This window comes from Caenorhabditis remanei, chromosome II, assembly GCF_010183535.1.
Source record: "Caenorhabditis remanei strain PX506 chromosome II, whole genome shotgun sequence".
Taxonomy (NCBI): Eukaryota; Metazoa; Nematoda; class Chromadorea; order Rhabditida; family Rhabditidae; genus Caenorhabditis; species Caenorhabditis remanei.
The window spans coordinates 17,673,237-17,793,933 of NC_071329.1; the positions used below are offsets into that span (position 1 = coordinate 17,673,237).

At 38.2% G+C, this 120,697-nt stretch overlaps 24 protein-coding genes across 24 annotated transcripts; 14 read left to right on the plus strand and 10 right to left on the minus strand.

The window, feature by feature from the left end:
* Positions 1-1,000: 1,000 nt before the first annotated feature.
* Positions 1,001-7,034, minus strand: GCK72_007712 (uncharacterized protein; the record flags this gene model as incomplete). Its single annotated transcript, XM_053726394.1, has 17 exons — positions 1,001-1,046; positions 1,093-1,196; positions 1,258-1,342; positions 1,388-1,460; positions 1,521-1,579; positions 1,630-1,841; positions 1,891-2,042; positions 2,112-2,197; positions 4,410-4,624; positions 4,670-4,827; positions 4,877-4,936; positions 4,983-5,041; positions 5,095-5,306; positions 5,353-5,498; positions 5,566-5,651; positions 6,515-6,729; positions 6,777-7,034. 17 exons carry the CDS (start codon positions 7,032-7,034, stop codon positions 1,001-1,003), a joined length of 2,226 nt encoding a protein of 741 aa, XP_053590588.1.
* A 1,625-nt stretch (positions 7,035-8,659) lies between these two features.
* Positions 8,660-9,754, minus strand: GCK72_007713 (uncharacterized protein; the record flags this gene model as incomplete). Its single annotated transcript, XM_003107177.2, has 1 exon — positions 8,660-9,754. One exon carries the CDS (start codon positions 9,752-9,754, stop codon positions 8,660-8,662), a length of 1,095 nt encoding a protein of 364 aa, XP_003107225.2.
* A 1,141-nt stretch (positions 9,755-10,895) lies between these two features.
* GCK72_007714 (uncharacterized protein) lies at positions 10,896-11,442 on the plus strand (the record flags this gene model as incomplete). Its single annotated transcript, XM_053726395.1, has 2 exons — positions 10,896-10,966; positions 11,013-11,442. The coding sequence occupies 2 exons, from the start codon at positions 10,896-10,898 to the stop codon at positions 11,440-11,442; spliced, it is 501 nt and encodes a 166-aa protein (XP_053590589.1).
* Positions 11,443-14,396: 2,954 nt separating this feature from the next.
* On the plus strand, positions 14,397-15,298 carry GCK72_007715 (uncharacterized protein; the record flags this gene model as incomplete). The annotated part of the gene is made up of 2 exons (XM_053726396.1): positions 14,397-14,461; positions 14,554-15,298. 2 exons carry the CDS (start codon positions 14,397-14,399, stop codon positions 15,296-15,298), a joined length of 810 nt encoding a protein of 269 aa, XP_053590590.1.
* Positions 15,299-16,927: 1,629 nt separating this feature from the next.
* Positions 16,928-18,408, minus strand: GCK72_007716 (uncharacterized protein; the record flags this gene model as incomplete). Its single annotated transcript, XM_053726397.1, has 3 exons — positions 16,928-17,060; positions 17,377-18,117; positions 18,344-18,408. The coding sequence occupies 3 exons, from the start codon at positions 18,406-18,408 to the stop codon at positions 16,928-16,930; spliced, it is 939 nt and encodes a 312-aa protein (XP_053590591.1).
* A 591-nt stretch (positions 18,409-18,999) lies between these two features.
* On the plus strand, positions 19,000-23,574 carry GCK72_007717 (uncharacterized protein; the record flags this gene model as incomplete). Its single annotated transcript, XM_003107100.2, has 8 exons — positions 19,000-19,156; positions 19,293-19,496; positions 20,181-20,362; positions 20,542-20,842; positions 20,895-21,094; positions 22,643-22,877; positions 22,928-22,983; positions 23,317-23,574. The coding sequence occupies 8 exons, from the start codon at positions 19,000-19,002 to the stop codon at positions 23,572-23,574; spliced, it is 1,593 nt and encodes a 530-aa protein (XP_003107148.2).
* A 1,469-nt stretch (positions 23,575-25,043) lies between these two features.
* GCK72_007718 (uncharacterized protein) lies at positions 25,044-25,513 on the minus strand (the record flags this gene model as incomplete). The annotated part of the gene is made up of 2 exons (XM_053726398.1): positions 25,044-25,291; positions 25,453-25,513. 2 exons carry the CDS (start codon positions 25,511-25,513, stop codon positions 25,044-25,046), a joined length of 309 nt encoding a protein of 102 aa, XP_053590592.1.
* Positions 25,514-33,690: 8,177 nt separating this feature from the next.
* On the minus strand, positions 33,691-34,491 carry GCK72_007719 (uncharacterized protein; the record flags this gene model as incomplete). The annotated part of the gene is made up of 1 exon (XM_003107141.2): positions 33,691-34,491. One exon carries the CDS (start codon positions 34,489-34,491, stop codon positions 33,691-33,693), a length of 801 nt encoding a protein of 266 aa, XP_003107189.2.
* Positions 34,492-37,911: 3,420 nt separating this feature from the next.
* On the plus strand, positions 37,912-39,236 carry GCK72_007720 (uncharacterized protein; the record flags this gene model as incomplete). Its single annotated transcript, XM_053726399.1, has 3 exons — positions 37,912-37,982; positions 38,029-39,039; positions 39,083-39,236. 3 exons carry the CDS (start codon positions 37,912-37,914, stop codon positions 39,234-39,236), a joined length of 1,236 nt encoding a protein of 411 aa, XP_053590593.1.
* Positions 39,237-40,565: 1,329 nt separating this feature from the next.
* GCK72_007721 (uncharacterized protein) lies at positions 40,566-41,639 on the plus strand (the record flags this gene model as incomplete). Its single annotated transcript, XM_053726400.1, has 3 exons — positions 40,566-40,907; positions 40,956-41,440; positions 41,486-41,639. The coding sequence occupies 3 exons, from the start codon at positions 40,566-40,568 to the stop codon at positions 41,637-41,639; spliced, it is 981 nt and encodes a 326-aa protein (XP_053590594.1).
* A 2,957-nt stretch (positions 41,640-44,596) lies between these two features.
* GCK72_007722 (uncharacterized protein) lies at positions 44,597-46,090 on the plus strand (the record flags this gene model as incomplete). The annotated part of the gene is made up of 3 exons (XM_053726401.1): positions 44,597-45,164; positions 45,207-45,762; positions 45,964-46,090. The coding sequence occupies 3 exons, from the start codon at positions 44,597-44,599 to the stop codon at positions 46,088-46,090; spliced, it is 1,251 nt and encodes a 416-aa protein (XP_053590595.1).
* Positions 46,091-46,233: 143 nt separating this feature from the next.
* Positions 46,234-46,985, minus strand: GCK72_007723 (uncharacterized protein; the record flags this gene model as incomplete). Its single annotated transcript, XM_003107198.2, has 3 exons — positions 46,234-46,629; positions 46,782-46,882; positions 46,925-46,985. The coding sequence occupies 3 exons, from the start codon at positions 46,983-46,985 to the stop codon at positions 46,234-46,236; spliced, it is 558 nt and encodes a 185-aa protein (XP_003107246.2).
* A 2,740-nt stretch (positions 46,986-49,725) lies between these two features.
* On the minus strand, positions 49,726-55,944 carry GCK72_007724 (uncharacterized protein; the record flags this gene model as incomplete). Its single annotated transcript, XM_053726402.1, has 10 exons — positions 49,726-50,117; positions 51,093-51,633; positions 52,145-52,234; positions 52,290-52,360; positions 52,494-52,638; positions 52,863-52,933; positions 52,979-53,114; positions 53,427-53,672; positions 53,951-54,018; positions 55,794-55,944. 10 exons carry the CDS (start codon positions 55,942-55,944, stop codon positions 49,726-49,728), a joined length of 1,911 nt encoding a protein of 636 aa, XP_053590596.1.
* Positions 55,945-56,933: 989 nt separating this feature from the next.
* Positions 56,934-57,567, plus strand: GCK72_007725 (uncharacterized protein; the record flags this gene model as incomplete). Its single annotated transcript, XM_003107255.2, has 3 exons — positions 56,934-56,964; positions 57,270-57,364; positions 57,415-57,567. 3 exons carry the CDS (start codon positions 56,934-56,936, stop codon positions 57,565-57,567), a joined length of 279 nt encoding a protein of 92 aa, XP_003107303.2.
* Positions 57,568-58,017: 450 nt separating this feature from the next.
* On the minus strand, positions 58,018-58,642 carry GCK72_007726 (uncharacterized protein; the record flags this gene model as incomplete). The annotated part of the gene is made up of 4 exons (XM_053726403.1): positions 58,018-58,087; positions 58,141-58,225; positions 58,373-58,454; positions 58,574-58,642. 4 exons carry the CDS (start codon positions 58,640-58,642, stop codon positions 58,018-58,020), a joined length of 306 nt encoding a protein of 101 aa, XP_053590597.1.
* Positions 58,643-62,144: 3,502 nt separating this feature from the next.
* On the plus strand, positions 62,145-66,329 carry GCK72_007727 (uncharacterized protein; the record flags this gene model as incomplete). Its single annotated transcript, XM_003107048.2, has 8 exons — positions 62,145-62,270; positions 63,131-63,239; positions 64,086-64,215; positions 64,260-64,411; positions 64,566-64,801; positions 65,352-65,473; positions 65,867-66,088; positions 66,137-66,329. The coding sequence occupies 8 exons, from the start codon at positions 62,145-62,147 to the stop codon at positions 66,327-66,329; spliced, it is 1,290 nt and encodes a 429-aa protein (XP_003107096.2).
* Positions 66,330-67,742: 1,413 nt separating this feature from the next.
* On the plus strand, positions 67,743-68,884 carry GCK72_007728 (uncharacterized protein; the record flags this gene model as incomplete). Its single annotated transcript, XM_003107167.2, has 5 exons — positions 67,743-67,861; positions 67,905-68,313; positions 68,364-68,511; positions 68,560-68,711; positions 68,759-68,884. The coding sequence occupies 5 exons, from the start codon at positions 67,743-67,745 to the stop codon at positions 68,882-68,884; spliced, it is 954 nt and encodes a 317-aa protein (XP_003107215.2).
* Positions 68,885-75,456: 6,572 nt separating this feature from the next.
* Positions 75,457-76,504, plus strand: GCK72_007729 (uncharacterized protein; the record flags this gene model as incomplete). Its single annotated transcript, XM_003107230.2, has 5 exons — positions 75,457-75,569; positions 75,615-76,014; positions 76,063-76,210; positions 76,259-76,410; positions 76,460-76,504. The coding sequence occupies 5 exons, from the start codon at positions 75,457-75,459 to the stop codon at positions 76,502-76,504; spliced, it is 858 nt and encodes a 285-aa protein (XP_003107278.2).
* A 7,451-nt stretch (positions 76,505-83,955) lies between these two features.
* GCK72_007730 (uncharacterized protein) lies at positions 83,956-85,142 on the plus strand (the record flags this gene model as incomplete). The annotated part of the gene is made up of 7 exons (XM_053726404.1): positions 83,956-84,022; positions 84,070-84,232; positions 84,279-84,395; positions 84,438-84,536; positions 84,582-84,762; positions 84,826-85,032; positions 85,080-85,142. The coding sequence occupies 7 exons, from the start codon at positions 83,956-83,958 to the stop codon at positions 85,140-85,142; spliced, it is 897 nt and encodes a 298-aa protein (XP_053590598.1).
* A 7,822-nt stretch (positions 85,143-92,964) lies between these two features.
* GCK72_007731 (uncharacterized protein) lies at positions 92,965-94,263 on the plus strand (the record flags this gene model as incomplete). The annotated part of the gene is made up of 7 exons (XM_053726405.1): positions 92,965-93,031; positions 93,079-93,241; positions 93,286-93,399; positions 93,443-93,544; positions 93,590-93,896; positions 93,960-94,166; positions 94,213-94,263. The coding sequence occupies 7 exons, from the start codon at positions 92,965-92,967 to the stop codon at positions 94,261-94,263; spliced, it is 1,011 nt and encodes a 336-aa protein (XP_053590599.1).
* Positions 94,264-101,730: 7,467 nt separating this feature from the next.
* GCK72_007732 (uncharacterized protein) lies at positions 101,731-102,183 on the plus strand (the record flags this gene model as incomplete). Its single annotated transcript, XM_053726406.1, has 1 exon — positions 101,731-102,183. The coding sequence occupies one exon, from the start codon at positions 101,731-101,733 to the stop codon at positions 102,181-102,183; it is 453 nt and encodes a 150-aa protein (XP_053590600.1).
* An 800-nt stretch (positions 102,184-102,983) lies between these two features.
* GCK72_007733 (uncharacterized protein) lies at positions 102,984-104,873 on the plus strand (the record flags this gene model as incomplete). Its single annotated transcript, XM_053726407.1, has 2 exons — positions 102,984-103,346; positions 104,091-104,873. 2 exons carry the CDS (start codon positions 102,984-102,986, stop codon positions 104,871-104,873), a joined length of 1,146 nt encoding a protein of 381 aa, XP_053590601.1.
* Positions 104,874-109,164: 4,291 nt separating this feature from the next.
* On the minus strand, positions 109,165-115,052 carry GCK72_007734 (uncharacterized protein; the record flags this gene model as incomplete). Its single annotated transcript, XM_053726408.1, has 6 exons — positions 109,165-109,271; positions 109,676-110,394; positions 111,082-111,198; positions 114,268-114,435; positions 114,750-114,845; positions 114,970-115,052. The coding sequence occupies 6 exons, from the start codon at positions 115,050-115,052 to the stop codon at positions 109,165-109,167; spliced, it is 1,290 nt and encodes a 429-aa protein (XP_053590602.1).
* A 4,174-nt stretch (positions 115,053-119,226) lies between these two features.
* On the minus strand, positions 119,227-120,475 carry GCK72_007735 (uncharacterized protein; the record flags this gene model as incomplete). Its single annotated transcript, XM_053726409.1, has 7 exons — positions 119,227-119,280; positions 119,329-119,532; positions 119,596-119,851; positions 119,896-119,997; positions 120,041-120,154; positions 120,199-120,361; positions 120,409-120,475. 7 exons carry the CDS (start codon positions 120,473-120,475, stop codon positions 119,227-119,229), a joined length of 960 nt encoding a protein of 319 aa, XP_053590603.1.
* Positions 120,476-120,697: the final 222 nt, after the last annotated feature.

Sequence of the window (120,697 nt, forward strand, 5' to 3'; positions counted from 1 at the left end):
AAAGTACATAAAATTCGCGAAAATCATTGGAAAATTAGTTTTTGGCTGAAGAAAAGCCTATTTGCTGTCCTTTTATACCATTTTTCCTTGTATTTCTGCAAAATATACTTTTCGAAAATTCCACAATTATGGAATGACGGAAGTCGGAAGTACTTCCGTAAAATTTTCAAAACGGAAGTCTGAAATCGGAAGTCGGAAGTGAAAATCAGCTCGGAAGTCGGACTATCAGATATTGGATGAGAACCGCTGCCGCCCAATGACAAATCATTGAATCATGTTTGCGCCCGACGACTTCCTCCCCTTATCTCTCGCCCGCCGGACACGATCATCAATTGGATATCAAACGGAACTTCCGGCGCCACAGAGCACTTCTTGCAGTATGGCTAATTTGGACGGCGCCACAAGGACGGCCGATCAACGCGGATCTCGACAATCAAATTGGAAAAAGGAGATAGAAACCGGAGGAGACACTGAAGAGCAACGAGAGACGGAGGCCGATGACGGATGGAGGAATGGAGTATAAAAGAAATTCCCCTTAACTTGTAGGTAGTTGTCGTTTGAAAAGGTAATATTGGTCTCTGCACCATATTCCCACAATGCCCGGTTTGTACACTTTTTTTGTTGTGAATTTGTGTTTTTCTTGATTTTTTATTATTTTTTGTTGTTCAATGAAGGTATAAGATTTGTTCAACCATTGATGCGAAGAGGTTTGAAACATGAACATCTCTGACATACCGGCTGCTTTCAGTGGAGCGAGCATCAAACTGACAGTGTTGCGTGCGCGTCACGGTTTATTTTGAAAGATGCGACAAATAAACGTAAAAATCCTTTGCCTATTTTTTGGCACTTTTGCGCCACGGAGCGCGTTTTCCTTCCGCTTTGCACTGCTCTGGGTACATCCCTTGTCAGATTTGTACAAGTAATTAATTGCACGTAAGAAAATACAACATTTTATTCCATTAATTTTGAGTAAACTCATTAAGAAATGAAATGTGTGAAGTTACATGCATCCCTCGTAAACACAATAAACTGATTCAATATCTTTTCTGAAAAAATGTATGCTCGTAGATCAAACAGAAAACAGAAACTAACGTTGTGCCAAATCCATATTTCCCATTCGGTTGGCAGGTAATAGTCGCATCGGAAACGATAGTATCATCATTGCCAATAGCAACAGTCTCAGTTGCAGTTTTCGCCTGTAATTTTGGAACAAACACGTATATATTGACAATTTGACTCAGGAGAAGTTGCACTTACATAAACTTGCATAGAGATACAGATGGTGTTTTCTATTGTACATCTGAGATAAGTCAGTACACATCCGTCCTGTCCGATCTCCGTTCTGTGTTATCAAAATGTTTACAATGATATAAAGAAAAAAACTCACAGAGAACTGGGTTTCAAATCCATGCCGTTCTCAGGATTTACCAGAATTGGTTGTATTTCGCACTTGTCACAAACTACAATGATCCAATTTTATGGTACAACTTTTTTGGTGAAACAAAAACTGATCTACTTACGGTTTCCGGCAACAGGAGTAGTTACAGGAGGAAGAGTGGGGGCTTCTCCAGGGAGCATACTGTAATATTACATAACTTTCACCGTTTGTTATCCATATTTGTTGCTCACCAAAATATCTTCTTCACTTTGGATTTCTTCCCATCTAATTCTCCATTTTCTCCAAATCGTTTTATACCGTCTATCGCGAAGTACTCAATTCCCACAGGGTATTTTGTCGCATACCACTCATTATTTTCACAAATCAATCCAAAATACGAAAACATATCGATAGAATAGCCTGGTGGGTCGTTCCATTTACCGGTTGCAACTGCATCGATATTCTGATTGTACCACGTTTTATGAAAGCTCAATTTTTGAAACTGAACTCACAACATAATCAGATGCATCGTATTCATATATATCATCAGGAGGGGTAATTTCAGACTCATTGTAATATGTTCTAATCCAAGTCCAAACATGAGTGCCACACGTGATTGATGTAACACAACCATCTTTCATGGTGAATGGGACAGTATCAATAGCTGAAAACTTTTTGTTCATTCAAAGATACATTTTTCAATATTTTTTGACATGAAAACCATTATACTCACCCATGCTTGTCACTGTAGTTTCGTCTCGTGGATCTACCAATTCCCGAATATCTGGGCAGGTGCATGCGGGCAGAGTAGGAGGGAGGCTAAAATTAAAAATACTCTCTTCAGAGTCAGTAAAATGTTAGAAACTCTGAATGACTGGACCTCTATGTTAGATAATCAATCCCAAGTCGACGTTATCTACTTAGACTTTGCGAAAGCTTTTGATAAAATGCCCCACGATATCCTACTAAATAAACTCATCGCGCATCGCTCTGATTAGATGGCTCAATGACTTCTTGGCGGATAGAACGTTCCAAGTTAAGGTAGGTAGTGAAATGTTCAAATTCCGAAGCGCCCCATGCGAAGTCCCCATTATGTCTGTATCCATTATGTCTGTACTCCATTATGTCTGTATCCATTATGTCCGTATCCATTATGTCTGTATTTTCTACCTTCCGCTTTTTCTTCCTCATTCCCTCAATTCTTTATTTCATGTCCCCTCTTTTTCTTAACTCGAAACTGTCTCGTGAGTGACCGTTTCTAGTCTTTTGTATCTATATTTTTTCCTTTCGTCCCAATAAATAAATAAATAAGTGCCGTCCTCTCCCTTGTTCTTTTCGATATTTTTGTGAATGAATTGTCCCCGCTGCTGCCAAAGTACACTGCAAGCAGTTTGCAGACGATACGAAACTGTACGCATCGGTAAATAGTAATACATCGGAGAACTCCCTACAAAAGGCATAGACATAATTGTGGACAGCTCAGATTTTCTATCAGTACAATAGCAAGAAAATTAGACTGATGGTATTACAGTAGCGTTTTGCATAAACTTTTTTTTTGAAAGGTAGCCAAGTATTTAGCATTAAGAACATAAGTTTTTTAAATTTCCATTACTGATTTCTTCGATAATCGATTTTTCCTGATCTTGAGTTGAGAATCCAAAAAAAACTTTCTATTTTTCTCTTGGAGTTATTGAGTATTTTGTTTCAAAATGTTGGAAACAGCCTAAATAAACAAAAAATTACGTTGAATTGGTTTCTTAAACCCAAACCATAGTGCTAGAGCTCCAGAAGTCAAAAGTGATGTTCTCGAGAAAATTATCATAACTTATCAAAAAATCATCCAAATTAGCCGAAACATTTCTAAAAAAAACGTGTTTTGAGTTTTTCTACAAATCAGCATTTAAAAATTAAAATTTTAGAAAAAACCATTTTTCAAATTTTTTCACTCAAAAATTAGTTTATTCCCATTTTTTCTCCAATTCCGATATTTTCTGACTATACAGAAAATACAGAAATAGGCTTTATTATATGTGATAAAATATTTTGAATCCAGTTTTTTAAAGATACGTTCGTTTTATAGTCACAATATATATAGGAAATGGAGAAAAAATGAGAATAAACTAATTTTTGAGTGAAAAAAATTAGAAAAAATTGCTTTTTCTAAAAATGTGTTTATTTAGGCTGTTTCCAACATTTTGAAACAAAATACTCAATAACTCCAAGAGAAAAATAAAAAGTTTTTTTTGGATTTTCAACTCAAGATCAGGAAAAATCGATTATCGAAGAAATCAGTAATGAAAATTAAAAAAAAGCTTATGTTCTTAATGCTAAATACTTGGCTACCTTTCAAAAAAAAGTTTATGCAAAACGGGCACGATTCAGCAGATTTACACATGAAAGTGTGAAGGGGTACGCACTTATGCTCGCTACTGTACTTTATAACTTTTCTCCGGTCAGTGCTGGAGTATGGCACTAGTATAAGCTCCCTCCTAAAAGTATCTGACCAAAAGCTAATTGAATCGGTTCAAAACTCCTTTACCAGAAAACTGTACAGTAGACACACGGGCAAATAATTAAGACCAAACGACCCGGGCTACAAAATTTCCGAGCGCCACCAACTTTACGGGCTCTCTTCTCTGAAAGGCAGGCGCCCGCCAATAGATTTTAAAAAACTCATTGAAAAAATGATGAGTGGCAAAATAGATATCAATGCAACCGATTTCTTCACACTATCTCAAAACAATCGCACACGCGCAAAGACTAGATTCGTTTGGAAGCGACCCAAAAACAAACTGCGAAGGAAATTCTTTGTCAACCGTACTCTAACTTATTTGGCACAACTTAACAGCGCATCCGATGCACCCCAACGAAATCTCGTTTAACTGTATCTAATATAATTTAACTCGCCCTCACAATATTATGTTACCCTCACTGCCTACGTGTTATTTATGTAATATGTGTACCGGTTCTAATTTATTTTCACGACTTATAAGTCGTAATAAACAATTACTCCAGTCTCAGAGCTTCTTACCAGTAAAACAAATCAATTTTTGTTTTTTTGCCTTCCAACTCTCCTGCGTTTCCACTTCCTTCACGGTTTCCCTCAATTGTGTTGTACTGAAATCCAAGTGGGGCCTTTGTCGCATACCATATATTGTTTTCACAAATAATTCCAAAGTAATCAAAAAAATCAATAGCTGGACCTGGCTTGGCGGAGAAATTTATAGTAGTTATGGTGCGTAACCACTGAAAACGTTCAAACGTATCAGAAACAAATATATCGAAACCCACTTGGTCATTTTCATTGAGACCACTATAAATATTGCTGGGAGGAGAGATTTCAGTTTCATTGAAACGAAATAATACAGCAGTTGAGATATGATTACCGCATATTATCTTTCTGTCACATCCACCCTCATCAATGATCGATACGTTGTCTCCTCCAAGACCTATAACGATAATTCAATTCGATTAATTATCCAGGAAATCAATTATTACGCAAATCGGGATACATTAACTCCCGAAAGTCCGGACAGGTGCATTGTGGTTGTGGAGGAGCTGGATATATTATACCTTTTTTATAAATAAAAATTGAACTACTTACTGTTTTCGACTGCAGGAGTAGTTACAGGAGGAAGAGTGGGAGCATCTCCAGGGAGCATACTGTAATATTATATAACTTTCACAAAACTTGTTCACCAAAATCAGTCGCTCACCAAAATATCTTCTTCACTTTGGATTTCTTCCCATCTAATTCTCCATTTTCTCCAAATCGTTTTATATCGTCTATCGCGAAGTACTGAATTCCCACTGGGTATTTTGTCGCATACCACTCATTATTTTCACAAATCAGTCCAAAATACGAAAACATATCGATAGAATAGCCTGGTGGATCGTTCCATTTACCGGTTGCGACTGCATCGATATTCTGATTGTATTACGTTTTATGAAATCTCAATTTGAAATGGACTCACAGCATAAAAAGGTTCAACGTCTATATCATCTGGAGGAGTAATTTCAGACTCATTGTAATATGTTCTGATCCAAGTCCAAACATGAGTGCCACACGTGATTGATGTAACACAACCATCTTTCATGGTGATTGGGACAAGACCAATATCTGAAAACCTTTTGTTCACTCAATGATACATTTTTCCATAGGATGACATGAAAACCATTATACTCACCCATGCTTGTCACTGTAGTTTCGTCTCGTGGATCTACCAACTCTCGAATATCAGGGCAGGTGCATTGAGCAGAACCGGGAGGGTGGCTAAAATTAAAATACCTCTTTTCGGCATACTTGCTAAATTTCTCGCAAAAATAACAAATCCGGGCCAGGGACTATGATTGGAATTTATAGAATTTTTTCACTAGAATTTTTTTCTCTAAATTTTCCATACAGATGCTCAAGTATTTTCCTTAAAAACCTGAATAAGTCGAGTTCTCATGAATAATTAGATGACTTAACCTCAAACGATCGGGCGATATTGCATCTCTGCATTATGAGTAGAGGTACGTTGAAATCTTTCAAAAAATTGCATATTTTTAACAAAAATTGAACGGTAATGGACGGAGTCTAATGAAATATGTGCTATTATACTTGGGCGCTCATATTATTCAATATCAATGAATGAAAACTAGTTTGATTTTTTTCCAAACAACATTATGCTTGTGGTTTACAGAAAATAAGTCTTAATAAGTTTTTTTCCAAAAAAAAATAGGAAAATTTTCGAAAAATATTGAATTTTTTCAGTACTGAACTTTCCGACCCGTTGCACCTTTGGCTTTCGGAGTCTCAGCCAGGGTTGGGAAATTCCGGGCCGGGCCGGGCCGGGCCGACTGAGAAATTTTCCTCGGCCCGGCCCGGCTCCTGTAGAAATTTGAAATTTTTTTTGATTTTTTTTTGCAAAATAGAGGATTTTTCGACTGTGTTTTAGAATATCGGTAAAAACATTAGCGTACGAGAAATTTTGAGAATTTAGACTTTTTTTAAATGAAAATTTTGCAGAAATTTGTGAAAAAATGGTGTACATTTTTTGAATCTGGGCCGACCGGGCCGGGCCGGGCCGGAAGAATTTTTTGTCAGCCCGGCCCGGCCCGGAATTTCCCAACCCTGGTCCCCTCCCCCCTTACCAGGAAAACGAATCAACTTTTGTTTTTTTGCCCTCCAACTCTCCTCCGTTTCCACTTCCTTTCCACTTTCCCTCAATACTGGTGTACTCGAATCCAAGAGGCGCCTTTGTTGCATACCACGTACTATTCTCACAAATGATTCCAAAGTAATCAAAAAAATCGATAGCTGGTCCACTCTCGAGGTTCTGTCCCAAATCAAGTGTGGAACGTAACCACTGACAACATTCAAGGGTAGGGACAAATATCAAATATCAAAACTTACATGATCCGCATAAACTTCAACATCGTTGGGACGAGCGATTTCAGTTTCATTGAATTTAAATAATACAGAAGTGTAGAAATGTTTACCACATATCATCTTTCTATCACATCCACCTTCATCAATGATAGATGGGTTCCCTCCAGGAAGCACTAACCCCTGAAAATCGGGACAGGTGCATTGGACCGTCGGTCTTATCTTCAAACAGCAGAATCCTTCTTGAAAAAGTATAATTAGCAGAAAGAACGAAAACCAGTTCATTTTACTAGTTAATGATACCAAGTACTTGGCTTTTCCCCTTTTTATGTTCATTTTTTGATTTATGATAATTAAATGATAATTAACTGATATGAATAATTATGGTAAAAGAATCATTTGAATATGTTCAATGTTGTGTAGAATTCAGAAGTTCAACAAATCAAATCAGAAATTAAAGTTCGTTTTGTTTTTGATATTTGAGCTTTAAATTTTAAATCACAGTAAAAAAGAAGACCAAGGTCTTTGGAATTATCTCCAATTTTTTTTTGAAATATTCCAGTGATACAATTATCCCATCAGGTCAAAGAACCATGGATGTAGTTGTCAGATATTAAATGTCTTAAATACATGAACATGAACGCAGTGGGACATATTTTTTGAAGGGATGGGTCAAAAATGATGTCAAAAACAAATAAAAAGTTGAAAAAGATGCATAATATAAAAGTCAGTTGGGGGAATGAAGAACGAAATAAAAATTTTGAATGGAAGACCTGCTGGTACGGTCAGAGAAATACTGTCAGTGGTTAATTAATTGAAAAAAATATTACAGCAGGATTGAGTGTCCTGTAGGATGAATCTTCATATGCATGTTTCTTTGTTCATAATATCCATGGAGCTCCACTTCTCTGCTCAATTTGAATGTAGTGCAGTGTGGGAACTTGGTTTCTTTGAAAATGTAGAATTATTATAATTATGTATTTCCTATGTACCAGAGTTGCGCGGAATTCCGACTTCCGACTTCCGGGCTGTTTTTCACTTCCGACTTCCGACTTCCGGCTTCCGACTTCCGTTTTCGGATTTTTACCGACTTCCGTCATTCCGTAACTGTGGAATTTCCGAAAAGTATATTTTGCAGAAATACAAGGAAAATTGTCTAAAAGGACAGAAAATAGGCTTTCCTTCGGCCAAAAATTAATTTTCCACTGATTTTCGCCAATTTTATGAACTTTTTCGAGGATTTTCGCGAAAAAATCTACTTCCGACTTTCGACTTCCAACTTCCGACTTCCAACTTCCGACTTCCGGGCGTTTTTTCGCTTCCGACTTCCGACTTCCGTTTTCAAAGTTTTACTTCCGACTTCCGGCTCCCGACTTCCGTTTTCAAAATTTTACTTCCGGCTTCCGACTTCCGTTTTAGAAAAAATCACTTCCGCGCAACTCTGCTATATGTACTTATGTCTTGAAAATGCGCTTGCTTCACATTTGGCCACATCACCATCCTAGGTTTGGGGGTCAAGTCACCAAAATCTTTTCTTAGGGGTATTTTTGGAAATCCGATTCCGTCATCAGCTTTAACGAGAAATGTTCCGCTGAGTCTAAAAACTCAGTATCAGGGGTGGCCGTATACTTGTGTTACGCACAGTATGTCAGAGTACATCAGTGACAGAATTCAATATAAAACAATCAATAACAAGACAAGTGTGCTTTCACTGTTTATTGAAAAATTAAAATTAGTAAACAAGACATTTTACGACAGAATTTCAGTGATTACTAGTGACAAATAACTTTAAAATTGAGTTCCGGGTCAGGTTTTGAAAGCTGTGTGGATTCAATTGATGTTTGAAGAGATTAAGTCACCCAATCTGGAAAAATGATAAGATTGTATAAACAGTCAGTTATCCCAAGTATTTACCTTCTGGATGTCTTCGTTTTGTCAGTTGTCTTGGATGTCATCCCTTTGCTCGACCAGTCACTTGTGAACCAAAGATTTTCATCAAATCCAGCAAACTCCTCGTCGCCAGCACAACCTTGACGTGCACTTCGAACTATCTTGCATGGCGACTCCTCTGGTGGAAGATTCGTGAAACAAGAGTCAAACTGAGAGACATCCGTATCGCTTGAGATCTCAGGTCTGAACGGCGCCTCTAGCTCTCCTGCTTCCAGTTTATTCCAATCCATGAGTTTAAAGAAATCCAGTTGTTTCATTCCAGAGATTGAAATTCGGTTCTCCACTTTTCGTAAAAGGAGAGACTTGATAACTTCCCTGCACTCTGAGGAAAACTTTTTTGATAGCTTGAGAGGTGCTTTCCGGATATTCGCATACATCTCCTTTTCTGTCTCTCCACTGAATGGGGGTCCACCAACAACCATATCATACATCAGAATTCCAAGTGCCCAAATGTCAACCGAGTGACCGTAAGATCCACCATTCCGCAGCATTTCTGGTGCCATGTAGTCAATTGTTCCGCAGAATGTGGAAGTCCTCTCACCCTTTGCAAGATTAAACTTGCTCAGACCGAAATCGATTAGTTTGGCGTGTCCATGACGGTCTAGCATCACATTAGCCGGTTTTAGGTCTCGGTAGACCACATTATTATTGTGAAGATGCTCCAAAGCCAGTGCAATCTGAGCAATGTAGAATCTTGCTGCTTCCTCCTCTAGTGTTTCTTCTCTGTTGAGAAGAGAGAAGAGTTCCCCGCCCGGAAGGAACTCAAGGACCATATAGACTTTTTTAGTCGTCTCGAATCGATGGACCATTTCACACAGGAATCGAGATTTTACATTCTCGAAGATCCTGATCTCATCCTTGATATGGTTCTCGTCGATTTTGTTGTCGGGTTTCGTCACGACTTTCATGGCGAAAATCTGGTTATTATCCTTTTTCCGAGCTTGGAACACTTTTGCGTATCCACCCTTTCCAATAACCTTAAGCCGGTCAAAACTCTCTGGTTTCAAAGTGCTGATCGATGTATTTTCAAGCTTTGTGAGCAGTGAAGATTCCATTGTGGTCGGAGTTCTAAAAAATAGTAAAATGAACGTGAGTACAAGAGGGGTGTGAATGAGAAGGAGATGGATAGACACGTTAACGATGAGTCCAAGGCTACCAATGCAGCCGCGCTCTATTGGCAAGAAATAAATAGGGAATTAGGAAGATAAAATTCAATTTGAAAAAACCACGATTTTTAGCCGAATTCAACTGATTTTAGACACTTCCAACCTACCAAATCAATAAATACCGCGATTTTCAGCTAAATTCAACCGATTTTAGACATTTTTCACCAAAAAATCAATAAAGAGACGCGGTTTTCAGCCGAATCCAGTCAATTTTAGGCATTTTCAACTTGAAAGTCAATAAAAATCTGCGATTTTCCACATGAAAATCAGTTTTAAAAACAATTTCCAGCCAAATTCAGTTATTTTTAGACATTTTCCACCGCAAAATTGATGAAAAACCCAATTTTCAGCCAATTTTGGACATTTGCCACTTAACAATCCACAAAAATTGCGATTTTCAGCCAAATTCAGCCAGTTTTAGACATTTTTCACCAAAAACCAATTAGAGACGCGGTTATCAGCCGAATCCAGTCAATTTTAGACACGTTCTACCTAAAAGTCGATAAAAACCGCGATTTTCAGACAAATTCTACCAATTTAAAATAAATTTTCACCAAAAAATCAAGAAAAACAACGGTTTTCAGCCAATTTTGTACCAATTTTGTGCTCATTCCTAGAAAAATTGCTAATGGAAGGAGTAATGAGGACGACAATGGAAAAATGAGAGAAACGAAAGATGTGAACGAGGAGACAACACACAATTGAATGCCCGGACTATGTATGAACAGACGGATTAGATAGAGGTGTTAATTGCTTCTGTGCTGTGGGAAACAACAGAAAATGTACAGTAGGATAAGCAAGCCATCTTAGATTAGATCGTTGTCCATTATGGCGGTACCCCAAGAGGGAAATGTGACAAGGTGGGAAACAGATAACACAATTAACTACACGGTAGATGTGAAAGGCTGAGAAAAGGCTATTAGTGCTCTTGTGACTCCGCCCATATAAGACATCTCACCAGCAATCATTCTATTCTTCTGCCTTACTCACTCACCCCGTTCTTCTCTTTTCTCTCTGCCCACCCCTAAACATGAAAGTTAACAAACCACTGACATATCTCTCATTAAAGTATGTTCTCAAGTACAGTAACCCTTATATCAGGTAAGATTGTACTAGTTAATTCCAGATGTTCATTAGACCCTTTCAGATTACAACTCGCATCGGTTTGTCCGGAGTTTAGTTACACTGAAAAGCTGGTTCCGCTGCTGAAAATTGACCAGCTCATCATTAAACCAACATCACTCACTATCAACGACACCAACTACACTCTGGGACTGATTCGTCACTATCCGGAAGTAGAAGCGCCAAAATGGGTTCAGGAAATGAATGCGGCAGGAGGTACTAGTTTTGATGTCGGGTTTGGCGACCAAAACAACAAGGAATTCCCACTGCTATCAGAGAAATATAGAGCACCCTCCGATGAAGAAACTTTGCAAAAGTTTGAATTTGAGCAGAGGTTATACAGACTGACACCAATGCTGAACCACTGTCAAACCGCTCAAAATTTGAGATCGTTGAAGAGAAAAAAAAAGTTGGAGGAAGAAGCAAAAATGCTCCGAAACCGTATCCGTTCGTAAAATAAGCAACTTTCACTATCATCGTTGAAGTTCGAGCACCACTTGCAACTTACCATCACCTCGAAAAGCGGAACGAAATTCTTTGAGCGCATGGAATACGACAGGACTCTTAAGGAATCCATGGATTATTTTATCAGAAAATTCTTGCTAGGAAGTAGAGAAAACTTGGATGTGGACACGGTGCAAATCGATTATATACCGGAGATTCCAAGTTCAGATCGGAGCACCTGACAATTCGAGATGTCGATAGGAGAAAGCTCAAAATTCACTTAATGTGATGGGAGCTTCTAGCAAACTTTAGTAGAACATTGTTGATAAGACCTCATTTCTGAACACCGTAAAATAACGTATGAATTGTTTTCTTTTTGTAACTTGACTTGAATAAACGTAGTTGTTATATGAGACTGAATATTTGTATACAAAATGCAAAAAAAAATTGCAATTATACCAAAACCGGGACGGTAATGACGGTAAAATTTGCAATAGTCCCACTTGAATTAAGTCTCTTCGGAGCCATCCTCTTATGTTCGTATCCGGTTTTGTCGTTTTTTTAAACCAATACCTTTAAAGTCACAAATAACAATTGTACGCGTGGCATAATTGATATCATTAATTTTGATCTCAATTGAATTTAATTCAAGAAAATCTACACGAAGTGGAATTGCCTTTTCAAATCGTTGAACGGTTGAAGACCGACTGGCCAAGTAGGTCCTGAAAACAACTCAAATTGAAATGAGGACAGCAGAGCTGTGCGGAATTCCTTCTTTCCACTTCCGGACTTTTTTTCACTTCCGACCTCCGTTTTGAAAATTTTACTTTCGACTTCCTTCTTCCGTTGAAAATGTTTTTGCCACTTCCGGCTTCAGTGTAAACTGTTTAGAAAATTTTTGAATTTTCGACGGAAATTTCAGCTGCATTTTGCTGGTTTTTGATGAAGTTTTGTATGAAAACAACGCCAAAATTGGTTTTCAGTGATGACTAGAAAACATTTTCAAAATTAGACTTCCGACTTCCGCTTTCAAAACCCAACTTCCGACTTCGTTTGTTTTTAAAAATAACTACCTATGTACCTTTTGTTAGATTCCACATGCTCCACAACGCACTTTAGACTGGGGTAAGATAAATCAGGGGACATTCTGGAAAAATAATAAAAATGGGAGTACAGGGAAGCGAGGGTAGAATGAACAAACGATGTGAGGTGGGCGAACGATATGAGGTGGGCGAAGGCCTGTGGGAATGGTCAGACTCGATACGGTCTCTGGGATTTATTGTCCTGTTATCGAAATAAAAAAGTTCCGACATTTTTTCTTCATGTTTGCGGACCTAGTGGAAAATTACCAAATTTTCCACTAAGTCCGCAAACACCGATGAGGAAAAAATGTCGGATCTTTTTTGTTGCGACAATACGAGATCCAAAAATTTAAATGGTAAAATGAATTTTACTTCCGACTTCCGTCATTCCATAACTGTGGAATTTTCGAAAAGTGCATTTCCCAGAAATGCATGGAAAAATGGTCTACATAAAAGGACAGAAAATACGATGCTTTTCAGCCAAAAACTAATTTTCCACTGATTTTCGCGAATTTCATGATTTTTCTCTTGGAGTTTTTGAAAGTTTGAGAAAAAATCTGATTCCGACTTCCGACTTCCGGGCGTTTTTTCACTTCCGACTTCCGACTTCCGGATAAATAAATTTTCACTTCCATGCAACTCTGGTGGGTACCCACAAAACAGCATTCAGGTACTGTAGCATATCTTTTGACATTTGATAGTCAACCAGCTTTTTTGTGCCCATTTTGAGAAAAATTGCTTGAAAATGGTAAATGAGATAAACGAAGGAGTGAGAGAGGAGACAACACACAATTGGATGCCCGGACAATGTACACATTAGAGTGTCGTATCGCGAGACGATTCCAGCTGATTCCAGCATATTCTCGCAATCGTCTCGTTTTGCTCTGTCTCGTTTTGTCCAGCATAAAGTTCAGCATATTCTCGTTCAGCATAGTTCAGCAAAAGTTCAGTTACAGCATATTCCAGCACGTTTCATTTATTTTTCATTCCCGCATAATTTCTTGCTGGACATTGCGAGAATCTCGCGAGACGAACGTGAATTATTTTTCTGTTAGAAAAATAGAAAAATCTATGCTAAAGTGTTATTTCCGTGATCTTTCATTGTGAATCAAGTACAGTGTTCTTCATTTTGAACTTTTTTCGAAGGTCACGGTTCTAATAATGTCAATTTTGCTTTATTTTCAACATTCATTTCGTAAAAATCTGCATGAAAAAATGAGTAGAAACGTCGAAATTATGTTTTTTAAACAAAAGAAGGAGCACGTTTGTCTCGCTAGATTCTCGCAATGTCCAGCATGAAATTATGCGGGAATGAAAAATAAATGAAACGTGCTGGAATATGCTGTAACTGAACTTTGCTGAACTATGCTGAACGAGAATATGCTGAACTTTATGCTGGACAAAACGAGACAGAACAAAACGAGAATATGCTGGATTCAGCTGGAATTCTCGCAAAGCGCTGTAACTGATTCTCGCGAGACGACACTCTAGTACATATGAACAGATGAATTTGATAGAGGTGTTAATTGTTTTGGAGCTATGGCAAACAAAAGAAAATATACAATAGGTTAGACAAGACATCTTGCGATTAGATCGTTGTCCAAATGCCTGTACCCTAAGAGGGAAAATGTGAACGGTAAATGTGACGAGACGTCATTATGTGACTTCGCTCATAGAGACATCTATCCAACTAGGCTTGATATGGATCTAGCGAGACAATAAATCCCAGAGACTGTTCTGAGTCTGACCTTAATAGTGTTGCATTAAGTAGCTCTGGGAGACGCAGGTCCACTGGTTGAACTGTACATTTATTGATTTCTCATCCTACATCGTCTGGTCATTTTACCTGTTCCCTGTACCCCCATTTTTATTATTTTTCCAGAATGTCTCCTGGTTTATCTTACCCCAGTCTGAAATGCGTTTTGGAGCATGTGGAAGCTAACAAAAGGTAGGTATTAATTTACTTTTTCAAAAATAATTTAAAATGTGTTCATGGCCCTGCCCGTGACAAGTCTGCCATATTTTAACTTAAAATTTCAGAATCTGCTTGGCCAGTCGCTCCCCTACCGTTCAACGATTCGAAAAGACAATTCCACTTCGTATCAATTTTCTTGAATTACGCACAATTGGGATCCAAATTAATGATGTCATTTATGTCACGGGTATAATTTGCTTTGAAGATTTCAAAGGAATTGGTTTTATAAACGAGAAAACGCGCTATAAATACCTGGGCGTGGCTCCAATAGAGCTCGATTCCGATGAAAGGTACAGTAAGATGTCATTTCGTTTGTTTGAAGAGAGAGCCTTAATCCAAGTGAGACTATTGCGACCGAATATGTACTGGTGTAACAAGAATGTGCCAGAAAACTTCAAGATCTACACAAAAAATGTGGTTACTGTATCTGACATCAAGGAAGAAGATATCTCGTTAATCGACCCCGGTTGTTTCCCATTGGACAAATTGAAAATGTTAGCAATTCGAAACTCCGAAACTTACCAACTTCCGGCTGTCAAAACTGCAAAAAAATTGGTTCTGAAGAGAATCAAAGAAGAGCAATTTTTGAGATCTCATTCAATTCTTGAAAATCTTGTGGCTGTGTTCCCCAGACTAGAATCAGACGATAGTGTTTTGAACGTGGTTGAAAGTTGGGTTAAAAATCATCAAACATCTGGAATACGGTTCTTCGAAACTGCAGGTGAAAAGGATAACGAAAAATTATTGGATAAAGTTATGCAAAAGTTTGGAGGAAAGCATGTGGAGTTGGAGGTACCAGACGAAAAGTAAGATGAGATGTTATGAGACGTGGCTTATATCATTGAATAGTAAAAATCACGCTGATTTCAAATATAGATTCAGTTTTTGCCCTTGAGAACTGATATTCGAAAAAAAACGAGGTCAAAGTTTGAACAAATTGGCGGCCGTGATGTAGGTAGTAGCGTTGACCTCGTTTTTCTCAAATACCAGGGCTCCAGGGCAAAAACTAAATATATATTTGAAATCCTCGTGATTTCAGCTTTTCAATGATATAGGTCGCTTATCATGACTAAAAACAAGACTCAAAAATAAATATTTTTTCAGAATGGTTCCATTATCCAAATGTGTTCGTATCACAACTTCCTCCACATCTTCTTTTCTTTTTTATGGAAGTTTTATCGAGAATAATGACAACAAAATTTATCTCAAAATAGAGGCTGAATCTCATTATCTGACTGATAACTTTTTTCTGAAATCTGTTCTTTAAAATCTCATAATCCACTTTTGTTCAATTGTCAAACCTGCTTCTTGAAAATGTTTGTTATTCAATCAATGTATGATTTTTTGTTGTATCTGACTTCTGGACTGAAGTTTACTTTTCAAAAAATGTTATAATTCATTATGATACTTTAGGAAACTCTAAGAAACTTTTATTCATGAAGCATATGCTAAAAATTACTGTAAATTCTTGTTCTCCTGACTCAAAAGGTGCCTTCGTGGATGAGTTTTTTCCGCGCGGTCGTGTAGTTCTCTCGGACAACATCTGCCACATCTAATCTGCCACAAATAAGATCAAGTTTTGTTGCATGATTAGTGAAATTCTGATAGCCATTGATGTTGCATCTGCCCACAGAATCGGATGTGTATGAACAGGAGAATTAGATATAGGTGTTAATTGTTTCTGAACTACGGGAAACAGTAGAAAATGTACAGTAGGATAGACAAGCCATCTTAGATTAGATCGTTGTCCAGATGGCGGTACCCTAACTAGAAAAGGCCTCCAGGCGACCGTGGAGTTACGGGACGTAACCTATATCATTGGAAAGCTGAGAAAACGCGGATTCCAAATATATACTCAATTTTTGCACTCGAGGCCAGGTATTTGAGAAAAACAAGGTCAAAGTTCGGAAAAATGACAAATTATTGCCTTTAAATTGCAAAAAAAAATATTTCAAAATGGTTTTCGCGTGTCAGAAAGGCAATAATTTGTCTTTTTCCCTATCTTTGACCTTGTTTTTCTTGAATACCAGGCCTCGAGGGCAAAAATTGAATATATATTTGGAATCGGCGTGATTTCAGCTTTCCAATGATATAGGTCACGTCTCATAACTCCACGGTCACCTGAAGGTCTTCCCTAGTTAGAGGGAAAATGTGGCAATGTGGCAAACAGATGACGTAACGGTGATAGAATGAGAAAATACTATTAGTGTACAAGAGATGTCATTATGGGGCTTCGCCAATATGCTCGGAGACATCTCACCAATAGTCATTGAATTCAGATACAAAAGACAACATACATTCATTGAATATAAATCATTTTCAAACAGAGAGGAAGATAAAGTAAAACCATAGAAGAAGACAAATTTTACTTAAGGTTTGACAATTGGACGAAAATGGATTATGAAATTGTGAAGGATAGGTTTCAGAAAAAGGTAACAATCAGATAATATGAGATTCCGCCTTCATTTTGAGATAAATTCTTCTGTCACTTTTCTCGATGAAACTTCCATAAAAAAGCAAAGAAGATGTGGAGGAAGTTGTGATACGAATACATTTGGACGATGGAACCATTCTGAAAAAAAATTATATTGTTGAGTCGAAAAATATATTCTCTTATTAGAGAAGGTCGCCGAGTGACCTATCTCATTTGAAAGCTGAAATCACGCTGATTCCGAATATATATTCAGTTTTTTTCCTCGAGCCCGATTATTTGAGAAAAACGAGGTCAAAGCTACCAGCCACACCAAGCTGTCGATATATTTTTCCAACTTTGACCTCGTTTTTCTTGAATACCAGACCTCAAGGGCAAAAACTGAATATATTTTTGAGATCAGCGTGATTTCAGCTTTTCAAAGATATGGGCCACCTCCCATAAATTATCCTCTCACCTTTTGTCTGGAACCTCCAACTCGACATGTTTTCCTCCAAACTTTTGCATAACTTTATCCAATAACTTTTTGTTATCTTTTTTACCTGCAGTTTCAAAGAACCGTATTCCAGATGTTTGCTGATTTTTAACCCAACTTTCAACCAAATTCAAAACACTATCGTCTGATTCTAGTCTGGGGAACACAGCGACATCATTTTCAAGAATCGAATAAAATTTGACAAATTCTTCCTTTTGAATTGCAATCAATACCAATTTCTTTGCAGTTTTGACAGCAGGGAGATTGAAAGTTTTGGAGTTACGAATGACTGACATTTGCAATTTCTCCAATGGGAAACAACCGGGGTCGATCAACGAAATATCATCTTCCTTGATGTCAAATGTTGTCAGCACGTTTTTTGTGTAGATCTTGAAGTCTTCTGGCACATTCTTGGTTTGTCGGTACATTTTCGTTTGCAATTGTCCTACTTGAATTGAGTTTCTTCCTTCAAACAAACGACTGGACATCTTACAGCACCTATCGCCGGAATTGAGCTTCTTCGGAGCCACTCCCTTATATCTGTATCCCGTTTTTTCGTTTATAAACCCAACTCCTTTGAAATTTGCAAAGAAAATTGTATCCGTGGCATAAGTAATATCATTAATTTGGATTTCAAGTCCATTTAAACGAAGAAAATCTAAACGTAGTGGAATTGTCTTTTCGAATCGTTGAACGGTTGGGGAGCGACTGGCCAAGTAGATTCTGAAAAATAGATTGGAGTTTAGCGGACTTTTGTTTGAAACATGTTTTGAACAAATTTGGAAATTTTGAACAATTTTTAAATTTAAAAAAAGTTTTGAAAAAGTTTTTCGACTCATGTTTACCCTTATCAAACTAGTTTTTTACCATTTTGGCCATTTTGAATCCGGGCCGGCCCGTTTTTTGTCAAGTCTATATTATAGACAGTCTTTAAAAATTCAATACCCACCTTTTGTTAGCTTCCACATGCTCCAAAACGCACTTCAGACTGGGGTAAGATAAACCAGAAGACATTATTAGAAAAATAAGAAATGGGAGTACAGGGAACAGGTAAATTGACCAGACGATGTTGGGTGACGGAGGAATCAATAAATGTTTAATACAGCCAGTGAACCTGCGTCTCCCAGAGCTACTTTTGCCTGTAGGAAGGGATGCAACATTATTTGGCCACAGTCAGATCGGTCTCTGGGATTTATTGATCCTTATCTAGTTCAGGTTCTCATAATAGACGAGCCTTGTACACCTGTATTCCTAATTGACAGCGTTCTTTGTTCCGTTCTGGATTCATGATGACTAAGGGACCAGTGTTGTCGGGAATTCCGACTTCCTACTTCCGACTTCCGGATAAGGAAAGTTACTTCCGACTTACGTCATTTCATAACTGTGGAATTTACGAAGAGTACATATGACAGAAATACTTGGAAAAATGGTCTTTCAACGTGAACTTAAATTTTTCATTGGAGATATGCGTCGATAAACTGAAAATTTTCAATCTGGTCAGATTAAAAACGTATCACGTTCTACTGCCCTAGGCCACTTGGCCCCGCCCATTTTCTCCACATCGCGAGAAAAAATCAGTCCAAGAAATCAGTTTGAACTCTCAACATGTTCAACCGTTGGGTATTTCTACTGCTCCTGGTCAGCGTCGCCTTCACCGAGACTTCGAAAGTCCACGATGTTCTGAAAACTGTGGGAAAACGATTTGGTTCAGTATTAGGACTGCCCGACCGCAACAACCAAAAACCGCAATATTTTGGAGTTTGTAAGTTTTAAAGGTCTTACAACTGCGCTCCACCGAAATGCCCTTGAAAATGTCTTTCAGTTTCGCACACAATTTTCTTTGGTTTCGGTAGAGCGCGGTTGTAAGATGCGTGTACATATAATCAATCTCCTTTCAGATGTCAGCGATGCGGATACCTATGGAACTCTCACCGAACAAGCAGTGCTCGAGTTGAAAAATAAAACTGCGTTCGAAGTGATGACTCAATTCATCGTGGCATCCTCGGCAAGTAATGCAGGATTCAAGCAAGGCCTTGTGTTGCTCGGGAAACGAATGCTCCCAGATTTTGTTGCTGAAGTTTGTAGGAAGAAAATGAACAAGTGTGAGTTTACCTCTTGTTAACCGGTCCAGCACTCAACTCGCTTAAAACGTAATGCTATGGGCTGAAAAATGCACCAAAAGGGAGGTCTCGACGAGTTCTCCCTGACCTGAAATGTGCCGCATGACATCAAAAAATTTCAAAAAACACGAAAATAGCCAAAATTTCAGTCAATTTTTAGATATTTTCTGGTATATCTGAAAATGAATTTATTATAGACAAAAGTTTTAAGAAAAAAATTTCGATCGGCAGTTTGCCGATCGTGGGTTTAGAGCGGGAATTGACTGAAAATAACCCTAAAAATTGATTTTTCCCTTTCAAAATCTATCTGGTGCCCCTCTGATGCGTTTCTACGGGTTTTTTAAATGAATTTTGAACCAAAAATTGTCTGAAATTTATAATTTTTATCAAAATCACACATTTTAAACTTTGACACCTATCTGGCGTGTCTTTGGACGCGTTTATAGACAAATAAATGCACCACAGGTGCGCCAGATCTAATCGGATCTACATAAAACTCGAAACGAGTCAAACCGGTGCGCCAGGCCTCGAATTTTCAAAAATTACTCATTTCAATCAAGAATGGCTATAGAACTCGTTGAGGTCTACATTTTGGTATATTTTTCAGCTCTTAAGATTGCGTTTTAAGCGAATAAAACCCTGAATTAAAAAAAAGAAAAATTTCAGATCAATACTTGAAATATTTGACTCAAAACGCGGCACTCTACTTCCCTACGGACAATTATAAGGAGGCGTACAATATCTCAAAAACGGATCGATACTCAAATGTATTCAATTTCGATATATATCAAAGAGATACTATGGCAGTGGATACTAGAATTGAGTTCGATATCATAATGAATGCTACGGTAATATATTAACACGACACCCTTCTTACAACCGCGCTCTACCGAAACTGATGAAGCGAAAGTGAGAGACTCAGAGAAAAAGAGACATTTCTCAAGGGGAATCCGGTGGAGTGCAGTTGTAAGAACTGTGCCAAGCTAATAAGGCGTCGGCTTCAAATTTAAATTGTAAACAATTTCAGTATCACTATGGTCAAATTTTCCATATCAGTTATATCCATCAAGGTGGACTGTGTCCGGATATCGGAAAAGTTAGTCATTCGAGTCGAAATTCATTTGATTTGATTATTGATGATGTCGAAGGAATCAACGAGCATAACAGAACGAAAATGTTCTTGGATCTCTTTACACCCCAGCCATGGCAATACGAGCACTATCATCCGAATGATCTACCGACCACGTGGATGTATAGATTCAACAAGGATGAGACAAAAGTCTTTGTCTGTCAAGAAGGTGTGATGGATGTGGTTGAGTACACCATATGTAAGTTTTAAATTATCAAGATTCTCAAAAATGACATTCATCTTTTTTTCAGCCCAATTCGACTCATGGTACTTCCACTTCGGAACAATGTGGCATCCGGACGCCAAAATGGAGACGAGCGAGGCGTTCAAGTTGTCTATAACTTTATTCAAGGATTATGATATCGTGGGAAGGACCACCATGAAACTTCAAATGGGTGTCAGTCCAGATGCCGCGATTCGGGACTGGAACTTTAAATTTCAAGCAAGAAGGGTAATTAGGATAATTAGGCATATTTGTCAAAACTCGCTTCAAACTCAATATCATGAGCTGAAAAATATCTCAAAATGTAGACCTCGACGAGTTCTATAGCAATTCTTGATTGAAATAAGTAATTTTTGGAATTTTGAGACCTTGCGCACCTTTTCGAGTTTTATATAGATCCGATCAGATCGCGTCCGACTGGTGCATCCGTGGTGCATTTATTAGTCTATTTCAGACAATTTTTGGTTTAAAATTCATTAAAAAACCAGTAGAAATGCGTCAGAGGGGCACCAGATAGGTTTTGGAATGGAAAAATCAATTTTTTGGGTTATTTTCAGTCAATTCCCGCTCTAAACCCACGATCAGCAGACTGCCAATCGAAATTTTTTTCTAAAAACTTTTGTCTGGAATCTCGTCATGCCATACTTTCTATTTGCGGGGGTATTTGAGTTTAGAACTTGGAAGAATAGATCTGTGACAAAATAAAACTGTGAAAAGTAACAGTTCTATTTTGTAGCAGTTCCATTTTTTCGTAGTTCCACTTTGTTCAGTTCTATTTTTTCCTGTTCTATATTTTCACAGTGTTATTTTGTCACAGTTCTATTCTTCCGAGTTCTAAACTCAAGTACCCCCCTATTTGCGATTCTGGAAAAAGAGTCAATTGAAATACAGTGACAAAATACAGTGACCAATCCGGTTTGTCAGTGTAACTCTGTCAGTGTAACTTTGTCAATGTAACTTTGTCAGTTTAACCCACCAAAATCTTCAAAATTCATCGAAAAAAAAATTTCCCCAAAAAACGACTGAAAATGTTCCCCATCGCTTAAAACATACTTCATTGCAATCCCGGTGAATCCACTTTTTGGACGAATTACGTGACTTCAAACTTTCTATTTTTATTATAGTACTGCTATCTCGCAAAACCCCTGAATAACTTTTTTCACTTGCGAAATTTGAATACATTTTCGAAGAGAGCATGCTCTCAGCTTTTCATATATAATTCAACCCAGATCTCCAAAATACCTCTAGTTTATTCTCTAATCAATCCTGTTTGTCAGTGTAGTTTTGGTTAATTAGGCCGGCCTAGAAGGCCTTTTTGGGCTACTTTCGCGTTTTTTGGAACTCTGTCCCGGAGGCCGTAACTTTCTTGAAACGCAATCTTATGAGCTGAAAAATATACGAAAATGTAGATCTTGGCGAATTCTATAATTGTGACTAGTCTAAAGGCGAAAATAGTCAAAAAAGCTATTCCAGGTGACAAAAATACAGTAACCAAGTTACACCGCACTCCGCTCACTCCTATTTGTCAGTGTAACCTGGTCACTGTAGTTTAGGTTAATGTGCCGTGGGCCGGCCTAGAATGGCTTTTGTGCGTTTTTGAGCATTTTTTCCAGTCCGTGGAACATTTCTGACCGTGGTAGGTCAGAGCCATAGATCACGGCGAGATCTACATTTTGGTATATTTTTCAGCTCATAATATTGCGGTTTAACCGAATTACGTGCTGGCCCGGTTGAAAATTATGTAATTAAGTACTCAAAAAAGTCGAGTAATTTCAGAGAGGAGAAGAAAACTGGATAATCGATCGAGTTGAAGTGCCATGTAACCCGGAAGTGAAATATAAAGATGAATCACTTGTGGCAATTCGTGATATTGTCGCAAAGAAGTTTGTGGACTACGTGGAAGAACGCAACGCCACTCAATGGTATTCAACTATTGATTTTGTGAAGGAGTTCACGAAAAAGGGAAAAGTGGATTTTGTATACTGTGATGCGGGTGCTGTATCTAAGAGTTGTGAGTTAACGCTAGATATTGGGGGCTTGCTATATAACTGAAGATTTCAGACCAACTCATACTTTTCACTCACGACAAGGGACAACTTTACAGTACCAAGTTTACGGTAAGTGGTATTTGGATATTTGCAAACGTGGCCGCGTAAATCGCTTCAAACTCAATATTATGAGCTGAAAAATATACCAAAATGTAGATCTCAGCGAGTTCTATGTCACTGATATAATACGAGCCGGATGGCAAAAGCCATTCTAGCCCGGCATGCGGCACACTAATGAATAGCCATCCGGCCCATATTAGGTCACGGACATTAAACTCGCCGCGATCTACATTTTGGTATATTTTTCAGCTCATAACATTGGGTTTGAAGCGAGTTTTGGCCCGGTTTGCAAGTATGGTTATTTGGATATGAATGACCACAAAAATAATGAAATGGTTTTAGAAATACTGGATGGATAAATCCGATATCCCAAGCCCTGCTCCCGATACCTATGAGTTTCGTTTCAAGACAATGTCCGAGGCGGCGACTGCTACTCCAGAGTTTGAGTATGAACATGAATGGACTATACACTTCGAATGGGATCAGATGGATCAGTTCTATCATATTGATAAGATTGAAATGGGATGTGGCAAAGAGTTCAAGGACGGAGAGGCTATGGCGGCGGACTATTTGGTCTTCAACTTGGGTGGAAAGAAGTAGAATATGATTGATTAGGGATTACTGTATTCAATAAAAACGTTTTCAATTCATATCTAACTAGGGAAGGGTCCCGGGTCGAGAAATCGGTATTCTGTTTTCGCAAAACGATTCTCGTGAAAACAATGTATTCGGGTTTTCGTGGCTTTCAGTATAAAAATGAGCTTTTTCAAAACTCACAAAATCAAGGTTTTTCTTTTTTTCTCATTTTTTTGTTAAAATTTAGCTATAAATTTTGAAAATTTTGAGACAAATTTCTTGTTGATGAAACAAGCTCCAATTTAACAAGCTCCACCAAATGTTTGCCAATATCATTTTTACATCCATTTTTTTCAGAAGACAAATATAATTTTCGGAATCAGCGGGTCCGAAAGTCTATAAATCCTGATTTTCAGAAAATTCGAGCTACAGACTTTTGTGTACTCCTCGTGGACAAGCCAGAGTCTCCGGATTTTCTGGGGGTCTTGCTTGTCCACGAGGAGTACACGAAAACCAGCAAAGGAAGTTTTCTAAAAATTAGTGAATTGATACTTTCAAATACGTTGATTCTGAATATCATAGTCAAATTGGTTGAAAGTTTTCGAGAATTGATATATTGCACTGTAAACCTCCCTCCCTATCTAATGGTGCAACGTTGAGAACTTTTGAAAATGATAGTGGAAAATCTGTTTTTTTTTTAAACATTTTCTAGAAGTTTTCGACGGAAAATACTATGATTTGTAAAATGAACGAGTCTGATCGTACCAAGATACTAATTTTCAGAAAACTTTATTTGCTGGTTTTCGTGTACTCCTCGTGGACAAGCAAGACCCCCAGAAAATCCGGGTACTCTGGCTTGTCCACGAGGAGTACACAAAAGTCTGTAGCTCGATTTTTCTGAAAATCAGGAATTATGGACTTTCGAACCCGCTGATTCCGAAAATCATATTTATTTTCTGCAAAAAAGCTTCCTAAAATCGCTAAACTGACATAGAATTGCAAGATTCAAAAAATGATGCTACACTCCAACTTGTCCACGAGAAGTACACGAAGCCTACTATTCGAATTCTCCGAAAATCAGGAATTTAGAACTTTCGAACCCGTTAATTCTGAATATCATAGTGAATTTAGTGAAAAGTTCTGGGAAATGGGGTATTCGTGTACTCCTCGTGGACAAGCAAGACCTCCAGAAAATCCGGGTACTCTAGCTTGTCCACGAGGAGTACACGAAAGTGTGTAGGTCGATTTTTCTGAAAATGAGAAATTAGGGACTTTCGGACCCGCTGATTCCAAAAATTAAATTTGTTTTCTGAGAAAAACATACTAGTTTTGAATAGTCCGATATACCCGGAAAATGTCTTCTTTTATTTTTTTTCGACGGAAAGCGGAAGGCAGAATTCCGCCCAACTCTGATAAAGTTTTGAAAAAAAAATTATAAATAGGTCGTTTTCTTATCCAAATAAAATTCCATGTATTACACAATTTTTATTTCTTTAAACAGTATCATCAGGCTCTTCATAATTCTCTTCTCCTCCACCACGCCGGTTCTTTCGACATCTCCAAATACATACACCAATACATCCAACAATTATAAAAGCCACCAGAAAGAACATGAGCCAGAAGAACCAATTGGTACTGTAGAAGTTACAGTAATTGTTGTAGACACAACAGAAATGGTAGTCATTATTTCCTGCGCACGTATCGTCTTTCGCACACTTGGCATACTTATCAGATTGATAGTCTGGAAAAAATCCAATATATATTCATATTAGCTCAGCACAGTTCTTCAACAACTGCGCACCACCGAAATCCCCTTGTCTCTTTTTCTCTGATTCTCTCAATTTCACACACTATTTTCTTCGGTTTCGGTAGAGCGCGGTTGTCGGTGATCAGAAAACTCACAGGCTCTACAGAATGGACCGACTTGGCCGGTTAAAAGCAATACACCGTATGGACCATCCATGTTTTGAAATAATCGAAATTTTACTGAATTTGTTCATTTCAATTTTTTTTAAAGATTACAATCTCTACGTGGTCAAACGTCCAAAAAAATGAGGACAGAACAAGTTTTCCCGCGAAATCAAAAGTCTAATGAAGCGCGTTTGCACACCACTTGGCAGGTTGAGTCGCCGCTCAGCCAAATCTAGTGCTTATAACGTGGACGAACGATACGGAGTTAAATTTTTTGAATGAAGCTCACTTTTCATCCATTTTCCCGTTTTTTTTTAAATTTCGCGCTAATTTTACGCAGATTTTTTGTTGCTTCATATGGATTTTCTATAACCCTGTGCACAAATAAGTACGATTATAATGAGATTAATGAGATAAAAAGTGTGATGAGATGAACTGAGAAAATAGGCAAAAATTGACCAAAAATGTGATTGCCCAACCAGAAATTTTAAGTTTTCTGAACGTTCTGTAAAAGGGGAGGAGCCTATTTCCTAAATTTGGAGAGAAACACGAAAATTGTGTCTAGATGTCACAAAAAAGCAATCACCTTAAACAATTGACAAAATTCACTTTTTTGGGTAAAATATCTAAAAATCCGGGAAAGTGGGGTGGTGCCTATTTTTTAGAGATCTTGCTTATTTTCAGAAAAAAGCAAAACGTTAGAAAATTACAATAATTTCCATTCAGAATTAGAGTTCCTAATCATTTGTTAGTCATTTTTCGTCATGCGATTAATGACGTAAAATGATAATCAAAATATCATAATTTAAAAAACACAGTGTAATTTGACTATCGGAAATGAAAAAACAACTATCGAAACGACGTAAATGATTAATTCCGATAAAAAACAATTATTAAAACGACGTAAATGACTGAGAAAATGAGTTTTCATTTTAAAATATTTCTGACATTCTTCCTTTTTCCTACTCTGAATACTCACGTTACGGCTATTTACGTTTGTACTATTTCGACTATTTTTTTAAAGTGTTGACAAAACAGCTGAATCGACTATCGTTTTCGTCATTTCTAAAATGATTATGACTATATCGATAATCATTTCCTTTCGACTAGTTGACGTGAATAGTATTAATGAGGCTCCGCGACAATTCGCAACTGCGACATTCCGCAACTGCGACATTCCGCAACTAACGTAGGTTTCGCAACTGCGACACTTCGCAACTGCGACATTTCGCAACTAGTCATTTCGCAACTGCGACGTTTCGCAACTAGGACATTTCGCAACCACGACGTTTCGCAACTATTAAACTAGCAATAGTTTAACCTAGTTTTGTCTAAAAGTGGGTCAGATAACTTTTTATTCTATTTAATTATTTTCAAATATGTTCCCAAGCACTTTAGTACACTCAACATTTTTAGCTGACCCAAATATGCAAATGCCCAGTGGTTGCGAAACGTCGTGGTTGCGAAATGTCGTAGTTGCGAAACGTCGCAGTTGCGAAATGACTAGTTGCGAAATGTCGCAGTTGCGAAGTGTCGCAGTTGCGAAACCTACGTGAGTTGCGGAATGTCGCAGTTGCGAAATGTCGCAGTTGCGAATTGTCGCGGAGCCATTAATGACTATCAGTTTAAACTGATTTCGTCATTTATTTACACTGACTAGGAACGTTATTCAGAATCATCAATTTCGAAATTTTTTGAAAAGTGTCTGGAATTGAGTAACGTTTATAACGCCTACATTGTAATTATTAGTAATTTTATTTTATGTAATTCTTTAGTTGTTTAAGAGGCACTATCTGTAAGAGTGAGAATGTTTGTGTTGGGCCTTGGCACAGTTGTAAAAAGTTGTTTCAATCCGAACTCTTTTCACAGCATAAATACCCCTATGGTAGTGATAAAAAAAAATATGTCACCAGTCCCCTATGACGTCATCATAGGAATATATGCCAAATAATCGACTTTTCACCCAAAAATTCATAAAAATTTCAATTTTCCAGATAACTCTGCGAAACTTTCGGTACATGTTAGGAGTGTTTCTGACTACTTCTACACAAATTTCCAGCCCTTCAGACACCCCAGAAACCGTTCAAGTGAATTTCACTTTCATGTTTTTTCAACTTTTCTCAAAAATTCCCTCTAGAAGCCATAAAATTTTAAATCGTATTCATATTCCCCGCAAGGTGTTTTATTAAATCCGATTAAAATCATCAAAAAGTAGGGGGACCATTTTGAGATATTTCGATTTTTTCAAAAATCACATAAGGGTCCCCCCTTATGAAAATTTTTTTTTTTTCAAAATTTTTTCCCATTTTTTGGCGTTTTCATCAATAATTTGTACAGAAGCCATAAAATTTCAACTGATTTACTAAATTCCCGCAATATTTAACATACGATCCAATTAAAATCATCAGAAAACAAGGGGACCATTTTGAGATATTCTCATTTATTTCGAAAATCACATAAGGGTCCCCCCCCATGGAAAAAAACATTTATCGAAAAAATAATGCGACATTTTTTTGATGCAAAAACATTCAAAACTTTTTCACAAACGGTTTTGTAATATTTCATCAAAACTCTGAATGTTTTTGCATCAAAAAAATGTCGCATTATTTTTTCGATAAATGTTTTTTTCCATGGGGGGGGGGGGACCCTTATGTGATTTTCGAAATAAATGAGAATATCTCAAAATGGTCCCCTTGTTTTCTGATGATTTTAATTGGATCGTATGTTAAATATTGCGGGAATTTAGTAAATCAGTTGCAATTTTATGGCTTCTGTACAAATTATTGATGAAAAGGCCAAAAAATGGGAAAAAATTTTGATGAAGAAAAATTCGAAATCTGTTCAAACTAATTTCTAAGGCGTAAAGATTTGGAATTGGTTTATTTCATGTGTTTTATCAATATTCTGATTGTTTTCGAAGCAAATTTTTTTTCGAATTTTTCGTGAAAAATTTTTTTTCATAAGGGGGGACCCTTATGTGATTTTTGAAAAAATCGAAATATCTCAAAATGGTCCCCCTACTTTTTGATGATTTTAATCGGATTTAATAAAACACCTTGCGGGGAATATGAATACGATTTAAAATTTTATGGCTTCTAGAGGGAATTTTTGAGAAAAGTTGAAAAAACATGAAAGTGAAATTCACTTGAACTGTTTCTGGGGTGCCTGGAGGGCTGAAAATTTGTGTAGAAGTAGTCAGAAACACTCCTAACATGTACCGAAAGTTTCGCAGAGTTCTCTGGAAAATTGAAATTTTTATGAATTTTTGGGTGAAAAGTCGATTATTTGGCATATATTCCTATGATGACGTCATAGGGGACTGGTGACATATTTTTAAAAAATCACTACCATAGGGGTACATATGCTGTAAAAAGAGTTCGGATTGAAACAACTTTTTGCAACTGTGCCAAGAGGAATCCTCATCTTACAGACAACGCCTCTTAAAGCTTTTGTATGCCGTAAAACTAACAATTCAAAAGAAAAATGATTGTTTATTAAAATAATTAAAAAACCAGTAAAAGTAAGAAGCAATTAAGATTAAATTTGAAGGTAAAGTTCCATTGACAACAATCCACGTGTTCTTATTCTCAATTCATCATCTCTTCTTTCAATAAATGGGACATCGAGAAACTGTGCACTGGTTTTCCGTCTGCTTTGCGGGTCTGAAGATTCTCTGGAACTGGGACACCCGACTGGACCCAGACACCATTTTCCAAATAAACCCATTTGACCAGTGAACACTGTGGTGAAGTGGAAGATGAAGACGTCGATGACTGTGAAGAAGAAGAAGTGTGTTGTGGAGAAGTGGCATTAGATGGCTCGAATTCGACAGGAAGGTTCAACGACTCTCCCAACAACAAGATTCCTTGGTTTGATAATCCCTCTTGCAGTGTGTATGCATGTTCCTGTAGAGTTGATTCTTTGTCACTTTCCAACATTTGTTGCAGGGTGTTGATGTAGTTTCTGGAAAAAAAATATGGTAAGGATGAGCATTTTTATAGCCAAAAATTGCAAAAACTGAATGCAAAAAAGGCCCGGTGTCCCTGTTTTCAAATATAACAATTATTCGGGTTTCATCGATTTCGAAATGTCTGGTTTCGAAATGCCCGGAGCCATTTTACAGGGGGAGCAAAAAAACAGGGTTAGAGAAAGTCCATATGAAGCATTTGCGCTCCAAAAATACCTTGGGTGAAATTAGCGCGAAATTCAAAAAATTCTTCCTTTTTTTGAATTCGGTATTGTTTTTGCGCGAGGTGTAACCGAAAAACTTCATTTGAAAAATTTAACTCCGTATCGTTCGTCCACGTTATAAACACGCGATTTTGCTGAGTGGCGACTCAGCCTGCCAAGTGGTGTGCAAACGCGCTTCACTAGACTTTCGATTTTTTCGAGGGAGAACAATTAGAATTCATATGGACTAACTAGGGAAGGTCATGGACTCGGTCTGGAGTTTTGGGTCGTGACCTATATTATTTGAAAGCTTTTTTTCTTGAATACCAGATCTTGAGGGCAAAAAGTGAATATATAGTTAGATTCAGCGTTTTGTCAGCTTTCCAATGATATAGGTCACGACCCATAACTCCAGACCGAGTCCATGACCTTCCCAAGTAAATATGACCCTGTGTTCCCTTAAAAAATCAATAACTTACATCGCCAATCTCAACGTATCGATCTTCGACAATTTCTTATGATGTCCAACAACAGGCATATGCTCTTTCAACGTGTCCAATGCACCGTTCAATCCGTGGGCTCTATTCCGCTCCTGCTCGGTTCGTTTGGCTCGGTGAGCTGCTCTCATTGTGGCGACAGTAGTTTTGCTGCTTGGACACATCGTAAACTATAATAAGAAAGATTGAGTGAGTGGGAAAGAGCAAGAGGAACAAAAAAAGGGTAAATGAGAAAGAACGACGAGAGAGGTGTGTTCCCGGATATAGAATGACCTAGAAATGCAATACATCTTCACATATTGTTTACACTATCCCGGGAAATGTAGTCCTCGACAGAGCGGGTTTACACCCCATCGATCGATAACATCTCTGTCTCACCACTACAAAATTATTGACTGAGGGGGTAGGTCACACAATACGGTCTCGCAGATTGGAGAAGAGATTGTCAGTGACACAGGTGAATTTCTCAAGGGTTTCTCAAAGTTAGTTTGACTGAAAAACTATGAATGAGATTTTGGTAGGAAAAGTGACAACAGGTAATGAATTCCATCAATTTAATAACCGGTTGGGTAATTCTTGAGAACCAGGTTTAGTTGTATAATAGTTGTCAAGGCCCGGCTTCAAAAAATGACCCTTTTTTTCAAAATGTTTTAAATTTATCATCGAAAATGTGACCATTTTTTTACTATTTTTCAGAAATTCTTCTAATTCTGAATGATAGTCAAAAATTTGACTTTTTCGCGAAAAAATTCAAAAAATTTGACTTTCGCGCCAATTTGCCCGGGCCCGGCCTTGACAACTATGAGTTGTATTAGGCCAGATGGGTTGAGGGTAATAAGTGACTAACGCATCAGGAGTAAAAATGTCTTTAGAAGCTATAGTTTTATTAATGAAAATCAGGACGGTAGAAAATTGCTTTGACTCTGGACAACATCCTAAAACCATAATGAATAATCCAATACAAAATCAGCGTCATTGAGCCAGATCAATTGTTTGCGAAGCCTTGATATTTAACTCATTTAAAAAAGACGGACTATTCCAGGGATCGGATGCAGAAAACTCAACAGGTAATTATAAAACATATCAATAAGTACCTTATTTCAAGGAATGTTTTGTTACAACTAAACATTTCGAATGAAATTCTAAAAACACCTTGTAAACTCTTTGGTTGAGATCAAGTAGCATATTCTTATTGCATTTTCAAAAGAACACGTAGCAGAAGATGCATTCCGGAGAGATGAATCAGATGGATTGAAAAGTGAGAACAAGGAAAAAAGGTAAATGAGAATGATGAGAGGGGTAACTGAGTGTTCTCTGGTAAAGAATGACCTAGAAACGCAATACATCTTCACATATTGTTTACACTATCCTGGGAAATGTAGTCCTCGACAGAGCAGGTTTACAACCATCGATAACATCTCTGTCTCACGACGACTAACAATTATTGATCGAGGTTAGGTCACACAATAGGGTCTCGCAGGGAGAAGACTCACGATATAATCCTGGAAGACATTGTAAAACCTAGGCCAAACTACATACAGTGACCAAGTTACACTGACAAACAGGATTGGGCGGTGTAACTTGGTCACTGACAGAGTTGTCCGGAATCCGGATTCCGGAATTCCGGTTTTTTTTATACCGGTTCCGGATTCCGGAATCCGGTTTTTTGAGTCTCCTTTTTCCGGAATTCAGAAGTTGAAATTTGGAAATTGTTTTGAGTTTAAAATGCAGCTATAGTAATTCTTTTTCGGTTTTGATCCTCAAAAGTAGTTTTAAACTTTATATATCATCGAAAACACTCGAAAAAATGACTTGGCCCAGCAAATTTATCGAATCATTCCGAATTCCTGGTGTTTTTTGTCATTCCGGTTCCGGATTCCGGAATTCGAAAATTTGATTCCGGATTCCGAATTCCGGAAACTGAAAAATGGCATTCCGTACAACTCTGGTCACTGTAACTTGGTCAACTACTGCAAGTAGGTACATGACATATTGAACAAGCCAATCAATTTAACGTGTGGTTTTCTGAAATTAATTTTTTGAACAGTATCAGAAACTTGTTTAATTAACTGGATACTCAGATTCCAATTTTCTGATTTTTTGTTGAAAATTCATAAAAACTCGAGAAATCGAGGTTTCCTCTTATTTTTATTCGATTTATTGAAACGAAGTGGAAAGTGAGGGATACTGTGAGAAAAATAAAGTTTCGACAAGGATTTTCAAAAAAAAATCGATGTCTGAAACGAAACTGCGGCAGGGAGTTGTAGGCGGAGCAATTAAACTCAATGTTGCTTTAAATTAAGCTTGAATTTCATCCTTGCAGTTTAAACTCCGCCCACAACTCCCTGCCGCACTTTCGTTTCAGACAGCGATTTTTTTTGAAAATTATTGTCGAAACTTTATAGTACGTTACGTTTGCGATAAAGTTAGATGAATTTTTTATTTTAGGCCAGAGGCGCAGATTAAAAGTTATAGGAATTATGGGAAAATTATTTAGATGTATTTAGTTTGAAAATAATCGATTTGAAACGCCGGGAAGAGATTAAGAAAATAATTAAATTATATGTTTGGGAGATTTTTAACAGACATCTGATTTCGAATGACAAATGATAAATGTGAAATGTAGATCCAATTCTTGTCATTAGGTAACCGTCTTCAGCTGCACTTTCATATGAATAACGTGTTCAACTTTATCAATTCTCTTCTCTCCATTTTTTGGGCATTGTATGCATATTTCGGATGAATCATCAATTGGGAAAACTAAAGCGTAATTTATATCGCAATCCCTGAAAATAACTTTATGATTTACAAACATACATACTTGCAAAGCCCGTAACTTTCTTAAAACGCAATCTTATGAGCTGAAAAATATACCAAAATGTAGATCTCGGCGAATACTATAATTGTGACGAGCCTAAAGATGAAAATGGTCAAAAAATCTATTCCAGCCCACTCCTATTTGTCAGTGTAACCTGGTCACTGTAGTTTAGATTAATGTGCTGTGCGCCGGCCCAGAGATGAGCGGAAGAGTTGGCGAAAAAAATCCTTAAATTGGCGGAGTAGCTTTTCTTTGGGACGGCAGCAAAAAGTGTTCAATAGATGAAATTTGCAGCATAAATTTGTCTATCGATTGGAAAAACAGGGCATTAAAATATTGAAAACTAAAGGAGTTACAGTCATTAAGGCTTGTATTCCGACTTCCGCCAAATGGCCTCAGAGCGGAAGGCGGAATATAGGCTTAAACTGACTGTAACTCGTTTAGTTTTTAAAATTTTTGGGTCCTGTTTTTTCTAATCGATAGACAAATTTATGCTGCAATTTTCATCTATTGAACACTTTTTGCTCTCGTCCCAAAGAAAAGCTATTCCGCCAACTCTTCCGCTCGGCCGGACTAGAATGCTTTTAAGCGTTTTGATACTTTTTCCCGACCCGCGGCACATTAACAACTAGCCATCCGTACCGTAGTAGGTCACAGTCATAGAACTCGCCGAGATCTACATTTTGGTATATTTTTCAGCTCGTAACGTTTTAAGCGAGTAACGCCCCGGGCCATTTTGGTAACTTACTTCAACTCCGGCAACTCAACAGTTCTCCTAGATAGTCTCAAAGATCCCATCACATCCTCCGCTTTATACGTGACAAAAGAAAAGTGGGTTCCGACAATTCTATTTGTCCGCTGCCAGTTCTCAACAATCATTAAAATATTATCTTTCAATTGATTGAGATTTCCGTTAAAATGCATTCGATTGTGTGTAAAAGTAGCAACTGTCTCCTGATTCATTTCCGTCGGATTCATTTTAACTTCCAAAGCGGAATCAATCATTGGATGATGACGATCTTCGATTCTCCCAAAGGTTCCAATAGAGACAAGTGGAAAACTACAGTCTGTCAGAACCGGGCGAATTTGTTCATCAAGATTGTTTAAGCATTTGCTAACAGTCAAATTCTTTGCTTTGAGTTTCAGACCCACTGGAAATCGGATACACTTCCGGGCACACAAATGTAGATACTGGATTTCAACCGGGTGGTTGCTGGCTTCTCTCTTTTCGAAAATCCTCGAGATAAGATATTTTTGAGCGAAACGTAATGGTTTTGAATATTCTAATAACTCGTCATTATGACCAACTGACAGGCATATTACAAATTTGTACGGAGGTTTCAAACGTTTTCTTCTATATTGAAACTTTGCGGATTCAAATACTAAACTTTTATCCGGAGTTTGCTCGTTTATTTTGAATCTTTCAATTGCTCGGTTAAGATCTGCTTCCGTCCGATCTGGCACATCTCCACCACCAAAATCGATATCTCCTGGTTGTGCGCCTACAGGAATACGAAATCCGTATCTATCGACATCCTCGAACATTTTTGAGTATTTATCCTCAATTTTATATCTTCCTATTCAAAACTTATGTACTCCCTCTAGTTGAATACTGCTCCGTCGTTTATTCGCCTCCCCCATCATCTAAACTAGCGCACAAGCTCGAAACTCCTCTCAGATTCTTTTCGCGGAAAATTCTTCAACGCTGTAACACACCTTATTGTTCCTACTCGGATCGCCTCTCCCAACTTGACCTCTTTTCTATGCGCCACCGTAGGCTCAAAGCGCAACTACTTCTCTTATACAATCTTATAATCGGCGCCTCATATTTTCCTAGTCTTGAGACCCATGTCAGGTTAAGTTCCTCCTCCCGTCGCCCAATGTCTCTTATCTGTATAAATCCTAATTGCTCTAATTTTTTCTCAACTGTAATACCTATTTGGAATGCCTTAACTATTAATGTCCCCCATTTCCTTTGCCCATCGGAATTCAAGTCTCTTCTTGTGAATAATATTGCACGATTCTGATTTTTTTTTTCTTTCTTTATTCTCCCTCCCCCTTGCCCAACACCTATTTTTTAATTCCTTATTTCCCGGTTTCCCTTCTCAGGTTTAGTCTCGTGAGGGACTTTACCTGACCTCCAGTGACATTTTCTGTATATTTAAATAGTTAAATAAAATATCAAATATCAAATCTTCCATGTATTAGATCCAAACGTCTGAATATCAAAGTATACGTAGTGTCGCCGATTCCAATATCGTTTTCACCAAATGTGACGAATCTAAGTTTCAATGGAACTGCTTTTTCTGTGAAGCGTAGCGTCGGGCACTTGCAGGAGAGGAGAATTCTGGAGAAACAACTTTTTGATTACACATCGACGGTGTCTCACCTTTTATTAGGTTCCATGTACCTAATGATTGTTTTTGAACTTCCATATGAAAGAGGCTGAGGAGTTGACATGATGGTCCTGCAAGAATTTTCTGAAGGTGATTTGATGAAATATATCAACGAAAAAACAGAATGTGACAGAGCAAACACATCTAGACAGGAATAAATTATTTGAACGCTACGCACTCAATAGTTGGGGATGTGGGATAGGGAAGCAGCCCGGAAACCCTGGAGTACCTAGAGTTCGTGATTGACACAACTCAGGCGACATGTTTTTAAGATTAATATATTAAAATGTGAATATTTCAAATTCTGCTCAAGTTGAGTCAGTGGCTTCGGATTGCTCATCAGAAATATAAAAAATTGGGAAAAAGAAGGAGAGACTGTTCGGTTGGTTGTCCCTTTGTTTGAATGGAAAGATTCAATGGGCAGACAGACAATCAGGTGTAGTTGGATACAACAAGGAAACATTGGGGAATGTAGAAGAAAGATGGATGTGTGTGTGCAGATGAATAGCCTACGCAGTCATTCAGATGGGTTGTCACGATACAAAAAGACTGTGTGCTCAATAAGAGACCATTTGTTCGAACGGATAGATAGGATGGGCAGACAGAAGGCCAGATGGATAATCTGTTAGACAATAGTGAGCAAGTCATTAGCACCCTTCAATCCATCATCCATTATGCATTCAATTCATCATGTCATTTCCAACAGCCTTATTATCATCTTTCTGTTATACAACTGCCGAAATAGGATGTTCATTGTCTTTATAACATTTATGCTGAACTGAACAAGAAAAATAGGAATCGAAACATCAACTAATAAAAGAAAACCTTCACTTATAAGTCAACATTTCAAAAAACAGATAGAACGCTCATTCAATTATGAAAATTCTCAGCACGTGGTTGAACTTCCATTTCCAACTTAAATCTGAATAAAGCGTAGCGGTACTCGGTTGGATCGTAACTGAAGTAAATCAGAACTTCCGAACGATCGTTGATTAATAAAACGTAACACTCTGGATGGTGGAAAACTCTGAAAAACTCTTTTTTTAAACTTCATGCACAGTTTGTCTTTTACTTACTTGCTTTCCGGCAGTTTCCCTTTATTGAAGTCGTCATCTGCATTCATTATTTTCATAAGTTCTTCAGGTGTATCCCAAAGTGTGAACGTGTAATGTGATCCAACTCTTGGCTGTGTAACTTTCAAATTTTTTGCAATATTTATGTATTGCTGATATTGATATAGCGATTGTGAAAATTTCATCCTACGATACGGCAGTTCTACATTTCGATGTAGAAGCCCAGAAACGCCCACGGTACCGACTGAGCTAAGGATTTCGCGATCCCGGTTTTCGAGATTTTCTACTGTAATAGATTCCAAGGAACTCCATTGAGGAGCTAACAGAGGTCGAATAATTGATAGACCATTTTTGTTATTGAAAACAAAAAGATTTTGTACGTCCAGATCCAGACCAATCGGAAGTCTTAGATATTTACTTAAACAACGGAGGTGAAGATTCTTGACTTTTATTGGTCCGCCTTGCTGTCTTCCACACAGAAACTTTTGAATCAAATACTTGGTCGCAATAGACAAGTTTTGGTTATACTCGACCTTTTCTATAACTAATTCTTTTTCCCGATAAATGATTGGCGTTTGACAGATGTTTGAGAGATGAATGAAAAAGGTGTATGGCGACTCGATGTTATCTCTTTTCATTACTAAGTCTTGGAGATCCGTTCTGGCCAAGGGATCCAGGCTAATTGGAGTAAACGCCACAATACGGCGGAGTTGCTCCTCGGTCCTAAGCCTATTTGCGTTGTTACCGAAATCTAAATCTCCTGGTGTTGGAATGAGACGCATAACTTGAATTCCATATTCATCAACATCATAGTCCGTACTGTAAGGGACACCACTAGCTTCGTAGGGTCGAAGTCCATCGATTCCGTTTATGTATCTCATGACTTTTATTCTATGAGAATATGAATTCTTCTTCAAAGAGATGTCGGTCTCTGATATCTGTAGCTCATCCAATCTCATGGGCGTGGCTTTCTCTGCGTGTCTGATTGCAGGCAGCTTTACGGATAAAAGAACTCTGGAAAACGAATATATTGGAAAATACTCAGAATTGCCACTTACCGTAAATTGGGATCCATGTTCTCAATGACTGCTTTTAAGCTAGCATAGGATAGAGGTTTTGGTTTGGACATCACGTTGGTATAGAGGTCAGTGGAAAACGTTAGAATGAAGAAGATAAGAACAAAAGATGCGTACTGACGCAAATAAGAAAAGCGAACAGGTTTCGCAAGCGGTCCCTGCGCAGATGGGCCTAGTCTGTCGTATAGCGATTGACTAATGAGGTGAGAATGGCTGTGGTAGTGGGAAGTGCACTGAATAAGAGAACAAATACAACGTTTTCTGATTGACATCTTCTGTTATTTACCTGCTCTCTGTTTGCAAGAGAACGTTACAATAGACTACACTCCTCTGCGCAGGGGCACTCATTCCCTTCTCTTCTTATTACTGACTCAAAGAATCTTTTTCTCTCTTCTCCTTCATTATTTCTATTCTAGTGTGATGTCCAAGCCGAAGCCACTATCCTATGCTAGCTTGAAAGCAGTCATCGAAAACATGGATCCTAATTTAAGGTAAGCGACACTTTTGAGTACTTTCCAATATATATTTTCTTTCCAGAATTCGCTTATCCGTGAAATTGCCAGCTATCAGGCATGCAGAGAAAGCCACTCCTATGAGATTGGAAGACCTTGAGATATCAGAGACCGACATCTCTTTGAAGAAGAATTCATACTTTCATAGAATGAAGGTCATCAGATACATAAACGGATTCGATGGACTTAAACCTTTCAAAGTTTGTGGACCTTACAAAGCTCGTGGTGTCCCATACAGTACGGATTATGATGTTGATAAGTACGGAATTCAAGTTATGCCTCTCACTCCAACACCAGGAGATTTAGATTTTGGTAACAACGAACATAGGCAAAGGACAGAAGAAGAGCTTCGCCAAATTGTGGCGCTCCACCAAAATCTCCTGACTATCACGGATCTCCAAGACTTGGAAAGGAGAAGAGAGAACGTAAAATCGCCGTACACCCATTTCATTCATCTCTCAAACATAACAGAAAATCAGAGTACAGATAATATTATAGAAAAAGTCGAGTATAACCAAAACTTTACTATTGCTGTCAAGTATTTGATCCAAAAACTTTTGGGTGGAAGAAAAAAAGGTGGCCCGATAAAAATCAAGAATCTTCACCTCCGCTGTATAAGTAAATATCTGAGACTTCCGATTGGTCTGGATCTGGACGTGCAGAATCTTTTTGTTTTCAATAACAAAAATGGTCTATCAATTATTCGACCTCTGTTAGCTCCTCATTGGAATTCCTTGGAATCTATTACAGTAGATAGACTCGATAACCGGGATCGCGAAATTCTCAGCGAAATCGCTACTGTGGGAGTGGATGGGCTCCCCCATTGGAGTACAGAACTACCGTATCGTAGGATGACGTTTCCACTATCGATTTGTCAAATTCAATATTACATTTTTATTGCCAAAAATTTGAAAGTTACACAACCAGTGGTTGGATCACATTACACGTTTAGAATTTGGGATACAACAGCTAAAAATCTCATGGAAATGATGACAGCAGATGACGAATTTGAAAATGGGCCATTGCGGGCAAACAAGTCAGTGAAAGATAAACTGCATGCATTATTTTCATTTTTTCAGAGTTTCTCAATATCAAGAATGTTTCATTTTACAAATCAACCATCGATCGGAAGTTCTGATCTACTTCAATTTCAATCCAATCAGGGACTACTCTGCATATAGATTTACGTTGGAAATGGAAGTTCAACCACGTGTTGAGAATCTTCATAATTGAATATGAATCTGCGATTCGACCTTTTTCTCCACAATTTTTACTACTTTCACTCCACGTCGTGGTCCGTTGGGTACCGATTTCATCCCATTTTTCCCTATTTTTATCTCACGTTTTAAAAATGTTCTCATTTCTTCCTTTTATTTTCCTAAGGCAATCTACAAACATCTAAAAATACTCGACGATGAAGGTTTTCATCTGTCAGGAAGGAGAATTTCAAGGATTTCGGCCTCACTCCTCTCCCTGGGTTTTCCCCTTCTTGTGTCTCAAACTCTTCGATCAATAAACGGAATTCATTGAAAAGTTGTGTACAGATTTGACGTTTGCACTGCTTATCCGATGGTTTTGCGGAGCCGTGTTTCTACAGCGCATACAGTGGCTCTTTCTGATTTATGACTCTGTCCTGGTCTGTCGACTGGATCTTCGTCATGATGGATTCAAAGGTGCTAATGAGTTGTTCACTATTGTCTAACAGATTATCCATCTGGCCTGCTGTCAGCCCATCAAATTTCTCCATTCGAACAAAGGGCCTCTTATTAAACACACTCTCTTTTCGTATCGTGACAACCCATCTGAGTGACTGCGTAGGCCAACCTTTCTAATTATTTTGCACATACTCATCCCTCTTCTACATCCAAGGTGAACTTCTACATACACACAAAATATCCATAACTTCTACATAGAAACTGCATTTGTCTTTCATAATAGAAATCTAGAAAATATTCAGAGTCCGTTTCTTTTTTATACAGCTATTAGTTTCAGATCAATTAATGACAGGGTCAAAAACAATTTTTTACAATTTTTTTAGAACAAATAGAACCTCTTCTCATTGACATCTGTTGTAATTTACTTGGACTTTGTTTGCGTGAAAACGTTACGACAGACTACGTCCATCTACGCAGGGACACTCAATCACATCTCTTTCTATTATTGACTCAACGCGTCTTTTTCTCTCTTCTTCTTTATAGTCAATTGCTGTACGACAGACTAGGCCCATCTGCGCAGGGCACTCATTCCCTTTTCTTCTAATTTCACTCATTACGCATCTTTTTCTTTCTTCTCCTTTATTCTTCATTCTTTCTATTCTAGTGTAATGTCCAAGCCAAAACCACTATCCTATGCTAGCTTGAAAGTAGTCATTGAGAACATGGATCCCAATTTACGGTAAGTGGCAATTCTGAGTATTTTCCAATATATTCGTTTTCCAGAGTTCTCTTATCCGTGAAATTGCCAGCTATCAGGAACGCAGAGAAAGCCACTCCCATGAGATTGGAAAATCTTGAGATATCAGAGTAAGGCATCTCATTAAAGAAGTATTCATTTTCTCATAGAATGGAGGTCATGAGATACATAAAAGGAGTGGATGGACTTCAACCTTTCAAAGTTCGTGGTATCATTTACACTACGAACTATGATGTTGATGAATATGGAATTCAAGTTATACCGTTCGTTGCAACACCAGGAGATTTGGATTTCGGTAACAACGCAAATAGACTAAGGACTGAAGAAGAACTTCGCCGAATTGTGGCGCTTCCTCCAACTAGTCAAGATATCCTGGCTAACACGGATCTCAAAGACTTGGAAATGAAAAAAAATAACGTCGAATCGCCATACACTCATTTCATTCATCTCACAAAATTTTATCGTTTAGGATACGATATAATTATAGAAAAGGTCAGGTATAACCAAAACTTGTCTATTGCGATCAAGTATTTAATCCAGAAATTTCTGGGTGGGAGACAAAAAGGTGGCCCAATAAAAATCAAGAATCTTCACCTGAGCTGTAGAAGTAAATATCTGAGACTTCCGACTTGTCTGGATCTGGAGGTGCAACATCTTTTTGTTAGAAATAACAGAAATGGTATATCAATTATTCGACCTCTGTTAGCTCCACATTGGAGTTCCTTGGAATCTATTACAGTAGAAAAACTCGAAAACCGGGATAGCGAAATCCTCAGCTCAATTGGTACCGTGGGAGTTGATGGGCTCCCCGATTGGAGTGCAGAACTTCCGTATCGTAGGATGAAATTTTCACAATCGAGATTTGATAAACTAAATTACATACTTATTGCAAAAAATTTGAAAGTTGCACAGCCAAGTGTTGGAGCACATTATACGTTCATTATTTGGGAGGCAGGACTTGAAGAGGTCATGGAAATGATGAAAGCAGACGACGACTTCGAAAACGGGCAATTGCAGGCAAGCAAGTACGTGAAAGATAAATTGCATGCAATATTTTCTTTTTTTTTCAGAGTTACCAAGTATCAAGAATGTTTCATTTTACGAATCAACAATCATTCGGAAGTTCTAATCTATTTCAGTTTTAATCCAACCAGGAACTACGCTTCATTTAGATATACATTGGAAATGGAAGTTCAACCACGTGTTGAGACGCTTCGTAATTGAATATGAATCTGCGATTGCATTACTTTCTCGCCATGTTGCGGTCCGTTGATTACGGATTTTGTCCCTTTTTACCTTATTTTGTTCTTGATTTCTGTTCTCCTTTCCCGCCCCCCCCCCATCTACAAATACTCGACGAAACTTTATAATAAAGATTTTCACCTGACATTTGGCTCCGTCACTCCAGTCGTAGATCTTTTCCCCTTCTTGTGTCTCAAATTTTTTGATCAATAAACGGAATTCATTTAATAGTTGTGTTCTGTTTTGCCGTTCGCACAGCTCCAATGGTTTTGCGGAGCCGATAATCTCATAAATTAATGTCTGTCTCCCTCCTTTTCTCTAACCTCTCTTTTCTGTGCGGATCAACACAAAGAGGTAGAGTCGGAGAGGACTGCCTCCGCCCCTTTTCACCAAGGGAAGGGCGTCGCCTCTCTTCAGTTAGTCTAACTGAAGCCTTACTCCCCTTATTCATTGCATCTTATTACTCACTCATATTATTCTCTTATATAATCTCTATATACATAAACCCATATATACATGCACATATAATCAGCACTACTTCACTTTAAATAAGCCCGAGGAATCAAGTGAAGTTTGAGCATTCAGATGGGGTTCTGGAGCGATCCCACTTCACAGTATCTACATACGTCATGATGGATTGAATGGTGCTAATGAGTTGTCCACTATTGTCTAACAGATTATCCATCTGGCCTTCTGTCTGCCCATCCTATCTCTCCGTTCGAACAAAGGGTCTTGGTATCGTGACATCTCATCTGAATGACTGCTTCCTCCATCTACATCCCTTCATTTTCCTTCCTGTGTCCTACTGCATTCCCATAAGCAGCGGTTCTTGAGATTTCTTTCTGTTTTTATTATCTTTACTAATAATATTCAGCAGATCCGTTTGTCTGTCCGTCTGTCGCCGACTCTAGCGCCCTCTGTACTGAACCGTTTTTAATGAAACTTACACAGATCGCTTGGAAATTTTCCCCGGATGATGCCCGTCATTTTTTTTTAGTTAGAATAGTTCGAAACCAGGTCACTACGTGAAAAAATGTGGTTTTCAAGCCTTTCATTGCCTTTAATTTTCGAAATAGGTAAATAGGAGTTCACGGGAAAAATAGTTATGGAAACATTTCATTCTTCGAATAAATTCATTTCTTTAAATTGTCAGGAAAAATGCGTGGGTTTAAAACAATTTTTTTGGCTCTATTCAAGGTTAGATATCCTTTAAAAACTCGAACGTTCCATGAAACACTAAGACGTCCCTTAAAACACTTAAACGCCCTGTCATGTCCTAAATTTTTTCCAAAAGTTAAGACGTCCTTTCAAGTGTTCAAACGTCCCAAAAAACATTTAGACGTCCCAAAAACGTTTAAAAGTTCCATGAAATGTTTAGACGTGGTTTCCTTAAAACATAGACACACTGATGCTTGCTTGCACTTTTTCCATAACTTTAAGCTAGATGGTTGATGTCTCTGTGTTAAGGAATCCACTACTTCCCGGGTGCTGAGCCATTATCATGTCAAGATTCAAGGACGTTTTTGTTTTTAGGCAATCACTACTTCCAGGTGCCACAGCAAGCTCTTGGTTTTGAAAGTTTAAGCGACGTCCAAATATTTTTTGAACGACTAATTGGTTAAATACAATTTTGGGATTTTAAGGGACATCTAAACGGTTTTGGGACGTCTAAACATTTCTGAGCATTTTTGGGACCCCAAAGAACGTTTAAGTGTTTTAAAGGACGTTTAAGTGTTTTAAGGGACGTTCGAGTTTTCAAAAGACATCTAAACTGGAATAGAGTCTCTTTTCTTGACACCCTTTCAAAGTTGGACATTTTTAACTGAGAAACGGTCAAAGTTGTTCGATTTATGGCCATGACTGTACTCAATTTTTACTGGCTGTCTAACTTTCACACTTAGAAATATGTAGAATAGCTTTGAAGTCTTTCAGAGAAAAAAAAATATCAGAAAGCAGAACAGTTCAGATCAAACCAGACTGAAGAGAAGATTTCCGTGTATATGAGAAACAATCTTGAAAAATTTTGGGGAGGGAGGCGGCATCGCTGCCGATCAGTCAAAAACTTAAAAGTAGTACTTTAGGTTAATTTTTTAAAGATGTGAATAGGACAATTTCCAAATTTCTAAGCTTCAGTAAAAGAGTTGGTAAGGCTTTCTCAGTCTGAAGCCAAAAAAGTCATTTGCTGTGTTTAGTACCATTCATTCTGAGACTTCGGACGTCTCCATCATTGAAGAAGTTGCAACAGTCAGAAGTTTAATAGAAATAAATTGAATGAAAAAACACTACTCAAAGAGTGGTGGTGATTTGTGAATAAGTAACTTTGTCGTTGATCAGTTACCTTCAAAAGGTAATAATTTCTAGGATGAGGATTTGTTAAAACATGGTCTCAGGCTGCCATATTCAGAGAAGGGAGACAGCATTGTCGCCGAAGTTTGACATTAATATTTGAAAGATGACTCGCCTCTTGAGGAGGGAGAAAGGAGAGTTAAAAGTTCCTGTTCTTTTGAAATAGTGTTAGATAAAGCAGAAAAAATGAATACAGTTTCGATTAGTGAATTGAAAACTGCTCATATTGAAATCCATTTTTCCTCAGGATAGAAAAGTCACCGAGTAAATTTGTCGAAATCGTATCAGAAAAGCAGAGATGTTTTAATTGCTCTCTACCGGAACGGGCTGTTTAGCTAACAAAAACTACCGACAAGTGAAAAAAATTAATACGATTCAGGAGAAGGAGAAAATTCTGAGACCTCGATAGTTTGAACCATTTAAGAAGCGCCGCAGGCGCTGTAACACCCAGAAGGGTGGTGTAGAGAAGGAGGTTGAGCAGCCGTTAGGCTGCGTTAACCGACTGGTGATTATCTACTTTCTCTCTGTATTCCTTGATAATTGTTTTTCACTTTCTTTTCATTTTAAAATTTTAAGGTTATTGGAAAAAAACCATGGTGTCAAAACCATTTGCATACGATAGCCTGAGGATTGTGCTACAGCATATAGAAGCTAATAAAAGGTTTCAACTAGCCTCCAGAATCCCTTCCATTCGCCAGACCGAGAAGGCAGTTCCGTTGAAAATCAACACCATCAAACTGGACGACAACAATCATTTTGTAGTCAATCAAGTTGAATACAGAGTGAGCTTGTACTTTGAGATCTATGTACCCGAGGGTGTTCACTATCAGAATATGTATGGACATTTTGAAGATGACATAGATGAATTTGGTTTTGTGAAAAGATCGGGGCGCCGGACAGTACTACCCGGTGACTTATTGATTGGGCGACCAGGACTAGACGTAGAGGATGATAGGGATGACGAAACACAAATGCTGGAGTTGGAAAACGAGTTGAAAGAAGAGGAAGGGTGTTTACTGAAATTTCAAAGTGCAATTCTTCAGCTTGCTTATTCTGAACCTGATGAGGAAAATAAGAATAAGATAAATGGGGAGCACTTGAATCTCCTTAATGACCGTCTCGATCCTTTGCAGTTTGTTGCTGAGAACAAAACTCATCCATGTGCATGACTCACTCTGAAAACTGCTATGGATGTGTGTTCAGGCGGTATCAAATTGTTGAAAGAGTCACTAACTCCGTTCTATCGCCGTCGTGATAATATTCCTCTACCGTACACTCCACTCATTCAAATTTCGATAAACGGCAAGGGCATTGATCAAGTTCACCGTCTTCCCTATAATATGAAGGTCTACGAAGCCCAAACGCGACTCGCATTCATTATATTCGGTAACCGCCCTTGTGCCATAAAAACAGGATCTTTGGAACAAAAGTTTTGCGAAATATTCCGGCTACCAGTCGGAGTGAAATTCTACATTCAAGAACTTCAAATCAACGGGAACATTACAAAAATATACGAATCAATCAAGCCGATCATCGAAGAAACAAGCTTCCCATTGGCCGTGCTTCAGACATTTCAAAATCATGAAGGGCATCAGAATTACGATCACGAAGTAGTGAAGACAGCTCAAAAACTAGTTATAGGAGAATCAAAACGTTCTGTTAGAAGAGTGAACTGGTTTAATTTGTTCACAAGTCTCAATAACAAAATAGTTCATAAAATATTGGACGACAAGTTCTTCTCGGAAGACGACTATGTGCGGTTGATAGGAAACTGGTCTGAAAACGGTAAAGAAATTGGGACATGTTTCTCGTTTGGAATGAATAAGAATTCAAGAATAAGACAGATATTGGATAGAATCAAGAGAGACGTCGTGGGCGTTGTTACAGTAGACGATAAATAAGTTTTGACCTCAGAAGAAAGTTTTGAGCAATTTAAGAAATGAGTTTTTCCTTTTTCTAGATGTCTCACAGTACCAATGAAAGTGGATAGTCAAGGAAGAATGATTCAAATTTCCTACGGAACAAATGATTATGAGTTGGCATCATTGAAGCTGAAAATCGAGGTGGTTCCAACAAATCTGGCATAATTTTTTTCTCTTTTTAGTCTGTAATCGCAGGTTTAATTACTGTCAAAATTAATTGTTATTATTTAAGTCAAAGTTTTAGTTTTTATTTTATATTATTCTAATCAGAAAAATGTTATCCTTTATTTATGCCTTGAGCTGCTTTGTCATAAAGTTAAATGTGTTGTATCCTTTTTCTTCATAACATACTCCATCATTCGTTTCAATTGATTTTGAAGTTCCTCTTTTACACTTTTCTTCTTGAGGCGGTACTCTTCTAGATTTTCTGCGCTTCTCTCATTAAAAAACTTTGATTTCTCTTCTTCCAATTTGTCTGACTCTTCGTATCGTTTCTCGATCTCTTCAAGACCCAATTGCTTCTCCAAATAGAGATAACTCCCGAAATGAGCCATAGTCTTTCCAACAATTGTTTCTCCTTCTTGTTTGAAAACGCTCTCGAAATCGGAGGTCATGATCTCCAGCTCCAATTTTTCTCGTAAAGCGGAAAATTGCTGATTGATAGAGTACTCAGAAGACATGAATCGGTAGAAGATTGCCTTTTTCTGAACTCAATAAATATTAGCTCGACAAGCTTCTTACAACCGCGCTCTACCGAAATCGAAGAAGCGAAATTGAGAGACTCATAGAAAAAGAGACAAGGACATTTCGGTGGAGCGCAGTTGTAAGAACTGTGCCGATCTGATAACTAACTAACCTTCATTCCACTGACTTTATTCATCTCTGCACAATCTTCCAAGTGCTTCAAAAATTCGTTATTTGTAATGAGTTCAAAGCAAATATCACATTGTGTTTCATCTGAAATGGTTATGTTTATAAATGTCTCTTAATTTATATTACCTGTTTGCTTCTTTATATACTCTTTTAGATAATCTTCTTGTCGATCATCGTTGTAGCTCATAGCTGTAAAACTACAGTTTCAATAATTTCGCGGGCTGAAACGCAAGTGCGGCTGGGATTTGTGGGAGGAGCTTAAAGTCCAAGCGGCGCAGAATTTCAATATAAACTCGAATTTTAATCGATGTTTTTAACGTTTTTTGCTGAAAAATTGCATTTTTTTATGTTTAATCAGTTAAAATACAATATTATTAGGTTGATTCATAATTTTCTGCAATTGTTGGATAAAACTTTGCTTCTATTTTTTCGAATCCAGAAAGATTTCTATAATTCAAAATATTGTTTATCAGCATCGATGGTCTTCTGGCAACATTTTGGTAGTTTACTAATTTTCTCCGCGTAGAGCACCCATTTGAAATCATTTGAATAAGAAACTTGCTTCTTTTTGATATCCCCTTTCTATTCGGATTTTTCCCGTTTAAATGACGTTGGAGTCCAACAAAAAATTAGTTATCAGAGAGAAGAAAGTTGGATAAGTACGTTGAATAAAAAATAATGATCCAGCCAGATGACAGCAGTTTGTTGTGGGATACTTTCGCAACACTTGAACAAGTGTTGTCATACTGAAAACTTCGTTTTGTTATATCTCCCCGTCCTGGAGTCACATATTTTTAAATTTATCCAAATCAGAAACGTGAACATCTGATGTTACTTCCTTATCCTTTTTCAGGAGTTCACACCACTCCACCAAAAGCACTGAGTCCCCCGATTCAAAAAACCACTTTTTCAGGTTTGAGAACATCCAGAGCTCGCAAATCTCTGTCTACACATTGTACTTTTCTCACATCGTTAGAGTAACAACTCCCCTACTTACTTCTAATAAAAAAAGGCCCGACCATACATATGTTGGGTGGAAAGGTACTAACAACCAACTTAGGTCCATTTGATCTGCTATCTCATGTTGTTTCAAAACGTGTGGTATGTAACGGCGAATTTTCTCACTCCGATAAATAATTTCCATCCATGAACTACAGTTACATAAGTCACACTTAATGAAGTTGACAACCTACGGGTGGTTTGAAACAGATCCGCTTCTACGCTTTCCTGCTATAACTCCAAATCTAGCTCTGACTGCTGAAAGAGAAGAACTTTTTCAGTCAGATCCAAGTTTCTTGATTCGAATCTATTGAATCAAAATGTATTTGCGTTTAACCAAAAAGACCTTTGTTAACAAGCATCAGCAACTTTCTTTTGAATGACATGATTTTTAGACCAGAAACGAATGAAAACAAAATAACGTTTCAAAAACGCAAAAAGTTGCGTGTAAATCAAAGCTCCGTTCTCTGCGGGAAAATCAACAAGAAATAAATCTTTGAAAGTGTAACAAGTACTTAAGTAGGTCTGCCAGACAATAAAACAACCACATCGAAAAACAACTCCTGTGCCGAGAAATCAAAACGACAACCGGCAAGAACGAAAATTGCAGAAAATTATGAATCAACCTAATATCTCGAAATTCAATGTTGCTCGTTAAAAATCAGAGGAAATTTCATCCGGTTACAGTTTTAGCTCCGCCCACAAATCCCTGCCGCACTTGCAATAGTTGTCAAAGCGTTATTTTTAACAGGAACATGCATACATAAATGTGTCTTAAAAATTCATGCAAAAAATTTGATATACATAAGTTTTGCTGAGAAAAATATGAGTCATCATGAAGGGAATCAAAAATAGAAGAGACGTAGAAAGTAAATAACTTTCACCTTGTAAACAAAGAAATAACGAAACTAACACAATTTCATAACTATAATGTACATATCATTTAGGCCATAATTCCAGTGAATGGGCGAAATATTAGAACATTTTATAGAACATTTACGGACGAACGGTAAAGCTTATCAGATTCAGCGTATTTTATTCTATATTTTTGCCAATTTTCAAAAAAAATGAAATCAGATTAACTAAGGCACCGTTAATTAAATTGCTGAAAAATTTAACATATAGACCGGGAGGCTACAAAAAGTTCATTTAAACTGAAAAATTAGAAGATTATTGTGAGTAAAAGTGTGAAAAAGACGGGAAAATAGAAATTCTTTTGAGAAAAGATAAAAAATGAAAATAGTGGTGAACATTCAGCTGGTCGGCATCATTGATAACACTGTCTCCCTTCTGCAAACACTTTTTTCCCAACCCCCCCCCCCCGCCTCCTTTTTATTTTATTTGTCTTTTTTCTATCATTACTCTTGTTCTCTAACCAACTCTCTTTTTTGTTTTCTCCTATGATGGCCAGCTGACTAATAGACCTTATTTTCCGAAATGTTTCACTGAAACTGAAATGAAAATAAACCAACTTTTCCGCTATCTTCAAACCAAAAATGTTTGTTACGATACTGTGAAAAAGACGACAAGGATTCTCAGGGGGCTGAAACTGAAGTGCGGCAGGGAGTTATGGGCGGAGCTTGAACTGCAACCGGATAGCTGGTTTTTTAACAAGCAACATTGCATTTAAGGACAAACAAACCATTTTAATAGATTAAACAGGAAAATATCCAAACAAAAGAAAACGTTGAAAAAAACGTTGAAAATATTGCTAGCAGTTTGAGCTCCGCCCACAATCCCTGCCGCACTTGCGTTTCAGCCGCTTTTTGAAAATCCTTGTCGAAACTTCTTTTTTTTTCACAGTATCATCTACTTCTGGACTATTCTCCTGTTATTTTTATCTCAAGTTTTGCTAATCAACCAAATTTTGAATAAGAAGTTACAGAAAATATATTTATTCATTGAAATATAAAATAACAGAAACCAATTTAACTTATGCTGTCCAAATCCTTGTTTTCCTGTTCCGCAGCGCACAGTGCATTCTCAAACTCGATATCACCTTCGTCTGAATGCAAGTACTTGTCCAGTTGGATCTCCTCGTTCTCATCACTCAGATCATATTCTGCACTGTCGAATTCAATATCATCAAGGTCCAGACTGTCCCATTCCATGTTTTGTGCTTCTGGTTTGTTTGCAATCACAATTTCTTCAGATTCTTCAAAAGAATTTGTCTTTGCAGCATTATATGCAGTATTTCCATCCAGTTGATTCAAATTTCTTTCTTGTTTTTTGATATCGTACACTTCACACAAGGATGAAGGTAAATTCATGAATTGGGAATTGAGTTGTAAGAAGGAAATTGTCTCATTGTGCAGTTTATCTGAAATATGTATGTACAAAAATGATTTATGCACAAAAAGCGAAAAAGAACTGCAAGAAGCCGATTTTTTTCACGTTGTAATTCAATTTTCTTTTGATGCACCTTTAGAGATAGCTACAGTAATCTGAAGCTGGAAGCAGGTGAACACTTTGAGAGGAAGAACTTATGCAATACCATTTTCCATTGTAAGCACAAAAAATTCCACACATTTTGAGTCTAAAATCAACAAAATCTGTCGGAAAATAACAAAGTTACAGATTTTCGAAAATTTTCGAAAACCCCAAATTTCACTAAATCTACCGTAACCCAGTTTGAGACCCATGAAACTTATATTTTTGGAATAAGCGAGTCAAGAAGCGTTGAATAAATATAATCATGAGAAGTACGATGCTCCGATATCCCGCTGATTTTCAGCATGCCACTCTAATCGTCATAACTCTGCGGGATTTTGACGTATTGCTTTGAAACGCAGTATTTTCAGTTTCCAGGCGTTGCAATATATGAAAAAAGGTCCTATCCATCAGAATTGTAGAAAATAAAACTCCCTATTTTATGAGCCAGAAAATGTGAAATTTGGTCAGAAAATAACTTTTTTGATACAAAAAAAAACCGATTTTCAGGAAAATGTGTGTAACTTTTTTGGCAAAAAACATTTTCGAACAAAAATTGCACATAATGTACCTCTCTGAAAGCTCTGAAACTGTTACAATTTTTAGAAAATAAAATATTAGCTGAATTGGCTGAAATTCTTATTTCTCTGAAAACCGTTTTTTTGTATCAAAAATGTCTATTTCTGACCAATATTCATGTTTTTAGCTAGTTCGAACGAGAATTTTATTTTCTGATGGATGGGATCTTTTTTCATCCATTGCGACTACTAAAAAGTTGAGAATACTGGATTTTCAGTGAAAAAAAAATGATGAAACAGTTATTTTTGCTGTTTGGGAGACCGTGTTATGTAAAAACAAAACTTACTAATCTCATATAGTTTTGAGTTCATTTTAGCAAGACCGGTCACCATTTTCATCGAGTTCTCACGCTTCTTCAATAGTTGGTAGAGCAGTGATCTGTAATAGTTCCGGACTGCCTTCAGTGTGGAGAATCCTTTGAACATTTTCCAATCTTGAGCTTCTTTTGAAAACGGACGAAGAAAAATGAATGCGGTGAATAGTGATAGTTCCTGATGTGTCAACTGCATCGATTGGAACTCTGAGGACACCAAAACAATCTTATTTATAATTGTTTGATCTCCATATACAGTTTCCAGTGTCTGGAATGGAATGGATCCTTTAGATGAAAGCATGAATCCATCAGAATTGAACTTGGTGATGTTTCTGAGTATAAACATCAAAAAACTACTCCGTTTGAACAGAATAGTCTTGTCACTTATTTCAAAAGTTTTGATAAATGGCAGATGATTCGCAAAGAGTCCACTCTGACGGTTCTCGAAATCAATTATTGGAGCATAAGCTTGCCACGCATTGAGTCGATCAATCAGTGGGTCGTTGAAGAGGGTCTGAAATCGAAAAATCAAAAAATTTAATGAAATCCAAGAATTTCTAACCATTCCAAGTTGTTCTTGTTTTAACGGATTTTTGCAAAGTTTTACTAATTTTCAACCAATTTTTTAAAATTTCCTGATGGCCTAGTTTCTCAGCCGATGGCCTAGAAAATCCAAAAACTCAGCCACCACCGTTTTCCTGGGTTTTAAGGTAAAAACATTCAAAAAAGTAATTTTCATGACATTTCTATCGGTGACCTTACTTTTCCAACTAGCGGCCTAGAAGTCCCCAAAACTCGGCCAACAATTTTTTGGAGCTCATTTTCAACCATTGTTTCGAATTTACTGGCAAGCCAGTTTTAAAATTGGTGGCCTAGAAAACCCCAAAGCTCGGCCACCAATTTTCTTTCGTTTTTTTTTCTTCGAAATTTTACAAAATTTTACCCATTTTTAACCAGATTCTCAAAAAATTGCTAAAAAAAATAATAAATAATCTAACAATAAAAACTGTATGAAAAAAACGTACCAAATCAAAGTTAATTTTCGCGAAATTCTCAATGACCTCTTCCTTGTAAGTACAACTCAATTTAAAGATTTCGACCACTTTGTTGACTTCCTGTAAATTAAAAATAAGTGGATTACTGTACAGTGGGCATTCTGCTTTTTCATACCTTTATGAACTTCGATTCAATTACTTGCTCGTTTCTCAGTTTGGCTTCTTTCTGATTATTTTGTTTTTGAACTAAAAAAATTATATTCAGTATATTAGCTTGGCTAGCTTCTTACAACTGTGCTTCAACGAAGAGCACTTAAAAATCGCACACTATTTTCTTCAGTTTCGGTAGAGCGCGGTTGTAAGAAGCGTGTCCACTTACCATGTGCATTTCTGTTCATTCCAACTTCTAGACACTTTCTCATACGGCACTTTTGACATTTCGTAAATTTCTCGAGTAAATTGCAATTTCCTCGTGAGTAGCACAATAATTTCACGTCCTTTCCAGCGTATCTACGGAAGAAGACCTGGAAATTTGAAAATTAATGTTTACGTGATTGAAATTTCAGTTATACCCTGCAACCTTCGCACGTTAACACTCCATAGAAAATTTTTGAGGCAGTATCTCCACAGACTTTGCAAAATTGATGATTGTCCTGAATCTGTAAAACAAAAAGTATAAAACGCGCTCTACCGAAATGATGTTTCGGTAGAGCGCGGTTGTAAGAAGCGCACCGTGATCATAACTTACCTGGTTACCTGAAGACATTGTTCTCACATTCTTACTACAAGTTGACTTTTTCTTTGTCTTTCGCTGATTATCTAAAATATGAAAAACCTATAAAAAGCTATGTCAAAAAAACTTACGATCCATTCCCATCATTAAGCACTTTTCGATTTTGCATTTTGCACATTTTTTAGTTATGAACTTGTCGATAACACAATTGTTATTCCTTCGGCATTTCAAATCCTCTTTCATGTGGATGTACTGAATGAAGAATGTCTGAAATAAGCAGTTTTCGACCTCAAAACTTGATGCAATCAGATTTTTAATCCGATATTCGAATTCAGCTCGTCAAGACGCTTCGAATGACTATACTGTCGACCAGATTCGCTGTCCGTTGAGTCTCGCCACGAAACCGCCCGGGTTACTGTAGTTTAAAGGCGCATGGAGGTTCAAAAATTCAAATTGATCGGATTCTAGTCATGATTATAGTCATTCAACGCGTCTTGGCGCCCTGATTTCGAATATCGCAATGAAAATTCTATTGGACAAACAAATTCAAACTTTTAGCCTCGCACTCCGTTAACTCACCCTACAACCTTCGCACGTAAGTACTCCATAATTAGTTCCTTTTGCATAGCCTCCACAAATTTTACAAGCTAGATGCGACTCTGGAATTCCCACCACCATTTCATCGTTGGCATCAACGGAGCTGGGCTCTGATATAGTTGGCTCTTCAATGTACTGGTTAAGATTTGATTCTGATGAAACTTCGTGGAGGACAGATCTTTGAGAAATATTCTTTGAGCCCTCGGGAAGTGAAGAGGCATCTGCCACCTGAAAATTGGGTAAAATCGGTGGCATTTTTGGAGTCGGAAAGAGGTTTTTTTGGGTTTTTAGAACTTAAAATTGGTTTTCAACGCAAAATTTGAGTCAAGAAAGTGTGTTTTGAAAATTTAGGAAAAAAATCAAAAATTTCCTTTTTATGTCATGATTATACTCATTCAAACCGTCTTGAGCTCCTGATTCCAAAAATATAAGTTTCATGGGTCTTATCACGAAAATCAGAGAGTTACGGTAGCTCGAGTGACATGAAGTGGTATTGGTCTACATACCGTAATAATGTTTGGGTAATGCATAATTGGTGAAGCAGCGTCTCGGCCAATATTCTCTGAATGACTGGCTGAAAGTAAGGGGAATGGAGGGCTGGAGGACATAGGGTCAGAAGACATGACAAGACAAATCAATATTTCCCATAGGCCCAGCGCGTTGCGGTCGCGTCGCGGTTGTTTGCGCATTCTCACCTCCCAGGCAGGTCACACGATGGGACCACAGCTGCCAATGCAGCCGCGCTCTATTGGTACATTTTATGCGTCACGGTGAACATTCGAATTTATATAACAATGGAAGTTTTAAGCGAAAACTGATTGACAAGCTAAAATCTCAGCCGAAAGTTTTGCTTTTCGAGCATTTTTAGGTGAAATTAACGGTAATTAACAAGGTGTTAGCATCAGAAATAGTAAAATATCATGGAAATTCATTACAAATAACAAAAAAGAGGGATACAGACAGAAAAAGTTAATCTCTTGCTAAAGAACGCACGAGACGGGATTTCGGAGTCTTGTTGTTGCCTTTTTTGGAGGTAAGTCGGGAAATTTATTACGAACAAAATTGTGAGGATATGAAACAAACTAGCGAGATAACAAAGATGATGTCAAAAAAGAAGTAATGAATTTATTCACTTTTCTGAAAGATACTTTCAGAATCTCTTCCTCCCACAGCATTCATGTCCTCCAAGTTCCTCAAATTCATCAGAATCTATTTCCCCTTCACCACATTATTCCAATTTACCAGATAAAACTTATTGATTGGTGAATGTATTTATTTATTCTTTCATTTCATAATCTGTCATATTCAAATAATTATGATTGATAAACCTTAATTATTGTTTACTTTGCTTGTTTTGAACCTCCATTTGGAATGTCTTACAAAATATAAATTTTTTTTTGATTCGTTCGTTGTAAACGTGAAACTTGTATAGCTGATCTTTTATTCAATCAATTTGGCTCACTTGACTCATGGTACAAAAATCTTAGGGCTCTTCTACGGAACTGCTATTGCTCGTGTCATTTTCCTCACGACCGCCCATTTTTCTTTTGTAGTAAAAGAACCAGAAGGCAGAAGCTGCACCGGCAAGACACAGAAGAATTATGAGAATCAAGACAAGAATTCCCCAGTCCTGAAAATGAAACGTATACTTTTTTCTAGTCATGTCATCTGGCTCACCGTCAGCAAAAACGAGGACACTGTTCGTGCATCGTGCAGCAGTAGTGATATCCATAGGTGTCCTTTTCTCCTTCTTTATACGATTCCGTTGTAAAATCTGAAATTTCAGTTTTAAGGTGGACTAAGGTCAACTCTGATTTTTTTTTCTTAGAATAATGTACGTGTGTCTGTGAGTTCATTTTCATATCGATGTTGATTTTTTTTCAAATTTTGTCGCTATTTTTGCTCATTTTTGTTGTTTTCTTTCAATGAATTTGATAGCAAACGACAAAAATTGATAGGAACACTACAGAAATGGTAGAAAATAAACGACGAAAACCTCAAAAACAAATATTATCGGAGAGAATTTCTAGAATGTTCCACGGCCACAGAAATGCCCAAACTGTGTAATACTGATTGTCCCATCATGCAGATTTTTAATGGAATATACAAATCAAAAGTAGAACTCCATTTTTGTAGTTGACAACTTTTTTGTGCGGACACTCCCTAGAAAGTTACAAAGCGACAAAGTAATTTATCCCTCAAATCGACTCATTTACAGTGCAAAGTAGTGCGATTTGTCAACTACAAAAATGGAGTTGTTTATGGCCAGTACTGTACATATGTTATTCTATGATAAAAATGAGACTTGATCTAAATGAACCTTTAATTTTGTAAAACAAAGAAACTCACACAATTTGCAATCTTTCACAGCACGCTCATTTTCTGCTTCTTGTTCCTCCACAGGTCTCTTCGCATAGAATTCTTTTAGTCCTTCAATAAATTTATCATCTGACGGCCGAGTGAACAAGTACTTGGTTCCATCTTCATAGGAGAAACTCATACTTTAAACGTCAGAAAAAATATTGAAACTGGAAATTCAAAACTGATAGATGTCTGATTATGAATTTGCGAGATTGCTATCATTTTCAAGATCGTTATCACTACAAGATCTAGTAAGCAGGGGTGTGCGGACAAGAAAATTTCGGAATTTCGGACACTAAAAAATGTCCGAGTTTCAAAATTTCGGAATTTCGGAATCTCGGAATTGTCCGAATTTCATATTTTCGGACTTTCGGAATTTCGGAATTTCGGAATTGTCCGAATTTCGGATTTTCGGACTTTCGGAATGTCGGAATATTCCGATTTTCGGACTTTCGGAATTTTTTTTCAACAGACTGACCCATTTACCCATATCGAATGCTGAAAACCGTTTTTTTGTTAAAAAAACACTGCGAAAAGACGAAAATTTAAAAAAAAAACCGCCATAAAACTGCGGAAAAAAATCTGTTCGAGACCCGTCATGAAAAGTGCGCATGCGCCTTTAATACAGTACTTTCTCATCCATTCCGAATTTTTTTCGGAACGTTCTGATCGGAATTTCATTCCGAAATGTTTTTTTCGGAATATTCCGATCGGAATTTCGTTCCGAATTTTTTTTTTCGGAATATTCCGATCGGAATTCCGTTCCGAAAATGAGCCGATTTTCGGAATTTTTCGGAATTCCGAATTCCGTTCCGCACACCCCTGCTAGTAAGAGAAAAATTCTTTAAAAAATGAGAGCGATGACCTTCCGATTGAGATCTGATAAGGATCTTGATCAAGATGTCGATAAGTTTTCACCGATGTGAATCGATTAGTTTCAATTTTTCAAACTTAATAAAACTAAAACTACAAAAAATCCTAGCTTTGAAAAGATGGTTAAAGCAATCATGGAACTGAGCGAGGATTATTTGAAGTTCGCAAAAACAGAAATTCGCAACGTGGAGTTTTTTTTTCAATGATCGCAAGATATTGTACGACGAATTACATCAGAAAGACAAGGATTTCGGGATGAAAGTTGCCAAACCTATTTGCAAAGAGTGTGAGTGGCAAATTATCAAAAATCCAGTTGCCAACCTCCAAACTCCATCCAATCGGATTTTTAATGCGATATTCGAATTCAGCTCGTCAAGACGCTTCGAATGACTATATTATCGACCAGATTCGCCTTACGTTGAGTCTCACCACAAAACCGCCCGGGTTACTGTAGTTTAAAGGCGCATAACGGTTCAAAAACTCAAATTAATCGGATTCTAGTCATGATTATACTCATTCAACGCGTCTTGGTGCCCTGATTCCGAATATCGCAATGAAAATGTTATTGGGGCAACATTGAAAATGTTTCAGTCTTCAAATCCAAAGAATACGCAAGTGGCAAGAAGGAATACGTTGGTTACTACGCGTGTTGTGAGGCTTTTGATTTTTGTTCCTTCTATAAACAGGTATATTGAAACAAAGTGGTTCTCTTGAATCTAGACTATAAATATTTCAGCTCTGGTTTCTGATGGTTTGTGGTGGTGCTGCACTTCTCCTGTTCTGTATCGTCATTGGAGTGGTTCTCTTCTTGATTTGTCGCAAACGGAAACGTGGAAGTCGTGGAGTCAGTGAAAAGAAGGAAGATGTCATGAGTAAAGAACTGTTTTGAGTTTTGATTAACAGAATAAATGAATACAGATTTTCAATTTTATAGGGGTAAACCTTTCCAGCACTGTTCTGAATCAATAACGTGAGAAAATTTGAGAGGCTTTCACTTGCATTTGGGCTCCGCGACGTGTTCTAGTGTAGCGCGTTTGCACACCGCTTGGTATGCTGGGTTGCCGCTTAGCCAAATTGCATTTCTATACTATAGACGAACGATACGGAGTTTAGTTTACGGATGAACCTTTCCTTCCAACTTTTTTGTTGTTTTTGATTAAACTTCTCGAAATTTGGTATTTGAATCATATTTTCTCAATTCTAATAGAATTTTTCAACCGATCTGGCGCACCTTTGACGCGTTTGGAGCCTAAATTTCCGTTGTTCTGGCGATTTTTTTCTGCTTACCAATTAACCAATTAAAAACTGAGTTTGGAAGATTTTTTCAAAAGAAAATTCTTTATTGTGAACTTGTAATAGTACTAGTATCAGCATTGTTTAATTGCTCCTTGTCTTGTTTCAGCATCACTCTGAAACTAATTTTAAAGAATTAAATAAATCTTCCTTCTGGTCTAGAACTCACCTAATTCTGTACCACCCAATAATCATAGCAACATTACATAGAATAGCAATTGGGAAGTAGATGTACAACCATGTGAACAATGCCTCTGGAACAATTTTTGGTTCATTAGCTCGGCACAGTTGTTACAATCGCGCTCCACCGAAATGTCCTTGTCTCTTTTTCTCTGAGTCTCTTAATTTCGCTTCATCGGTTTCGGTAGAGCGCGTTTGTAAGAAGCGTTGTCTGGACTCACGACTGTATTCTCCAGTAGATTGCAGGATTCCGAGTGAGAATGCAAGAATAAAAGAGGTTATCACTCCGATGGTGACGATTCCCTGAATTAATAAGTTATCATCCGGTTCTTACAACCGCGCTCTACCGAAATCGAAAAAGCGAAATTGAGAGACAAGGGGATTTCGGTAGAGCGCAGTTGTTAGACCTGTGCCGAGCTTACCAGTACAACAATACATGGCAAGACAACACTATTCAGATTTTTCTTTATACTCTTATCACAGATATTCATGAAATCCGAGAGGAGAATAGTGAGAGCCTGAATTTCTTGTTTTTTTATGTCATTCAAATCTAATATACCTCAGTGATGACCAAATAATGCAAGAAAGTTTTCAGAGAATCGTTTTCTGATGACTGGTGAGTTCTGGAAATCCAAATGTATTGGAATTAGCACGGCACGCGTGTTACAACTGCGCTCTACTGAAACCGAGAGACTCAGAGAAAAAGAGACAGGGACATTTCGGTGGAGCGCAGTTGTAAGAACTGTGCATTGTCTTACGGTTTTATGTGAAGAAATAAAATGAACCAAAGCACACGTCGAACCAAGTTTATCCCCAGTAACACAATCTGAAAGTTATTGTTTATAAGCTCAGCACAGTGCTTACAACTGCGCTCCACCGAATTGTCTCTTTTTCTCTGAGTCTCTTGATTTCGCTTTATAGGTTTCGGTAGAGCGCAGTTGTAAGAAACGTCCCGTGAAATCTCACCGATATCAGAGAAATTTGCGCACCCGTAATTCCCGAGTACGGGAGCATAACGGCCAAGTTTTGAAATAAAAATAATAATTAAAATGATATACGTGAGCCCCGGAAAACACTTTTCGAATACATTTTTTCATTTCCAAGAATTTTACGTGATAGAAAATGTTCCCGATACCAAACCTGAGTTTTCAGTTATCCCGCTGTTAGATTTTAAGCAAAATTTTGTGCGAGTGGTTATTGAGGTCTCCAAATTGAGGTATACAAATAGATAAAGAGAGAGTAGGAGGGAAGAGAAAGCTTCCGAGGGTCCCTATTTAAAGTTAATCGCTACTTCCGGGGGTCGTGAGCCAAGAGGCGGAGCGAGAGCAAGCTCCAGGCTGTCCATGTTTTAAGGTAATCGCTACTTCCAGGGTTCTAAGCCAATGCGCGGGGTGAGAGCAAGCTTCTGGGCGTCTCTTCGTTGAAATTCACATTCCATGGCAAGCGGAATAATTGGTAATGAACAAGAAAGTGGGAAACACGCGGTGAGAAAAAAAACCTCCCTGACCTCACGTGGTCTACAAAATTCTGAAAAATTAATGTGGCCTTTATGCTCCCGTACTCGGGAAATACAGAGAGGCGAGAAATTTTCAATGATGGCTTCTCATTACATTCTTCACATTCGGTTTCCGAGTCGATATCTTTTTTAGATGAATAAATTGAACTCATTTTCTTTTGAAATGAATTATTGACGGAATCGGTTGATTGAAAAAAAACAGGGCGTTTTCTGAAAATAAGGTTCACGCAAATAAAAAACAATAATGATTTTTTAAGCTCCGTATCAAAATGCCACAACGAATCAGCGAATTGAAAAAAAAAGTAAATTTGAATTTCCCACCAAGTCTAGGCGCGTTTCATTTCAGTACTCGCCCGCGAGATGGATAGATCAGATGGTCAAAAAATGGTCCCCGCGAAAAAGAAACGACGAGAGAGTGTATTGTTTGGAGAGACGCAGATTTCTCACTGGACGTCAGATTCAGTGGTCACACCGTTCATAGTAGTCTTCCGTCTTCGCCTTATTCTATTGTTTTTTTTGTTTTTATTGCGGCTTCCAAACTCTCTATAAATTTGGCCATAGGTATTTTCGACTGCGAGGAGTCCATTTCTGCCATCAAAACTGGCTTAATGTGGCCGCAAGCCGAGTTATGAGCTCTCAAACTTTAAGTTGTCTCACATGGAAATTCCGAATCGGCCGCATATACGCCACCGCGCAGTTTCATATGTGACATTGAGTAGATTTTTAAGATTTTCAGATGCAAAATACGGATTTTGAATGGTTTTAAACCGAAAAACTGCGTAAATCGAGTCTCAGCCACATTTAACGTAATTGTTTTTAGTTTTAAAGTGGAAAAAAAGAGGATTTGAGATATTTTTAGCTAGACCTGTGCTCGTACGTTGCAAACATGAGATTATCTTTGCTTACACTATTTGCCGATATGGAATTCCATGTCAAAAAAAGTTTGTGAGCTCATAACTCGGCTCGCAGAGATATTTAGCCGGTTTCGAACTCCAAAAATCAAGTTTTTGAGCAAAACCAGTCCTTTTCAATGTAAAACCCTGTTCAAGCCACTTAGAACTGGATTTTAAGTCAATTTTCGTCAATTTGAGCAATTTTTTGCAGTTTTGAAGTGGTAATTGAGAATTTGAGATGATTTTTTCTAGACCTGTGCTTGTACGCCGGAAAAATTAGAAACTCTTTGCATACACTATTTCCCGATATGAAATTCCATGTAATTTGTGAGTTATTTTTAAGTAGAAATCTGTAATTTGAGATTTCTGAGCGATTTACAGCTGAAAAACTGCAACTTTAAAATTTTTGGGCTGTTTTCAACTGGTCGATATTTTTGCGACTTTTGAGCGATTTTTCAGCCAAAGCTTAACCATATGAAAAGTTTGAGAGCTCATAACTCGGCTCGCAGGGACATTTAGCCGGTTTTAATTGCAGAAATGGACTCCCCGTAGTCGAAAGTATCTATAACCAAATTCTCCAAAAAAGCGTCTCCAAAAACTTCTCTTTTAGGATTTTTGACCATTTTTGATAAAAATTCTTAAAGTTGTACACATTTTTGGAATCCGGGTCGATAGTTTGCATATTTTCCCTGCAAAGACTTGAGTTTTCTGGGTCAGAAATTTATGAGTTCAATTTTTGAAAAAGTTCCTTGTAACATCATCTGCGCGGTGAGATCATATTTCATAATGAACACTGTGTCTAGTCTTATGATGAAAGCTATGTAGATTAGAAAGGGGGGGACTTTCTGTAGCAAGGAATCAAGGGCATTCTAAAAATAAAAGAGAGAGACAGCTTCCACCTCCCCCCCCCCCCCTTTTCCCGTACGCTCGTACTTTGCCTTCTCTCACAAAAATCACGTGAATAGTTCTTTCTTCTTGAAATTAGTTCTTATGATCTTATTTCTAAATTCGATAGACTCATAACCACATGTGTCGCCCCAGACATCTCTCTTTCTCTAATTCCTCTTCTTCTTAAAGAGATAAGATCTCTTTTTGGCTTGTCCCCCCTCACTTTCCGCAACTTTTCAACTTTCTAGTCCCTCAAATGTTTTCTAACGACTCAACAATTCGGTCCCTGAAACTTTCGAGTACGTAGATTCTGAATCAGAAATGAAATTCTGGAAAATTCTTCTGTGAACTGATAGTGAGTTATGGCACGTCAAACGCCTTTTTCGTATGAGGAGATTATAGTTTTCTTTCTTTATTAGCTCAACACAATTCTTACAAGATTTTTGAGATTTTTGAGCAGTTTTCAGCCAGACATATTGGTGGAGTAAATCCTTTACCATAGGAAAAGTTTGATGTGTCATAACTCGACCCACAGAAGGGTTTTCTATAATTTTATTTCAGATTCAGAATCTACGGGCTCGAAAGTATCGGGAGCCAAATTCTTGAGACCTTTTAACTGCTTACGTTTCTTTTATAACTCTTTCAACTGATCTCATAACTTAAATTACCTTCCCGCTTTTGAGATCTCATCGTTCAATGGAATTAAAACATTACGATGGAGTGGTACCGAAGAAACCAAAGTATGACGGGGAGTTGTGCCCAATCTGCGGTGATCGAGTATCCGGATTTCACTATGGTATTTTGACATGTGAGAGTTGTAAGGTTAGTTTTTAAGGCCCGGATGTTGGTGGCAGAATTCAAAATTTTTCAAAATTTTTTGAAGTTTTTTTGCGAAAAAGTCAAATTTTCGACTATAATTCAGGATTAGGAGAGATTCTGAATAATGATCAAAAATGTTCACATTTTTGAGGAAAATTTGAAAAAACAAATTGAATTTTTTTTTGTTGCGTAGCTGACGCGTCGCGGTTTATATCGAAAGAAACGACAAAACGTAAAATTTGAATTTAGCACGTAGCCAAGTTTTTTTTGACACCAACCGTCGTCCAATAAAATTTTCATTGCGATATTCGAAACCAGGGCGCCAAGACGCGTTGAATGAGTATAATCATGACTAGAATCCGATCAATTTGAATTTTTGAACCTCGATGCGCCTTTAAACTACAGTAACCCGGGCGGTTTCGTGGTGAGACTCAACGTAAAGCGAATCTGGTCGATAGTATAGTCATTCAAAGCGTCTTGACGAGCTGAATTCGAATATCGCATTAAAAACCCGATTGGGTCAAGTTTTGAGGTTGAAAACTAGATTTTTGATATATTTTTTTCGATTTTTATCGATTTACCTCGCACTGCTGTGAAAATACTCTCAGGAGAGTCAATTATTTCTCTGTAGATTTTTGCTCTTATTAATATTTTAATTGTTAAACTTTTGTTTTGTTTTTCAGGGATTCTTCAAACGCACAGTGCAAAATAAAAAGGTGAGTAAGGGCTGAAGCAAAACTACTTGAAATCATATTTTTGATTTCCGGAATCCGGGATTCTGAATAACTTAAAGAAAATCGTATTACAAAATCTGGTATCCGGAACCAAAATTTGAAAACATTCATTTTTCTTCTATTTTTCAGCAATACAAATGTGATTCCGGTGCCAACTGCCACGTCGAACAATCCTGCCGAAAGCGATGCCCAAGTTGTCGATATCAGAAGTGTCTAGTGGTGGGGATGAAGATGGATGGTACTGTAGATAATGAGTATGAGCATACCTGTCAAAAAACTTTTAAAAATTTTTTTGACATTTTTTCATTTTTCATCGAAAATGTGATAATTTGGGTACCACCAGATTCAGAATGCCCTTAAGATTCTGAATCCTGAAGAATAACTCCAAAAAAAAACGCTAACCGTGGGTGTGGCCAAGCCACCAATTTCGAAACCAAATTCTCAAAAAACCTCAAAAAACACCAATTTTTGACGTCACTTTTTGGGGTCTTCTGAATCCGATATCTCAACAATTTTGGTACCATCAGATTTAGAATTTTCTTAAAATTCTTAATCCAAACAAAAAATGCCAAAAAAACGCAAATTGTGGGCGTGGCCTAGCCTCAAAGTTCAAAACCAATTTCCAGAAAATCTTCAAAATGACAATTTTTATTTTTTTACTTTCCTGGATCTTCTGAATCCGATGCCCCAAAGATTTTAATACCATCAGATTCAAAATCTCCTTTAAATTCAGAATCTAACAGAAAAATCCCAAAAAAATGGGGGTTGTGGGCGTGACTTAGCGTCAAAGTCGCAAGACTAAATTCTCAAAAAATCTCAAAAACTACCAATTTTTGACGTCACTTTTCGGGATCTTCTGAATCCGATGCCCAAAAGATTTTAATACCATCAGATTTAGAATTTTCTTAAAATTCTGAATCCAAACAAAAAATCCTTTAAAAAAAGCAAAATGTGGGCGTGGCTTAGCCTCAAAGTTCAAAACCGATTTTCTGAAAATCTCCGAAGTGACCATCGAGCCGGGTCTTAAATTTGCTAAAAATATGGAAATGAGTATTCATTTTGATAATAACAAATTGTTTTTCAGCGGTACGTGAAGATCGGCAAAGAGGTGGAAGGAATAAATTCAACTCCTACTACATCAAACTTCGAAAGGATAGAAGTGCTATGAAGTCACAGCCAGATTCCACGTTAGCTGGAAATCAAGCTTCTAGAGTGTAAGGTAATATTCATTAAAATTAAAAAAGTTCTGTTTTTTCAGTGCAACTGGTCAAAGTGCACAGATTCAATATTTTGATCTGACCAAATATAATGCAAATCTTCAAAGCCTGGGCTCATATTCATTGCCGTCATCTTATCCCTTGGTGCCAATCACAATTAATACTCCATTCCTGGCATCATCCTCACCATCCAGTAAGTTCCGAAATATACATTCAAGTTTTCAAATTTCTTACTTCTTTGACTTAATTTTTTCAAATACCAGGCCTCAAGGGCAAAAACTGGATATATATATTTGGAATCAGCGTGATTTCAGCTTTCCAATGATATAGGTCACGAGATTTTTCAGCCACCAGCATCAGCAGTGCATCCCCAATCCTGCCACTATGCTCTACACCAACCGAAACCACAGTGAACCAGTTTTTCACCTCCAACACTCCCACCATGGAAATGTCCTTCATTCCACGGATTCTCTCTCAGACTGTCAAGAATGATGCTCACGCGTTTGCAGTTCATGTTGCTGATGAAAATCTGCATGAGATTGTGAAATGGGCGAAACAAGACGAGATGTTCAGCAAGCTTGAGGTGAGAAAATGCGCTCCACTAGACTCGCTGATTTCACTATGGTAGGCACTTCGGCAGATCGTGTGTCTCGCGTAAAAAACTTAACCAAATTAAAAGTTTGACGGCTCATAACTCTGTCCAGAGGAACATTTTGCAAATTTTTAATGCAGATTTGAAATCCTCAGGGTCAAAAGTACCTATGGACAAATTTATAGAAAAAGTTCGTACTCACTCCACTAAAACTACCGTAACTCTGTCAGAATTGCTATAATCTCACTGAGACTAAGTTTTATAGAATCAGCTAGTCAAGACGCTTCAAACGAGTATAATCATGAGAATGTTTGAAAAATTTTGGGTTACTGTAGTTTTCGTGGTAGGACACAACTTTTTTTCGAGCCTAGTCATAATATGTATCGTCTTCACGTACTGAATCTAATAGAGTAAGTTTCATAAAAATTGAGCCGAAAATTTTTGAAAAAGAGATTTCCTAGTGGTTTTTAACTTGAAATTTGCAGAATTATATGTAGATTTTTTAATTTCCCAATTAACTAAAGAAAATCCTTAATTTCAGTTGAACGACCAAATGAGATTACTGCAAACGTCCTGGTTGACAATTCACATCATTGATATCACGAATGCAATGGTGTTGGGCACTATTCCTTCAAAATACGAAATCGGGAACGGTGGAGAAGAGTGAGTTTTGGTATATTGGGGTGCAGGTCCGCAATAAAAATAATTGAATTGTTTTCCGAGTCGCGTTGCGTGCGCGTCGCGTGCGCGTCGCGGTTAATATTGAAAGATGCGACTAATAAAAATAACATTTGAATTTGGCACCGTTCCAATCGTTGTCCAATACAGTTTTTGATGCGACATTCGAAATCAGGGCGCCAAGACGCGTTGAATGAGTATAATCATGACTAGAATCCGATTAATTTGAATTTTTGAACTTTTATGCGCCTTTAAACTACAGTAACCCGGGAGGTTTCGTGGTGAGACTCAAAGTGAAGCGAATCTGGTCGATAGTATAGTCATTCGAAGCGTCTTGACGCGCTGAATCAATCAATCCTTAAAATCAATCGTTTTCAGAGTTTCCATCGGCTTCATTGCACTTCTTGGTAACCAGAACCTTGTGTCTTCTTGGGAAGATATCGTAGTCAAACTAAAGAATATGGGATTCAGCAAAAACGACTATCATGCTTTCCGTTGTTTGGCTCTGTTTGATGAGGCTGCTTTTGCCGGGAAGTTACAAGTACTCCAAGCTTGGAGTGTGTCAAACACCACGCTTTTAGAAATTTTCAGCCAAATCAGGTAACGGATTAGACGATTGACAGTCAGACAATAACTTGACTTTTTCAGACAACTAGCCTCCAACTCAATTCAATATGTTTGGGGACTTCACACCGCGTGTCCTTCTCTTTGGGAACATCTCAATCCGGATAAATCGATTGCTCTTGAATTGATCAAATGCGTCGCCACACGTTCATCTGGTGACAGACAAATGGCAACTCCTCAAACAACTTATGCACCTGTAGTGTACATGACTTCCTAAATTGTTATTATTGGTTCTCGAACCTTTGCCGGGGAGTGTTGAGTTTGTTCGGATGGGTCTCGTAGCTACGGTATTTCATGTTTTCAACTACCAGACCCACCCGAACAAATTCCATGCGCCTTTAACACCCCCCCCCCCCGACAAGGGTTCGTGAACCGATAATATGAAAATTCCCTCATCTCGATTATTCCTATACCTCAAATCTTACATATTTCTGATCTTTACCTTAGATTTTCTGGAAGAAATTTTCTTTTGTTACAGTTTTATCAATATTTCCAGTGCTGCTTTCCATGACTTTAATGTCATCATGTTTTACGACCCGATCCCGTTATTACTGATCTTTTCCAAATATCGACACTGCCAATGTTGCTCATAATTTCCTCCTCCTTTCTCTCTCTTTTACTCGAAACTTCTAAATTGTTTTACAAAATAAAATTGAGTATGTTTTTCATTTACTTTTACATTTCCGTTTGCAAGATCTGACGCTCCTTTTCAAACAATTTCGGTCATCAAGTCTATTTTTCCAAAGTCAATATTCCCATTTTTATAATCTCAGCGTTACGCACGTATCGCACCGTCGCGCGTTGCGGTCGACGGAGCGTGGTCTGCAATACTCTTCTTTCGACTTCTCTAGTACGGTAGTTGTATTCTCTGAAAATGTGATTGAAAATATCATTTTTCATGGAAAGATTTACTCTCCGTGACCTTTCTTTACAAAAATGGTGATTCCAAGCTCGACGGTGGTATGGCCGAGTCGAGAAGTGGTAATATGTAGGTTCTTTATTATGAATTCATTTTTTTCTGTGCATGAGAAGTCCGCGCCGCACTCACGCGGCGGCCACGCCCATTTCTTGCGGCAGTGTTCAAAAATTGAACGCAGCGTTAAAATCGGGGTGGGCGTGGCCGCCGCGTGAGAGCGGCGCGGACTTCTCATGCACAGAAAAAAATGAATTCATAATACTTCATATGGAGGTTGAATGGTACGATTAAGTGGAGATGAATGATATCTTGTAGAGAATTGTACACTGATTTCAAAACTTTAATTCATTTTTTCAGCTCTAGTTTATGAGTAAAGTTATTCATGTCTTTATGAAAACTCATTTGAAAAGATAACATAGTCAGGTGTCTCAAAGTTGACTTTGTGCCCAACTAATGAGAATCGAAAATAAATGGCACGTTTCTTTATTGCATTTTCTTTTCTTCCAGAAAGAAAAAATATGAAAAAAAAAACCCGTGAACTTTTGGAAAAATTTCAGAGAAAAATGTAATATTTTTCACGCTCACTTGAACTAACGTCAAGGCCTACTCTACTTTTCCAAATTCTTCTATTCTCTTCCAAAAAATCCACGTCGTCTTATCAGTTCTCAGTTTTACTTCCATCAAAAGCGCCCGTCACAGCGAGATCAGCAACCAATGAATATGGAAACACCAAATAAGAAATTCACCATTACTCATGAGTTTTATGGTCTATTGGACTTCGAGGAGTTAGATGACGGATACACTGAACAAGAGGAACATTTTCATATGAATTGGTAATTATCTAAAATCGTTAATTATCTATGCTATTCTTTTCAGGAGTATAAATCTGTCTCGATCGGATGGAAACGCGGAATTTTATGTTTCTTGTCAACCTCCGGAAGAGGATTATGAAGATTCAGAGCCCTTCGATAAAGAGTATTCAATAGAAGCAGAAATTGAGATCAAGATGATTTCTAACAACAGAAGAATTGAAAATAAAGAAAGTAGACATCAAAAGGCTGTCTTTTCGTATCACAACATTACTCACGATGTCCGTCTTATGAGCTGGGACGCCTTTAGAAAAAGATGTTCAGTGGATGGTGAAGTGAACGCTGAAATAAGTTTTGTGATCACTAAAATGAGTCGAGTTGCGGGAAGAAAAACGGTGGATTTTGGAGAAAAAATGAGAGAATTCTCGGACGTCGTTCTGATCGTTGGAGACAAGAAATTCCATGTTTTGAAAAAGGTGAAATTGATTTTTAAATGATTTTTAACTTTAATTCTCAAAAATTTCAGTTTCTCTCGTTCGAATCGTCATATTTCAAGTCAATGTTTCTTGGAAACTTCGCAGAATCCAACAAGTCGGAAGTGACACTTCATGACATCGATAGTTACGAGTTTCAGAAGTTCATAGAAGTTCTATACGGACGAAATGCTATCGATGGTAAGCTCTGACTATTCACTATCACAAAAAAACTGAAATTCATTACAGATGACTATCTAGCGAGTATTCTCCGTCTCGCCGACATGTTCGACGCTTCGATTGTTTTCAAAAGATGCGAAAAGTTTTTGTTGGAAATATCGAAGAAACCATTGAGAGAAAAACTGTATTTCTCGTACAAATACAGAATGGAGAATTTGAAGGTGAATCAGATTTCAGATTTTCCTGTTAGTAATCTTTTCATTTTCAGGAAAAGTGTCTGTCCGACATCAAAACATCCGACGATATCCGATCTGCTGTCCCTGAGAATCGGGAAGAAATGGATCCTTCACTCGTGGCGGCGCTTTTCGAAAAAGCATTGGATAATCTCAAGTAACCTTTATCAACATCATTTGGTGCTACTAGATTGCCACTACTCGAACAGATGATTATCAATATACTCGACAGAATGTAACAAGAATTTAAATGGAATTAATTGAATAATTATCGTAATTTAATATAAATGAATTTCTTGTTTTAATTCGAAAATACAACAAAACTTCCGAAACTAAATGAAATGAAACAGAAATCAGGGAAAACTTGTCTGAAAAGTTTTCAAAAATTAACTGAAATTCATCTTTTTGAAATTCGAAATTGTAAGTTCCTATTGAGAAAAGAAACACTTGTTTCGACCGTTTTCCATTGGACAAGAACAAAGAATATTCTGGAATTGAGAGCACGGTCTCATCAGCAATGGACTCTCTCCAGATTTCAAAATGTGGTGCTTTATCAGATTTTTTCGATTATATTGAAAAAATGTTGAGAAATTTTTGCACTTTTTTAAAAAGTTTCAAGCGATAATCGGGAGAAAAGTGTAAAATTTACGAGAAAACCGGAAAAGTGGACGAAAAAATGAGAAAAATCGATATCGAGAGAAGGGACGAGAAACGCTCAATAACGAGAGACGCAGACATTTTGCTAAGCAGCGCTAAAACGAAGACTGCCGATTATCAAGTAATATTTGATATATTTAACGAATTTCGTGGTTTTAATGAGAATAATTCAGAAATAAATTATTCAGAGACAAATTTTTGGCAAACAAATGGGGAAAAAAGTGCGAGAAACCGGCAGAAAATACACAAAAACCGACAGAAACGGCCAGAAATGAGTCATCAGAATCCTCATACTTTAGCGCTGCTTAACAGCGCTAAAATACTACGACACTCCGAAATTACGCGAGCGCGTGTTGTTTACCGTAAATCGACACGATTTATTTAGCGCTGCTTAACAGCGCTAAACTGATGGTGAGCCAATTTCTAGTTTTTCAGCGATTTTTCGGCAATTTTAAAATATTTTAGAGAAAAACTGGATGAATGTTAATCTGAAACATGTAGAAGAAATGATTTAGGACCACTTTTTGGTTTTCAGCGCTAAATTCCAAATTTTCGGTTTTAATGGAAAAATCGAAGCAATTGATGAAAAAAGTTGTTTTTCAAAATAATTCATGTGTTTTTCGGCGAAAATATTAAATTTTTTCATTTGACCGTTAATTTTTCGTCTTTACTTCCCGAATTTTCTCAAAGTGTACATATTTTTTACTATTTTCAGCGAAGAATGGAAACCCGAGGATAGATCACTGACTCGTTTGCAAACACAAGAGGGACAGCTGACTTACGACAAGTAAGTCGTAGAAATGAAGAAATTTTCAAAGAATTCGAGAAAAATTGCATTATTTTGAGCCAAAATTTCGAGATTTGGAGTAAAAATTGCTTGAAAATTAGCTTAAAACGTGGTTTTCGTTCTCAAAATCCTGAAAATCTGTATTTTTTTCCTTCATTTTCTTTATTTTTTGCAGAAAATGGTCGAGCCAACGGGACCAGAAGTCCTCGAGAAGTGTTGAAGAAACTTTCAGACGAGAAATTCATTGTCAAAACGACGAATTGACCACGTTATGTCGTCGGATGTCGTCGTTCGATCAATAACGAGGAATTAAAGCAGAAGAATTAGAGTCACATTGGATGTGACCACTCTCACCACCAAGTTAGTACAGAAATCGGGGGGAAAATCTAATTTTTTCGACAACTGAGGCGTCTTTGGCGCGTTTTCAGCTAAAAATTCGCTTTCAAACCGCCCATGTTGATGTCTTTTAGTCTGAAAAGCTGAATTTTTGACATTTTCAGCCTGTAATTGACCAGTCGGTTAACGCAGCCTAACGGCTGCTCAACCTCCTTTTCTACACCGCCCGTGTTGAAAATTTGAAGAAATGAATTCATTTGAAGAATGAAAATGTTCTATAATTATCTCCCCCGTGAACTCCTATTTCCCTATTTCGGAAACAAAAGCCACTGAAAGGCTTGAAAACCACGTTTTTTCATTTAGTGACCTAGTCGAGACCTATTCTAACTAAAAAAATAGACGGGCATCATTAAGAGAAAATTTCTGATCTTTTGGTCCAAGTTTGAAGAAAATCGGTTCAGTAGGAAGGGCGGCAGGATCGGCGACAGACAAACAAACATACAGCCGTTTGCGTTTGTTAATAGTAAAGATTCTCTGAAATAAAATGCGCCAAAGACGCGCCAGTCAATCTTACCATCCTGTTAGTACAGAAATCGAGATAAAATGTGATATCTGGCGTGTCTTTTCCGCTTTAAGAGTGATTTTTTTTAGGAAAAATAGGGAGTTTTGACGACTAGAGTGTCTTTGGCGCGTTTTGAGGGAATTTTTTGGACAAAATTGGATTTTGGAATTGGAAAATAAGTTTTTTAGGCCGGAAAATCGATTTTTGAGCTTTTTTTTATAAAGAAAATCGATAAAAAATTAGCCAAATGGACATTTTCCGTCAAAACCATAAATTTTCGACTCAACAATTCACTTTTTCTGTCCAAAAAATCATTTTAGGTCGAACATCCATACTGTTAGTGCAAAATTCCACTAACAAGGGAACCTTTTAAGTGGAACCTAATGCCATCAAAAACGACCTATACAGGGTGAAAGAGAATGTTTGATAACCTATAAATCAACTTTCAAAAGTTGCTTACGTGACCTGTAAGTGTCTGAAATTGCCATCTGAAAATTGACCATTTTCACCATTGATTTGCTGCATTTCGCCCTCTCGCCTCCTCCAAATCCTATCACGTTTGTAATAAACTGCGGCGGAACTTTAAAAACGTGTTCGAGTGGCGCAGGTGGTTAGTGTCTAGGTGGAGGAAAATTTTGGGCTGGTTCGACCCCTTCGCCGTTTTTTTCTTTTTTTTTTGTTTGATTTCTTTTTTCAGTTTTTTTAATTGGTTTTTTGGAAGCTATCATATAAGTCTTTTTTGTACTACCATCAACGTGATTCCCTTTTGAATCCCTTTCAATTGATGATTATAAGAGAGATCTGCCGGTTGACAGATGGAGGTGCCGCCAAACTTTTATGATAGCTTCCAAAAAACCAATTAAAAAACTGAAAAAAAAGAAATCAAACAAAAAAAAAGAAAAAAACGGCGAAGGGGTCGAACCAGCCCAAAATTTTCCTCCACCTAGACACTAACCACCTGCGCCACTCGAACACGTTTTTAAAGTTCCGCCGCAGTTTATTACAAACGTGATAGGATTTGGAGGAGGCGAGAGGGCGAAATGCAACAAATCAATGGTAAAAATGGTCAATTTTCAGATGGCAATTTCAGACACTTACAGGTCACGTAAGCAACTTTTGAAAGTTGATTTATAGGTTATCAAACATTCTCTTTCACCCTGTATAGGTCGTTTTTGATGGCATTAGGTACCACTTAAAAGGTTCCCTTGTAAGTGGGAGGAGCTTGTCTGAAGCCGATTTTCTGTCACAATTTGCCTTTTCCAGCTACAATCCTTACACACTTTTTGTAGTTTGTGGCCTTTAAACAACGCCAACTTCCGGAAAGTGTCTGAAATGAAGTTGGAGCTGCTTAGCAAGACTACAAACTACAATTCTGAAGTCTAGTTTTGTAGTTTGTAGTGTCTAAGCATCACTGGTTTTCTGGCTCTGTGATTCCACCTTCGAATAAATTTTTGAAGAGAACAACTGATTTTTAGCGCTGCTAAAGAGCTAAGCAGCGCTTAAATCGAGAAATGAAGATTTAGCGCTGCTTAACTTCGCTAAATTCAACTTTTTAGCGCTGTTTAGCAGCTTTGAGATTTTAGCGGGGTTTAGCAGCGCTAAACCCAAATGTTTGCTATTTTGACAGTTTTTAACATTTTTTGAGCCAAATTTCAAGATTTTTAAGTTAAAATGTATGATTTTCAATTGGATTTCCAGTATTTTCTACGATTTTAAGCATTTTTTAGGCATTTTTAAACCCATTTTTTCATGATTTTCAGTGTCAAAGCAGTGGTTCCACTTCGATTGTGTCGGTCCATCCTCTCCACCGGACGACGAGTGCTTACACCATTCATCTCGTCGTCGTGACTGAAAAAATTTTGAAAATTCGGGAAAAAAAGAGCAATTAATTCCCCCAACTTCCTTTTTTGTTTTTTTTTCTTTGTGTATCCATTTTTTTTCGGTTTTATAATTGTAATTGTTGGATTTTTGGGGAGAGAGAGAGAATGAGTAGGTTTACTAGAAATTTCGCTAAAAAATCTCCATTTTGAGCCCTTTTTACCAAAAATCGATGAAAAATAAGCGAAAATTGGCATGAAAATGAAAATGGGCGTGGCTTTCTCTTTTTCCAAAATTTGCCTTTTTTCACCAAAATTCTATATAGATACAGTAGTCTGAAAGTGGGCGGAGCCTAATGTTTTGAAACTAAAATTTTGTTTTTGGTAGAAAATATACCATTTTTAGCTGATTTTGAAAACCCAAAAGTCTTAAATTGGGCGGAGCCTATTCTCCTAACTAGGGAATGACTCACACAAAGTATGGAGATACACAACATGATATATATCGCTGGAAAGCTGACGTTTCGCTGATTCCGAATCTATATTCAGTTTTTGCAGTGGCCCTCCCAGTTTTGAGAAATCCGGCCCCAAAGTTTGGGTAAATTCTAGTGCTAAAACGCAAGCTGCCAACCCGCGTGTTGCCCCAACACGTATATCCATTCGGGGGGCTAGTTAAACCAGCGGCTGAATGGTTGAGGGGGTTACATGTGGAGTAGAGGGTGGACACTCTATGGTTCGATTCCTTGCCTTTTTTCTTTATTTTTTTTATTTTTGTAATCCTCGTTTTTGTGTCCCATGGTCATCACAATGTGCCAGATATGGGTTTTTAAAGCTTTTCGAGTCCATATTGGCTTCCTACGACGTTTTAAGAAAAAAAAAATTCAAGAAAATTTACTTTTCTGTGATCAAGTCCATGGTGAGAATGTAGTCGGAGTTTTTTTTAAAACATTTCTTTAAAAGCTAGAAAAACAATAGGAAATGTTATGACAAGATATAAAAAAGATTTTTCCGTTATTTCCTTTTCTTGTTACGCCGGTAGATACTTTTTTTGAAACAACTACTCTGCTTCATATGTGGTGATTCGAAGTTAAAGTGGTAGTCTGAAGATCTCTATCATGCAAACATGTTGGAATCAAATTTTCTATTGTTTTTCCAACTTTTAAAGAAAAGTTTTAAAAAAACTCCGACTACATTCTCACCATGGACTTGATCACAAAAAAGTAAATTTTCTTGAAATTTTTTTTTCTTAAAACGTCGTAGGAAGCCAATATGGACTCGAAAAGCTTCAAAAACCCATATCTGGCACATTGTGACGACCATGGGACACAAAAACGAGGATTACAAAAAATAAAAAAAATAAAGAAAAAAGGCAAGGAATCGAACCATAGAGTGTCCAACCTCTACTCCACATGTAACCCCCTCAACCATTCAGCCGCTGGTTTAACTAGCCCCCCGAATGGATATACGTGTTGGGGCAACACGCGGGTTGGCAGCTTGAGTTTTAGCACTAAAATTTACCCAAACTTTGGAGCCGGATTTCTCAAAACTGGGAGGGCCACTGCAAAAACTGAATATAGATTCGGAATCAGCGAAACGTCAGCTTTCCAGCGATATATATCATGTTGTGTATCTCCATACTTTGTGTGAGTCATTCCCTAGTAAGCTTTATTTAAAAGTTATTTTTTTCTGAATGTGAACATGGCCTAAATTATTGGGATGCAAACGTTTCGTCGAAAATTCACTAATTTTTACAAATTTCGAAAAATTTGGATTGGCTGGAAAGGGACGTGGCATAACCGACCTAAACCCTATTTTCTCTCAAATGCATTTGCAAATGAAAACCGTCTGAAAGTGAGCGGTACAAAAATCAAAAAGACTGTATTTCATAGTTGTCACCGGGCCGATCCGGGCCTTGAGATAACTCGCTTCAAAATCACAATTAGGAGTCGATCAACCTGTCAAATTGTAGGTCTCAGTGAGCTCTACTCGATTCTATTTTCATTTTGACTAAGAGTTTAGTGAGAACTGCTGTATAATCCATTTAGTGGCCGGGCCTTGATTCAAGGCCCGGCTGTTCAAGGCCCGGCCACTAAATGGATTGTACAGCGGCTCTCACTGAACTCACAGTGAAAATCAAAATAGAATCGAGTAGAGCTCACCGAGACCTACAATTTGACAGGTTGATCGACTCCTAATTGTGATTTTGAAGCGAGTTATCTCAAGGCCCGGATCGGCCCGGTGACAACTATGCTGTATTTGGCAGTTTTCAGGAAAATTCGAATTCCAAAAAATTTGATTAAATGATTGATTTTTGAGATTTTTCGTTAAAAATCAGCTTAAAACGCAGAAATCGAAGAAACCTGGAGAGAGTCTACTGCTGACGAGACCGCGCTCTCAATTCCAGATTTTTTTTGTGTTTTCTTGTCCAGTAGAAAGCGGTCGAAACAAGAATTTATAGAGGAAAAAATAATAAATTTCACGTGGCAAAAAACGTGAACTTTTCAAAATTTTCGAGAAAAAATAACAATTTCCACGTGAACTCCCGGGCGGTTTACATAACTTTTCAGATAAAATATGTCATCTTCAACGAAGAAATTCACAATTACTCATGATTTTTGTGGCCTGTTGGACTACGATGAGAATTATGATGAATTTAGTGAACAGGAGGAACACTTTCATATGAACTGGTAATTATTTAAAATTGTGGAAATTTTCTATTTTATTCTCTTCAGGGTTCTGAATTTATGTCAAGAGGATGGAAACGCGGAATTGATCATTTTTGGAGATCCTCCGGAAGATGATTATGAAGATTCAGAGCCCTTCGATAAAGAATATTCAATAGAAGCAGAAATAGAAATCAAGTTGTTGCCAAAAAACAGGAAAATCGAGAGAAAAACGCATAAGGTTGTCTTCACGTATCACGAGACTTTTCACAAAGTCCGTCTGATGAGCTGGGACGTCTTAAGGAAAAGATGCTCGGTAGATGAAGAATTGAAAGTTGAAGTGCACATTGTGATCACTAAAATGGTCCGAGTTGCGGGAAGAAAAACGGTGGATTTTGGAGAAGCAATGAGAGAATATTCGGACGTTGCTCTGATCGTTGGAGAGAAGAAATTCCACGTCTCGAAACTGGTAAAGTAATTTTTAATGATTTTTAACTTTAATTCTCAAAAATTTCAGTATCTCTCGTTCGAATCGTCATATTTCAAGTCAATGTTTCTTGGAAACTTCGCAGAATCCAACAAGTCGGAAGTGACACTTCATGACATTGATACTTACGAGTTTCAGAAGTTCATAGAAGTTCTATACGGACGAAATGCTATCGATGGTAAGCTCTGACTATTCACTATCACAAAAAAACTGAAATTCATTACAGATGACTATCTAGCGAGTATTCTCCGTCTAGCCGACATGTTCGACGCTTCGATTGTTCGTGAGAGATGTCAAGACTTTCTGGTGGAAAAATCGAAAAAGTCATTGAAAGAAAAGCTGGAATTGGCGTCCGAATACAGAATGGAGAATTTGAAGGTGAATCAGATTTCAGAGATTTTCCTGTTAGTAATCTTTCCATTTTCAGAAAAAGTGTCTTTCCGACATCAAAGCATTGGATAATCTTAATTAATCTTATCGACATCAGTTGATGCTACTAGATTGCCACTACTCGAACAGATGATTATCAATATACTCGACAGAATGTAACAAGAATTAAAATGCAATTATTTGAATAATTTCAGTAACTTAAAATAAATGAATTTCTTGTTTTAGTTCGAAAATACAACAAAACTTCCGAAACTAAATGAAATGAAACAGAAATCAGGGAAAACTTGGTTGAAAAGTTCTCAAAAATAATTGAAATCCATCTTTTCGATATTCGAAATTGTGAGTTCTATTTGGAAAAAGGAACACTTGTTTCGACCGTTTTCCATTGGACAAGAACAAAAAAGAATATTCTGGAATTGAGAGCACGGTCTCATCAGCAATGGACTCTTTCCAGATTTCAAAATGTGATGCTTTATTAGCTTTTTTTGATTAGATTTTAAAAAATTTGATCAATTAATTTTTCGCTCGAAAAACTGTGTTTTTCACACTTTTTTGGATTAAAAACTGGATTTTGGCAGAGATTTTGAGTCTGGTGCGCCTTGCACGCATTTTAATAATTTATAGTTGTCAGTGTTTTACCAATTTTGATCACAGAACGCAGAAAACTTGACACTTTTGAGCTATTTCTGAAAACGATGTAATACTGGTAAATTACAGCTGGAAAACGGAATCTTTAACGATTCTTCAGAGTAAAGTCTTCCAACGTTACGTTTTTGTGAAAAATTGGAGATCTGATCGGAATTTTAGCAGAAAATAGTTAAAATTTAGCGAAAATGTTCAAAAACTCAGAATTTATCTTTCTGAATCTGAGTTTCAATCCGTTTTCTGAATCTGTGAGAACGACAAGAAATCATGAAATTTTATCTGAAAATCGCAATTTTTAGTTTAAAATTATTACCAAAATTCGGCCGTCTTGTCATAACTTATTTCAAAATGATAGGGCCAAAACTCGGTGATTTTAAACCGAAAATTGTTTAAATTAGCGATTTTCTGCTAAGATTCATGATTTCTTGTCGTTTTTACAGAGAAAAAATTCAAAACGCGCCAAAGACACTCCAGCCGTCAAAATGTTCTATTTTTACTTTAAAAAAATCGCTCTTAAAGCGGAAAAGACACGCCACATATCACATTTTACTTCGATTTCTGTACCAACAGGTTGGTAAGATTGACTGGCGCATCTTTGGCGCCTTTTCAATGAAACTCCGACGGCTGGCGTGTCGTTGACGCGTTTTATTTCAGAGAATCAATTACAGGCTGAAAATGTCAAAAATTCAGATTTTCAGACTAAAAGACATCAAATTGGGCGGTTTGAAAACGAATTTTTAGCTGAAAACGCGCCAAAGACGCCTCAGCCGTTAAAAAAACTAAATTTTCCCCCCGATTTCTGTACTAACTTGGTGGTGAGAGTGATCATATTCAGTGCGACCTCGTTATTGATCGAACGCCGACATCCGATCGTTCTCCGATTTATCGAATTGTTACGTCCGTTCGCTTTCTTTCTTCCGCAAATCTTTCAGCTTTTGCTCGATGTCACGATACTCGGCCAGTTTTCGACGGTAATTGTTGAGCGCTTTGGTATGTTCGTCGACGACGACTTCTGGTCCCGTTGGCTCGACCATTTTCTGCAGTTTTTTCTTTAAAATATATTAAAATTGGTGGAAAAATCTCTGAAAAACTAGAAATTCGCTCACCATCAGTTTAGCGCTGTTAAGCAGCGCTAAATAAATCGTGTCGATTTACGATAAACAACACGCGCTCGCGTAATTTCGGAGTGTCGTAGTATTTTAGCTAAAGTGCGAGGCTTGTGATGACTCAATTCTGACCGTTTCTTTCTATTTTTTGCTCAATTTTCTCTAAATTCAGCTAAATTATAATATATTCTTATTAATCCTATCAATGCTCTCAATAAAACACCTCAATGTGTGGCATGAAGTCGGGTTCTGTTGAGTTTTACAGATTTTTCCGCCGCCACTTTCGAATTTTCCTGAAAACTACCAATTTTAAAGTCTTTCTGATTTTTTTATCGTGTATTCTCTGCGATGACATGTTTTTACGTACACAAATTGCATGTTTTTCAACGAATCTTCACATAAAATGACGGAAGTAACCGATACAGCGCCAAAGTTAAATTTTAGCGCTGCTAAGCAGCGTTAAAGTTTCAATTCCCGAATTCTCGCACTTTTTCTCAATTTGTTCGCCGAAAATTTGTCTCCGAATAATAGTTTGCTGAATTATTCTCGTCAAAACAACGATACTCGCTGAAAATATCGGAAAAATTACTTGAAAATCGTCAGTCTTCGTTTTAGCGCTGCTCCTTTTCGCTTTTATTGAATCGTTTTGTCTCCTTCTTCTCTCAGTAATCTCAAATAATGTGTATGTTTCCAGGAATGCCGGTTTTCAAGTGCTCTCGTCCACCGATCACTCAATTTTTGGATTTTATGCGGTTAGTTGAAGAAATACTCTATATACTTCTCCGCCTGAATTTTCAGATTCGCCGCAAATCATGGACATCTTCAGCACTCTCCAACGATTCAACTCCACCAATGGGTGTGGCTACTCAACAAAATTTCATTTTTATTAAAAATTTTCTTGTCGATGAAAAACTCGGAAGTACAAAACAGTACAAAAGTTTGACTTTTTTTGCTTAAAAGTCGAATTTTCGACTATGTTTTCAAATATTGATAAAACTCAAACGTACCTAAAATTCTTGACTATTTTTGATAAAATCTTCAAAAAATTTAAAACTTCTGTGAAAAATGATATTTTGCAAGTCTAGAAAAACTGCGGTTTTTTCTAATAGCCTTTCAAGTTTTCCTGTCAAAATGTGATTAAATTATTGCTATTTGAGATTTTTTGTCAAGAAATCTGTTTAAAAATCAAAAATCGAAGAAACTGGAGAGAGTCTACTGCTGACGAGACTGCGCTCTCAATTCCAGAATTTTTTTGTGTTTTCTTGTCCAGTAGAAAGCGGTCGAAACAAGAATTTAAAAATAGAAAGTTACCGGAAAAGTGGAAAAGAAAGGAACACATGAATAGCTATGAGTTTTTATAGATGACTCATAGGAAGTTCTGGAAAACGGTGAAAAATAAGATATTGTCATGTCATCTCCCAATCTTTCCTCGATTGCCCATCTCCTTATCCCATGGCTCTCTTCATATTTAGTAGAATATTGTTATAGGACAGATATTTCGCCTCTATCTTTCCCATAAGATATAGAAAACATGATTAAGGATCGATCCATGTTTATTGAGTAAGCGGAGAGAGGTCCAGATGGACCGACCTCCCTCCGGCCAGATGTAAACTCTTACTGATGAATAAGAATAGAATACTCGTGGGTGTGGCTCCGCGTGCCTTTTCCTCCCTCGTCCCTCTCACTCATGTGACCACCCGCAAGGCGGAAGAGCCACAAGAGTGACGGACTCGGGCGATAGAATAAGAAAGGGACCAACGACCAGAAGTGGTCGAATGGCCTTTCACATCCTACCCCTTTTAGAAAGCAGCGAGGTCCTCCGAGCTCATATATACACACATATACATGTATGTGTATATATATAATTAGAGCACGAGTACGTCACAACTTCCTAAAAGATTAGCCAAAATTAATGTCGCAACGCGACGCCACATCCCACCCCTTTAAAAAATTGCTTCGTCCTCGGAGCACCGGAAGTTGGTGTTAGTGCTCGAGGTGGAAACCGTTTTTTAAAAGGAATAAACAATCAAGAAAAAACTATCAAACAAATATAATATTCTAGTCTAGCATAAAATACAATACAAACAGATTGATCTCAAAATTTCTTTGCCCAGTCTTACTCTATTTACCGGAATTTTAAGAACGACGGCGCTGGGGGCTGCGGGGGCCTACAATGAGAATGAGACTATTTTTGGCGGCTTCTATCTGGGTCTTACTTCTCAAAAGAAAGAAAAAGAAAATTTAGTCGTTGAAATTAGTTAACTGCGATTAAAATATGGTATGGGTGGGGAGGGGGATGTCTGAATCAAGGCGGAACTTTCAACGCTCTTATACAAATCACTACGGAATAGCTCACTCAATGGCTTAAAAATCAACGTAGGAACAAAATCACTCAATATAGAGGAACAATTATCATCCAATTAAATACCATATATGACCATCACGGGTTCATCTGGATACGCAGTTGTTTGCCATTTCAGCATTGGTGTAGAAATCCAACGATACATGACGATTGACGTCCAAAATCCGCACTGAAGCAAGTGACATGACCGCAACTGATTGAGGAATATAATAGCTAGACCAGAGTAAAATAGAAGTGAGGGAGTGGGTGGTGTAGGGGATGGGAGAATAGGAATAATAGGTGGGCCATGGTGTAGCGGTGGGGCACACTCAGAACTCCTTCTAGCTTACGGAATTTTATCTACTGCGGTGGGATCATGTGCAGTGGCAAAAAGATAAAACTTCGGACTAGACGACCAGGAACTCTTATATGAAGACAAGAGTTCGAGTTCAATCTCGAGGTGGGAATCTCCATGTTATAGGACAGATATTTCGCCTCTATCTTTCCCATAAGATATAGAAAACATGATTAAGGATCGATCCATGTTTATTGAGTAAGCGGAGAGAGGTCCAGATGGACCGACCTCCCTCCGGCCAGATGTAAACTCTTACTGATGAATAAGAATAGAATACTCGTGGGTGTGGCTCCGCGTGCCTTTTCCTCCCTCGTCCCTCTCACTCATGTGACCACCCGCAAGGCGGAAGAGCCACAAGAGTGACGGACTCGGGCGATAGAATAAGAAAGGGACCAACGACCAGAAGTGGTCGAATGGCCTTTCACAATATCCATACAGTACTCTTCCTTCGCTTTCACTAGTCTCTCCAATTTCGGAATAAGGTTACGGTCAGTCTATGTTTATATTGTTTAGGCCCCGCTGAGCCGAGAGCAGTCAGTTGAGAGAGAAAAAGAAAGAAGAGACAGGACAGAGACCGACCTGTGACATCCTCTCCTTCTTTGGAAAGATGGTTTCGTCCTCGAAACTCAATGAAAGAGATCCAGTTGGAAAACCACTTTTCCGAAGGGTTTCCCTCTCCCCTCCTCTCGAGAACTGTTTTCTCCCGAAGCGTCAACCAACTTGAAATTTTAAAAGTGGTTGGAAACTTTCAGTTGAAACAGTTCAAATGAGTCTAAAACAGTGAAACAGACTATAAAATAACATGAAATACACAAAAATCATTACCTTGTGGAAATTAGGAGGTTCTTGAATTGATATGGAGGTTGATATTCAAGTTTTGATGAAAACGTCTAACACTTGACAAGGGAATGGCACAGATGGTTAAGTGGAGATAAATGATATCTTGTAGAGAATTTTATACTTATTTCAACACTATAATTTATCGTTTATGAGTAAAATAATTCATGTTTTTGTGAACACTTATTCGAAAAGTTAACATCGTCAGGTGTCTCAAAGTTGACTTTTTGCACAGTTTTGAAAATTTTCAGTGTGATTTACAGAGCCAAATTTGAGAAAAGGGTTGGGATGGTATAAATTCTGTAAAATCTGACTATTGTGAATCGAAAATAAGTGTCACGTTTCTTTACTCTATTTTCTTGTCTTGCAGAAAGAAAAAATATGAAAAATCTGAAAAAAGAAACCCGTGAACTGTTTTAAAAATTTCAGAGAAAAATGTAATATTTTTTACGTGAACTAACACCAAGGTCTACTCTACTTTTCCAGATTCTTCTATTCTCTTCCAGAATATCCACGTCGTCTCAATCAGTTCTCAGTTTTCTCTCTAGTCTAAAGCGCCTCATCTTTTTTCAAGGCGCCCAGTGCCCGTCTTCAGGACAATCAACTCTAAAGGTGAGAATATCCAAAGCAATCCTAATCAAAAGTACCGGATTTCCCGAAAGCGCGATATTTTGACCTGAGACTTCAAAATGAGAACTTTCGAACTGTCTCGTTTTGGAGATCTTAAAAAGTAGTTATTTTTACTTGAAAGAGGCAGACTTGGTTAGAGAAATTCCTAAATGTTCATTACAAAAAATGCAAAAAACCTTTTGACTTGACCGGGAACCGAACCAAAACCCCTCTCCATGCCCCTCCGCATCACTACCACCTACACCACGCGGCTCTTTTCTGGTCGCTAGTGGTCAAGGTAATGACTAGTCGGCGGTCCAAACGACGACCTCGTTTTTCTCAAATATTAGAAACGGGGAAAAATAAGAGATTGCCATCTCTCTCTCTCTCAGAATCTTGAAATATTTTTCTTTCCCATCTCTCAATCTTTCCTCGATTGCCCATTTCCTCATCCCATGGTCCTCTTCATATTTAGTAGAATATATCAATACAGTAATCTTCCTTCGCCTTCTCTAGTCTCTCCATATTTCGAAAGTTCTTGGTTTTTAGTGCTATCATATGGAACATAGAACCCTAAAATTATATAGAACTGATCTACATACTCTTGCTAGTTGTTGATAGTCTCTTCCAAATTAGTCTAACCCGTTTCTCCTTTTACATGGTTGATACCTCTCGAGGTCTATGTAAAATAAGTATTGAGCTCTTGCTTACTTTCCAGGTACTACGGGTTCATGACGTTCTGGGCTACTGTAGAAATTCAATTTGTGTTATGACTGTGTAGATCAAATCTAGGGCAACATTTTTGTAGTTGACAACTTTCCGAATGCTCCGCCCACTTTTGAGATATGCGCCTTTAAAGTTGGAAATTGCCTAAATTAGCCACTTTCATCGGCACAATGTGATTTTTACATCAAAATGACCGGAAAATTCTATTTCTGCCGTGAAAAACTACTCAAAACCTAATTTTCCATGTCGGAAACCACATTTTTAGCAAAAATTTGGTCCCGAAGGTCTTGATCAAGGCGCACCACAATGAGAATGGGTGCCTGGGTTCGATCCCGCTTGGAGTCAATTGTTTTAAATTTTTAAAAAACTTTATATTTTTTATTTTGTAGGTCATGCCTAGAGCTACATTTTTGTAGTTTACAACTTTTTGATAGCTCCACCCATTTTTGAGATATGCGCCTTTAAAAACCGACTACTGTAGCGATATCCTTGTTGTCAATACAGTACTCTATCTTTAAAGACGCATATCTCAAAAGTGGGCGGAGCCATCAAAAAGTTATCAACTACAAGATTGAAGATCTAGGCATGATCTATCGATTGATATAGAAATTCTGAGATTTTGATCTACAATGAGATCGGGGCGGAGTTTGAAATTTTGGAGATTTGTTCATTAAAAAATTTCTTCTCCACCGAACTACCCATTGAAAAATGTCTCTTTTTCTCTGAGTCTCTCAATTTCTCACACATTTTTCTCTGGTTTCGGTAGAGCGCGGTTGTTAGACGAGAGTCGTGCTAATATTGTAACCTCAAAATTTCATTTACAGTTTGATAAATAATAGCTCTCTTGTTCTAGCCAAGAACTTATTTGCTTCTAGACTAAGAGTATTTTCTTTTCAGTTCACCTTCATCAAACCATGGAGTACTTCAACAAGAATCTGTTTGGCATAGATTGGTCTTCATATCTGACAATGTTCCCAGGAGGTATGTTCTTATAGAATCCATTTTTCTCTTCACAATCACATTTTCAGAAACCGGAAGTCCCACAATCAATCGAAACATGGAAGTGACCATGTTGCAGCGGCTTCTGGATCAAGGAATAGCACACAAGGAGCCGGTGATTCTCAGCGATTTCTGGGAGTGTCGGGTTGAAGAGGAGAGATGGAGAGGAACATGGGATAGTTACAGAGATCAGTAAGTACCACGTGTTTTTTTTTCAATTTCACTCAATTTTTTTCAGCTTCAACTACAGTCTCGCCCACCACAAGATTGAGCATCTCTACTTCATCGATTTGAAGTATCGTGCTCTGATGTTGTTTGTGTCATCCGGTAAAGTCACTGACGCCTTCAAAAAAGAGTGGTCAAATCGTGGTTTCCAGTGTAAAATTTATATTTGAAGGCTGGAAGAGGGCGAGTGCGTGTGTCATTATGATGCCCACTCGAGAATCGTTTCACTTGTTTCGAAGGATCAACAGGTGGAAGTTTCAGCTGAACCCAGGTAAAACTAGTAACTATATATCAGTTTACATCAGAATAGTTTCAGAGAGTTCACAGAAGATAAGGACGACGAGGAGGATGAGAAGGAAGTGGAAGTCTTGGATCAATCAGTCATGACAATTGAAAGATTTTACGACAACTTGAAAACACTAATTCAAACTCATTGCCGAAAGAACAAATTAGAGTACTCGTTCATGTGGGGATTGGAACAAGAAGCGAAAGACAAGGTGAATAATTCATTCCACACACCTTTTCAAAAACGTTTCCATTAGAAAATACTAATATTTTAGGAAATGTCGAACTTTGAAATGATCAAACTACTCGAAAAACTTGCCTGCTGGGTGATCGAATGCCCCGATGAGGAGACGGATGTGGTCAAAATGGACAAATTCCAGCTTTTGATGATGTTCAATGCGATGGTGGGTATGATCCCAGGATATGAGAACATGAAGGAGAGAATCAGTACTGCTCTCAACGTTGAATGTGAGCGTGACCAGGTATTAAAACGTGAACAAAACCAAGATTTAGACAATTCTTATTTCAGAAGGTACCGTTGGCTCTTCTTGGTCGAATGATTGTCTCGATACTTGATGAATTCAGCACATGAATAAAAATGGCTGTGAATAAATGATGCAAAATGTTTTCGAGTCGGATCAATAAATAAATTTATAATTGAAATGCATCTTTTCGCATACTTGCAACGGGCCGGGCCGATTTGAGAATTTTCACCGGCCCGGCCCGGCCCGGTCGGCCCGGGTCTCAGTACAAAAATTTGAATTTTTTTGATTTTTTCGCAAAAAAGTCGAATTTTCGACTATGTTTTTACATATCGATAAAACTCAAGTGTACATAGGATTTTTGACTATTTTTGATGAAAATTTCAAAAAATTTCGAAAAATTTTGTGAAAAAATTGTGCTCATTTTTTGACTCCGGGCCGAGCCGGGCCGGGCCGATATTTTGCAAGTCTGTCTTTTCGATATTCGAAATTGTAACTTATTTTTGGAAAAAGAAACACTTGTTTCGACCGTTTTCCATTGGACAAGAAAAAAAAATATTCTGGAATTGAGAGCACGGTCTCATCAGCAATGGACTCTCTCCAGATTTCAAAATGTGATGCTTTATTAGCTTTTTTGGATTCTATTTCACCAAGTTTGAGAAATTTTTGCACTATTTTGATAAATTTCGAGGAAAATCGGAAGAAAACTGTAAATTTACGAGAAGAACGGAAAAGTGGACGAAAAAATGAGAAAAATCGATACCGAGAGAAGAGACGAGAAACGCTCAATAACGAGAGACGCAGACATTTCGGTAAGCAGCGCTAAAACGAAGACTGAGGATTTTCAAGTAATTTTTCGAAATATTCTGCGAGAATCGTTGTTTTAATGATATTAATTAAGGAAACTATTATTCGGAGACAAAATTTCGGCGAAAAAATGAGCAAAAGTGCGAGAAGTCGGGAAGTGAAACTTTAACGCTGCTTAGCAGCGCTAAAATATTACTTTGGCGCTGTATCGGCTACTTCCGTCATTTTATGTGAAGATTCGTTGACAAACATGCAATTTGTGTACGCAGAAGTATGTCATGACAGAGAATAGACCGTGAAAAGATTAAAAAGACTGTAAAATCGCAGACGGCTGGCACCTCAGTCGGCTGGAATGAAGTTTCTGATTGGAAGAGCGCCACCGATTGCAGATTTTCATTTTCTCAGTTTCAGTGCGCTGAAGGCACGCCAGACTTCAGTCACAAATCTGACTTAGACGTTCTGAAGCAAATCTGGCGTATCGTGGGCGCGTTTTAAATCGATTTTTGGTTTTTTGTTTTTCGATCAAAAAATCATGAAAACTGAATTTTTCCATTAAAACATGTTGGAAAATAGAAATTTCAGTTTTACCGCGCTAAAGGTACGCCAGAATCTCTCCACGTAAATCTGGCGTACTTTTGACGCGTTTTCGGATTCTCAGCTTTTCATATAACTAATAAACATGGCGTGCCTTCGGCGCATCAAGAAAATGCATTTTATCATAGTTGTCAGGGCCCGGGCCGGGCCGGTAGAAAATTTTCAAGGTACGGCCCTGCCCGAAGGCCCGGCTTCAAAAAATGACCTTTTTTTTCCCAATTTTTTTTTTCGAAATTTTTTCAATTTTTCATCGGAAATGTGACCATTATAATTGAAAATTTGACTTTTTCGCGAAAAAATTCAAAAAATTTGGCTTTCGCGCCAATTTGCCCGGGCCTTGACAACTATGCATTTTATACGTCTAGAAGTCTGTCGGTATGTCCAGATGTCCAATTTTTGAGGAATCTGTCGTGTTGTTGACGCGTTTAGAGAATAGAAGAAAAGTCAAAATGGGTCGATCTGTCTGTCGAATGTTGCAGATTCTTTACGGTCTAACGCACCTTCGAGACGTTTTCGGATGCTGAGAGCTCTTTTGGTGTCTGTCTGTAGTCCTGTGCATCCAGATGTCTCATTTTTGCGCTAAAAGTGAGCGGAGATTCATTTCTACAGTAAGAACTTTTAAAATCATGAATTTTTTAAACAAAAAAGCGATCGCAGATTCAGTTCCACAGTAAGAGCTCTCAATAATTTCAACTTTCAGAATGAAAAAAAGCGAGCACTTTTTCAGTAAGAATTCTCAAAAACTCGACTTTTCTTAAACTGAAAACATCAGTTTTTCATGAATTTTTCGCTTAAAAAAGGGAATTCTCACCTGATTTATCTAGTTAATTTCGACAGGAAATCCGTCATCATCCGCTCCTCGTCTCATCATCCGAATCTCCGAGTTATTGGATATCACCAAATAATCTATCAGAGATGATTCCAATCAGCTTCTCATTCTGTGTCAACATTCAGATATCCACCGTCTCGTATCCCTTGTTATCCATCAAATAGAACACGCCTTCTTCACAACGGAATCCAAACGACGTTCACCGGCTATTGTCTCTTTCATATCTTTTCACAGTTTCGGCTATCCGATCGTCATATCCGTCGATTATGATCTGGAAATTGGACAATTTTGCAAGAATTCTATGTCTGGCGCGCCTTTGACGCGTTTCGGAGAATCTGGCATTCCGTTGGTGCGTTTGTTTCCTTTGAGACAGAAGGAAATGCTGAGTCTGGGGCACCTATGACGCGCTTTCGATCAAAATTCGGTAACAACGCGCCAGTTTGTCATTTCTCGACGTTTTCCATAGAATTTAGAGCTTTTTCCAGCGATTTTAAACAATTTTTCAGTTTTCTGTACGTCTGGCGCGCCTTCGACGCTTTTTGAGTATTTTTGTTGAAGGACGACGGAAATGTTGAGTTTGGTGCACCTTTGACGCATTTTTCGTTTCTATTTTAACAGAAACGCGTCAGAGGTACGTCAGACACCAGTTTCAGTCACTTTCAGAAGATTTCCGATAATTCTGTACGTCTGGCGCACTTTTGACACGTTTTTGGTGAATATATCTATTTTTCGATATTGAACAGACACTGGAGATACGGTAGGAGTATTTCGACAAGAGTCAGGCGCCGTCCCCTCGCCACGCCCTTTCTCATTTCCAGATTTAGGATGTGATCTACAAGAGAATCGATGATTTGTTTCAGTGCAACTGACATTTCAGATGCTTCTGTTCCGTTTTTAACGATTTGGGGAATCAACATTTCCAGATGATCGTTCATTGGCGTGATGTTGACGCGATTTGAAACAATTGGAACGAAAGGCTGGGGCGCCTTTGACGCGTTATTCGAGAGTCTGGCGTGCCTCCGACGCCTATTTCATCTATCGGAAACCATGGCTGGCGTGCTTTTGACGCGTTTTTGTATGAATCTGGAGCGTCGTTCGCGCTTTCGCAAAAGGAAAAAATGTATTTCGACGCGATTACTAGTGGAGGTGTCTGGCGCACCGTTGACGTTTCTATGAAAAAATCAATTTGAATAGAGGCTGGCGTGCTACAGATCATTTCGGGCTGAAAATAAGCTAAAAATGCTTTTAAGCGATTTTTAGCTCAAAACTCCAACAAATCGCGCCAAAGACGCCCCAGTCGCCGGAACAATCAAAATTTCCACCCTTTTTCTCCACTAACATGACAGTAAAATTTCAGTTAAAGCTTGGTTTTTAAGCAAAAAATCTCAATTTTCGATATTTTTACTTGAAAAATCACTGAAAATATCGAAATTTTGCCGAATTATTGAATTTCTACTTCGAATCTTTGAATTTGAATCTGACTGATATCAGTTGGAAGTCAATTAGAGGCTGAAAATAAGCTGAAAATGCTAAAATTACGACAAAAATGAGATTTTCAGACCATTGGGCCTTTGAAAGCGATTTTTAGCTCGAAATTCCAAAAAATTTGCTCAAAACGCGGCAAAGACGCCCCAGCCTTCGGGTTTTCAGCGAAAACGCGCCAGTGACACGCCAGCCTTCGTGTTTTCAGGGAACTAAGTACAGGCTGAAAACAAGCTGAAAATGTTAAATATTGAGCTTTTCACACTAAAATACGTCAAATTGGGCGGTTTGAAAGCGAATTTTTAGCTGAAAACGAGCCAAAGACGCCTCAGTCGTCGAAAAAATTAAATTTTCCCCCCGATTTCTGCACTAACATGATGGTGAGAGTGGGGTCACATCCAATGCGACTCTCATTCTTCTTCTTCAATTTCTCCTTATTGATCGAACGACGACATCCGACGACATAAAGTGGTCCATTCGTCGCTTTGACAATGAATTTCTGCTCTGAAAGTTGCTTCTTTCTTCCGCAAATCTTTCAGCTTTTGCGTCACTACACTCGGCCAGCTTTCGGCGGTAGTTGTTGAGCACTTTGGTATGTTCGTCGACGACGACTTCTGGTCCCGTTGGCTCGACCATTTTCTGCAATTTTTTCTCTAAAATATATTAAAATTGGTGGAAAAATCGCTGAAAAACTAGAAATTGGCTCACCATCAGTTTAGCGCTGTTCAGCAGCGCTAAATAAATCGTGTCGATTTACGGTAAACAACACGCGCTCGCGTAATTTCGGAGTGTCGTAGTATTTTAGCGCTGTTAAGCAGCGCTAAAGTATGAGACTTGTGGTGACTCATTTCTGACAGTTTCTTTCTATTTTTTGCTCAATTTTCTCTAAATTCAGCTGAATTATAATGTATTCTTATTAATCCTATTAATGCTCTCAATAAAACATCTCAATGTGTGGCATGAAGTCGGGTTCTGTTGAGTTTTACAGATTTTTCCGCCGCCACTTTCGAATTTTCCTGAAAACTACCAATTTTAAAGTCTTTCTGATTTTTTTATCGTGTATTCTCTGCGATGACATGTTTTTACGTATATAAATTGTATGCTTTCTGCAAATCTTCACATAAAATGACGGAAATAACCGATACAGCGCCAAAGTTATATTTTAGCGCTGCTAAGCAGCGTTAAAGTTTCACTTCCCGAATTCTCGCACTTTTGCTCATTTTTTCGCGGAAAATTTGTCTACGAATAATAGTTTGTTCAATTATTCTCGTCAAAACAACAATTCTCGTTAAAAATATCGGAAAAATTACTTGAAAATCGGCGTTCTTCGTTTTAGCGCTGCTCGTTCTTTCGTTTTCTCTCCTTCTTCTCTCAACACTCTTAAATAATTTGTCTGTTTCCAGGAATGTTGGTCTTCAAGTGCTCTCATCCAGCGATCACTCACTTTCAATGCGGTTAGTTGAAGAAATACTCTATATACTTCTCCGCCTGAATTTTCAGATTTGTCGCAAATCATGAACAAATTCGGCAGAAAGGAACGCGGATCTTCAGTTCACTGGCAGTTTCAAGACAATAAACCTGCGGTTTTCTGTGGTACCCTCCTTTCCTTATATGTCTTTTCACTTTTCTCGTCAAAATTTGATTAAATTATTGATTTTTGAAAATTTTGGTTAAAAAATTAGTCTTAAAACGCAATTTTCAACAAAAAAACTGGAGAGAGTCTACTGCTGACGAGACCGCGCTCTCATTTCCAGAATTTTTTTGTGTTTTCTTGTCCAGTAGAAAGCGGTCGAAACAAGAATTCATAGAGGAAAAAATAATAAATTTCACGTGGCAAAAAACGTGAACTTTTCAAAATTTTCGAGAAAAATTACAATTTCCACGTGAACTCCCGGGCGGTTTTGTTTTCGCATCGTTTCCACATGATCCACGTGGCCTGAGTTGGCAAAAGCCTACTCTACTTTTTCAGATTCTTCTATTCTCTTCCAGAAGTTACAAGTCGTCTCATCAGTTCTCAGATTTTTCCCATACAAAGCGCCCCATCTTTTTTCAAGGCCCGTCTTCAGGACAATCAATTTAAAAGGTGAGAATATCCAAAGAAATCCTAATCAAAAGTACCTGATTTTCCGAAAGCGCGATATTTTGACCTGAGACTTCAAAATGAGAACTTTCGAACTGTCTCGTTTTGGAGACCTTAAAAAGTAGTTATTTTTACATGAAAGAGGCAGACTTGGTTAGAGAAATTCCTAAATGTTCATTACAAAAAATGCAAAAAACCTTTTGACTTGACCGGGAACCGAACCAAAACCCCTCTCCATGCCCCTCCGCATCACTACCACCTACACCACGCGGCTCTTTTCTGGTCGCTAGTGGGCAAGGTAATTACTAGTCGGCGGTCCAAACGACGACCTCGTTTTTCTCAAATATTAGAAACGGGGAAAAATAAGAGATTGCCATCTCTCTCTCTCTCAGAATCTTGAAATATTTTTCTTTCCCATCTCTCAATCTTTCCTCGATTGCCCATTTCCTCATCCCATGGTCCTCTTCATATTTAGTAGAATATATCAATACAGTAATCTTCCTTCACCTTCACTAGTCTCTCCACTTTCGGAATAGGGTTACGGTAGTTCTAGGTTTTTAGTGCTATCATATGGAACATAGAACCCTAAAATTATATAGAACTGATCAGGGATGTGCCTATAGAGGCGCTTTGGGCGCTGAGAAAATCAAAAGTGTGCGAAAACGCGAAAAGAGAGAGTGTGTAGAATCGAGAGACGATATCTGGCGAGGGGGACTAGTTTCCGCTTCGGCCACGGCAAAAATGCGAATATTGCTCATGCTTAATCTCAAGCGACCAATCAGCGTTCAGCGAGAGACTCCGCCCCTTTCAATCAGCCAATCAGCGCGAGATTGGCCAGATATCGTCTCTCCTTTTTTCACACTCTCTCTTTTCGCATTTTCGAGTTTTTTCATCACACTTTGAAGAAATGCGAGGCGCTCAACGCCACCCAGGCACATACCTGGAACTGATCTACATACTCTTGCTAGTTGTTGATAGTCTCTTCCAAATTAGTCTAACAACCCGTTTCTCCTTTCACATGGTTGATACCTCTAGAGGTCTTTGTAAAATAAGTATTGTGCTCTTGCTTACTTTGCAGCTACTACGGGTTCATGACGTTCTGGGCTACTGTAGAAATTCAATTTGTGTTATGACTGTGTAGACCATATCTAGGGCAACATTTTGGTAGTTGACAACTTTCTGATAGCTCCGCCCACTTTTGAGATATGCGCCTTTAAAGTTGGAAATTGCCTAAATTAGTCACTTTCATCGGCAAAATGTGATTTTTACATCAAAATGACAGGAAAATTCCATTTCTGACGTTAAAAACTGTACAAAACCTAGTTTTCCGTGTCAGAAACCACATTTTTTGCAAAAATTTCGCCGACAGGGTCTAGATCAAGGTGCACCATTATGAGAATGGGTGCCAGGGTTCGATCCCGCTTGGAGTCAATTCTTTTAAATTTTTAAAAAACTTTCTATTTTTTATTTTGTAGGTCATGCCTAGAGCTACATTTTTGTAGTTTACAACTTTTTGATAGCTCCGCCCATTTTTGAGATATGCGCCTTTAAAAACCGACTACTGTAGCGATGTCCTTGTTGTCAATACAGTACACTATCTTTAAAGGTGCATATCTCAAAAGTGGGCGGAGCTATCAAAAAGTTGTCAACTACAAAAATGAAGATCTAGGCATGATCTATCGATTGATATAGAAATTCTGAGAATTTGATCTACAATGAGATCGGGGCGGAGTTTGAAATGTTGGAGATTTGTTCAGTTAAAAATTTCTTGAAAAAATTGGTTTCCAGGGTTTTTCGTAACCGCGGACGTTTCAGAACTGGTCTTCCAGGTTTCAAAATAGCCCAGTTGGCCCAAACAAAAGCCCGAAATAGTCTTTCCAAACTGTCGCTCGCATAAAATTACCATCGCGCTCCACGGAAATCCACTTGAAAAATGTCTCTTTTTCTCCGAGTCTCTCAATTTCTCACGCTATTTTCTTCGGTTTCGGTGGAGCGCGGTTGTTAGAAGAGCCTCGTGCTAATAATGTAACCTCAAAATTTCATTTACAGTTTGATAAATAATAGCTCTCTTGTTCTAGCCAAGAACTTATTTGCTTCAAGACTAAGAGTATTTTCGTTTCAGTTCACTCTTCATCAAGCCATGGATAACTACAACAAAAATCTGTATGGAATCGAGTGGTCGGAGTACCTGAAAATGTACCCGAAAGGTATGTTCTTATAGAATCTATTATTATCTTCACAGTCACATTTTCAGAAGGAAAAAGTAAACTCGTCAGTCGGAAAATGGAGGTGACCATGCTTCAGAGGATTCTGGATCAAGGAATGGTCAATAAGGAGCCGGTCACATTGGACCCATTTTGGAGAAATATCGTTGAAGAAGAGAAATGGGGAGGAAATTGGAAGCAATACAGAGATCAGTAAGTACCACGTGTTTTTTTTTCAATTTCACTCATTTTTTCAGTTTCCGACAGAGTGTAGCTCATAGGATTCCGAATCTCAAATTTATGGACTCCAAGTATCGTGCTCTCATGATTTACGTCTCTTCTCGTAGTGTCACTGACACCTTCAAGGAAGAGTGAGTCAAATCGTGGTTTCCAGTGTAAAATTTATATTTGAAGGTTGGCAAAGGACGAGTGCGTATGTCACTACGATGAGAACTCGAGAATCATCACAATCGTTTCGAAGGATAGGCAGGTGGTTGTCGGCGGGAAGAGACTCAGGTAAAACTAGTAACTATATATCACTTTACATTCGAATAATTTCAGAAAGGTCGCTATGAGAAACAATCGGAAAACTCAGAAGAAAAATGAGAAGGACGATGAGGAAGATGAGAATAAGGAGGAGGATGATGAAGAAGAAGAAGAAGATGATGAAGAGAAGGAATATCAAGATGATGATGACGATGAGAAAGAAGGGCAAGACGAGAAAAAAGAAGACAAGTTGGAAATGAATACAGCGATGTCTACTGGTGAAATATACGACATCATGATATATGAACTGGAGATTCATTGTCGAAAGAACAAAGTGGAGTATCCGGTGATGTTGGGATTGGAACAAGGATCAAGAAACAAGGTAGATAATTCACTTAAAACATTCTTTTAAAAATTCTTTCATTAGAAAATACTAATATTTTAGAAAATGTCGAACCGGCAACTACTAAAACTACTTGGAAAACTCACCAGATGGGTAGCGGATACGGCAGATGAGAAAACGGATGTTTCAAAAATCGAAAAATTCCAAGTATTGAAGACGATAAACTTGATGTCGGGTATGGTCCCAGGAGATGATACAATGAAGAAGAGTATCAAGAATGCGCTCGAAGTTGAATGCGGAAGAGAAGAGGTATCAAAACGTGAACAAAATCAAGAATGACAATTTCTTATTTCAGAATATCTCTTTGGAACTCTTCGTCCTAACGATTAACGCGATACTCGACTGATTCAGCAAATAATAATTGATATGAAATGTTTTCGAGTCGGTTTAATAAATAATTGAAATTCATCTTTTCGATATTCGAAATTGTAACTTGTTTTTGGAAAAAGAAACACTTGTTTCGACCGTTTTCCATTGGACAAGCACCAAAAAAGAATATTCTGGAATTGAGAGCACGGTCTCATCAGCAATGGACTCTCTCCAGATTTCAAAATAAGTTCCTTATCGGATTTTTTCGATTCTATTCGAAAAAAAGATAAATTTATGCACTCTTTTTGATGAATTTCAAGTTATAATCGGAAGAAAACTGTAAAATTTACGAAAAACCCGGAAAAGCGCACGAAAAATGAGAAAAATCGATATCGAAAGTAGAGAAGAGAACAAAAACTGCAGTAAACAACGAGAGACGCAGACATTTTGCATAGCAGCGCTAAAATTTTACTTCGGCGCTGTCTCGCCTACTTCCGAACAGAATTCGACTTCATGGCAATTTTTCAGATGTTTTAATGATATATGATCGATTTAAAGTGGGAAAATTGATAAGCTTTTAAAAAAACAACATATTTTAGCAGAATTTGTGGGAAATTGACAAAAAATAGAAAGAAACTGTCAGAAATGAGTCATCAGAAGCCTCATAATTTAGCGCTGCTTAACAGCGCTAAAATACTACGATACTCCGAAATTACGCGAGCGCGTGTTGTTTACCGTAAATCCACACCATTTATTTAGCGCTGTTAAGCAGCGCTAAACTGAAGATGAGCCAATTTCTAGTTTTTCAGCGATTTTTCAGCAATTTTAATATATTTTAGAGAAAAACTGGATGAATGTCAATCTGAAACAACTGGAAAAAATGGTTTAGGGGCATTTTTTGGTTTTCAGCGCTAAATTTGCTTTCTGTGTTACTTGTTTGAAAAATATCACGGTATAACCGGAAACGCCAATTCAGATAATGAATTCCAACATCGGAGGGCTCTATTAGAGAGTATTTGAGAAGATAATGCTGTCGAATTCAGATGTGGAAGTGTAGGTTAGATGATATTCAACTGATCCGTTCGTCTGCTAATAGTTAGAAATCTCGGTACTTTCAGATAGTGATTTTCATCCAACCGAAATTCCGAGTTCAATCTTTTATTAAACGAAATTTCCAGTTTCCACTATTTTTTCATTGTTTTTTCTAAATTTCCCCCTCTAGAACCTCTAGTTTCTTTCAGGTACCTAACAAACGAACTAGCTGATTAAACAATCAAAATCAGAGAAAACTTGTTTTAAAAATTCTCAAAATAATTGAAATTCATTATTTTGATTTTCGAAATTGTAATTTCTATTAGAAAAAAGAAACACTTGTTTCGACCGTTTTCCATTGGACAAGTACAAAAAAAAGAATATTCTGGAACTGAGAGCACGGTCTCATCAGCAATGGACTCTCTCCAGATTTCAAAATGCGGTGCTTTATCGAATTATTTCGATCCGATTTTAAAACATTTTAGAAATTTTTGCACTGTTTTGATAAATTTCGAGGAATAATCGAGTCTAGCGTGCCTTTGACGCATTTTTATTAACGTTTTTATTCAAACATCAAGTCTGGCGTGCCTTTGCCGCTTTTTCATCTAAATATCGTGTCTGGTGCGCCGTTGACGCGTTTAGACAGTTAAAAAAAAACATTTTTGGAAGTCGGAGCGTTTTTTGTATAGTTTTGACACTCTCGAGCTGAAAAGTTCGCCTTATTTATCAATCTGGCGCGCTTTTGACGCATTTTTTTTGCAGTAAAACCAACGTTTTCAGCTGTACTTTCGCCATTTCCAACTGTCTGGCGCACCATCTTTGTGCCGTCCGTCAAAAATCAACGAATCCGTCGAAATCGACATGTTTTCCATCGTATTCTCCACTTTTTTGATTGTTTTGAATGTTTTGACGGCGGTGTCGGAGGATTTGGGGATGATAATGAGTTGGTCCTGAGAAAAAAAACAGGATTTAAGTGAAATTTCCCATGAAAAATGAGCAATTTTTAGTTTATTCTCATTAGAAACAGAATCAAAACTGTCTGGCGCACCTCACACGCGCTCCCGATATATAAAATTTCAGATTTCGAATCGGAATTACCGAATCTGGCGTGCCTTCAACGCGCTTGTAATTATTTTCATTAGTTTTGAGTGATTTTGTGTTCAAAAACAGATTTTCTGGAAATTTATTTTGAAAAAAGAATTGAGATTATCTTTTTTCTCATTCCGGTATTTCTCGACGGTCGTGTGCGCCAGGTATGTGCCCGGGTGGCGTTGAGCGCCTCGCATTTTCAGCCGAAATTTGAAAATGCGACGAGAAGGAGTGTGCGAAATGGAGAGACGCAGGCACACTCTCTCGATTTTACACACTCTCTCTCGTCGCATTTTCGCCCACTTTGAAATCTTTCAGCGCCCAAAGCGCCTCCATAGGCACATCCCTGGTGTGCGCCGCCGGTGGTCGCGATTTTTGTCAATTTAAATAATTTTCCGCTTGAAAAACTGGATTTTAGTGGAGACTTTGAGTCTGGCGCGCCTTAGACGCGTTTTCAACAATTTCGCATTAAAAATTTGGTTTTCGGCTTCTTCTTCGCAACATGATTCAGCCAGTTTTGATGGTTTTTCTGGATCCGGGCCACCTTTGACGCGTTTCAATCTGATTTTTTGAAAAATCTGTGAATTTTGTACTAGTTTCAAGCAAAGTATTGCAATATCTATAGTCTGGCACAACTGAGGCGCGTTCTTACTGAAAATGGTGCGCCTCTGACGCAATTTTAGAGCAAAATATCAGGTTTTCGACCAGAAAAATCGATTTCTCCATCATTTTCATCATAAAAACATGATTTTCCTGCTGACAATCAACTATATCGTACCATTACACTGAAATTCCCGTTTCCTATCGAATATGGTCGTCGAACACTCGAAAATGGTGGCGTCTTTCGTGGAAAGCAGGTGGCGTGACGGGCGTGAATTCGCTTTTTTGCTGAAAAATGACTTATTTTCTCTATTTTCGAGATTTATAGCAGAAATACGCACTTTTCAGTGATTTTATCAGCTTCAGCGCCTTTGGAATACCAAAAAACTCCAAAAGAATGTCTGAATCGACAAAAATCACTTCTGGAGCCGTGACGTCATCTGGATTCACTTCACCACAAAAATTCAGAATACCTCAAGGAATCAGAATCCGAAATCTTCGCGAGGAACGCCATGAGCATATAAAATGCACTTTTTGACGGTTTCAGGAAGGAGAAGAGAATTCTGAAGACATCGGACACGTCGGCAGCTGGAATCCAATAGATTTTGTGTTTCCTTGAAAAACTGTCACAGAGGATCCGGGAAGATCGTAGAACGTTGACATGAGCTTTTGCCTGAAAATAAATTATGTAATTTAAAGGGCTCCGGGACATTTCGCCACCAGACATTTCGCCACCAGACGTTTCGCCACCAAAAAATGGAGAATTTTCCGAATTTCCGAAGCTTTATAGGGAAAAAAAAAACATACCACTAGTACGCATTGATTATGCTAATTAAAGTGATGTGCTTTTTTTCCTATAAAGCTTCGAAAATTCTCCATTTTTTGGTGGCGAAACGTCTGGTGGCGAAATGTCTGGTGGCGAAATGTCCGGTGGCGAAACGTCTAGTGGCGAAATGTCCCGAAGCCATTTAAAGCATACTTGTCACGGGCCGGGTCGGGCCAAAATCAGGAAAAATCTCGGCCCGGCCCGCTCGGCCCGTTTTGAAACAGTTTTTGAAACATTTTTGAAATTTTTTTGAAATTTTTTGAAAAAAGTATAGTTTTCGAATAAACATTTACAATTGAATCAAAATGTGATTATAATTTAAGCATTTTTACTCTTTTTTTCGAAAAATTTCAAAAAAAAATTTGGTAAAAATAGGTACCCATTTTTGAATCCGGGCCGACCGGGCCGGGCCGGGCCAAGAGAAATTTCGGCCCGGCCCGATTTTTGACAAGTCTGATTTAAAGTGTTTCTTTCATTTTTTGATATTTTTCAAGCATTATTACACAGAAAACAAATTTATCGCTGAAAACCAAAAAATGGTTCTAAACCATTTCTTCCAGCTGTTTCAGATTGACATTCATGCAGTTTTTTCTTGAAAATATATTAAAATTTCTGAAAAACTAGAAATTGGCTCACTTTCAGTTTAGCGCTGCTTAACAGCGCGAAATAAATCGTGTCGATTTACGGTATACCTATATTTAGCTAAAGTATGAAGCGAATAATGCACCTATTCACGAAGAAAAAGTGCTAATTAAAATGCCACATTTTGCATTTTAATGCTATTCACGAATGCACTTTAATGTGCATAAAAAACACTTTTATTCGAATTAATCTGCATTAAAAAGCGAATTAAAGTGCACATCGTGGCGAGATATCTTAATTAAAATGCATGCGCCTTTAAGATTTGTGTGGGTTTACGGATTTTATTAAAGGCGCATGCATTTTAATTAAGATATCTCGCCACGATGTGCACTTTAATTCGCTTTTTAATGCAGATTAATTCGAATTAAAGTGTTTTTTATGCACATTAAAGTGCATTCGTGAATAGCATTAAAATGCAAAATGTGGCATTTTAATTAGCACTTTTTCTTCGTGAATAGGTGCATAATGGAAAACCATGATTATCAACTCATAAGAATGCGATAACCTAGAACAATATGATCAAAACATGTATTAGACACTTTAAGGTCAGTTCAGAATTGTTAAAGGAGGACTGAAGTCGTATTTTTTTATTGCAGATTATGATACTTCAGAAAATTCTGAGCAACTTTCATCGTTGGAGCATATGCTAAAAATCGCTCTAAATGCCCTAAATTCACGTTTTCCCGGCTGAAAAGGAGCCTAGGTGGAAGAGTTTTGAGGGTCGAGGTCTCGACATTCTGCGCGGCCGCGGGCTGCCGTGTAGTCCTCTCGGACAAGTTTTCCTTCTTAATTTCTCTTTTTTTTTTGCCTTTTTAGAGGGGTTTCGTTGTTTTTTTATAAATTTCATCGTTTTTTTCGACAAAATATTACTTTAAAATGCATTATTGATCATATTTATATGTATTTTATACGATTAATTAACTTTTCGAACTGAAATCGTTTGATTTACGCCGTATCTTCTTCTTTTCGTCCGTTTTTTTCGTTTATTGCATGAATTTTGGTGTTTTTCAGATTCAAAACGACCCGAAAGCAGCTACTCGACGTTCAACTCTCCAATTTTATTCATTTTTGTGTTAGTTTGTTTCAGAACTTATGTTTTCTCTCCGCCAGTATTTAATTTCAGAGCGATCGCTCCCGATAGACACCAGCCAGACACTCCGCCAAGCTGTCGACAACTTCGACAAGGAGAACAGCGAAATTAGTCGTGTTAGTTTTAGAAGAAACTATTGTTGTTCTCTCCGCCTATATTTCCAGATTCCGCCGCACCGCAATTCGTAAAGAAGATTGATTGCGTCGATTCGAGTGACAAGACAGACGAAGGATGAATGAATGAAAAAAAATTATTTAAAAATGTTTATTTAAAATCTCAATTATCTTCTTGGAATGTTAATAAAAACTACTTCTCAATAAATTCTGAAAAAGCAGAAGAAGCCATTTTCTTTTTGTCGTTATTGCCATTGAACTTCTCTTTCTTTCAGTCGTATTTTTCTGCGGCGGAATCTGGAAATATAGGCGGAGAGAACAACAATAGTTTCTTCTAAAACTAACACGACTAATTTCGCTGTTCTCCTTGTCGAAGTTGTCGACAGCTTGGCGGAGTGTCTGGCTGGTGTCTATCGGGAGCGATCGCTCTGAAATTAAATACTGGCGGAGAGAAAACATAAGTTCTGAAACAAACTAACACAAAAATGAATAAAATTGGAGAGTTGAACGTCGAGTAGCTGCTTTCGGGTCGTTTTGAATCTGAAAAACACCAAAATTCATGCAATAAACGAAAAAAACGGACGAAAAGAAGAAGATACGGCGTAAATCAAACGATTTCAGTTCGAAAAGTTAATTAATCGTACAAAATACATATAAATATGATCAATAATGCATTTTAAAGTAATATTTTGTCGAAAAAACGATGAAATTTATAAAAAAACAACGAAACCCCTCTAAAAAGGCAAAAAAAATGAGAAATTAAGAAGGAAAACTTGTCCGAGAGGACTACACGGCAGCCCGCGGCCGCGCAGAATGTCGAGACCTCGACCCTCAAAACTCTTCCACCTAGGCTCCTTTTCAGCCGGGAAAACGTGAATTTAGGGCATTTAGAGCGATTTTTAGCATATGCTCCAACGATGAAAGTTGCTCAGAATTTTCTGAAGTATCATAATCTGCAATAAAAAAATACGACTTCAGTCCTCCTTTAAGCTCTTCCAATTTATTTGTCCTTCACTTTTATGACGGTTTATCTAAAAACTCGCTATTTTCTTCGTTTTTCTCAACACTGAATGTTGCACTTGTAGCACTCGTGGGCCCGTGATCATACGTTTATCTGTTTTTTGTATTAATGCAATTTTGAGGATAATATCTCAGCTGTAACCAACCAAATTCCTAATCTTAGAAAATTTGTGCTTTTGAAGATATGAGCCAATGAATGTGGCAACTACCTACGGCGCAGAGTATTTTTTCCTTGTCACATCTGGACGTCTGGCACGCGACGGAATAAAAAAACAGTACTTTTTTTCAAAAGCTGGTGTTGTATTTATTCAAAAAATATAGTTATTTTCTTTTATGGACACCTAGATTTTTTTCTATGCAGTGAAATACGTGTCTCAATACTTATCAGCCACCCTGTAATCTGTTTTAAAAAAAAACTGCATATAATTCTGCACATTTCAAGCTAAAAACCACTCGGAAATCTCAAAAATCGAAAAGTTACAGATTTTCGAAGAATTTTCGGCTCAAATTTTATGAAATTTACTCTATTACTGTCGAAAAATAAAAGTTTGGCCAAGGATTTTCAAAAAAAAAATTCGCGCTCAAAACGCAAGTGCGGCTGGAAGTGGCTTCGCCGAAGTTCTACATTCTCGAAACCACATGGAATCACAGATATCAAAGGAAATGAATATTCGCGTGACAACCGTAAAACCTAATCCACATCATGAAACTCAAGCCTTTATAAGATTGAACTCTTTGATAAAGTTTAGTTCTAAGTTTGCTTTTGGCAACGAATAAACGCTCTTTGACTTGTAAGTTTTAGTTGTGTTCTTAGTTCTCGAAGTCTGTTTCTGTCATAAGCGATAGAAATAGATAACTTGGGGGCCGAACCAAATTAGTTGTATTAGCAGAAGTCAGACGCTGGTGAAAGGTGATAAGACCTGATCCGAGCTCCTTCGCTATTAGAACTATTTCCTCTCGTTGGCTAAATATCAGCGAACGTACTGTTCCTGTCTCGGAGATCGAAGATCGAAGAGTCGGACAAATAAAAACGGTGAGACCGTGGTGAGATACTTTGGTGTGATATTGGTGAGACGGTGGTGAGAAACGGTGATGTCGTTCAGTGTGGAGAGAACTAAAAAGGGAAGCTCGAGTGTTACTTCTTCCGAGAAGTCATGGGCTGTCCAAATGAACGAGGTGAGACTGAAGGAGAGACGCAAGTTGGTGAAGGGATTCACTGACTTTTTGGAGTCTTCGGGTCGTATGGAGAGTGATATGTATGAGGCACTCAAGGCGGCGTGCAAAGGCAATGAGAGACAGTCAGAAGTGCTTGTAGAGCCGGTGAAAAAGTACTGTCAGGAGTTGCGAGAACGATTTGAAGAGCTGGGCGGAGAGAGATGGCCGCTAGAGATTATTGGAGTAATGAGGGAAAATGGAGTGGAAACGGTAGAAGAGTTGCGTGAACTCTGTGAGAAAGGTGTAGAAATGGTGCCAGGTGGCATCGTGGAGAATGCCAACAAGGCCCAGGATGAGTTGGCATTGTTACAAGATGCTTGGAATGAGTAGAGAGAGACGTTGTTTAGAGAATTGAACAAGCTGAAAGAGGAGAAGAGATTGGCTGAGGAGGCTGTCTCGAAGTACAAAAAGACGCTAAAGGAGGAGCGTGAGGCAAGTAGCGAGTTGAGAGGACTGCTCAGAAAGCAGGAAGGTGAGCCTAAGAAGGCTGGACAGGCCCGTGGTACTAAGGAAGTTCCGGTGCCCTCGAGGTTGGAGGTGGTCAGAAACATACTTGTCACGGGCCGGGCCGGGCCGGGCCGGGCCGGGCCCGCTAAAAAAATCTTCCGGCCCGGCCCGGCCCGGCCCGGCCCGGCCCGGCCCGGGCTGGCCCGGCCCGGCCCGTTCGGCCCGTCAAAATATTGAAAAAAAATTTTTTCGTCGTTTTCCCATTGTTTTTTCGTTTACTACTTCATGGCAAACATATTATTGATTAGAAATTATAAAAAGACAACAAGTGAAAACGGAAATTGTCAGAATAAGTTATTTTGTCACTATAAACTTTGAGCCTCTCAAAGTCTCTGTGATGATCAGCCGATGATCAGAATCAGGATCAAGAACTTGCTGGAGGCTTCTGAAAGTAGTCTTATCGAATCCCCCGACCTCGATTTAGTATAAACCGAAGAAAAAATTTAATTTCCAACACTTTCGATTCTATTTTTCAAAAATAATTTTTTGCTGCGGGCCCTGCGGGCCGGCCCGGGCCCTGAAATTTTCAGCGGGCCCGGCCCGGCCCGGCCCGGCCCGGCCCGGGCCGGGCCCAAACGGGCCGGCCCGGGCCGGCCCGCGGGCCGGCCCGTGATTTGACAAGTATGGTCAGAAAGTGGTCCTCAAGGGATTCGGATGACGAATTCTCGATGCATGGCAGGCGTGGAGAATTCTCGGATAGTGAAAGAAGTTGGGGTGAAGATTGGAAGAGTGGCAGAAGTTCCAGGTATAGCGCGAGGAACGAGGTTATGATGGAAATGGTGGAGATGTTGGGACAACGGAGACGGGTTGTCATTGATAGTGGGGCAGTCGTATCGGTGATATCGACTAGTGCTTATGAGAGGTTGAAGGCGGGGTGTCGTGACTGGGAAAAGGAAGTTGAAGTGTTCGGAAAGCCGACATTCACAGTTTTGAATGCGTCAAACTCTAAGATGAGAGTCAGGGGGCAGATCAAAATTCCCATGGTGGTCAGAGGGCGGAAAGTGAGAGTAGTTTTCCAGTTGGTTGACAATTGGGTGGAGAGGATACTGATAGGAACTAATGCTTTTGAGAGCATTAGCGTTGAGCTGAAATGGAAAGATCCATATGGTTTGGTGAATGCCGAACAGAGTTGAGCGGAATTCCGCCTTCCGCCTTCCGCCTTCCGCTTTCCGCCACTTTTTTCTTTCCGCCTTCCGCTTTCCGCTTTCCGCCGAAATTTTTTATTCCGCCTTCCGCCTTCCGCTTTCCGCCAAAAATTTTCCTATTTCCGCTTTCCGCCTTCCGCCTTCCGCTATTTTATGATTTTTTCCGCCTCCCGCCTAGAGAATATCAGATTGAAAAATATGTTTGCCTACTCCAATTTACTGATATTTTTTACGTTTTTTCGCAGCAAGACTATCAGTTTTTACCGAAAAAACAAAATTTAACCATTTCAAGTGCTTTTTACAACAAAATAAGGCCAAAATAGTCTTCTTAAAAACGAAATTGTATTCCGCCTTCCGCCATTTGGCTTGTTTTCATTCCGCTTTCCGCCTTCCGCCTTCCGCCAAAAAATTTTCGCTTCCGCCTTCCGCCTTCCGCTTTCCGCCGAATTTTTTAGAATTCCGTCTTCCGCTTTCCGCCTTCCGCCCAAAAATTTCTTATTCCGCTTTCCGCCTTCCGCCTTCCGCAATTTCAAAAATCGCATTCCGCTCAACTCTGATGCCGAAGAGAACTCGGCAGAAGTACAGTTCATTGGAGGTGAGAAGGAACTGGAGAGACCAGGAGAGAAACTTCGGAAGGTTCCGACGGAGGTATCAGGGATACAGTGCAAGAGCGTTGCCGTGCGTGGAGAGAGGGGGAGAAGGGCAAGCACGGGTGACGTGGGAGAGGTGTTCAAGTCGGAAGGGGAAGAGAAGGAAAGAAAGAAGGTGAAGATTCGGGCGAGTGTGGCGGTCATCGGACCTAGATTGGAGGCGAGGGGGCCAGGTGTTCTCGAGTATCGTAATAAGACGATAACGGGGTGGACTCAGAAGTTCGATTGGGGAGAAGTGAAGGAGGCAGTGGTGCTTGTTGAGTACACTGATAAGGAGGATGAGAACAGCAAGAGAGTTGAGTTCGTAAAATCAGTTGCGAAGGAAGTGGAGAAAGTCTGGATGATGCCGAGAAGTCTACAATGTGAATTCGGGGACGTCGACAATGTGGCCAAACAGTGGAAAGAATGGCTGAAGACATCAGCGAACGCGGAAGTTGTGGATCCGTTGATGCCCGTCGGAAATCACAAGACACCGTTGATCTTGGAGAGATGGCATCGGAAGTCGCTGGATGGTCTACAGAAGTACTTGCACAATGCGTTGCCGAGCCGTCCAGTCAGATGTCAGTGCGAGAAGACCGCAGACAGAAGACCACAATCTGGATTGAGGAAAGACCTCGGAAAAGGATGCCCGATCGCCGAGAGGAGGGGGAAGTGGCTTCGCCGAAGTTCTACATTCTCGAAACCACATGGAATCACAGATATCAAAGGAAATGAATAATCGCGTGACAACCGTAAAACCTAATCCACATCATGAAACTCAAGCCTTTATAAGATTGAACTCTTTGATAAAGTTTAGTTCTAAGTTTGCTTTTGGCAACGAATAAACGCTCTTTGACTTGTAAGTTTTAGTTGTGTTCTTAGTTCTCGAAGTCTGTTTCTGTCATAAGCGATAGAAATAGATAACTGGATTTTCGGCTCAAATTTTATGAAATTTACTCTATTACTGTCGAAAAAAAAAAGTTTGGCCAAGGATTTTCAAAAAAAAAATTCGCGCTCAAAACGCAAGTGCGGCTGGAACTTGTGGGCGGAGTCAAGGCGGAGCTTAACGCAAGCGCCGCACCTGAAATTTCTCTTGATTTTTTTTACGAGCGGCCAACAACAGTAAGAGGAAGTCGTGTTTTAATCGATTTTTTCACCGTTTTTTGCCGTATGTCTATACAGAAAGATATTTATTGCAACACATAATAAATAACAACAATATAAAATCATAATAATTAAACAAATATGTCAGATCTCGATGTGTTGTTGTCGTTGACCTGGAGAGGCAGCACGGGGAAATCTGAAAATTCAGACGGAGAGAAACAGTTTTAGTTCAATCATAAAACTAACTCGACAACAATCCGAACAGCTGTGAATGACGATGACGTCGCTTTTTCCTGATTTCCATCATCTTTGAAACCTGAAAAAACGTTCGACCGGAGAGAACCACTTTGTTTCTTCTAAAACTAACACGAAAAAAATCGAAGAATGATGTAATCGTTGATTTAGAGCACTTCTTGGACGTCGTTTTTCTTGTTTCCTGAAAAAATGAATAACTGAAGTGAAAAAATGTGAAAAAATGACAAAAATTTGTAAGCGAAAGCGAAAATTGTTGGCGAAAGTAAAAACTTTATACATTTTCATTTAAAAAATAAAAATATACGGCAAAAAAACGGTGAAAAAATCGATTAAAACACGACTTCCTCTTACTGTTGTTGGCCGCTCGTAAAAAAATCAAGAGAAATTTCAGGTGCGGCGCTTGCGTTAAGCTCCGCCTTGACTCCGCCCACAAGTTCCAGCCGCACTTGCGTTTTGAGCGCGAATTTTTTTTTGAAAATCCTTGGCCAAACTTTTTTTTTTCGACAGTAGATTCAGTACGTCACAGTCTCCCAGACTCCGAGTAAGAACTGCAAGGAAATTTTTGATCTACCCTCATGAAACGAAAAATTTGAGAAATTAGCAGGTCTAAAACGTTATTACTTTAATTTTTAGCTGAAATCTCAAGGTCAGAAGTAAGAAAATTTCAGTTTTAGAACTATTCAGAAAGCATTATTTACCCATTCAATCCAAAAAGTCCTGGTTTTATATATTATTTCAGGTCGAAATGGCAATTTTCATTTTTATTTCGGAAAAATCTACGGGATTTGTTCATTTCTCAACATTATCCAACGAATGATAGCTCAAAACGTGCTCCGGAGATTTTTGCACATTTCTGTAGGACGGTTTTTCAATTAGCTCATTAGTTTTTGAGAAATCGATCAAATTCCGAATTTCTTTCAATTTTTTGTTATTTTCTCGAAAACTAATGAGCAAATTGAAAAACCGTCCTACAGAAATGTGCAAAAATCTCCGGAGCACGTTTTGAGCTATCATTCGTTGGATAATGTTGAGAAATGAACAAATCCCGTAGATTTTTCCGAAATAAAAATGAAAATTGCCATTTCGACCTGAAATAATATATAAAACCAGGACTTTTTGGATTGAATGGGTAAATAATGCTTTCTGAATAGTTCTAAAACTGAAATTTTCTTACTTCTGACCTTGAGATTTCAGCTAAAAATTAAAGTAATAACGTTTTAGACCTGCTAATTTCTCAAATTTTTCGTTTCATGAGGGTAGATCAAAAATTTCCTTGCAGTTCTTACTCGGAGTCTGGGAGACTGTGTACGTGAAGACAATTTAAATGAATATAAACATAACTAGGTTCGAAAAAATGTTGTGTCCTACCACGAAAACTACAGTAACCCAAAATTTTTCAAATATTACCATGTTTACACTCATTTGAAGCGTCTTGACTAGCTGATTCTAAAAAAAACTTGGTTTCAGTGAGATTGTAGCAATTTTTAGACACTGAAAATCATGAAAAAAATGGGTTAAAAATGCCAAAAAATGCTTAAAATCGTAGAAAACACTGGAAATCCTATTGAAAATCATAAATTTTAACTTAAAAATCTTGAAATTTGGCTCAAAAAATGTTAAAAACTGTCAAAATAGCAAACATTTGGGTTTAGCGCTGCTAAACAGCGCTAAAATCTCAACGCTGCTAAACAGCGCTAAAAATTTGAATTTAGCGAAGTTAAGCAGCGCTAAATCTTCATTTCTCGATTTTAGCGCTGCTTAGCTCTTTAGCAGAGCTAAAAATCAGTTGTTCTCTTCAAAAATTTATTCGAAGGTGGAATCACAGAGCCAGAAAACCAGTGATGCTTAGACACAACAAACTACAAAACTAGACTACGGAATTGTAGTTTGTAGTTTTGCTAAGCAGCTTCATTTCAGACACTTTCGGGTAGTTGGCGTAGTTTAAAGGCTACAAAACTACAAAACCTGTAGTTTGTAGTTTGGACATCATAATCTTCAAAAATCGTCAAAAAATGGTATATTTTCTACCAATAACCACAATTTTAAATAGTTGCGAAAATCTATGTTTTTGACGGAAAAATGTCCATTTGGCTCATTTTTTAATCGATTTTCTTGAAAAATTAAGTTAAAAAAAATCGATTTTCCGGCTTAAAAATCTAATTTTCCAATTCCAAAATCCAATTTGGTCCAAAACATTTGCTCAAAACTCGCCAAAAACACTCCAGCCGTCAAAATTCCCTATTTTTCGTTTAAAAAAATCTCTCTTAAAGCGGAAAAGACACGCCAGATATCACATTTTACCTCGATTTCTGTACTAACAGGATGGTAAGATTGACTGGCGCGTCTTTGGCGCATTTTCAATGAAACTCCGACGGCTGGCGTGTCTTTGACGCGTTTTATTTCAGAGAATCAATTACAGGCTGAAAATGTCAAAAATTCAGCTTTTCAGACTAAACGACATCAACTTGGGCGGTTTGAAAGCGATTTTTTAGCTGAAAACGCGCCAAAGACGCCTCAGTCGTCCAAAAAATCACGATTTCTGTTCTAACATGATAGTAAAAGTGATTACTTGACGTCGTTTTCCGATTTATCGAATTGTCTCGTCCGTTCGCTCTCTTTCTTCCGCAAATCCTTCAGCTTTTGCTCGATGTCCCGACACTCGTCCAGCTTTCGACGGTAGTTGTTGAGTGCTTTGGTACGCTCATCTTAGCTGAAAATAGTAAAAATACGAAAAATTTCAGAGAATTCGGGAAGTAAAGACGAAAAATTAACGGTAAACTGAAAAAAAAAGTAATTTTCGCCGAAAAACTCATGAATTATATTGAAACACAACTTTTTTCATTAAGACTGAAATTTTGGAATTAAGCGCTGAAGACCAAAAAGTGGCCCTAAAAGCATTTATTCCAGTTGTTTCAGATTGACATTCATCCAGTTTTTCTCTAAAATATATTAAAATTGCTGAAAAATCGCAAAAAACTAGAAATTGGCTCATCTTCAGTTTAGCGCTGTTAAGCAGCGCTAAATAAATCGTGTTGATTTACGGTAAACAACACGCGGTCGCGTAATTTCGGAGTGTCGTAGTAGTTTAGCGCTGTTAAGCAGCGCTAAATTGAGAGGCTGCGATAACTCATTTCTAGCGGTTTCTGTCGGTTTTTGTGTATTTTCTGCCGGTTTCTCGCACTTTTTTTCCATTTTTTTGCCAAAAATTTGTTTCCGAATAACTTATTTCTCAATTATTATCAGTAAAACAATGATACTCGTTAAATATATCGAAAAATTACTTGATAATCGGCAATCTTGTTTTAGCGCTGCTCGTTCTTTCGTTTTTTCTCCTTCTTCTCTCAATACTTTCAAATAATATGTGTGTTTCCAGGAATCTTCTCCAAGTGCTCTCTGTCAGCGATCACTCAATTTTAATGCGGTTAGTTGCAGAAATACTCTATATACTTCTCCGCCTGAATTTTCAGATTCGCCGCAAATCATGGACAAATTCGGCAGAAAGGAAGAAAATAGGCTGAAAATAGGTTGAAGAGGCGGTAAAACTCTCTAAAAAGAACCATAAATCGGAGGGAAAATGGGCGAAAGATTTTATGACTGGGACTACACGACTTTTCTTTAATACACAAAAATCTACGGGTATAAATCATTGGAAGAGGGGAAATAAATTATATTTAGTCGAGTTTCGTCCCGAGACGTTTCGCATCACCCACTTTACGGGCGGCCTTCTTGAAGTCCTCGTCGATGACGAATTCACGTTCAGCACGGATCGCGAGCAGACCTGGAAGCTTTTCAGTTAAAAATGAGAGGTTTATGGGGAAAAAACGCGCCAAATGAACGCCAGATTCCTTAATGATCGCATTTTCAAAAACTATTTTTTGACAATTTCTAGTTTTTTGACAAAAAAGCTCATTTTCGACAAAAATCTACAATTTTTCGATTCTAAGTTCGAAACGCGTCAAAGGCGCGCCAGATTTCCCGAAAAACCGCATTTTTGATCAATTTTTGCTGAAAAAATAGATTCTCAACCAGTTTTTTTGAAAAATAGAGACCAAAAATCGCTTATTGTAACAAGGTTTGGTTCAAAATCTCAAAATTTCGGCATTTTTAACACAATTTTCTGCGAAAAATATTCGATTTTAGCCTATTTTTTGCTGAAAATTAAGAATAGATCTTTCTCCTCACCCGCTTCAGTGCACACATTTGTCAAATCCGCTGCCGAGAATCCATCCGACAACTTAACAACCGCCTCAAAATCAATTTCTCCACGCTTCGTAATCTTATTCGAATGGATCTTCAGAATCTCAAGTCTCGATTGCTCATTGGGCAGTCCGATTTCAATTTTTCGATCGAGTCGTCCAGAACGAAGAAGTGATGGATCCAGAGTATCCGGTCGATTCGTCGCCATAATAACCTTCACTTTACCAAGTGGGTCGATTCCATCCAGCTGATTCAACATCTCCACCAAAGTTCCCCTCTCTCGATCCGCCGACGGTCCCAAGCGTAATCCAACAATCGCATCAATTTCATCCATAAATAGAATGCAGGGCTGATGATCTCTGGCGTAATTAAAAATCTCTCTTATGAGCATAGCCGTTTCTCCAGTTGTTTTGTTGTTGAATGTTGACGGCATGACTTTCACAACGAAACAATCAAATTGTGACGCCACTGCACTCGCCAACAGCGTTTTTCCGTTCCCGGGCGGTCCAAATAGAAGACATCCTTTTGGCGGAGTGATTCCGACACGACGAATCAATTCCGGATTGATGAGGGGGAGCTCGACGACTTCACGGAGCTCTCGGATTTGCTCGGCGAGCCCTCCGACGACCAAGTAGCTGATGTTTCCCGGATCTTCGTTGGACTTTTTGTAGACGATTGGATCGACGTCACGTGGCAGTTTCTTCCTGAAAATTTAGAGTTCGTTGCATGAGATAGCTTCTTAAAATAGGAGAAACTGGGGTGCCTGGGACGCGTTGTTTTACCTATTCAGCTGAAAAACTATCAGTTTTTCAATATTCCGCGCTTTCCCATTCTTGTATCATTCCTTGAAAACCCGATGACTGGCGTGTCTTTGGCGCGATTTCCCTAAAAACGCGAAAGCTGGCGTGCCTTTGGCGCATTTTCACTGAAAACCCGAAATCTGGCGTGTTGTTGGCGCGTTTCCTCAAATACCAAAAATCTGGCGTGTCATTGGCGCGTTTTCACTGAAAACCCGAAGTCTGGCGTGTCTTTGGCGCGATTTCCCTAAAAACACGAAACTGGCGTGCCTTTGGCGCGTTTTCCCTAAGAACACGGAGGCTGGCGTGTCTTTGGCGCGATTTCCCTAAAAACACGCAACTGGCGTGTATTTAGCGCGTTTTTACTGAAAACCAGAAAGCTGGCGTGTCATTGGCGCGCTTTCTGCATTCTCGAGTAAGATTGAGGTTGGCTGGCGCCCTATCAGCGCGCCTCTAGGTCTAGCTGGCGTCCTTTTTACGCGTTCTCCTGTTCGCTGGGGCTCTCAATCACGTTTCCCGAGCAATGACCGAAAGAAGACGGTCTCTGGGGTGCCTTTGACGCGTTTTGCCGTTTCACTGTTTCAGCTAACTCACTTTATCATGTGTTGTGCTCCATTGGCCATCTCTCCATTTTTCGTCTCATCCTCCTTTTCTTTTTTGACTTTGGCCAGGTTGAACTGGGTTGGTTTGACCGCTTCACCCTTCGAAGCGCTAGAAAGAAAATTATTTTATGATGATTCTCAAAACCACTCACAAAAGAACGTTTAAAGTGGTCTTTAATACCAAAAAGCGAAAAAAAATGACCCATACAGGTCAAAAGAGCATGCTTCATAATCTTTAAATCAACTTTCAAAAGTGGCTTACGTGACCTATAAGTGGCTGAAATTTCCATCTGAAAATGGACCATTTTCATCATTGACTTGCTGCATCTCCCCACTCTCGCCTCCTCCTCCTTCTTCTCTTCATCCTTGTAAAGACTGCGACTACACTCTTCAAAACGTGTTCGTATGGCGCAAGTGGTTAGCGTCTAGGAGGTGAAAATTTTTGCGCTGGTTCGACCCCTGCACTATTTTTTCCTTTTTTTTTGGTTTGATTTATTCTTTTCCAGTTTTTTTCAATGTTTTTTTGGAAGCTATCATGGGGAATATCTTTCCACCTGGATGCACCTTCATTTGTCAACTGACATATCTTTATTATAATCATCAGTTGAATGGGATTCAGAAGGGATTCACTTTGATGATGGTACAAAAAACTTTTAAAAATAGCTTCCAAAAAAGAATTGAATAAACTAAAGAAAAAAAAACAAAAAAAAGGAAAAAAGGTGGGGGGGGGGGGGTCGAACCAGGGCAAAATTTTCCACATTCTAGACGCTAACCACCTGCGCCAAACGGGCACACAGGTAAAACGGGGATGCCGAGAAATAGGTGATCGGCAGCCCGGAGGAGGTTCAAACGGGAACAACCCGCAGTTCAAACCCCGGGCCGCCGGCAGCCTGCCTTTGAGCTGCTGGCGATTCAAAATTTGGGCAGCACCTACCCTCTATTATTGGTATTATACTTCGTTCTGAATACGATTTCTACTTTATTAGTCCTATACTTAGTTAACAATGTGTTTTAATGTAGTATTGTAATTCCTTCTTCGTTCATTTTCCCATATTCTCCGGACTTGTGATTTTTTCCGATTTTCACTCAATCTTTTTTCATAAAAACAAGTTACGACTGTTATTTTTGACTAATTTTCTTTTCGAAACGATAACTTACTGGCCTACCTCATTTCCAACTGAAAAATATTAACTTCGTTTCAATAAGAAAATTAGCGAAACAACCCCATTTTCATCTAAAGGTGTTTGAAAACCGGCTTCCGCCACAAGGCCCAAAAAATAAGAATTTTCAACCGATTTTCATTTCGGAGCAGTTCAAACTTACTTACTTACCTTTTTATCCACCTGAAATCATATATTAGACTGTTCCGAAATGAAAATCGAAAGGAAACTCTATTTTGATTTTCGAAAAGCCGATTTTCGTTGCCAAAGTCCAAACTTTGTTTCGAAAATAGCTTACGACAGTTTTCAATAGATAAATTTAACTTTTCTCTACATTTTGTAACTTGTTTTCAGTGAAAAAACTCGAGTTTGAGCGAAATACGCTTCGAAAATGGGGAAAAATGACTGCCGGCGAATAAAATAAATGTGATGTGGATTTACGGTAAACAACACGCTCGGCCGGGATACCGGAGTGTCGTTGCGCTTTCCAGTGGAGGCTTCACTGCTTCCCTGGCTGTGGGTCAATTAGCAATTAAAGAACAGATTTTAAAGCGAATTTTTAACAGAAAACACAAAAAATCGGAGAAAGAACAGATCATTTCGAAAAAAGAAACACTTTTCTACAAGTGTCGGAAAACATAGAGTAGTTCCATTGTTCTAACACTTATCACGATTCCAGAAGTGTAACTGGAAACATTAGGTTGATTTATGAGTCATTTAGTACTCTGAACAAGACTTTCGAACATTGGGAATTTGGCAAAACTGAAAAGAATTGTAAGTGACAGTGTATAATTTATCGTAACACCTCTAGTGAGGTGTCCACAAAGAACTATGTTCAACGCGGTATATCTTTTTCCTTAAAAGAGATATCAAAAAGTTGCAAACAGACAAAACATAGCTGAATACTTATAAAATATTTGTTCAGTTGGAAAAAATTTGATAGCTCATGAGGGAGTTGAGATATTGAGCTCCAAACTCTTCCTACTGGGAGCACCTCTATTAGAGGTATTACTGTATTTAATCTTGTTATCCTAATCTACATTCTATGAAAAACATTTTATCTTAACTCTTTTCATTACTCTATCAGAAACCAGATTACAAGAACTTGTTAAAATCACTATAGACATACACCTTGAACCACCATTCGGCCGCCACTGGCCTGCCGACGAACCACCGCTGACCAACTCGCGGTTCTTCAGCCGCCGTTCAGCCACCAGTCAGCCACTTTTTCAAAATTATTAAATTTTTAGAAATAAAGACTGTCATTAGACTAGAAAGGATTCTGAGGTATCGTACACAAAATTTTTTCCACAAAAGTTGTGAGTTTCTATAGAGTTCGAACAATTTTTACTTTGGACCACTTTTGGGCTGTTTGCGGCTTGCCAGCCACCAGTCGGCCACCCTTCAGCAATTCGCGGTTTTTCGGCTGCCGACCGACCATTCTTCGCCTGTTAGCGGTTCTCAAGCTGCCGATCACCCCATTTCTCGGCATCCCCGTTTTACCTGTGCAAGCGGTGAAGATTGTCGTCACAGTCTTTACAAAGGTGGAGAGAAGGAGGAGGAGGCGAGAGAAATGGACCATTTTCAGATGGAAATTTCAGACACTTACAGGTCACGTAAGCAACTTTTGAATGTTGATTTATAGGTTATGAAACATGCTCTTTTGATCTATATGGGTCGTTTTTTTTCGCTTTTTGGCATTAAACACCACTTAAAAGGTTCCTTTGTCAGGGATACCGTACACAGTATGCACATACTGTAGCATACTGTAGCATACGGTAAGTAGACGTTCATACATTTTTTGCATATCTCAGCTAAAACGTCTCCGATTCACAAAATATATCTAGAAAGAGTATCAATGTTTCAAAGTTTTTGAAGAGGAGCTTTCGAAATATGTTGCTTGAAACTTTTACAAAAAATGAAAATTTTGTTATAGGATACATTTCAGCTGAGACAAACACAAAGGTATGAATGAATGTCTGTGCCGTTGTATGGTAAATAGAAAAAGAGACACTTACCTCGATGCAGCTGGAACCTCCGGTTGCTCTTTCTTCACTCCGTTGACTTGTAAGTGAGGAAAAATACTTGATGTCGTGGCAAGAATCGTATCATCACGACGGCTCTCCATCAACTCTTGATCGGCAGTCCTTTCAGAGTTCTCAGTAAAAGATTCTTCTTTGATAGCTCTGGAAAGAAGACAAATACTCATTTGCTATATTTATCTAATTTGCAATACTTTTTTCTATTAGCGGAGCATTTTTATTGCAAACGCGCCCCACCGCAAACGAGAGAGTATCAGTAAGAGACGCAGAGTTTTTCTGGCGTCGAACCAGATTTTCACAGTTTTTCACCTATTCTCGCTATTTTTCAAAAAAAACTATTGTAAATGATTATGAAAAACAACAAAAATAGATCAAAAACTGTAAAAATTCTGTGTCTCTCGCCGATACTCTCAATAAAATAGCTCTCCGAGCGAAGAAAAATGAAAATATTTTCTCACCTAGTCATTGGATCCGTCTTATCCACGACGAACATCCCGGGCTCTTGTCCAACCTTATGGAAGTTCGTCACATGATCAATGGCTGCACTTGGTAGCCTAAAAATTGGAACATGACAAGATGAAAGAAAAGAAGTTTCAGACAAACTTTCCGAACTTTTCGTATCAAAAAGTTTGTTTCTTTTTAGAAAAACCTGGACCCCTTCAATTGAAAACGACTTACGCGAACTCCTGATCACACATGTAACATGAATATCGCTTGAAAACGGCTTGATTTTTTTTCCCCTTCGTAGTCTTTTCACTCATAGTGAGGTAACGGAGTAAACGAAACTAAAGAAAAGAGTGATTCCAAATTGAAATTTCAGAAGGCGTTTTGCCAACTCATGCCACGTGGATCATGTGGAAAAGATGAGAAAACAAAACCGCCCGGGAGTTCACGTGGAAAATGTTATTTTTTCTCGAAAATTTTGAAAAGTTCACGTTTTTTGCCACGTGAAATGTATTATTTTTTCCTCTATAAATTCTTGTTTCGACCGCTTTCTACTGGACAAGAAAACACAAAAAAATACTGGAATAGAGAGCGCGGTCTCGTCAGCAGTAGACTCTCTCCAGTTTTTTTTTTTTTAGATTTTTGCGTTTTAAAACTAATTTTTCAACGAAAAATCTCAAAAATCAATGACTTAATCAAATTTTGACGAGAAAAGTGAAAAGACATATAAGGAAAGGACGGTTACCACAGAAAACCGCAGTTTTATTGTCTTGAAATTGCCAGTGAACTGAAGATCCGCGTTCCTTTCTGCCGAATTTGTTCATGATTTGCGAAAAATCTGAAAATTCCGGCGGAGAAGTATATAGAGTATTTCTTCAACTAACCGCATTGAAAGTGAGTGATCGCTGACAGAGAGCACTTGAAGACCGGTATTCCTGGAAACAGAAACATTATTTAAGAGTGTTGAGAGAAGAAGGAGACAAAACGAAAGAACGAGCAGCGTTAAAACAAGACTGCCGATTTTCAAGTATTTCTTCGATATATTTAACGAGTATCGTTGTTTTACTGATAATAATTGAGAAATAAGTTATTCGGAAACAAATTTTTGGCAAAAAAATGGAAAAAAAGTGCGAGAAATCGGCAGAAACGGTCAGAAATGAGTCATCGCACGCCTCTCACTTTAGCGCTGCTTAACAGCGCTAAAATACTACGACACTCCGAAATTACGCGAGCGCGTGTTGTTTACCGTAAATCCACACGATTTTTTAGCGCTGTTAAGCAGCGCTAAACTGAAGGTATGCCAATTTTTGGTTTTTCACAGTCTAATTTCTAGTATTTTAAAGAAAAATCTGCATAAATGTAAATCTGAAACAAGCGGAAGCAGTCAGTTTGCCATTTCTCGACGTTTTCCCAGCAATTTTGAGAAATTTTCCAGTTTTCTGTATGTCTGGCGCATCTTTGACGCCTTTTGAGTATTTTTGTTGAAAGGACGACGGAAATATTGAGTCTGGCACACCTTGGACGCGTTTTTTGTTTTAATTTTGACAGAAACGCGTCTGAGGTACGCCAGACGCCAGTTTCAGTCACTTTTAGAAGACTTCCGATAATTCTGTACGTCTGGCGCGCCTTTGAAGCGTTTTCTGGCTGAAAGAATGTCAAAGCAAGGTCTGTCGGTTTCTCCAGATGTCAACTTTTTCAAAATTGAAGAGTCTGGCGTTCCGTTGGCGCGTAGTATTTCTGGAATTTTGCAGAAACTTTAATATATTTTGAAGAAAAACTGCATGAATGTCAATCTGAAACAAGTGGAAGAAAAGTTTTAGGACCACTTTTGGGTCTTCAGCGCTAAATTCCAAATTTTCAGTCTTAATGGAAAAATCGAAGCAATTGATGAAAAAAGTTATGTTTCAATATAATTTATGAGTTTTTCGGCGAAAATTACTTTTTTTTCAGTTTACCGTTAATTTTTCGTCTTTCCTTCCCGAATTCTCTCAAATTTTTCATTTTTTACTATTTTCAGCGAAGAATGAAAACCCGAAGAGAGACCACCGACTCGTTTGCAAACACCCGTGGGACAGTTGGCTTACGTCAAGTAAGTCGGAGAAATGAAGAAAATTTCAAAAAATTCGGGAAAAATTTCATCATTTCGACGGAAAATCGTCAATTTTGGTGTAAAAATCTCCGCGAACAAGCGCGTCAAAGGAGCGCCAGAATTTAATTTTGATATTTGGACGTTTTGTGTAATCTAAACATATATCAGATAATGTTTTATGTAAAACCTCGACATTTTGAATTCTGGCGCACCTTTGGCGCGTATTCTAATCAACACCCTATTCCAGACCGTGTTCCAGAAGACGCCCGCCGTCCAATTGTTGGCAGTTCTCGCGAAATCCGATTGACACCGTTCTTCGTCGTAAATGTTAAAAGTTTGAAGATTGCGGTGAGTTTTTGACTGAAAATCCCTGATTTTTGGCTGAAAATGACTGAAATTGAGCATTTTCAGTCAAAAATTGCAAAAATGTTATCATTTCCAGCTAAAAATCAGCCTGGAGCACCTTTGACGCGTTTTCTAATTAGAACTGTTGGTAGAGACGCGTCAAAGGTGCGCCTGACAATTATTTTGAGTGAAAAATGAATGACAAGCGCACCTTTGACGCGTCTCTACCAACAGTTCTAATTAGAAAACGCGTCAAAGGTGCTCCAGGCTGATTATGTAGTTGATTTTGGCTCGAATCCAGTTTTATGTGAAAAATCTATACTCAGACTCAGTCAATAAAACCCATCTAGACTCAGTCAGGGGCGCCTTCAACGCGTTTTCTAACTCGAGTTAGTTGTTTGGAGCGCGTCAAAGGTGCGCCAGAGTCCACAATTTGGCTTTGGATGCTTCAGTAATACCACCTGGCTGGCGCTCCTCGGACGCTTTTTGGTGTGAAGTTTGATACAAAAAACACGCCAAAAGGAGAGGAAGACTACCGTATACTTTTTTCCAATTTCCATCAATAACTTCTCGTCACACTCAATTCATCCGAAGGACCAGCTTCTGAGATGAATCTATCGGCGTTGGGATCGTTGTTGGTCGAGAATTTTTGGTAAAAATTGACGAAATTGGCGGAAAAATATCAAAATTCTATAGAAAACGTCAAAAAGTGACAATCTGGCGCACCTCTGACGCATTTTCAACCGAATTTTGAAAGCGCGTCAAAGGTTCGCCAGATCGGCAGAATTGTGAAAAATCTTCCGAATTCCTCCAATTTCCAAATCTAAAAGTGACTTAATCTGATGTCTGGCGTACCTCCGACGCGTTTTTCACCGATTTTTAATTGAAAAGGCGCCGAAGGTGCACCAGACACGGTTTCTGGACTATCAAAAGTCGAAAGGGAGATACTGGCGCACCTTTGGCGCATCCAAATCAAAGCTCTCTGAAACACGTCAAAGGTACGCCAGGTTCAACATTTCTTTTGGTTTTGACATGAGAACGCGCCAACGGAACGCCAGCCTCTTCAATTTCGAAAAAGTTGACATCTGGAGAAACCGACAGACCTCGCTTTGACATTTTCTCTGCCAAAAACGCGTCAAAGGCGCGCCAGGCGTACAGAATTATCGGAAGTCTTCTAAAATTGACTGAAACTGGCGTCTGGCGTACCTCAGACGCGTTTCTCACCATCAGTTTAGCGCTGCTTAACAGCGCTAAATAAATCGTGTCGATTTACGGTAAACAACACGCGCTCGCGTAATTTCGGAGTGTCGTAGTATTTTAGCGCTGTTAAGCAGCGCTAAAGTGAACGGCTGCGATGGCTCATTTCTGGCCGTTTCTTTCTATTTTTGTGTATTTTCTGCCGATTTCTCGCACTTTTTTCCATTTTTCGCCGAAATTTTGTCTCTGAATAGTATATTGCTCAATTAATATCATTAAAACAACGATCCTCGCTGAATATATCGAAAAAATACTTGATAATCGGCAGTCTTCGTTTTAGCGCTGCTGAGCAGAAGGTCTGCGTCTCTCGTTATTGAGCGTGTCTCGTCTCTTCTCTCGATATCGATTTTTCTCATTTTTCGGCCACTTTTCCGTTTTTTTTGTAAATTTTACAGTTTTATTCCGATTACCGCTCGAAATTTATCAAAAAAAGTGCTAAAAATTTTCAAATTTTTAAAAATCTAATCGAAAAAATTTAATAAAGCACCACATTTTGAAATCTGGAGAGAGTCCATTGCTGATGAGACCGTGCTCTCAGTTCCAGAATATTCTTTTTTTTGTACTTGTCCAATGGAAAACGGTCGAAACACGTGTTTCTTTTTCCAAATAGAACTCACAATTTCGAATATCGAAAAGATGAATTTTAGTTATTTTTTGAGAACTTTTAAAACAAGTTTCCCTGGTTTCTGTTCAATTAGTTTTGAATTTTGGTTGTATATTCGAACTAAAAAAAATTAATCTCTTTATTCCACAATTACTGGGATTATTCACATAATCACAGTTATAATTCACATAATTGTTCATTCCTCGAGTTGCTCAATAATCATATGTTCGAGTTGTCGCAACGAAATGCTCTGAAATAAGAAATTGTCAAAATCTTGGTTTTGTTCACGTTTTGATACCTCTTCTCGTTCACATTCCAAGTTGAGAGCCATTAGCATTCTCTCCTCCGTTTTCTCATATCCTCTTCCACTCGCCATCGAGTTGATAATCATTAAGATGTCGAACTTCTTCGCTTTCGCTACATCCATATCTTCATCTTCAGATTCGACGACGCTTCTGGAGATCGTTTCGAGGTGTTTGACCATTTCAAAGTTCGACATTTCCTAAAATATTAGTATTTTCTAATGAAAACATTTCTGAAAAGGTGTGTGGGATAAATTATTTACCTTGTCTCTAGATTTTTGATCCAATTCCAAAACGAACGAGTGCTTTAATCGGTGTCTCTTGCAATGAGTTTGTATTAGAGATTTTAATTTGTCATAAAATCTTTCGATCGTAATGACTGAATTTGATTGATCCCAGTCTTCCTCTTTTGTCTCATCCTCCTCATCTTCCTTTTTATCCTCCTCCTTATTCTCATCTTCCTCATCGTCCTTCTCATTTTTCTTCTTATTTTTCCGATTTTTGTTTGGAGCGATATTTCTGAAATATTCTGATGTAAAGTGATATATAGTTACTAGTTTTACCCGAGCTTCTTTCCTCCAACATCCACCAGCTTATTTTTCGAGACGATTGAGATGATGCGGTCGTGCTCATCAAACTGGCACACGCACCCATCCTTCTCCAGTCTTCAAATATAAATTTTAAACTTGAAACCACGATTTGACTCACTCTTTCTCAAATGTCTCAGAGACCGTACGCGAGGAAACATACATCATTAGAGCTCTGTACTCTGTGGAGATGAAGTTGAGGCTCTCAATCTTCTTCCAAAGACCCCCGCTGAAGCTGAAAAACATTGAGTGGAATTGAAGAAAACACGTGGTACGAACTGTTTTTTGTATGTGTTCCAATCTCCTCCCCATTTCTCCTCTTCAACGATATTTCTCCAAAATGGGTCCAATGTGACCGGCTCCTTGTTGATGATTCCTTGATCGAGGAGACGTTGCAACATGGTCACCTCCATTTTTCGATCGATTGTAGGAGATCTCATTTCTGAAAATGTGACTGTGAAGATAAATATGGATTCGATAAAAACATACTTCCTGGGAACATTTTCAGATAGAGAGACCAATCGATTCCATACAAATTTTTGTTGTAGTTCTCCATGTTGTGATGAAGAGTGAACTGAAAAGAAAATACTTTTGGTCTAGAAGCAAATAAGTTCTTAGCTAGAACAAAAAAAAAACCCTGGAAGCCAATTTTTTCAAGAAATTTTTAAATGAACAATCTCCAAAATTTCAAACTCCGCCCCGATCTCATTGTAGATCAAATTCTCAGAATTTCTATATCAATCGATAGATCATGCCTAGATCTTCATTTTTGTAGTTG